Here is a 121,896-nt window from a genome sequence, read left to right on the forward strand (position 1 = left end):
CAGATGATTAGGTATGGTGGCTGGCAAAGTGGCAGATGTCACCTCTGATTTGCTATTGTCCTGATGACTCTTCTTTGAACTTCTGGCTAACAGCTGTAAGATGTCACTTATGGATATAAGTGTTCGCTGTTTAATGTAGGCCTTGAGTTAATCTGCACCGAATGTTATTTGGGTGATGGGTGTCCGAACTGTATTCCCTCCCCTGTAGCAGGGTCTGTATACCTGTGGCTTGCTGGTTACTATACTGACTATCAATATTGTAGCTTCTAGGAAACCTGTATTTTGGTGCTCTTGCAGTCCATCTTTGCAGTAGTGGTCTCACAGGAGAATTGGATCAAGACTGGTCCCTAAGACCCTAGGGCCTCATGCACAGGGTCTGCTTCCAGTTTCATGTGGGCCCTTGGGCGATAAATGTCAGTGGGCCCCCTTGTGGCATTTGTCAAATGTCACCACGGCATCTGAGAGTGTTAAAAAACGGAAGCGCGGGCTTCCTGCTCAGATGCACCTCCCAACGGAGATCGGGGAAAGCACCCTGTTCTAAAAATGAGCCAAAGCCTGTACTAGGCTACCAGGCTCATTATTAGTATATCCCAGTTCAGGCCACTAGGTGGCAGCACTAAACTGTGATATAGTGATTTCTATACAGAATAATGGAGCAATTTCCATTATTCTGTATAAGTTGCAAACTGATGAAAAGTAATAACAAAAAGTAAAGAAACTTTTGAAAATATAACAAAACTTAAAAAGTTAAATCACTCCACTTTCCCCAAAATAAAAATAAACAAAAAAAGAATAACATTATGGGCATCGTTGCATGCGAAAACACCCATACTATTAAAATATTAAAAAGTTAGCCCCCATGATGTAAAAAAATAAAATAAAGGCTGATTTGCCATTTTTTCATCACTTTATCTCCCAAGAAAATTGAATAAAAATAGATTAAGTAATACACACCCCAAAATGGTATTGTCGAAAAAAAAGATTTCCCTCAAATAAGCCCCCACACATCTGCGTAGACATAACTATAAAAAATGTTATGGGGTCACCGGGGAGCAAAGGTTATGTTAGGGTTGCCACCTTTCCCAACCAAAAATAATAGTTACACAAATTTAAAAGGTTGATGTGTCTAAGTTTTATTTAGCCTCTATTTTTTTAATGATTCTGCTGGGATTCGATCTCACAGGCTTCTACATTTAAGTCAAGAACCTTAACCACTGAGCTATAGAGTTCCATGTTAACATGGTCTAACTATATTATGGCTAAACACCTAGTAGTTTCCCCACATATTATGCATTCATATATATCAGAGGTATGATTTTATATATTTTTTTTTGTATTTACACATTTGTTTTGTGCCATACATTTTTGTTTACAATTACTAAAAAAATAAAAAAATAATTATACTTCTGCCGAATAGGAATACCTAATACATGAGAAACTACTATGAGGTTTTTCTGTCATAGCTTAGCGTTGAGCTCAATAGCTCAGTGGTTCAGGTTCTTGCCTTTAATGTGGAAGGTTGTGAGTTCAAATCCCAGCAGGAAATTTTTAGACAGAGAGGGTAATTAGACTTAAATACAGAGGGTGTCCCCAAGCATACTGTTCCTAAGCCAGCAAGAGTCAGACTCTTCAGGATTCCCCACTGTTCAGCCATCTGCGATTAGACCTGAGTGGGTGCTGATGCCAGCCCTGCTCATGCTCAGGAACATATTTTCTTTCTGTGTTCGTTGCGTTTTTTTTTTTTGCAGACCAAATACGGAACCATTCATTTCAATGGGTCAGCAAAAAAAAACAGAAGTTACTCCATGTGCATTCCATTTCCGTATGTCCGTATTTCCGTTCAGCAAAAAAATAGAAGAAGAAATGTCCTATTATTGTCTGCATTACGGACAAGGATAGGACTGTTATATTAGGGGCCAGCTGCTCCGTTCGGCAAAATACAGAATGCACACGAATGTCATCCGTATTTTTGGCGGACTGCAAAATACATACGGTCGTGTGCATGAGGCCTAGGAGTGTATGCAATTGGCCGTGCGTCCTTGCTCCTTACCGTCCTAGCTAGAATACCTCCTCTTTCCAGGGAGGAACAGGGTATTTCATCCTGTCCCTGCCAACCATACCAACCATACCCATCTGCCGGTGTACGTACATAACAACATTAGAAATACATAACCAACAACTGCAGATAGTGCCAGGTCAGGGGTACTGCAAAAGCTGGCTCTAAAGTAGCATTTATAATCTCTGTGAGTATAACCCATTTTCCCCAGATGAGTTCTGGTTCCGACACATGCAAGCTGTGGCAGTACTGCAGAGTCTGTAGTGCAAACCCATAGCAATTTAAAATACACTACATGTGGATGAGGTTTTCAAAACCTACCCATGAATAGCGCAAATCAGGGCATGCTGCAGATTTTTTAACGCAATGCCTACGGTGAACTCTGCAGCAAAATTCATGCCAAACTCTGCAGGAAACATGGATTTTGTCACTGATATCTGCTAAATCTGCCATAGGAGAAGTAACTGTAACGTGTGAAGTTTATGTCATTTAACATCATCTTGTCTGGCTTCAATGAGGCAGACCACACAACTGTTAAAGGGACCAGGAGGAAGCGGACTCTGCGCGCAATTCCTTCTCTTCCCAACGTGAAAACAATGCATTTTAATGCAGCAACCGCTAGGGGGAGCTCAGTGCAAGCAGTTTATTACAGCTTCTAATTCAGTCAATAGTATCTGCTTAAAGCAAATCTGTCACCAGCGACCACTTTCTCAAACTGTTTGCATAGACACATAGCTGTAGTCCAACTGATTAAAAAACACTTTTTCTTTTGTTTAAACACGGCTCTGTTCCTGAATTATGATACTTTTCCTTAATAGGCAAATTAGGTGCAATGAGGGCATCACCATTGGTCTTTTTGCACCCAATCTCCACTCAATTCTGTGGCCAGCCCCTCCCTGGCAGCTTTGATTTACAGGGCCAGGCAGTGGCAAAGCAGCCATGGAGGGGCTGACTACCAAAAGGGAGGTCACTGGGAACAGATTCTCTTTAATTTCCTATGCATTGAGCTCCCCCTAGTGGTTACTGCAGGCAGGCAGCTTGTAATAGAAGGGGAACATTGATCAATCAGTGAATTTACGCCAGTTTTCCGCTGAAGAAATATGGTATTCAGAATGAGCACCATATTTATGACGCACCAGTTCCATTTTTTCTGACCTGGGAGTCAGATAAAGTGGGTGGGTCCAGGTGTGACTTTTTATTAGAATTTTCTAAAATTAAAATTTCTTCTTAATAAAAAAAAATGTAAGTTCATCAGAAATCTGGGGTGTTTTGGTGCACTCAGTGTTCTGATCTGCCTAGAAGTGATTGATACACGTGTACTGGCAAACTGATTGGGGCAGGGGGCCAATACTAAGTTTTGCTATAGGGCCCTATGAGATCTGTGTACTCTTTTGGATTTTTCTGAACCATAGCTCCAAATCCCCTACATAGACATATTTTTAAAACATCAGGAAAGTTAATGCAGCTCCTACTGCAGTATGGGACCTCCTAGGCAGATATTGGTCGACTTTGAAGATAGTGAAAATCAACTGGAGATACAGTAAAATGGATGCTTCCTACGGCAGGTGTAGAGGTTTGGGGTCATTTTTTTTTATCCCAGTATAGGACTGAGGAAGATGTGGATGATGTTATGGTCAGTGTTGTAGACATTGCTTGGCCTGGTACTGTACAGACGTTGTCATCACTCCCTGTACCCGGTGGAGCTCACAGTCTGATTTCTCTATGGTGGACACAAATGGGCTAATTTTTAAGAAGTAAACATCCTATTAGAATATTTTTGGAGTGTCCGATGGGAACCCACACAAATACATGGAGAGATTGCAATTGCAAACTCCATGCAGATGTTGCCCTTGTTCAGTTTCAAATCCAGCGTCCTAGAGCAAAGCAACAGTGATGACCACTGATCCATCATCTTGCCCAAACAGAAGTACACGCTTTCCCTCCTCACAGTGTAAAATGTGTCATCCATAGAAATTAACTTTGATGTTTGCCTAATTGGAGTAATGGTCAATAGTAGACATCCTTTTAAATTAGGAAGCACTGGACCCTATAAGGAGAGTTCCTTAGACTTCTCCGTTGAGAAAAGGTCCTTGGATTGAGCAGTGAAACCAGTCCCCTCTCCACTCCGCTGAGGGGTAGGGCTGGTGAGCCACCTACCCTTCTCTATCCAATGCCCCCTTTTGATTTGATTGGCTGTGATGGGGTATTGCGACTTTTGTTGTGGCACTCTTTATCCCCACAAGATTTTATATTGGTAGCAATTAATCATTAGTGTTGAGCGCGAATATTCGAATTGCGATTTTTTTTCTCGAATATCGTAACTTCGAGATTTCGCGAATATTTAGAATATAGTTCTATATATTCACGAAATCGAATATTCCTTTTTTTAATTGTTATATTTTTTACTTTCCCACTTCCCTAAAGTCGTTCTTACCCGTCCTTTGGATTCCTGGCTGCTCCAGTCAGTGCCCGTTGCCGCTTCTGCCGACTTCCGTGCTCATGGAGCGTCCCCATCACCATGGGAACGTCTCCATATACTAGAATGTACTGTCGGATTTGAGAATTACGTTGAAATCGCAATTCAATTAATTCAAGTTATAATAATCGTATTGCGATTTAAACTTAGCACTGCTATATTCCATATTCGTTAATTCTAGCCTATATATGGAATATAGCAGTGCTAAGTTGAAATCGCAATTCTATTAATTCAAGTTATAATAATCGAATTGCGATTTCAACTTTTTACGTATATTCTTAATGCTCTAACTTCGGCTTTTAGAATATTCGTAATATTCTAAAAGACGAAGTTAGAGCAATATTACGAATAGTCTAAAAGATGAAGTTAGAGCAATATTAAGAATATTCGTAAAATACACATATAGATTGTAATTTAGCTAATATACTGCTATAGTAATTTTTTTAATAGTGTACATATTTTACAAAACTTAAGTTCATAAGAGGAAAAAAAAATTGAGAAAAAAAAGGATTATAGCACTATATTAGCTAAATTACAATCTATATGTGTATTTTACGAAAATTCGTAATATTGCTCTAACTTCGTCTTTTAGAATATTACGAATATTCTAAAAGACGAAGTTAGAGCAATATTACGAATATTCGTAAAATACACATATTAGCCTAGCCATAGTCAATTAGTCATAGGAACGTTGCCTTATACTATCAAAAGAAAAAAAAAGAAAAAAATCGCATATTATTCGCGATAATTGGAATAGTTACGAATATTCGATTTCGACGAATATAACACGGATATTCAATCGAATATATTCGCGAAATCGAATATGGCACCTCCTGCTCAGCACTATTAATCATGTTGTCTAACGTCATTGCTGTTTCTTTCAGATTTGAAATAATAAAATGTGATGATCCCCTGATCCACTACACAGCAAAATTAAAGAATACACTGGGAGGTGGCAACTATAAATATTCTTAGAACTGTTTCTTCTTCTGTTTTGACTAAATATCCTCCACTTTGATTCCCATAGATTGCTAAGGTTATTGCCATTGGATTGTCTTTGTCCCCACCTGCAGTGGGTAGAAGCTTGCACACCGCATGCGAAGTGGCTGCTGCTGCATAGGGTGCGGCCCAGTGCCTCTCCTGTGCATTAGGCTTGCATCTGTGGCTTTTCAGCATTCTGTTCATGATATGAAAGATGTGAGTTGATTTGACCATAGTTCCTTGTATGATGTTTTGGCAGGTCATCATGGGACATGTACTTAGCAGAGCTAATACCCAATTGGATTTCTACAATTATCAAGATGGACAGAAGCCTCATTGATCTCTTGTTAATGCTAGTTAGAAGTGGAAAGGGGGGGGGGAGAATAAAAGAACAGTTAGGGCTAGGTTAGGCCAGGTACACATCACCGTTTATTTTTCCGTTCTTCTGATCCGTCAGAAGAACAGAAAAATAAAGTTAAAAAAACGGATCCTGCATGCAGAACTTTTTTTTTTTCCATCTAAAATAATGGATTTCAGATGGAAATGGCTAAAACAGATGCTAAATGTGTATAAATGAGCATAACGGATGCCTGACACAGTATTGTTTTTTTTTCTTTATTTTTCTGTTCTTCTGACAGATCAGAAGAACAGAAAAATAAACAGTGATGTGAACCAGGCCTAAGTGGGTGTTTTCCATGGTTGTATGTGTCTACAGAAGTATAAGCAGACTTACTGGAAGTGTTCCATGGGAAAATAATATGCAAAGAGGTATCTCCAAAGGAAAGAGAACCATCTTACTAGCACCATCTTGTGGAAGTGGCTCCATTTGAGTCAAAATCAAACTTTTTAACAAGCCTTGGAATATGACAAGGGAAAATGCCAAGCCAGATATCCATCCGTAGACGGCTGTTGTTGGGTAAAGTTTCAAGGGAGTTCTCAGAGACCAGGAACCCCTATTGAGATGGCTAGACAGGGTGTAAAAGCTAAAACCTGTCCATAGTTGCTACAGGTCCAGTACCATCTCCACCACTTCTGGTCCCTGTTAGACCTCTGTGGGCTAATATAGGACGGCAGTGGTCATGTGCCATGCCTGAACAGATCACCGTTAAGGCCAGTGCTTGGCTGGCAGCGGTGACATGCACATATCGGGGGGACCTGAAGCTTCGGAGAAGGGAGTTCTGTGCTGGACCTGGAGTGCCTATGACACTGAGACTTTTTTTAAAACTTTTGCACCCTGCCATCTCAGCAAGGCATGCTTTTTTTTGGCTGGAACCCCGTGGTTATAGGTGTATAGGGTGGTTGGGTGCTATACTATATACAATGCATTTTGAAATTGAGTGATGCAGACTCAGGCATAAGAGAAACATTTTATTTTACACGTCATCTGTAACAATGATTAGAGACCAAACAGACAATTTGTGATTACTGCTAAATTGATGCGCAGTCGTGCTGCGTGAGATAAGAAGAGAAGGTACATGAGATGATACTGCTTTATTCCGTGGTCTGGAATGTACGTTGCATCACCTGCTTTTTATGAGAATTTTAAGTTGTATCCATTGTAGCATAACTGGCCGCGTCCCCTTGAAAGACAAAAGACATTTCACAAACAATAGGGGTTTCTAAGCAACAACGATACTGAGGTCTATGTTCTGTCATTACCCAAAGGCGCAAGTTCTCAACACCATAGCAACCAGAGTCTTGGCGCTACTTGCTGTATACATGTGTAGTGTATGTGCTCAGTAGGATAGACATCGGGGATGCAGGTTCAGCCCCATTCAAATGACCGTATTTGTGGTCCGCAAGCACGTTTTTTTGCAGATCGGCTGTGGACTCATTCATTTCAATGGGGCCTTAAAAAAAGCAGGCACTTACTTACCAACGTCTAGGTTGGTAAAATTGGGGCTTCTAAAACCCTGCCCCTGAGAACGCCCCAACTCCTCCCAGAAACGCCCATTTTTGAGCTGGGCTATCATTAGACCCGTCCATTTTCGGCTTGGTACAGCCCAAATTTGCCCAGACTGTGTGTAAGAAAACGGGGACAGTCCCTGCAAATTTGGGACAGTTGGCAACTATGCAGACAGCACATTGTGTGCTGTCCTCATCCGTATGTCCATTATGCGGTCCCACAAAAAAAATAGAACATGTCCTATTCTTATCTGTTTTGCAGACAAGAAGAGGCATTGTTACAATGGGGTCCGCAAAAAGTGCAGGATGCGCCTGGACCGCATCAGTATTTTGCAGTTCTGCGATACACACACCAAAAAACGGATGCGGTTGGTGGGAACAATCACACCTGGGCCCCAAAGTCTGAGGAGGTCCCTCTGTCACTTAAGGCACCAGTATTATAAACAGCTAACATTGTCAGCCATACTAGTTCTAGTGGGGATATCTCATTCTGTCACCAGGTCACTCACAGTCTCCTCTCCTACATCAGAGCCACAATAAGGAAACCTAAGGGGAGATTTATCAAAACTGGTGCAAAAGAAAACTGGCTTAGTGGCCTCTAGCAACGAATAAGATTGATCCTTTCATTTTCAAAAGGAGCTCTAATAAATAAAAGGTGGAATCTGATTGGTTAATAGGGGAAATAAGCCATTCTAGAATGAAGCTATGCCCACAAAGTAAAGCTGAGGCATGGAGCTTGATAGTAGCTAGTTCTTTTCAAACTTAATTTCATTTTCAATAGCATTCATTATAGCCGGCTAAAACTGTGACCGTCATTTCAACAAATGTTGCACGAATCAATAGTTTAAGTGAAGATAAGAAACTTTGTAACATTTCTTCTCAGAGAAAAATACTTCATCCTAAACTAATATTCTCTGAGAGAAAAGATGGCTGTCAGCTCACTGAAAGATCAGATGACATGCTTCCCATAGAAGACTATGGAGAAGGGAGGGGAGGGGGGAAGAGGTGCAGAGAGACAGAGACAGAGACACTAAAGAGATGATTTAAAGAGACAGAGCGTTAAGGAAGAATGCTGCAAGACGGGGATAAAGGCAATTTTCTCTGATAAGATATGTTACAAAGTTTGTTGATCTGTCACCTCTCCTGACATGTCTGTTTTAGTAACTCCTTGCATTCTTCATTCTGAAGCATCTGTTCTTATGACCCTACAATGTACTATTCCTTCTAGAAGTTATAAATTAATTACTAACAGTTTGTAATTAAGGTCCAGAAGGGAGTTACCAGGTGAAGGTGTGTCCCTACACAGCCTAACACTGGCAACACTAATTGGACAGTGTCAGATTGTGCAGGCACACACACCCAACTGGTAACACCCATATGGACCTCTACTGCAGACTGCTGGTAATTTATTCATAACTTATAGAAGGCCTTGTAGAAGAATGGCACAACAAAGAGTCATAACAACAAATACTCCAGAATTATTACATGGGGAATACAAGTAATTTCTAAAACAGATTGGACAGCAGAGGACAGATGTTCAGTAGCAGTTCTATTGTACATGGGGACATACACAATTCCCTTGAAATATTTAAGTTTCAGCTTCATAGGGTAAGTGCATCAGTAACTGCTATTGCTATTCTTTCTATGGGAGACACTGATCTTTACATATTTGCAGCAGCTATGGCTATTACGGCATACTTGTCATGTAAAACCTCTTTGCTAGGTCTTATATGCTTTATATGCATAGGATAGGAGAGGAAATGCTTAACCCAGGGTTACATTGTTTTCAGTTAATTTAGCATTTTATATTCAAATGCTGCAAGACTTCTAGAGGAAGACAGAGTCCTTGTATGTGTTTGTATATAGTTAGAGCTGTAATCATAGGGAGAACGGGGTAAGCTGGACTCATAGGGCCAGATTTATCATGACGCTGACAGCTCACTCCACTTTCACATATGGCTAAAGTCAGTTTTAGCCAAGTCAGATTTATGAACGGCCCTTTAAGACTGTGATAAATGTGGTTTGACGGTAGCAGTTTATCCGTCAGTAAGCAGCTTTACAAAAGTCGCACATCTTTACGAAAAAGTCGCATGTTCTATTAAAAAGTCTCATAAGATAAGCATGGTCCTCACTGGAGTAAAATTGCGCAATTTTTTGCGACTTTTTTGCGACTTTTTAAATAGTCTCAATAGTAAATCTGTTTAGAGATTCATTTACATAAGAAAACACGCCCCCTTTCAGAAAACTGGCAAGCATAGTGCAGAGCAGAAAAAAGTCGCAAATTTTTGCGCAGTTTTAGTGATTGCGCAAAAATTTGCTACTTTTTCACTCCATTATTCTGACTTGAGCTAATGATAAATCTGGCCCATAGGCTTTCTCAGTGGACCGAGGAAGTCTCACAGGCTTTCTTTGTGGGCAGAGGAAGTAGGACTCACAGGATTTCTCTGTGGGCGGAAGAAGTAGGACTTACTGACTTTCTCTGTGGGTGGAAGAAGTAGGACTTAGGATTTCTCTGTGGGTGGAGGAAGTAGGACTCACAGGCTTTCTCTGTGGGTGGAGGAAGTAGGACTCACAGGCTTTCTCTGTGGGTGGAGGAAGTAGGACTCACAGGCTTTCTCTGTGGGTGGAGGAAGTAGGACTCACAGGCTTTCTCTGTGGGTGGAGGAAGTAGGACTCACAGGCTTTCTCTGTGGGTGGAGGAAGTAGGACTCACAGGCTTTCTCTGTGGGTGGAGGAAGTAGGACTCACAGGCTTTCTCTGTGGGTGGAGGAAGTACGAGTCACAGGCTTTCTCTGTGGGTGGAAGAAGTAGGACTCAGGATTTCTCTGTGGGTGGAGGAAGTAGGACTCACAGGCTTTCTCTGTGGGTGGAGGAAGTAGGACTCACAGGCTTTCTTTGTGGGTTGACAGAGGAAGTAGGACTCACAGGCTTTTTGTGTGGGTGGAGAAAGTAGGACTCACAGGATTTCTCTGTGGTGGGGGAAGAAGGACTCACACGCTTTTTCTGTGGGTGGAGGAAGTAGGACTCACAGGCTTTCTCTATTAGTGGGGGGGAGTCCAGGACTCACAGGCTTGGCCTACAAATCCTAGAAAACTGCATATTCCAAAGGATGTTGATGCAAGCATACCCCAGAGCTGCAGAGCCAGTGGTGGTGTGATGGAGCCGGAACCCAGCAGAGGGGACCAGGTAAGTAAGATCACCACCGTAAGTCCAGGGACTCTGTGGGGTACAAAAAATGCTGCACAACCCCTTAAAGAAAAAAATTGTGAAATTGAACCAAAAAAGAAATAGATAGAAGCCAAATTTACTAAATATAAGTAAAATGATTCAATCCAACCTGTCCCATTTCAGACCACCTTTAGAAATGTCAAGATTTCAATGAATAACTTAGGTCCACTGCATACTACAAAATGTACAGAATGGGTGCAGCCATCTGCTTATCAATTGTGTGATTTAGCTAAGAGGACGGCGGCAGGCAATTATTTTTGGTTTACCTTTTAGGACGTCAGTGACATAAATGGTGCCATAACAGTATAAGACCACCTGGCATGCTGGAAACCATCAACCCACTTTATTACTTTGGATGGATTTTTCTTGCCACTCTGGTTACAGTGGAGCCTATATTTCACCGTTTCTGTCACTGCCTGAGAACTAATGCACATTCAAGGTAATTTCTTTAATGGAGAATTAGGAAAAGGCGCGTTCGTTTTGCTCAATGTTTTCCACTAAGATGTTTGTATCCTGTGATGAGGGGGCACGGTTACCATCAAAGTATAACGTGTTGTTGAAGCTCGGGTCTGGTTGTGTCTTGTTCTGTTTCCTCCTATAGAGATAGTAAACTGCTATGGTGCTGCCTGCGATGACGAGTATCACCACAATAACCACACCACCAGTTATGCCATGGGACGGCTTGTCTGCTTTGTTTTCCGCTATAAAAAAATTGATTAAAAAAAAATTAGCTTTGTCAACAAAAATGATATAGAGATTGTGAAGGCAAACTTTATACATGATCAGGAAGGCGAGTATTCTCCTGGTGGTCACATCTCACCATAGACTGGTATACTAATAAGATAATCATTGATTGGTAATCTAATTACCAGGCTAGCCATAGCTAGGTATATGAAAATATGGAGGCAGTATACTATAACAGTCTTTAACTTGACTACTACACAATTGCAGCAAACTTTAAGCCTGGGTTTCCACGTTTAGGTTTTTTGATGCAAAAATCAGAAGTGGATTAAAAAACCACGCCTGGTTTTGTCTTTAAAAACTCCATAACAAAACAGCATTTGAACTCAGCCTAAGGACCCTTTCAGACGAACCTATGGCCGCCATGCCTGTGCCTGTTTGCAGACAGCAAGCAACTCCATGCTGTGGTGTGGATCCATTGACTTGAACAGGTCCGCAATTCACAAAATATGGCAAAAGATAGAACATGTCCTATCTTTTGCGGTGTGGAGGCACAGACCTGGAAGCCCACGGAAGGTCCATGTGTTTCTGTGGGCCTCCAGATCCATGCCTCCACATCACAAAAGATAGGACATGTCCTATCTGTTGCAGTATGTTGCGGATTGCGGACTAGTTTGAATAAGTGGTTCTGCACAGCAGCACGGAGTTCACACGGCCGGTGCCCATGTATTGCGAAACTGGGCACGGCTGCCATACGGCCCCCTAAATGGGGCCTAAGGCTGCCCATACACATTCAAGTTTGGATCATTTTTTGGTGTAATTTTTAAAGCCAGTGAGGACCCCTGTATGGTGTCATTGATGTGCACAGCATAGATGAGTGAAATGATCTGTTAGAGTAAAAATTCAATGTCACATCTGACGCAAGAGGAGCAGATCACCGCTGCGGCCTGTGATTGGCTGTAGCGGTCACATGTCCCCCGTTGACGGATGTTGATATCAGCGCAGAGAGGATCGGAATGCCGGTCCGGGAGACACACAGACTGAATCTAGCGACGGGGACCAGGTAAGTATCACCACTGCAGGTCAGCCACATCTGGAGGTCTGATTTAGTCTTGGACCCTTTAAATACCCTTTGCAGTGATGCTCTGGGTCACTGCAGACAGACTTAGGTTTTTTCTAACCAGTTTTGTAACTATGTAAAGGGTTGTGGTGGCATGAGCCAGTATGAATGAGGTGAACAAAATATCTTTACTCTACGTTACTGTGTGGCAACAGGGTCAACTAGGGATGGTGTCTCCAAGTAGAATAAGAGCTCTTGAGTCACATGGAGCATATACAATAGTTGATTATCAGATACAGTTGTCAAATCACTGATCTTCTTCACTAAGTAACACATTACACCGTACAGAGATGCAGTCACAATTCCGCTTGTTGTAATTAGAAACATTCGACAACCTTATTGTAGGGCACGCCCCGTAACAGCCTAGGTCAACTGCTAGAATGCAAGGGGGTCACTTAGTGTTTAGTTTTTTTTTCAATGTCAGATTGCTGTACAATGCATGGTGTAATGACAACGAATCCCATTCTATTAATCACCAGACCAAGGTCTGTGTAGACCCCGAACAAGCAGCACCAAAACCTATAGAACTGTGATTGTAGCTCTGCTGTACAAATGCATGGTAACTAAAATGTTGTATAGATGAATATACTGTACCTGGTTTCTCTATTGGCTTCTCTGTAGGCAGTGGAACTATAAAGACAATATGTAACATAATATAAGTCTGATATAAATATAATATCATAAGAACAGATATTTTGTATTTTAGTTTGTATTGGGTTCTTTTTTGTGTAATTTAAAAGGGATATTCCCAACAAGAAGACAACATAACCAGCACACCAAGGCCATGGTTACTTACTTTTTAACCTCTTACATATGTAGCCTTTATAAGAGGAGCAGTAAATGTTATTCCATGATCCCTTTGTGGCATACATTTCCACGCAGTCCTCATCTGAGTGTTCAGAGGGTTCTCCTGCATTCCAGTTCACATAGTCCATGGGTGTATTGTCCAACCAAAGCCATTTTGCTAGAAATAAACACAAATATTTCATCATTAGCAAGAAGCAAAAGCAGTTTGGATCAGCTCAGGTTAGAACTGAGGCCCAGAGATGTTCTTCTGGCATCTCCCAAAGACCTGTCTAGACTTCGAAACAGAAAGCATTAGCAGAAATTCTGGGTAATAAACTATGAAAGGTAGGCCACTGGGTAGAACTCAAACTGAGCAAGAACATTGATACTATACCTTCCACGTTCCTGTACAGTCCCATCCAAAAACTCTTTACTCTGTCAACGAGCAGCTCGATATGATGGAAGAGGAATTCTGACTCAATCGAATCTTCAACTGACACTAAATTGGCACCTGTAAAATTCAAAGGGTTTTGATATTAAATATAAATGTATGATCTGACTTGTATGAGATTTCTCTGTTGGTCCAGATTTACATAAAACAGCAACGAGGCTCACAACTTATCCAAGATACAGTAGAATATGAATTTAATATGTAACACTTAAGGTATGAATATAATAGTGTAAGTTGAGGCCATACATCTATAGAAAATGGTAACTGATTTCAAAAGCTCCCCAAATGTCAACTCAAAATAAGTTAGGCATTATGTTGTGCTCCCCACCTTAAAGGGGTTATCCAATGCCTATAATGCCCACCATATGCCCGGGCCCCTCACAGAGGATGTACTTACTTTGCTCCCGAGCACCCGCATCGCTTCTCATACTGGCATGGCCGCCGCTGCATCTCCCCGATGCATGGATGAAAACATACGGCATCGGGGGGGGTGCAGCCAATAGCAGGCTGCGACGGGAACGAGCCTCCCTAGCGTCACCCGCGATGGTAGGGAGGCTCGTGCCCATCACAGCCTGCTATTGGTTGCAAAACCCCCACCAACACACACGCCGGATGTTTTCTTCCGGGTGATGAGGAAATGCAGCGGCAGCGTGTCGGCTTCAGAAGCGATGCAGGTGCCGGGCAGAAAGAAACCTCTGTGAGGGGCCCAGGAATATGGGGGGGCATTATAGGCCTTGGATAACCCCTGTAAGGCCTGCCTGCATGGCATCCTGTTCTTCTTTTCTGCTTTCTGGGACCCTGTGCCTGGTGTCTTGATTTCCCCTGCTGCTTTCCTTTTTGGGGCCTCAGTGTTTTACTGCTGATGCCTCACACATGCACATATGCAGACTTTTTAAGTACCAGCACACTCTTGCTCCCCAGCCAATGATCATTAGCCACAGTCTTCCCCACTTTATGATGCCTGAGAAATAAGGTCTATTTGTTCCTCGAAATCTTCTGAGGTGCTATTCTTTCCTTTGGTGTTGACTCAGATTGTCTTTTAATCTTGAATTCCAATCCGCCGTCCATCCTGACCTCCTGCCCATCTACAAGAGTACTTGAACTCTGCCTGCCCTGACCTCAGCCTCCTCTGTCTATCTACACATCAGCCATGGAATCCCTGTTGGGAGGTCTATACATCCTTAACGGGTTCTAAGGTGCAGAACACAATTCTTTAGATTCTACTCCCATGTTTTAAACAATGCCAAACCCTTAGCAACCCAGTTGGGCCACCTTGTCTCCAGTAAGCCTTGGGACAAAAAGAGAAAATAAAGTTGTTTAAGATAACTGCTTTTTGTAAAAGTACAAACAGTATGTTCGTCACAGGATATCTCACTGAAATAAGTGGGGAACCTAGCAGCAAGTATTCAAATCCCTTGCAGCACCACTACCAAGTGAAGAGCTACACAGTTCCTATGAAAATCACTGGGATGTTTATGATGATATGCCCATAAGCACCAGATCCTTAGATCGATATATGATAATTTAGCAGAACACTACAGTAACCCAAAAAAAAACTTTATATTTCCCTTCCGTCCTCCAGGCAATTTTCCTATGCCTTTAATTGTACATACAAAGGCACAATTTCCTCTAGGGTTATATATGAGTGCACCAAATAAATATTTCTAGAACTCACCGTTTCGAAGACATTCCATAGATGATTGAGCCCAATTTCTAGTGTTTGATGATTCAATAAGATAGCAATGGCCACGGAAGGGTATCCATGTCTTTCCACCTGATTCTGGACATGTTCCAGGTTGTTGAGGTGGTTCAGTGGGAGCAATAACTTAAAGAAATGAAATTAACACAATTTGACTCTGTGGATAGAAATTCCACATTTTATGTAAGTATTAGGCTACTTTCACAGTAGCATTTTAGTTTTCTGGTATTGAGATCCGCTTCAGTTTTGTTCCCACTCATTGTCAATGGGGGCAAAACTGAACTGAACAGAACAGAATGCTCCAAAATGCGTTACGTTCCATTTAGTTGCGTTCCCATAATGGAGAGCAAACCGCTTAGTATGTTGTAGTTTGCTTTCCATCCTGGGATGCGGAGCAAGACGGATCAGTCATGACCCCCAATGCAAGTTTTCTCTGACACAATAGAAAACGGATCCGCCCCCCATTGAATTTCAACGGAGTTAATGACGGATCTGTCTTGGCAATGTTAAAGATAATACAACCGGATCCGCTCATAAAGGATGTAGACGGTTGTATTATCAGTAACGGAAGCGTTTTTTGCTGAACCCTGCCGGATCCAGCAAAAACACTAGTGTGAAAGTAGCCTAACGTCTTGTCCTATGATAGCCTTGAAGGACATGGTATAAAGGTTATCTATAGACCAACATGGAAAAGTCTAAATCTACATGGAAGCCACCTCACCACACTAATGCTGACTCTCCCTGTAATAATCAGGCAGATTGCTCCTGAATCATTCTGTTTGATTAGAGAGAGAACTATGCAGCTGTACACTTCTAGCTGCATAGCCCTCTCTATTCCCGCCCTCACTATTATCAGTGCAGAAAAGAAACAGGAATTTACAACCAGGACAACACTGGAGCCAGGTTGTGCATAGAACAAATGGGCTCCAAGAAAAATCCAGGAGCTGCTTTGCCAATGCCCGGCCTTGTGAATCAAAGCAGCCAGGTAGAGGTTGGCCACAGAGAAGAGTGGAGTTTTGTTGCAAGCAGAGCAACAGTAATGCCCTTGTTGCACCAAATTACTATTTTGCATATTAGGGAGAGATATCATAACTCTAGAACGGAGCCACATCAACAAAAGAGAAACTTTTATTGAGGTGTAGAAAAGCAATGTGTCTATGAAAACAGCTTGATAGAGAGATTGCTGGTGACAGACTCCCTTTAAGGTCAAAACACAGATCCTGCAAAAAAACGGATGACATCCGTGTGACGTCGGTGTTACATCCGTTATTTTTGTGGAGCCATTGTAAAAATGCCTGCCCTTCTCTGCAAAACTGAAAAGAATAGGACATGTTTTATTTGTTTGCGGAACGGACTTGCACACAGAGTCATTTCGGTTTGTTTTGGGAAATTATTGGTTCCGCATACGGGCAGCAAACAAAATGGAATGGACATGGACAAAAATATGTTCGTGTGCATGAGCCCTAAGAGCTCTTGCACATGAACGTATGTATTTAATGGTCCTGAGTTCCTGCTCGTCCATTTACTTCAGAAGTTAAGTGTTACTTCCCTTTTATATTTGGTTGTTTCCCCTCTGTCTTTTGTTACTGGGCCTCAGGGAGACGCTGGTACTTTCATATTGGAAGGAACAGGGCATCTCAAGCCCAGACACTACTCCACGGCTATTCAGGGTTTCCAGGGTCTTAGGTTACAGTGTATGAACATTCCTACACTCAAGGTCCGTTTATATAGATAGGAGTCAGGGCTAGTATTAGGGTTTCCATAGGTGGTGACTGTTTCTCTTTCCCTAGCTTTAAGGCCTAGTTCCTTTTCCCTTCCCTCCTGTTGTCGGTGTGGTGTTTCCTCCCATATCACTACGTGACAGACCATGTGGACATTCGAAAAAAGGAATGCACACAGAATCATTTCCATTTTTTTGTGGCCCCATTGAAGTGAATGGTTCCACATACGGGCCACAAAAAAAAGTAACAGACACGGAAAAATAATACATTTGTGTGCATGAGCCCTAAAAGTTACATTCTGGGAAGACCAGAGTTTGCCATTGTTGTAATTTATAAGGAAGTCTTTCATCTTCCCAACGTCTGAAGCTTCTAGCTGATTCCTCACGTCAAGTCTGGCTTCATCTTACCACTTGACTGTTTGCAGATTGCCCAATAATCCTCATTACAAGACGATGTCTTCCATTGTCCGTCAATGTCTATATAAATGCAGGAATTTTTCCTCTTCGGTTCCCCGGCTGCCCATTTTGTGTAGCGAAGCTTCCAGTTATCAATCCAGCGGTACATGTCATTAGTCTAGGACAATAATCAGTAGATACATGTTATTACTAATGAATGGAAAGTAACAGTACTACGCAAATGTTAAAATGTACACAGGACTGTGATTTATAGTGGCTGTAGATATTAAAGATCTTGAAGATTTAAAGGGGTTTTCTGAGATTACTATGGTATTTAACAGATATGGTCATGTAGTTGCTTAGCTTATGTATGTCTTCTCCATGCTTTATTTTTTTTTTGTAGAATTGTCCCTCCTGACCTTTTTTCACCATGTAAACCAATCCCTCTGGTTTGTTTTCACACTGTGTGTAGCACTTCCTGTTGCTGTATCCAACCAAACCCATGATGCACTTCTCCTTTCTCTGCCACACCCCCAGCACCGCCTATAACAACGCCCAGCTAGTTTAAAGCTCCTCCCACCCAGCCAGTCTCATAGGCACTGCCCTATCACTATGGACATAACATCACAGGAAATAGGAAAGCTGCATGGAGCTGCCCAGAACAGGAGAATTACAGCGACCTTCATAAACAATTATTTTATTATGGAAACCAGAAAACCCCTTTAAAGTTTAGTCCTGTTTTATCAGGTGAGTACAACAGGTTGGAGCTGAATGTGACAGAATTTGGAAATGTTGCCAGTGTGGTCCTCTTTTCTGTATTTTACATTGGTTCTGACAGGACGGCTCAGCGGTTAGTATAGTTGCTTTAGGCTAAATTCACGCGATCAGGATTGCGTTCGGATTTTCTGTGCGGATTTGGGTGCAGAAAATCCGCACCGTAGGTCATGCACATTGTATTCTATGGGAATTTGAAATTCTCATGTACACGATATTTTTTCTGTGCGGAGTTTGACCTGCGGTGCAGATTAAAAAATTCGCAGCATGTCAATTAAATTTATTTTTCCTGACCAGATTTTCTCCACTCACTAAGTAAAATCTGCATGCAAATCCATATGTAAATTCACACCAATTGATGCAGATTGTCTATACGGATTTTTCTGGCTTCCCCTGAGATGGGGAATTAGATTTGTGAGCCCCAATGAGGGCAGGGAATGGTGTAATTGATGGCAATTTCTGTATGGCGCTGAGGGATATGTTAGTGATATGCAACTTCATTTTATACACACCTTGTTGGAACTGGTCAAGCCGATCCAGAAAGGTCCCTTATGTTTAGCTATATGAAGCTTCAGGAAAGATGCGGTGTATTCGTCTAAAATGCTGACTAGTTCGGCATCAGAATTCTTGCACACCCTCCGTGCTTCGTCCCACTTCATCTTGGTTTTAATAAACTTGTAACTGGCTTCTCTATATTTATACTGGTTAGAGGTTGAAGCTGTGGTTGGAGCTGCTGGTCTATCCTGGTCTAAATAAGATAAAAGATCAAGAAGGGTTAAACAAAGACCAAGAATAACTACACGCTAGAAAATAAAATATCATACAGCGGCATCAGTAATGCATAGAAACGTAGAATGTGTCGGCAGATAAGAACCATTTGGCCCATCTAGTCTGCCCAATATACTGAATACTATGGATAGCCCCTGGCCCTATCTTATATGAAGGATGGCCTTATGCCTATCCCATGCATGCTTAAACTCCTTCACTGTATTTGCAGCTACCACTTCTGCAGGAAGGCTATTCCATGCATCCACTACTCTCTCAGTAAAGTAATACTTCCTGATATTACTTTTAAAACTTTGCCCCTCTAATTTAAAACGATGTCCTCTTGTAGCAGTTTTTCTTCTTTTAAATATTCTCTCCTCTTTTACCTTGTTGATTCCCTTTATGTATTTAAAAGTTTCTATCATATCCCCTCTGTCTCGTCTTTCTTCTAATGCCTTGGTTGGATTGGCCCTCCATTGCTCCAGAGAATACTCCCACAAAGCCAGACCCTAACACAATAATAGGGCCCAACCACAACATGGCCCATAAGGGTCAGTAGAAGAAACCTTCCCTCATAGGCCCACCAAAGGTAATTATTCTTGGGGCCCAACCCCCCCCCCATATCAACATAAAAGTCGAAAAGATTTTGATTCAAAGAAACAGACCCTAGTGGCAAATTACTGGCTCCAAAGGCAGCTCTAAATGTTTTTGTTTTTCTCCTGGATCATTAGGGCCCACTATCGTATCACAACCGGGGCCCATTGGAGTATCCTCTGGTAATCTTGTGAGCCAGTCTGCTGTTGCCTGTAGAAGACTGCTGGTGGTTCTTTCAGTACATTGTTGGGAGAGTTCCCTGAATACTTTACAATTTAATTAAAAGTACCATATGCTTGTTCTGTATGACTGAATGAGGACCCTTAGAATAATTTTCTCTTCGGGTCAACTGTACCCCAGCCCACAACTATAACTTGCTAGTGGTGTAGAGCAAGCCACTCTTTTTATCCCTGTTAGTTGGGTTTGCTGTTTTTCTTCATGGAAGAAAAAGGCATCACTGATGCACATATTATTATTATTATTATTTATTATTAAAGCGCCATTCATTCCATAGCGCTGTACATATGATAAGCGGTGCACATACATAATACAGACAATTGCACTAATCATAAACAAGACGAGTTACAAACTGTTACGGAAGGAGAGAGGGCCCTGCCCGTGAGGGCTTACAATCTACATGGTATGGGAGAAGGACACAGTAGGTGCGGGTGAAGCTGGTCATGGTGGTATAGAGGCAGCAGGGTCACTGGTTGTAGGCTTGTCTGAAGAGGTGGGTTTTCAGGTTTCTTTTGAAGGATTCCACTGTAGATGAGAGTCTGATATGTTGGGGTAGCGAGTTCCAGAGTATGGGGGAGGCACGGGAGAAATCTTGGAGTCGATTGTGGGAAGAGGCGATAAGAGGAGAGGAGGGAAGGAGGTCTTGTGAGGATCGGAGAGTGTGTGTGGGGGTGTATCGGGAAAGTAGCTCAGAGATGTAGGGAGGGGACAGGTTATGGACGGCCTTGTATGTATTTGTTAATACTTTGAAGTGAATTCGCTGGGCAATGGGGAGCCAGTGAAGGGATTGGCAGAGGGGAGAGGCAGAGGAGTAATAGGGTGAGAGGTGGATTAGTCGGGCAGCAGAGTTGAGGATAGATTGGAGGGGTGCGAGAGTGCTAGATGGAAGGCCACAGAGGAGAGTGTTGCAGTAGTCTAGGCAGGAGATGATTAGGGCATGTACAAGCATTTTCGCAGATTCAAAGTTAAGGAAAGCACGGATGCGGGAGATACTTTTGAGTTGGAAGCGTCAGGTGGTGGAAAGGGCTTGGATGTGCGGTCTGAAGGAGAGGGCAGAATCCAAGGTCACTCCAAGGCAGCTGACTTGGTTGACCGGGGAGAGTGTGCAGCTATTGATCTTGATAGATAGGTCAGTTAGGGGGGGGGTTGAGCAAGATGGGGGAAAGAGGATGAATTATGTTTTATCCATGTTAAGTTTTAGAAAGCGAGAGAGAAGAAGGATGATATAGAAGATAGACATTGTGGGATTCTGGATAGTAAGGTGGTGATGTCTGGACCAGAGAGGTAGATTTGTGTGTCGTCAGCGTAGGAGTGATACTGAAAGCGATGGGACTCTATAAGCTGTCCCAGGCCAAAAGTTTAGATAGAGAAGAGCAGGGGTCCTAGGACAGAGTCTTGCGGGACACCAATAGAGAGGGAATGAGACGAGGAGGTGGTCCTGTCTGTGAGGTATGATGTGATCCAGGAGAGGGCCAGGTCAGTGATGCAAAGAGATGAGAGAGTTTGCAACAGAAGGGAGTGGTCAACAGTGTCGAAGGCAGAGGACAGGTCAAGGAGAAGGAGGACAGAGTATTGTTTCTTGGTTTTGTCAGTAGGTCATTGGTGACTTTGGTGAGGGCAGTCTCAGTCGAGTGGTGGGGTCAGAAGCCAGATTGTAGGCGGTCAAAGAGGGAGCAGGAGGAGAGGTGAGAGGACAGCTCAGAATGGATTAGCTGTGTCACTCCCTAGTCACAACCTGTCACCAAAGAAGTTCACTGTTAAACCAAGTACAATGCCTTCCAGTTGAATGTAATGATGCCTGACACTTAGCAATCTGTTGCTTCATTCCGGAGAAAAATGTATTTTTATTTGTAAGCAAATGAGCATCTTAGTGCACCAAGGGCAGGCCCAAGCCACTCTGTGCACCCTTATTCCTCCTCCTTCCTCTGTCAGTCCCTCCCTCTCCTTCTTGCTTGACAGGGCCATGTGCAGTATCCCAGTACAGTGGGTTTCTGCAAATGGTTTGTAATGTTATGTACTGTCATGTTATAGTGCTATGCATTATACCCAGCATAGCTATGCATGGTGTAGGCAGAGCTAGGGTTAACTAATCCTGGCTGAATCGTCTCAGGAGTTTAGGGTGTGGGCTGGCTCCACCACTATCTCTAGAGTTTTGTAGTCAGTCTGAGGGAGAGCTTGAAAAAGAAGGAAGCAGGCACCATGAGCTCCTCTCCTCAGGTCAAAAAATCTCAAATTTCAGAGACTCACAGCTCTCTGCATGTTCTTGGAGAAGGAAAGTAGAAAGATCTATAAAATAAATAATCTGCATGGGCGAGTGAGGAGTCAGTCAGCAGGGAAACCTGCATGTACAGCTATTTTGCTGCTGTGGAGGAACAACAAGTTAAGATACCCTACACATTTAGACATGGTTCGGCCTATCGTAGTCATTTGGACCTGCACACCACAGGCATTATTGCAAGAATACACTCGCCAGCTAGCTCCGAGGGAAGAAAGGGTGTGCCCTCCATTCACTGCACCGTTGCTAAGGAAGCCCCTGTAATGCATCCTATAGTCAGAGCCACTACTACTCCCATTCTCCACTCCAGCTCCTCAGGGGCTCACTGCACATGTTCCTGCATAGTCATCTCACACGGTCCTATCAATCAAGAAGGAGATAGAGGATCTGTCAGAGGAAGCAGGAAGAGTAGTGGCTTGGGACCACTCTCAGTGCTCTTAACTGCTCATTTGCATATGGATTAAAATAACGTTTTTCTCCAGAATGAAGCAACAGATCACTAAGTGAAAGTGAAGTCTGTGAAGTACGTGAAGTATAAAATACCTAGCATTATTGTCTCTTGACAACCCCTCCCTTACTGGACAGCTGTATGGTCCTCTGACCACACATCCTCTTTTGCAGCAGTATTGTCCTTTGACTAACCCCTCCTCCACTGAATGCAGTATTGTCCCCAGACAACGCCTCCGAAACTGGCAGCCGTATCGTCCCTTGACTACCCATCCCCTTGGCAGCTATATTTTCCTCTGACAATCTCTCCCTAATAACATCAGTATTTTCTCATGACAACCCTTCTCCCACTTGCAGCAGTATTGTCCCCATATGTCTCACCTCTCTTGGGGACTTGCAGGATAGGAGCAATGAGGCTGGAGTTGGAGAGAGAGAGATCTTCCCTTGCAGTTTCTCTATATACTATCAGGAGGTGAAGGACCTTTGATGATGATGCTGCAACTGCACCCTCCTAATCTCGGAACTACACCATTGTCAGTGCAGTTCCTTTACTCTTAGTGGGTTCAGGATTGGTGATGTCATCACAGGTCCTTTAGCATTCTAATCCTGCTGGGCTGATTCCCAGTCTGGGCCTGTGTATTGTCTTATCTGGGCCTGGTTATTACTGGGCCCCTACTGGCAGTTTGGCACCCTGGGACAACCCCCCTCTGGCTCCTCTACAGACTGGTCCAGGGCTAGGTGTGATGACTGTTTACACTGCCAGGCCCCATCAATCAAAGTGCAGAGGACAAAGCAGTTGCAGAGAGAGCAGAGCCTCTAGGTGTAAAGACAACGCCCCCATTGCTCCTAGTGGCTCATTTGCATATATTAAAGCATAATTCTTCTCAGCAATGCGGGCACATATGAACATGGGACCAACACAGATGCCTTCAGTTGCCAAGTGCACATGTAACAGGTCAGACAATTTTATAGGTACAAATCTGCTGACAGATGCCCTTTAACTAGGCCCAATTCATTTTTTAATCTGCTTCCCCTCTTTTTTTACCATACAGTACTTTAGCTTTAGTAGATCTCATATAACCTACCTTGGAATTTCTGGCAGATGTATCCTTTGTTCAATTCACATTCTTCTTCAGTCCATGTACCAGCATCCAGTATAGGTCCACGTTTCACAGCTACACAATCAGTCTGCCATAAAATATAGACATTCCATATTGATCAGAAGGAAAAGAAGCATCTTTTCATATACCGTACCTAAAGAATGTTGGACTATCTCACCTTACGCAGCTGTAGATATATCTGTAGTGTAGCCTGAAATGTTGCATTTAACCTGTATATTTTAGTTTTTATTCCTTCATTTTGGGATTATATTCTCTCCCTATGCTGACAAAGTGAGCTCTTACTGATGTGATATCAGAGCTGTGTTGTGTGCTCTGAGCTGTACCCTCTCAGGGTTTTAACGAAATCCCTAAGTGAGAAACTGCAGCTGCATCCCCCTTCTTCCCACCTTTCCGTCTTCAATTGATTGTTTACATTCAACATTTTAACCCCTTCTCCACATACAAAATGAGAGAACGTACGTACACTTTATGGAGCAAGCTGACAAAACAATTGTTTTTTTGGCACAGTTTATTTTTATTTATTTTTACAGTGTTCACCTGAGGGATTAGGTCATGTGATATTTTTATAGAGCAGATTGTTACGGACAAGGCAATACCTAATATGTATACTTTTTCTTATTTATTAAAATTTTACAAAATAATAGCATTTTTTAAACCCAAAAAATTATGTTTCAGTGTTTTCATAGTCTGAGAGCAATAGCTTTTTATTTTTTATCTGATTGTCTTAGGTAGGGTCTCATTTTTTGCAGGATGAGGTGATGATTAGTCAGAGCTGACCGCAGCATATAAAGGGTTAATGTCATGGAAGATGTACAGAAAACTAGAAGACACAAAATGAAGATCCGACTGACTGGATCCAAAACTAAGGAACAAAAGGGAGAGCCCTGCATCAGACCTGGCTCTCTCCCTAACTGCTCAGCCTATGCGAAAATCCCTATGGTAGATGATCGCATATCCTCGTACCTCGACTGTATAACACCTGAACACCCTATAATAGTGAGGGGACACGACCAACGGCTCCCTACACTTGATACGGAGGGAGTCAGGGTCACCTGGGATCCAGCAAACAGGAAAACACAAATGAACGAACAAAAGTTATCTGTAGAAGACTCAGTAGTAGCATCAGCATGCACACACTCCAGGAAGTAATATAAACCGCCAAGTGATGCAGTATGGGGAGGGATTTAAAGGCATGCAATCAGTGCAACTACATGACAGCTGAGAGAGGCTAACGAGATGAGAAAATGAAAGCAAAACAAAAGGAACCTCAAGGAGGAGGTTCTGAAGGACGTCTGTCAGAGCTTCTCAGATGTCTGGTGGTGACAGTTAATTTGCCGGCAGATACAGCAGGGGCCTGGCTATCAGTGACTGCCAGGCCCCTGCATTGATCGGGCGCGCACCGCTAAGGTGCCCACCCTATCACTATGATGTAATAGTACGTCCAAATGCAGGAAGTCACTTGCCGCCATGATGTACTATTACATCATGTGTCGGGAAGGGGTTAAAGAGTAAGGTTTGTATAATGTCCCTGCGCCAGTAGCACCCAGCCTGTCTTTGCATTACATTCATAAACCACATTTTCAGTTGATGCTACGTAATACTTCATTTCACCTTTGGGGAGCTGTAGAAGAATAGATTACTTGCTATCCTTTTCTCTAATACCGTAGATTGTAGTTGTTTGTTGGGGGTTCCAGCAGGACGCACCTTGTGCTCATTATATCAGCAAGTGACTTTTCTAACAAAATGTCCAAAGTAAAAATCCCCTTTAAAGTGGTTGTCCTATGAAAAATAGTCTACAGTTTTCAAACCAGCACCTGGATCTGAATACTTTTGTAATTGCATGTAATTAAACATTTAGTATAGCCAATGAGTTATTTAATACAATCTATCTGTATAGCGCCACCTGCTGTTTGTTGCTTTCTTATTTCTTTGTCCTGCTCACTGAGAAGGCCGCACATGCTCAGTTTCATCTTTCAGCTGCCTCCTGAGCTGTGATAGGCAGAGCGTGGACACGCCCCCTGAGCTGTGATAGGGAGAGCATGGACACGCCCCCTAAGCTGCAGCAGAAAAGACACTCCCCCTTGACCTGTCAGCTTGATATAAATCTAGCAGAACAATGAATGGGGAGATGTCTGGATCCGTGTGAGGTACAGAGCTGGTTCTAGCTTTGTTAGAAGGAGATTGTCATGTACTATATGATGTCTGATTTTCATCTTTTACATTAGTCATGGACAAGGCTTTTTTTCTGGCGGAATGCACCGGAACGGCGTTCCGCCACCTTTTGACATCGCAGCCTGCCATGCTCCAGCATCACAGGCTGCGATGTATCAGCGGGGAGGGACTGGGAGGAGGAGCTGGGGGCCGGTGCGTTCACTGTGCTCCGGCCAGCCGCCCAAGTACAGTTATAAAATGGGTAATTCAATTAATAATGATTCATGCTGCCCCCTCTGTAGTATAACATTCAATATATCCTACTCACAGGGCTACTGTTATATCGTAATGCAGGTGTCACGACCATGGTCATGGTCGTGACTCAGGTTCCGCATGCAGTTGCCTGCGGTTTGGTTTTATTGTCAACCACATGGTGAGGGCTGCTGTATGTTGCCTCACGTGTGGTTGCCGCTGGTAACATGGTTGTACTTGGCAGTATAGCATCCTGAGCTGTTGCTGGGCAGCTTGCTGTCAAGTGCATGCGGTAACTCCTGGTTGGGTGTGTGTATGTTATGCACTTTGTATGTCTGGTGTGCACGAGGTGTTGTTAGGTGTGCACTGTGACACTTCCCTTCACTGTGGCTGCCCGTGGCAACGTTTGGTATGGTGTACATGTGGTGGCAGTGTCTCGGCCTTCTGGCTGACTCCCAGGACATGGTTGCCACGCATGTCGTTGCCTGCGGTAACAGCTGCAGTGTGATGTTCATTTGGACACTTCCCCTTTAAGTGGTTTCACTTCCCTGGTTGGTGTTGGAAGGGTTAATTCCCTCTCCTGTGTGTGTCTGTGTGGGTGTGGCCACTTTGGGCTATAAAGCATCTTTGGAGATCTGAAGCTGAGGGGTTCTTCAGCCATGCTTTGCTGGAGACATCCTCCTGGTAATTCACAATCTGCCAGTGGGGGCCACCCTTGTGGTCATAAGTTTATGTGAGGTTCAGTTGATGTTTCCCTTTTGGTATTTGGTGCAGCTATGGATCTGGGTTCCTGTGTGTGGATGTGTGTGTGTGCTGTGTTTATTTTGTATTGTGTGGACATCAGCTTGCCAGCACAGGGATCCAGTCAGCAAGGCTGTGGCAGGTGGCTGGAACAAGTGCAGTTCACCTGCCATATCCATAGGTCTGTTTGTGTTCCCCTCTTCCTTGCAGCTTGGCCAATGAGACTCCTGTTCCTCCGTATCCAGAAGGAACAGGTCGTCTTACCCTGCTCCTAGTTCATGGATCGGCGGAGGGTGAGTAGGGATCCGAGGTTCCTGAGCATGGGCCCTCCTACCTTCAAGGTCGGCTCATGCAGCTAGGAGTTAGGGTCGGATTAGGGATGCGTTAGGAGGTGACCTGCTCCCTAATTCTGTCGTCCTGGCCGAGCATCCATTAACATCTTCTGCCATCGCACGGCTGAGGGTTTTCCCCATCCTCAGCCGTGACAGCAGGCCAGCTGGGCAGACGAGCGGCAGCGTCACTGACTGACGTCACGTGCCTGCGCCGCCTACTTTACGAATGAAGCAGGCGGCGCAGGCACGTGACGTCAGTCAGTCACGCTGCCGCTCGTCTGCCCGGCCGGCCTGCATTACGATATAACAGTAGCCCTGTGAGTAGGATATATTGAATGTTATACTACAGAGGGGGCAGCATGAATCATTATTAATTTAATTGCACATTTTATAACTGTACTGGAGCAGCAATGGGGGGTCTGCGGATGACACTGTTAAGGGGGGTCTGTGGATGGCACTGTTATGGGGTGGGGGGGTCTGTGGATGGCACTGTTATGGGGTGGGGGGGTCTGTGGATGGCACTGCTATGGGGTGGGGGGGTCTGTGGATAGCACTGCTATGGGATGGGGGGGTCTGTGGATGGCACTGTTATGGGGTGGGGGGGGTCTGTGGATGGCACTGTTATGGGGTGGGGGGGGTCTGTGGATGGCACTGTTATGGGGTGGGGGGTCTGTGGATGGCACTGTTATGGGGTGGGGGGGTCTGTGGATGGCACTGTTATGGGGTGGGGGGTCTGTGGATGGCACTGTTATGGGGTGGGGGGGTCTGTGGATGGCACTGTTATGGGGTGGGGGGTCTGTGGATGGCACTGTTATAGGATGGGGGGGTCTGTGGATGGCACTGTTTTAGGATGGGGGGGTCTGTGGATGGCACTGTTTTAGGATGGGGGGGTCTGTGGATGGCACTGTTATGGGGTGGGGGGTCTGTGGATGGCACTGTTATGGGGTGGGGGGGTCTGTGGATGGCACTGTTATGGGGTGGGGGGTCTGTGGATGGCACTGTTATAGGATGGGGGGGTCTGTGGATGGCACTGTTTTAGGATGGGGGGGTCTGTGGATGGCACTGTTTTAGGATGGGGGATCTGTGGATGCCATCCTCAGATCCCCTATAACAGTGCCATCCCCAGATCCTCCACCCCATAACAGTGCCATCCCCAGATCCCCCATTAACAGTGCCATCCCCAGATCCCCCATTAACAGTGCCATCCCCAGATCCCCCATTAACAGTGCCATCCCCATCTGGGGGGTTTCTTTGCTGGGCTTGACTTTTATAGCCCCCCCCCCAAATTTTACTTGCATCCCTGTTCTCTAAAGGGGCTGTTTTAGGGGGCGGTCCTAGGGGTGGGTAGGGGCGTGGCCAGGGGAGGGGGATGAGTTCCACTACCCTTTCTCTGAGAAAAAAAGCCCTGGTCATGGGAAAACCCCTTTAAATGTTATTTTGATATAATTCAGCATAAAAAACTATGAAATATACTTTCTGTTACAAGAATGCTCTAGTTGTGAGATATTTTCTGTAATGCATTACAGTGGTGCCCCCTGGTGTTTAATCTGTATAGTAATGTACACATCGACCTACTGAAGAGGCCAGCCATGCTCAGTTCCATCCTTCAAGTGTCATCATCCCTATCTACAGTTAGAAGCTGTGACAATTACAGGGAGAAAATTGCAGCAGAAAGGACATGTCCCCTGAGAAAGGACACACCCCCCCGAACTGTGATAAGGAGAGAGCTGCAGCAGAAAGGCCACATACCCTGAGCTGTGATAGTGAGAGCTGCAGCAGAAATGACATGTCCCCTCAGAAAGGACAGACACCCTGAGCTGCGATATGGAGACAGCTGCAGCAGAAATGGCACACACTCTGAGTTATGAAAGGGAGAGCAGAAACCCCCCCCCCCCCCCCCCCCAGCTGTCACAGGGAAAAAGCTACAGCAGAATAGACATGCCTCCTGAGCTGTGATAGAGAGCTGCAGTAGAAAGGACACACTCCTTGAGTTCCCAGCTCACAATAAATCTAGTAGAGCCACTGGAGCAATGAATGTGGAGATCTCTGGATCCATGTGAGGTACAGGGCTGGTTCTTGTCTTGTTAGAATGAGATTGCCAAGTACAATATGATGTCTGATTCTCAGTTTTTACTTTTACGTTGGCATAATCCCTTTATAACACAATACTTTAGTCAGTGTGATTGCCACAATACTTTCCTGTCACTTGCAGAATATTTCCTATAAGCCCAGCCTCAAACTGAATGTACAGTATATATTGTTTGCTAGCTGTAAAAAAAAATGCAGCAATATATATATATATATTACTTACGTCATCATCATAGGCATACACATGACTTCCTGAAGGATGACCTTTGGCCCAGTTTGTATAATACACCCCACTTTGATCTGTCCAAAGAAACTTGTGTTCTGAATTCACATCGTTCATTCCGATCCAGACATCAAGCTTTGCGTCTACTAAATTAGCTGTCAGGAAAGCTGGAATAAAAAATACCGAGATGATATAGAGATGAGCAAATTTCTTGAGATTTGTTTTAGGTCCAATTCTAATGGTTCAAAACATTCTATTTGGATCCTATTTGATTCTACCTGAATCTAAAGTGCTCCAACTCACCTAAAAATTGGTATATGACGCTGAGGTCTCTGAGTGTGAGAGACACACACAAAAGGACAAAAAAGTGTTTTAGGAGCACTGGTTAGCTGAAAGGCCTTTGTTGGAGTCTTGAGGGTGCTCTCTTTCATTAAGGAGACCACCTAGTATGCATGAGGAATATTTTAGTCCAGCCAACATCAGCATCAGATAGAAATAATGGGCGTCATTTATTAAGACTGCGCTGGTGGTGGATATGCTAAAGTTATGTAGAGGCGCCGGCTGCATCCAGCACTGCTTCTAAATGTAAGCCAGCTTCTTAGCTGGCTTAAATTTAGACCATCTTCTACGCCTAAACCAGGAGTAGAAAATGATGAATGAGACAGGCCTGCCGGTCCCTTCCACGCCATGCCCGCTTTTTTAGACCTGGCATGATCGGGGAAAAGTCGCAGATTGCGGCGCAACTGACCATTGCGCCACAATATGCACCTGAAATACGCCTAATACAAGCGTATTTCAGGTTAATAAATGACCCCCAATGTTTTTTTTTTTTTTAATGGAAGACAAGATATTTGAATATCTTTCCCAGAACCCAAAGGTAAGCAAATTAGCTTTCCTCTATGAAAAAGCGCTGATTGAACCATTTAATGCTACCTCCATGGGAAAAATGTCTGGTAACCTCAAACTGTTCAATCAGTGCTTTTTCATAATAAGATTTCCCCCTGGTGGTAACCTCAAACTGTTCAATCAGTGCTTTTTCATAAAGGAAAGCTAATTTGTATACCATTGGGTTTCTGGGAAAGATATTCAATTAGCTTTTCTTCCAAAAGTAAATAACATTACGCTGATGCCAGTAGAAGTAAAATAATGGGAAAATTTTGATTTTTTTATATATTTTATTTTAGCACGTCGCCGCAACATAACAAAATGTGAAAAAAACGAATGCATTAAAAGTGGCCATATACTGAGAGACTGCTGAGATCTACATTACTTACCTTGTGTCAACTCATCATTTATGGTGACTAGATTTCCTCCAAGGTTTTTACACGCAGATCTAGCGCCATTCCAGTCAGCCACTTCATCGGCTTCATTCCCATATATTTTGTAACACTAAAGCAGATGAAATAAATTCATTAGAATTGCTATGAAATAATTTAAATTGTTGGGTCTACAGAGGTAGGCTTCAATCGATGGTTTTCCACCTGTAGCAAGACCCAGTAGGGTACGACCACATGGCTCGGTTGTGCCATGGTTGCGAGCTGTAGCAGACTCCAAATAAAAAGGACTGAACTGTTTAGTCAGTCTACTTTAGGGGTGCACAATCTGCAGCCCGGAGGCCACATGCAGCCCTTGATACCATTCTGTGTGGCCCCCAACCATCTGGTAATAAACCTGTATTTTTCATGTTTTCTCGCACTAGATGGGAGTCCTGGAATTGTAACTAGACATTAATGGTATATAATGTGTGTTAAATTTGTCAGAATTACAGTATTTCAGTTGTTAATTAGCCTTTAAAATTTATTTTCAGCCCTTGACATTGGTTCAGTCTGACAATGTGGCCCCCACCCAGAAAACGTTGTGCACCCCCTGGTCTACATTGTTAATGACCTCTTAGTACTGTGAGTGCTGTGCGGCCATTAACAATGCAGATCGAGTAAACTACAACTCCCAGCAATCCTGAACAGCCTACAGATATCAGGGCATGTTGGGAGTTGTAGTTTTGCAACAGCTGGATGGCACAAGTTGAGCATTCCTGGACTAAACAGTGTGGTCCTAATAACTTTAATTAGAGCCCATTACAGCCATGTGGTCCATAACACAGCGCGGCTACGTCGAAACAGGACCACACTATTTGGTCGTACCCTTAGGCCTAGTTCACACTTCAGTGTTTGGTCAGTGATTTCCATCAGTGATTTGTGAGCCAAAACCAGAAGTGGAGCCTCCATAGACATTAGGTAGAAGGGAAAGATCTGCTCCTGTTCTATGTTTAGAGCTGCACCTGGTTTTGGCTCACAAATCACTGATGGAAATCACTGACCAAACACTGAAGTGTGAACGAGGCCTTAGAGTAGGTTCACAGCTTTTTAGCGCCCTTTTTCAGCACTCGTGCATTTTTTTAAGATTTTTTTTTTTTGCATATGCAGCTTTTGCTGCTGTTTTTGCTGAAAAATGCCAGCTGCAGATGTGAAAGTCTATGAGAAATATTTTTAATTAGAGCAGTTGCTGGTGACGTAGTTAGCTCTAGTCTGCCCTCCCTGAATTCAGAGGCCTGCTGGCACAGAGAGTGGTAACAGAGCAGAAACAGTATACCTATGGACTGCTTACTCTGAATTAAAAGAGGATGCCCCACAAAAAATATTCAAACCAGCACCTGGGTCAGAATACTTTTTAAATAAAAATGTATTATAGCCTCTGAGTTATTCACTGAAATCTATCTGTATAGCGCCACCTGCTGTTTGCTCTTTTTCTCTCTCCTGCTTTTTATTACCGCTTTTACCTTCCCTTTAGCTCGGTGCATAGCACTATGCAGAGAATAGAGGACGCGGTCATGCTGGTGATCGCTGTGTATCTCACGGGCAGAGCAGAGCTGCTGGGTCTTGGCAGAGGGGAGAGGACGGGAATGGGTGAGGGCAATGGTGACAGCAATAGTATTCACAGTGGCAGTAATCATTTTGCTGCGCCCTGGACCGTAAAGTGATGGGAGGGGCACACCTTTACTTTCCTCAGGGCACACCCTGGTTTTGGGGTCCTGTTTGGTGGCAGTTGTGGTGCCCTTGTTGGAAATGGGTTGTGAGCTAGAAGGCAGGGGTAATACATGGAGGGCGCAAAATACAGTATGACAACAATGCAGTTATTGGTGCATGCAATGACAAGGCGGGTTTTAGTGCAAACAGTCCACTGTACTTTACTGAGGCATTTTGTTAGATGGTTCCTACAGGTTCTTATAAACGTAAGCACAGTCTTTACAAGCAGCTTAGACAATTTTCCCACGGCTATGTGTAGAAAAGAATAGGCAGTAAACTAATCTCCTCTGAGTCTCAAATCAAACTGTGCAATCGCTCCAATCTGACCTAGGGAGCTTATCTTCTCTATCTTTAGATCTGAATATGGACAGTAACCTCTGCAGGGGAAAGTCTTCTAACAGATGCCCGGTCTGTCCTTTCTCTATGGTAAGGTCCCTAAGGTTTATCGCCCTAATCAAGATGCAGAGAAGTCTATAGCCTAGGTACAGGTGTTACCTTCTCTGATAAATGCTCAGTACTCTTCCTTGCTGCTAAAACTTCTCTTATACCTGGAGTTCTTTCATATACTATGGCTTTGCTGGCTGTTCTTGTCTCACAGGGCAAAATTGTAGAGAGTCCCTGTTTAGTGCTGCGCCTAGCTGCTCACACATATATAGCCTACACAGGACTAAGCAGCTTCTAACTAGAGTAACGAGTGAGGAGAACCCACACCGGGCAACTGTTCTCAAGGGGCTCGGTGGCCAGTTAACTCCCGATACACAGCCTTTGAGATACAAAGTGCACAATTGATATCACATTAACCCCTTATGCAGTGAGCCTCTGTCACACTGCAGGTAGAGCAGGAACAAATAAGAGGGTGTGTGCAGAAGCAGAAGCAGTCTGTGAAGGTAACGCTCGTGTTTTGGCTACCAGACTCCACAGTCCATAGCAGTCATACTAGAGGGATATATATCGGATATGTCTTAGGATCTACACCCCACAATGGGCACTGTAGAAACATTTTTCACACCCAGACTGGACTAGAGCGTAGCACAAGCCTGATATAAGAAAGCACATCTTAGAGACTTCTTGGCACCTGGATAACCCTCTTGATTCGGCCTGGTATTTATTAAGACTGATTAAGAACAGTGCCTACATAGAAATGTGAATATATGTGGGGACCACAGTTTTTTCAGTAAAAGCAACTGCTTTGCTATCAAATTACCTGTCTTCCATAGGAAAGCCACTCTTCTGGACAGCTCCCGAGCGGTGCAGGAGCAGTTGGGGCAGACGTTGCATTAATAGAGCTGTTTTTCCTTTCACAGATAAATGGGTTTGGATAACCACAATTTATGTCATTCCAATACCCTGTGATAGCAATAAAATAATAATGAAATGACACATTAGATAATATTAGATTACTTGTCCGATTGATAATGGCAAGCCGCGCACTAGAAGACCAGCTATTTATGTGCTGTCTTTGATGGTGCAGTGCGCTCCTGCACACGGTGTCATTGGCAGGATTGAATGGTCGCCCTGATAGCCCGATCCTTTACTGTCACGAACCAGCTTCACTAAAAGCCCTAAACACAGCGAAGGCAGAAACGCTGCTTCTGTATTCATCCTATTGGCAGGAAGTCTTCTTACGTGAGCGAGCTCAAAAACACATAAGGGGTCATTTATCATTTAAGGTTGTTTTTGTGTCAGCTTTAAGTCTGGCTTTGCTTTGTGTGTCTGCTCCAAGTTTATCAACCGTTGCACCTTAATAATATATCTGGCGTAAGAGCAATGTGGTTTATTCGTTTAGGAGTAGACCAGGGGGTTGACTGGCGTGGGGTGCAAATTTCTGGTGACTTTTGCAAAAGTCTCACACAGTAAATGAGCTATAATCCGGGTCTAATCTCACTTTTAGCTCTTAAATATAGACCACTGTGAAAAAGTGGTGAGGATCCCGAAATGTTGCAAAAATGTTGCAGTTCCCTTTACTTGGTAGTTTCCATAATGCAGGTCACACCAAGCCATGATGGGACAACCTTTTCAATGTGATCTAATATAATGTAATATTTAAAATCTAGAGACAACCCCTTTAAAAGATTTCCAGGCGATTCGTTGAACACCGGTATTGTTGTAAAGCTCTGGTAAAGGTTGGAATTTTACCATGTCAAATATCAGTTTTGCAAGATGTTGCTTTATCTGGTTGCCTTGGGGAATGTTTTTATACATTTTTGTTACCAAAAGGTCATAGACATAAAACATACCTAGGTTTTTATACATCACAACACAGTTCTCATCATTGTTGGCAAAGTTGGGTTCATAACTGGCCCAGGCGACAAAGTCCATAGGAGAGCCATCCATCCAGCTAATAAAATAGAAATGTACAGGTTAACATACATGTAAGGGGCATAAAACCTATATCTCCCACCTAAAGGGCTCAGAGGACCGTAGTGCTTTGCGGATCCGCAAACACGGCTATCGGCCGTGTGCATTCCGCAATTTGCAGACCACACGTGGCCGGCAACCATAATAGAAAATGCCTATACCTGTCCTCTTCTAAAGATGATGCACAAGAAAGCCTGCAACCAGTTTGCGTAAGACAAGCAGACTAAGGACATGAATTACCGGAACCATGTCCTGTGCTCTGATGAGACCAAGATATACTTATTTGGTTCAGATGGTGTCAGGAGTGTGTGGCGGCAACCAGGTGAGGAGCACAAAGACAAGTGTGTCTTGCCTACAGTCAGGCATGGTGGTGGGAGTGTAATGGTTTGGGGCTGCATGAGTGCTGCCGGCTGTGGGGAGCAACAGTTTATTGATAGAACCATGAATACCATCATGTACTGTGACATACTGATACAAAGCATAATCCTCTCCGGAAACTGGGCAGCAGGGCAGTATTCCAACATGATAACGATCCCAAACAAACCTCCAGAACGACCACTGCCTTGCTAAAGAAACTGAGGGTAAAGGTGCTGGACTGGCCAAGCATGTCTCTATACCTAAACCCTACAAGGATCTGTGGGGCATCCTCAAATGGAAGGTGAAGGAGCGCGAGGCCCACCAGCTCCGTGATGTCGTCATGGAGGAGTAGAAGAGGATTCCAGTGGCGACCTGTGAATCTCTAGTGAACTCCATGGCCAAGAGAGTTAAGGCACACAAAATATTGACACTTTGGGCATAACTTGGCCATTTTCACTTAGGGGTGTACTCACTTTTGTTGCCAGCGGTTTAGACATTAATGGCTGGCACCAATTGGGCACATGGTGAGATAGGAGGTACATGGTGGACTGTGGTGTTTACTTCTTGGGCAGGAATCTACTGTAGAAGGAGCTTTCTTGGAGTCCATCCTGTTGAAAGTGTTGGCATGTGGCGCTGGAGTATTAGGCAAGTGGAAGATGTTTTGGTGCCAGAAAGAGGGATGTGAAAGATGACTATAGAACCTGCTGTTGGTCTATGTAACTCAATATCAGATTGATGGGGGTCCAACTCCTGCCATACCAGTATGTAGGCCTCTTCATGTGATGTCATGCTTTTCGGTTACATGGCCTGGGTTATACCTGAGCTGCAATACCAAGCACAGCCACTATCCAATGAACGGCGCTGTGCTTGATAGGTTGTGAGGAGGCCGCAGTGCTCACTAGAGTTCTGGTCATCATTGGAGATCATTGGTGATGTAGGGTTTTCAACCCCCCGCCAATCTTATCTTGATAGGCCACCAGGTTAAAAATTCTAAAAAACCCTTTATCAAGTGATTGAATCCTTGAGACGGTGGTAGGGCGGCCTTGCTAAGTGGGGACCTTGAGCGGATGTCATGGAATTGACCATAAGCTGTATTTTTAGGGAGGCTGTGACAGGAGTAATCAGTGCGGTATAAAAGCCAATGTCGGCATGGACATTTGCACTCACTTCATACTTAGTGTGACCTCCTTCCTTTTTTTCTACCTTCGCCTATTTCTTGGCAGATCGGTAGAATGATTTTGAACAAACGTTTCTTTAAACATTTGTTAAGCCGATCTTTGGCCCAGGTAACAAGCAGTCAATAATTAGAATATTATATATACACATATATATCATATACGGTATATATAATATGTATAATATAGATATAATATCACATACAATAACATATATAGCACACAATACATCACATACAGTATATAACATTTCACATACAATAATAATTACGCACACCCGTCCTGGCCCGAAAGCGCTTGGACATGAATTTATCCATCATTTATTTACAGCACAATATGGTAAGCACCTACTTAAACTCCTTGTCCACGGACAGACGCAAGCCAATAAAATAAGCATCGCTCTTCCCCATCTTTAAGACCTAAAAAGAAAAAGAAAAAAACATGAAAATAAAAAAGGAAAAAAACATGAAGGTGAGTGTCTTCGCTCAGGACGTATTTAATCCTGATTCCGACTGGATCTAAGCCTGAGCTGGAAACTAAATTTTGTTCATGTAGCCATAATATTATACAACTCCCAAAAAATCTGAGCTGAATGGTGGTTGATTCGAGAGGATCGATCCCCTCTCCTGACATGTCTGATTTAGTAAATAATTCTGTAACCCACGAAATAAAAATTCTGCAGCATCTTTTTGTAGTTCTCTATGTTGTGCAGTTACTCTGTTATTCCTCCTAGTAATGTATGAATAAATTAATTCATTTCATTGGCGTTACCAATTGGAAGTGCATCTCTGTCCAGTCTGACGCTGTCCAGTGCTGACCGTACAGGAACAGTGCTGGACCGTACTTTGAGGACAACGGTAACACCCAGTTGTCGATTTCTTCATAAAATTTTGCAGAAGGAATAACAGAGGGATCATACAATGTGTGGGGTTTGACGAAAATACGCTCCTGATTTGTGATTCTATGGGGAATGCTGTTATTTACAGCAACAGGCCTGTCAGGAGAGCAGAGAGGCCCTCTTTAAATAAGTACTCTGCAATTACCCAGACCCCTGCCGATCCAGACATTGATGGACTATCCTGAGGATCATGTGACCTAGACTCAGCGGGAATGTGGCTGAGCTGCGATATCAAGCACAGCCACTATCAAATCGACGGCGCTGTGGTTGACAAACTGTAAGGAGGCCACAGCCATCACCGAGGCTCTGGTGAGCATCATGGCCTCCTCAAACAGCTGATCGGTGGGGGTGGCGGGAGTCAGACCCCCGCTGATCTCACATTGATGACCTATGCTGAGAAAAAGCCATCAATACAAAAATACAGATAACCCCTTTAGGGCTCATGCACACGAACATATTTTTTTCCATTTCCATTTCCGTTTTTTTTTTTTTTTACAGTCCCTATGCAGAACCATTTACTTGCCATTTCTGTATGTCCGCATGTCCGTTCTGCAAAAAAATAGAACATGTCCTATTCTTGTCCGTTTTGCAGACAAGGACAGGTATTGTTACAATAAAATAAACGGATGTCATCAGTTTTTTTTGCAGATCCATGTTTTGCGGACAATAAAATACATACGGTCGTGTGCATGAGCCCTTAGTCTTTTCATTTCCCATGAATTCTGGACCATCTACTCTTATGACTCTATTTTGTGCCATTCCTCTATTATTCCTACTAGACGTTTATGAATGAATTGTCAGCAGTCTGCGATAAAGGTCTAGATGAGAGTTACCGGTTGGGGGTGTGTCCCTGCCAGTGCTGCCAGTGTCAAACTGTGCAGGGACACCCCCCCCCCCCCCCCCAACTGGTAACACCCAGTTAGACTTGTATTTCAGACTGCTGGTAATTCATTCGTAGAGATAATAGAGAAATGGCACTAAATAGAGTTATATGGAAAATGCTCCTAAAATGTTATTACATGAGGAATGCAAGTAGTTACTGAAACAGACTTTTTGGGAGAGGTGCGAGGTCCTCTTTAAATCTATAAGTAGGGGATTCGGAGGCCGGAACTTTTATTTGTTGCTGTCACACATCTATGGAAGCCTTCCTATTACCTATTCCACTCTTCTAGATACTTATATTTCAACATTCAGATCTTACATATTTCCAGAGAAATCTTCTTTCTGAGTCGCTGTTAACGGCGACGAGATCGCCGAAATTACGTCTACAGAATTCCCGTGCTTTATCCATGGATACTTCTTCCTTGCTGATGTAGTACTGTCTGTCGTCTCGAATTACCCAGCCATCACTTGTACGTTCAAAATCTAACAAATGAAAGATAGATCATAATTAGAGATAAGCAAATTTTTAAAAAATTCGGTTAGATCTAAATTTATTTGCAGCGAATTACGTTAAAAACCGGCTATTTCCTGGCTGCAGAGCATTTATAGTGGGGTAGAAAACTGTGCCTTGCAGTAACACACATAGGGAAGTCTGCTGTGGTAGTGAAATAATACTGTGAGTCAGTATGACACGCAGATGACAGGCGTCGCTCTTAGAATCACTGCATACTTCACTTATTTGGGCAATCACGGGGCCAAAACTGACCAAATAACTCAAGTATGAACTCCGCCTTACAGGTTGATGTTAGCGCCAAGAAGAAGCGCACTCCTTTTACACCATCGTCAGCTGATTCCACATAGATGTCTACAGAACCTGTTCTATTAAACGCTTATACAAGTAGAGCCCCCCCCAACAGAGAGGAGAGGGTGTCAGCAGTAAGTTTGTTTTGACATCATTGATTATTTTTCCCTTCCTCTGATCCGTCAGAACAATAACCCACAAAAAAAACCGGATCCTGTCTATGGAGTATACGCCTTCTCTCGGTCAGCATTTGGTCACTAATCCATCAGTATCGATAATGCAAAAAAACAGGAGTGAATGTAAAACAGATGACACGTGAAGGGAATATTTGCATGTCTTCTGTGTTTTGTACCCACTCCTGCTTTTGGCTACCAAATCATAAGCCAAATCTGATGGGACCATACAGGCCTTACAGCTGCTACACAGACAGGATCTGTTGTGCGTCTCATTTTTCCTTCCTTTTGACAGATCAGAAGAAGGGTCAAATAAATGATGATGTCAGCCAGGTCGAAAGGAAAAATAGTGGACCAGTCATGAAGTGGGGAGGGTGGGAACAGCATGAGAAGTCCACAGAGTGGCCCTATGACATAGTAGTGAGGTGGAAGCAGCATCAGGAGGCCACAGAGTGGCACAATAACAGGGTCTGGAGGTGGTGGCAGTATGAGGAGGCCACCGAGTGGCACAAGGCACAGAGTCTGTAGGTCGTGGCAGCAGCAGCATTAGGATAAGGCCACCGAGTGGCACAATGACAGAGTCTGGAGGTGGCGGCAGCAGCAGCATAAGGAGAAGGCCACCAAGTGGCAAAATGACAGAGTATGGAGGTGGCAGCAGCATGAGGAAGCCACAGAGTGGCACAGTGACCGAGTCTGGAGGTGGCAGCAGCATGAGTAGGCCACAGAGTGGCACAATGACAGAGTCTGGAGGTGTCGGCAGCAGCAGCATCAGGAGGATGCCACAGAATGTCACAATGACAGAGTCTGGAGGTGGGAGCAGCATGAGGAAGCCACACAGTGGTACAGTGACAGAGTCTGGAGGTGGCAGCAGCATGAGTAGGCCACAGAGTGGCACAATGACAGAGTCTGGAGGTGTCGGCAGCAGCATCAGGACGACACCACGGAGTGGCACAATGACAGAGTCTGGAGGTGTCGGCAGCAGCAGTATCAGGAGGAGGCCACAGAGTGGCACAATTAAAGAGTCTGGAGTTAGCAGCTGAGATAGAATTGTCTGTTGAATCGTATCATCTAAGTCCTAGAGCCTGGGCACAAGACATCAAGTGTAAATTCTAGGGGAAGGTGTAGTATAAGTAGTAAAATATGCACATAAGATATAGGCAAATTACTGACCGGAGACTAAGTCTGGGAGGATGCTCAGTGATATTAATCTACCAGCGAAAAAGTTCATGTTCTGATGCATGCGCCGAAAGAGATCCTCAGCAGAATGGAAGACAAGTCCCATGACCTGCGCAATGCAAGAGCCTAACCTCCACAAATTCTAAGTTCGGGAGGATGCGCAGTGACAATGATTCACCAGTGAGGAAGTAAAAGTTGTAATGCATGTGCCGAAAGAGATCTTTAGCAAAATGGAAGACATGTCCCAAGACATTCGCAATGTAAGAGCCTAACCTCCTCAAATTCTAAGTTCGAGCGCAAGCGCAACAGACAATTCTATCTCAGCGCTGATACAATGTCCTGTAACATGCGCAGTAGAGACGAAAAAACTATCTAGAGTCTAAGTTGTAGCGAATGAGTATCGGATAGGAAGCGATCATTTAAGCATGAGAAAAGAGGAGTGACCAATAGATGTAGTATTTATTCGGACTAGCCTCTGATAGGCTAGTAGAATAACATTGCAACAAAGCAGTTGTTAACTACCGGGGCAGTGACATCACAGAAGGGAAGTTTTAAAGCCTGGTTCCTGCCCCCTTTGTTCACTAGCAGACTGCTCGCAACCCCTGAAAAAGCCAAAGAGTTGGCGAAACATGTCGGGGGCAGCTTGTGAATAGCTTTTTAGACAGCGTGTGCACTATAGTTTTGACTGCATTGAATGGAGTATACAATTTAGAAGAGTCCCAGCGTTGGGCGATATGCACAGTCACTGCTTTACCGTTTACTTGCACATCACTGTGAATCAACAGTAGCTAGTATATCCTATTGGACAATTAGCAGTCATTTGGTAGGCACCGCTGATAGTTTTATAATACATCTTAGATAAGAATAGGATTTTATAAATACTAAATAAATGTTACGTTTTAAGACACCAATATAGGTAGCAGATGTAAATAAGAGACAACATTGGACCTTTGGACCATTTGTAAATATTTAATATTTAGTGTCTCAACATGTGTGAAAGGCTCAGATTTGGCAATTGATTTCACTAAACACTTTCAACACAAATCACTGCAGAAGTGAACTTAGAATATATTTATCTTTTTGTACTGAAATAGGCCAGTAAATGCTTTTAGCAAAAATAGGTTACAGATGAATATGTTTCTGAGGATCACCAATATAAATAAAAAAAATATGGAAAGCAGTGATCTGTATTTATTAATTTGAGAAAATGTAACTTTTAATATTCCTATTAGATAAAATATTACCCCTCAAAAATAATAAATGAAAGATACAACTCGTATCACAATCCGCAATATATAGAGCTTATGTGAACGTTAGTCACCAGCTTATGATAAAGGGAGACATATCTGTATAAAGGTGCTACGGCGGCACTTAAAATTGTTGGTAAACCGTTTGTCCTACCGCTCTGTCGAATGGTTCTTGTTGAGCAGCAGTTGCCTCTCGGACCCTCGATATCCCGAGTCTTGGATAGTATAGAGTGGTGTACTGCACACGGGTAGGGATCCGGACTAGATTTCCCTATGGATGCCCTAAAGGGGGTCCTACGCTAGCCCTGAAGGCCTAACCACGGTACACCCACTAAAACAAGGGTGCCCCGTCCGGAACCTAACCCTGGATTTGAAGACCCTAGTTTGCCCCCTCCTAAAAGATGCCTACATGCATGTTTCACTTACAGATGAGAGTACAGCTCATCAGGGGAAACAACAAACGGCAAAGAGATATCCTAAAGTGCACGCACAATGATCTTAGCTGTGCACCTTGGATAACCAGGTTATGAGTGTTAAGAGCAAATGTAGCTCAAACAGCAAAACAACTGGTTAAAAGGTAAGGAGGCGAGGATAATAGATGAATAACCCTCTTCCTTCCTTTAGGAGAGTTATGGTCATTCTTGTCTGGGCCCGATATAGCCTGTTAAGACCTTCTCAGTCTCCCTGCACTCAAAACGCTGAAAAATGGCAGAATGGCTGCCGTATTTATAGGGCTGTGACATCACAGGGCTGGCTAGCTACTGATTGGCTGCATGCATACATGTCAATCTGGGTGATCCCGCCTTCCTAGAGTTCCTTGCCCCATGTCCTCAGTCCTCACACGTATAGCCACCATTTTAGGAAAAATTTGATTCGTTACCACGAAGCGCAAGGAAATTCGCATTGGTTGCGAATCGACTATTTCCTGAAATTCGGATCGAATTCCACTTCCTCAGCTTCGATTCGCTCATCTCTAATCATAATGCGATAAATATGTTTAAAAAAATTTACAAGAAAAAACACACAGCCAAACATTTAACCCCTTAATCGCCACCCACTGTGTGCTGCACAATGTAGCCCCATAAACACGGATGCCCAAATGTCAGACACCTGAGACAAGAAGGCAGAAGCAGCTTTGACCGGCTGCAATTCACATCACAACCCCTGGATGGCCACTGACAAATATGTAAGGCTGGGTTCACATCACATTTTCCCCATCCATTTAACGTATACAAAAAAAAGTATACGTTAAACGGAGGCCTCAGAATGATGCCATACAGTGGCATTCATTCACCATAGAATTCCTTTGTAAAAAAAAAAAAAATTGTACTTTTTTTAAGCATTGTAAAAAAGTGTATACATTTTTAAAATGTGATGTGAACCCATCCTTAAAGGGGTTGTCTGGGCTGTCCATAGACGGCAGCAGTGAGTAGAAAGAGAGAAGGGATGCGGCACGTGCGCAGCTGATCGGGAGGGTGCCGGTTGTCGGACCCCCGCCGATCTGATATTGAATTTATTGATGACCTATCCTGGACTTTTATATACAGTTAAATAAGATGTATACTAATATATACCGGCTCAACAGTTGCCAAGAAGAAACTTGTTTGGCATAGGCATCCAGGAGTTTCTACATAATGCTGCAAACTCCGTGTGAAAAAATAATCTTGTATTATGTAAACCTGTAAATAATCCACCAGACATTGTTCATTATTCATACCTGGCAATAAATCACATTAAAACTCAATCAAATCAAATAAAAGAGCAGCAGTTGCCCCAAACTTGTCTGTAGGTGGCCACTCCATCCCCTTGCAAAGTAATTTACTGGATATTTACTTAAAGGGGTTGTCCCATGAAAAATATTCCAAACCAGCACCTGGATCTGAATACTTTTGTAATTGCATGTAATTAAAAATATATTACAGCTACTGAGTTATTCTCTGAAATCTATCTGTATAGCGCCACCTGCTGTTTTTTTTTTATAATTTCTCTCGCCTGCTCACTGAGATGGACGCACATGCTCAGTTCCATCCTTTAACTGTCACCACCATCTGCAACAGTAAGGACACTCTCCCAGAGAGGACACGTCCGCTATGCTAACAGATTGAAATAATTCTAGCAGAACAATTGGAACAAGGGATGGGGAAATCTCTGGATCCATGTAAGGTACAGGGCTGGTTCTAGCTTTATTAGAAAGAAGTTGTCTTGTACTAGATTATGATTTTTATTTTGTACATTAATGATGGGCTAACCCCTTTAAAATGCTACGCCAGAACACATATTCTTATAGTAAGGACAAAAATGAGCCTCCTTTTAAATGTAGCTTGAACACCACAGTCCTAACCACCCTGGAGCGGAGGTCCTGGTGCCCCCTTCCTATTTTCATGGCTGCATTTGTGTTGTTTTCTAACATTGCAGGACATGTGCAGGTTCTCACAACCAGGGGAGCAGACGTCATAGGTCCCATAACAAAATTTAGTATGAGGACCTCCCCCTCCCCCATCCATGTAAGATTTCTGATAATGGTATAATTTTTTAGTAGAGAGAATTTTAATTTTTAGTGGAGTGATTTTAATTAAAAAAAAAAAAAAACACACTCTCCACCTCTCCCACTTTACTCAACTTCCATGTCACAACAAGTGGAACCGATGCTTCATAAATATGGCGCTCATTCTAAACATTCTATTTCTCAATGTATTTACACCAGAAAACAGGCATAAATACATTGATAAATCAACCCCATACTGTTTTAAATCTCCTGCTTCCCCTCACATAGCATATTATAAAAGTTCAAAAGTTTTACAGTTATCATTGAACTTAATGGGAGCTGTAAAAACCTATTTGCAATGAGCTCCCCCTAGTGATGTCTGCAAGAAAATGCAGTGGATTTGTATCAGGAATAGAAGGAGCTCAGTGCTTCACTTTGAACTGTATTTATCTTTATGCAGTGGGTTCCCCCTAGTGGTGACGTGAAGCAGCAGATTCAAAGTTCTGACCTCTCCATAAAGATATACAGTGATGTACTTAAAGGGGTTGTCTGGGTTGAGAATGAGTGGAGCATCAAAGTTTTTTATGCTCCGATGCTCCCCCTTGCCTTGCACTGAATCGCGCAGGACAAGGGCTGTTTGTTTACTTTTGGACACTGCTAGGTGGAGGGTTCATCCTAGCAGTGAGCCTGATGACATCACCGGATCTGATGGGTGGTCTTTAGGGCAGGCTAGGGCGGCGCTAAAGACCACCCATTAGTGCCAGTGACATCACCAGGCTCACTGCTAGGCAGAAGCCTCCGCTTAGCGTACCCATGGAGAGCCCAGTACAAGAAAATTCCCTTGAACTGTGCAGGGCAAGGGACAGCATTGGAGTGCAAAAAGCTCTGATGCTCCACTCATTCATGGTGAATGAGTGCAGAGCGGGTGCTGTCCGTGTTCAGATCTGAACCCGGAGAATCCCTTTGAGGAGAGGGCTGTGGGCACATGTAACACTGAGGACCCTTGGGTAATGCCCCATGAATTAGTCCAACCCTGTAGTTTACAATCTCAGGGTTCACTTCACTTTGGACTGCATTTATCTCTATGCAGTGAGTTCCCCCTAGTGGTGGCTGAGGGCAACTCGAATTTTACTATTTATGACACAAAGCAGGAGATTCAAAGTTCTGACCCCTCCATAAATGTCCACTGAATTAGTCCAACCCTGCAGTTTACAACCTCACCTCACATACAGTTTAATTTATTTCCATATTTTTATATTTCATATTGCATATCTACATTAGTTCTTTCATTTGGTTTGTGCATTATTCTCATTTTTTTAAATATGACATCCATAGAATTTATTTCTGACAAATTCCCAAAGGCTGAACCAGATTACATATATACATTTATATATATATATATAAATAAAAAATACAACAAAATGACTTACCAGGAAGTGGGGAGTTTGTGGGTTCTGGCAATAATGCTGCACCTAGGAATAAAATGATAGTGTCACTGTAACTGCACTATAACCTGGGATTTCTGGACATGAATACAGTCCCTGTGCACACCTCATACCTGTTTTAAATAAACTATTTCATATTTACAAGTTGAGGGCACATTACTTAAAGGGAACCTGTCACCTCCTAAATGCATGTAAACCCGCCAGCAGTACCTCAGAGTAACAGTGTGATACTAATTATACTTTTCATCCTGCAGTCCGATCCTGCATAAGGTCAGAAAACAATCTTTTATCCTCCGTCCGTGCTAATTTGCATGTCACGGACCCTCTTGCCTTTGAGTGACAGCCCTCAATTCGTCTTCGCTTTCTGAAGTCTCGCGCACGCGCGGTGCCCTCTATTTTACTGCGCGATCCCAAGCGACCCCCGCCCATCAGCTGTTTGAAGAGAGCTGCGACCTTTTCCTAGGCCAGTGACAACATGTCCATTGGTCACATTGCCTAGACACAGCTCAGTCCGATCCAAGTGACTGGTACTGAGCTGCAATACCAAGCCCAGCCACTATATATTGTATAGCGCTGTACTTTACAGTATATACAGCTGATCGGCGGGGGTGCTGGGAGTCGGACCCCCACCGATGTGATATACAGTAGATGACCTGTCCTGAAGGTAGTTCATCCATATTGTACCCTATGAAAAAGCCTCAGACCTCTCGATTCACAGATCAGTGGGGGTCCTAACAATCAGATGCCCACTGATCATGGAGCTATGGTATATCATAGCGATCAACCGTCTCCTCACATGGTTGGGATTTCTTTCCCGTAAGAAGGTTCTATCACTATAAGAAAGGAATACTATGGTTAGCCATTTTCATGCTAGTCACAGGTAGCGCTCCTTCAATCCATCTTTCAGTCGTGTTGTTATTAGCTCTCTGCCCTTTTCAACTTTTGTTACCACCGTTGTAATTTTGGAGATACGCATCTGTTCTGTCTAATGAAAAAAGCCTGCAAATGTTTACTTGGCAGCGACTGGCGGAGGATATTGTACAGCCAGAAATGTCTCGAGCTGTCAATTTTTTCAAAGGGTTAAATATTATGTAAAATGCTGTAGATGAATTATGCAAAACTTTTTTTTTAAATCATTTTTTGATTTTATGTCATTTTTTTAAACACCTCCTAGATTTCTATGGGCCCCTTTTCTACGCCTTCAATTACATACATGGCATGCTCCACTGACTGCCATATTATAGAGCTTAAGAGAAGAGATAGAGGCATCGTACGAGTAACACAAAGAGTGCCCACAGTACTCTACTATGCAAGGACTCCATGTGCCTCCATATGACGTCCTCAGTCATTGGGCAAGGGCAGCCACCAGAGCATTGGCACCTAAGGGGAGCCATCTGTGCCAATCTACCACAAGCTTCAAGTTATGCCTCAGACAGCAACTATGTGTAGTTGGTTTGGGGAAAAGATCCGTGGATAGTAATCCTAATAGTGCAACATAAATTGTAGCCGTATGCTTAAAGGGACACTGACAGGCCGAATAAGCATAATTAGCTGTAGATATGCATGCACAGGTCTTCTATTGTGTAATAAAAACATATAAGTCTAACCCCTGTCCACCTTATGAAGACTGTAAAATGATGTTTTATAACCTGATAGAATCGCTCGTCTTTCTGCCCAAGGGGCGGCGTTTCAGCTTTACTTCTGCCCAGGCAGCCTCCCCCCAACCGCCGTTCTGAAGCGCCGCCCAGCTCATCAATATTCACTTCGCTGGGCTGCTTCTGCTGTCCCCGACGTCCAAGATCCGGCGCATGCGCCTGGCACCCTCAGTGGCCGGGATCACATCGCGCCTGCGTCCCCTCTGCTTTGAGGCCGCTTCAGCCTCTGCGTTCTGCGCCGGGCACTTTTCTCAGCAGCGCAGAAGCCGCCCAGCGAAGTGAATATTGACGATCTGAGCGGTGCTTCAGAACAGCGGTTGGGGGGAGGCTGCCTGGGAGAAGTAAAGCTGAAACGCCGCCCCTTGGGCAGAAAGACGAGCAATTCTAGCAGGTTATAAAACATCATTTTACAGTCTTCATAAGGTGGACAGCGGTTAGACTTATATGTTTTTATTACACAATAGAAGACCTGTGCATGCATATATACAGCTAATTATGCTTATTCGGCCTGTCAGTGTCCCTTTAAAGGCTATGTACACCTTTGGAGGCAATTTTTCTTAAACATTATTGCATGTTACTCATTTCTGGCTAAAAATCATTTTTTTCAATTGGCCTTTATTAAAAATATTGAGCCATTCTGTCTTAAATGGCTAACTGTTTTTCTAACTGTGTGACTAGTACTTTCACTTTGTGCCGGTCATCTAATCACCCTTATCTCTAAACTATTCAGAGTTCCTAGACACTTATTTAAACCACATTCTTATCGGGAAGATAAGAACTGAGCTGTAAAGAGTGTTTATAAGGTCAGAGATCAGAGATAAGGAGCCGTCAGCTCCTGGTCTGATGAAAAAGACAGAAAATCCAAAGGGTGCTACTAGAGCATGTTAGCTCTGTACAGGAAAAAGGGAGCAATATTATTTTTTATATAAATACCAATTTATTTATTAGACCAACTAAATTATTTTTAGCTCAAAATGAGTACAATGCAATAATAAAAGAAAATTGCCCCCAAAGGTGCACATAGCCTTTAAATTGAATTTCACCTTAAAGCGGACCCATCCCCTCTCCTGACATGTCTGTTTTAGCAACTACTTGAATCTCTCATGTAATAACAAGTATTAAGCATCTATTTTTATGACACTATGTTGTGCCATTCCTTTATTATTCCTGCTGGACGTAATGAATTAATTGCTAGCAGCTTGAAATTAAGTTTCAGTTGAGCGTTCCCAGTTCCTGCACAGACTGACACTGATTCTAATTCCTTCTAAACTCATAGAGGTTGTAGAGTGTTAGGGGAAAAAAGGAGCTCCTTTTCCAGTAACAGCGCCTTTTTTGATCAATGGTTGTGCCCAGTATTGCAGCTTATGCCCATTCAAGTGATTGTAGTACCAGACACACCCTGTGGGCCAGAGGGGCGCTGTTTATCAGACCCTTTTTCTAGTCTCAAACAACCCTGTTAACCAACAAGATGCCAAATTTAAAATGACACCACTCTTTCATGCTCAGAGCCGTGGTTTTTATCTGGGGATGTTGGGGTATCATTGAATAACTTTACATCTGGTGATATAGATTGTGCATGTGCTGGGTAAAGCCTGTACCTTTTCTAAGTTCGCAAATCCAGTTCTGTGGCGTATCACAATGCCTATCATTCCAGGACAGCCGATGATCGGTGTTCACCTCCCCGCAGAGCTCCATCCCTTGGTGGTTGTTGGGCTCTCCATATGCCCAGTTTTCATAATTCAGCTACAGAAAATTAAGAAAAAAATAAAGAATATAAAATATTTATTATTTTTTATTAATAATAATAATTATATATATTTTTAAAAATATATGTTATGTGAGCAATGTGAATATCTGGTCATGTGATGATCACATGGATGTACTGTAACTGACCATACACATGTAGGTCTCAGGACAGATTTTTATCCACTGGAAGTAAACGATGATTCCCATTCAATATCAGCAAGCAGAGATCTTGAAAGGGATGATGCAGAACCTTATACTGGAATAATGTATTGCTTTTTATTATCATACTGAAAGCACTATATCCCTTCTGGTTATTTGGAAGGGTATATTTTCAGGTGCTGGAAGGCGACCTTAGTGTGGGGCGTGACAAATAGTGTTGATCACGAATATTCGAATTTCGAATTTTTATCGCGAATATAGGTACTTCGAAAATTCGCGAAAATTTCGAATATAGTTATATATATTCGCAATTTCGAATATTCGATTTTTTTTTCCGATTTTTTTTTTTTTTTTTTAAATCAGTACACATGATCCCTTCCTGCTTCTAGCTTGTGGGCCAATAAGAAGGCTGCAATATACTTGACTTTAGGAGTAGTGATGAGCGGCAGGGGTCAAATTCGAAAATGCGCAATTGTTTTTTCTTGAAAAAATCGGCAAGGTAATGATTGTATAATATGCGAATTTTCGTAATTAGAATTTTCGGATTCGAATTTTTATTGCGAATTTTTCAACTTTTAGACAAAGAAGGTTATAGCACTATATTAGCTAAATTGCTCTATATTCGTTTTTTCGAATATTCGCTATATTGCTATATATTCTTGTTTTAGAATATTACAAATATTCGAAAAAACAAAGTTATAGCAATATAGCGAATATTCGCAAAAAAAACGAATATAGAGCAATTTAGCTAATATAGTGCTATAATCTTCTTTGTCTAATAGTTGTAATTTTTTTCCAAAGAAGATTATAGCACTATATTAGCTAAATTGCTCTATATTCGGTTTTTTTTCGAATATTCGCTATATTGCTATATATTACGAATATTCGAAAAAACTGTCATAGCAATATAGCGAATATTAAAAAAATCGAATATAGAGCAATTTAGCTAATATAGTGCTATAATCTTCTTTGTCTAATAGTTGTAAGTTGAAAAATTCGCAATAAAAATTCGAATCCGAAAATTCGAATTCCGAAAATTCGCATATTACACAATCATTACCTTGCTAATTTTTTTTCAAGAAAAAAATCGCGAATTTTCGAATATTCGACGGATATTCTAAAAAAATATTCGCGAAATATCGCGAATTCGAATATGACCCCTGCCGCTCATCACTAGTGACAAAACCAAATGCACTCTGGAAGTGCGGCAAGTTTTTAGTTTTTTTGTTTTATTGTACAGACATCTCTGCATCACAAGCAAGCAGAGGATAATTCACGGTGCGTCATGGACAGTTTTTTTCCATGTTCTGCGGTGCACGACAGATGAGAGAATACAGTCATACAGTCCTATACTATTAAAAATGAGAGACTTACAGGTGAGCCATCCGACCACGTGAAGCCTTCATCCAGGTTAGTGTTCTGTAGACCCACCCAGAAGACTTGACGGTAGATGCCATCATTTCTGGTACAGAGGATAAGAGGTAGAAAGTATCAGCATTAAGGCTCATGCACACGAACATGTGCTGGCCAGTCCGCAAATTGCAGTCAGCAATGCACGGGCACCGACCGTGGGGGCCGCCGCATGCAGATCGCGGAACAATTCACTTGAATGGGTCTGCGATCTGCATCCGACTGTCCGCACCGCAAAAAAATTGTGCATGCACTACTTTTCTTGCAGTGAGGAGGCATGGACAGAAAACCCACGGAAGAACACCGTAGTGCTTCCGTGGGCTTCTGATCCGTGCCTCCGTTCCGCACCGCCTCTCCCAGATTCTGGGCCCATTCAAGTGAATGTATCTGCATCAGTGATGCTGGGTGCACACAGCTGGTGCCCGTGTATTGCAGACCCGCCATACGGCCACGGCCGAGCAATGGCCGCGTGCATGAGCCCTTAGTAAGACTGTGGATGTATATACAGATGTAGCAATAGTTTACTTGACACTTGCAACAAATTGCTGCACGACTAAGTTCAGGATGTGTGCTGTCCGCATCTTTTGCGGCCCTTCTAAAATGAACGAGTCCACAATTTTTTGGAACGGGTGCGGACCTATTCATACGGCTGTTGGACTGGGCCCTTACTCTGAGTATATCTGCAAGAAACTGTTATTGTCAGCACCTGCACCCTACACTACGACTGGGATACGTCTGCACAGACAGGGCTTTCCATGGCCAAATCAGCAATTTGCGGGGATACCGGTGTACCACAGAAAATATTCTGCAGTTTTCAAACCAGCAGTTGGATCTGAATACTTTTGTAATTGCATATAATAAAAAAATCTGTATAGCCACTGAGTAATTCACTAAAATGTATCTGTATAGCGCCACCTGCTGTTAGTTTGTTTTTTTCCTTATTTCTTTGTCCAGCTCACTGAGATGGCCGCACATGCTCAGTTTGATCCTTCAACTGCCTTCTGAGCTGTGATAGGGAGAGAGAGAGCTGCAGCAGAATGGACACGCCCCCTGAGCTGTGATAGGGAGAGAGAGAGCTGCAGCAGAATGGACACGCCTCCTGAGCTGTGATAGGGAGAGAGAGAGCTGCAGCAGAATGGACACGCCTCCTGAGATGCAGCAGAGGACACTCCCCTTGAGCTGTCAGCTTGATATAAATCTAGCAGAGCAATGAATGGTGAGATCTCTGGATCCATGTGAGGTACAGGGCTGGTTCTGGCTTTCTTAGAAAGAGATTGTCATTTACTATATGATATCTGATTTAAATTTTTTATAATGGTCATCATGGGGTAATCCTTTTAACTAAAAGTCAATAAAAAGGGACTTATGGGAGGGGGGAAATACTTTTTCACAGCACCTTACGTAGCTACGTAGCATATACAACTTATTTCTCTTCCTCATGGATCCAGTACTACTTACATCATCAAAGTCCACACTGCCTGCTCTTCCTCCTTGTCTGTGATACTCAGCAGGTCACCTCCGATCGCTTTGCAGAAGTTCCTAGCCTCAAACCATGACTTCTTCTCGCTAGCTTCTTTCTGGTAATGCTATAGGAAAATACAGATAGGAGCAATTTGTAAAATTCCTTGTACACGGAGCAGGAAATAAATAGGAAATCCTCGTACAGCCTTGGCTGGTTTAGCTTTGGCTTACATCTGTTTTTTGCAGATATTGATGAAATGTTCTCATAGCAGCAGTACAGTTTTATCTATGAATGGTGGAAAGATCACATCCTTCAAGGGAATTTCCAGATGTTCCCATTTAAAGGAAATGTGTAATCAGAAAATGTCCTATTGTTGAAATCACGTTTTTAGGTTTAACATATTTTTCAAGAATTTTTAATGATGTTGTTTTTAATTTTCCATTTTCAATATCTATATTTAACCACTTCAGCCCCGCTAGGTGAAACCCCCTTCATGACCAGAGCACTTTTTACACTTCGGCACTACACTCCTTTCACCGTTTATCGCTCGGTCATGCAACTTACCACCCAAATGAATTTTACCTCCTTTTCTTCTCACTAATGGAGCTTTCATTTGGTGGTATTTTATTGCTGCTGTCATTTTTACTTTTTTTGTTATTAATCAAAATGTAACGATTTTTTTGCAAAAAAATGACATTTTTCACTTTCAGTTGTAAAATTTTGCAAAAAAAACGACATCCATATATAAATTTTTCGCCAAATTTATTGTTCTACATGTCTTTGATAAAAAAAAAATGTTTGGGCAAAAAAAAAATGGTTTGGGTAAAAGTTATAGCATTTACAAACTATGGTACAAAAATGTGAATTTCCGCTTTTTGAAACAGCTCTGACTTTCTGAGCACCTGTCATGATTCCTGAGGTTCTACAATGCCCAAACAGTAGAAAACCCCCACAAATGACCCCATTTCGGAAAGTAGACACCCTAAGGTATTCGCTGATGGGCATAGTGAGTTCATAGAACTTTTTATTTTTTGTCACAAGTTAGCGGAAAATGATGATGATTTTTATTTTTTTTATTTTTCTTACAAAGTCTCATATTCCACTAACTTGCGACAAAAAATAAAAAATTCTAGGAACTCGCCATGCCCCTCACGGAATACCTTGGGGTGTCTTCTTTCCAAAATGGGGTCACTTGTGGCGTAGTTATACTGCCCTGGCAATTTAGGGGCCCAAATGTGTGAGAAGAACTTTGCAATCAAAATGTGTAAAAAATGACCGGTGAAATCCAAAAGGTGCACTTTGGAATATGTGCCCCTTTGCCCACCTTGGCAGCAAAAAAGTGTGACACATCTGGTATCGCCGTACTCAGGAGAAGTTGGGGAATGTGTTTTGGGGTGTCATTTTACATATACCCATGCTGGGTGAGAAAAATATCTTGGTCAAATGCCAACTTTGTATAAAAAAATGGGAAAAGTTGTCTTTTGCCAAGATATTTCTCTCATCCAGCATGGGTATATGTAAAATGACACCCCAAAACACATTCCCCAACTTCTCCTGAGTACGGCGATACCAGATGTGTCACACTTTTTTGCTGCCAAGGTGGGCAAAGGGGCCCATATTCCAAAGTGCACCTTTCAGATTTTGCAGGCCATTTTTTACACATTTTGATTGCAAGGTACTTCTCACACATTTGGGCCCCTAAATTGCCAGGGCAGTATAACTACGCCACAAGTGACCCCATTTTGGAAAGAAGACACCCCAAGGTATTCCGTGAGGGGCATGGCGAGTTCCTAGAATTTTTTATTTTTTGTCACAAGTTAGCGGAAAATGATGATTTTTATTTTTTTCTCTTTTTTCCTTACAAAGTCTCATATTTCACTAACTTGCGACAAAAAATAAAAAATTCTAGGAACTCGCCATGCCCCTCACGGAATACCTTGGGGTGTCTTCTTTCCAAAATGGGGTCACTTGTGGCGTAGTTATACTGCCCTGGCAATTTAGGGGCCCAAATGTGTGAGAAGAACTTTGCAATCAAAATCTGTAAAAAATGGCCGTGCAAATCTGAAAGGTGCACTTTGGAATATGTGCCCCTTTGCCCACCTTGGCAGCAAAAAAGTGTGCACACATCTGGTATCGCCGTACTCAGGAGAAGTTGGGGAATGTGTTTTGGGGTGTCATTTTACATATACCCATGCTGGATGAGAGAAATATCTTGGCAAAAGACAACTTTTCCCATTTTTTTATACAAAGTTGGCATTTGACCAAGATATTTTTCTCACCCAGCATGGGTATATGTAAAATGACACCCCAAAACACATTCCCCAACTTCTCCTGAGTACGGCGATACCAGATGTGTGACACTTTTTTGCTGCCAAGGTGGGCAAAGGGGTACATATTCCAAAGTGCACCTTTCGGATTTCACCGGTCATTTTTTACACATTTTGATTGCAAAGTTCTTCTCACACATTTGGGCCCCTAAATTGCCAGGGCAGTATAACTACGCCACAAGTGACCCCATTTTGGAAAGAAGACACCCCAAGGTATTCTGTGAGGGGCATGGCGAGTTCCTAGAATTTTTTTTTTTTTGTCGCAAGTTAGTGGAATATGAGACTTTGTAAGGAAAAAAGAAAAAAAAAGAAAAATCATCATTTTCCGCTAACTTGTGACAAAAAATAAAAAATTCTAGGAACTCGCCATGCCCCTCACGGAATACCTTGGGGTGTCTTCTTTCCAAAATGGGGTCACTTGTGGCGTAGTTATAGTGCCCTGGCAATTTAGGGGCCCAAATGTGTGAGAAGTACCTTGCAATCAAAATCTGTAAAAAATGGCCTGTGAAATCTGAAAGGTGCACTTTGGAATGTGTGCCCCTTTGCCCACCTTGGCTGCAAAAAAGTGTCACACATCTGGTATCGCCGTACTCAGGAGAAGTTGGGGAATGTGTTTTGGGGTGTCATTTTACATATACCCATGCTGGGTGATAGAAATATCTTGGCAAAAGACAACTTTTCCTATTTTTTTATACAAAGTTGGCATTTGACCAAGATATTTCTCTCACCCAGCATGGGTATATGTAAAATGACACCCCAAAACACATTCCCCAACTTCTCCTGAGTACGGCGATACCAGATGTGTCACACTTTTTTGCAGCCTAGATGCGCAAAGGGGCCCAAATTCCTTTTAGGAGGGCATTTTTAGACATTTGGATCCCAGACTTCTTCTCACACTTTCGGGCCCCTAAAAAGCCTGGGCAGTATAAATACCCCACATGTGACCCCACTTTGGAAAGAAGACACCCCAAGGTATTCAATGAGGGGCCTGGCGAGTTCCTAGAAATTTTTTATTTTTTGCATATGTTAGCGGAAATTGATTTTTTTGGTTTTTTTCTCACAAAGTCTCACTTTCCGCTAACTTAGGACAAAAATTTCAATCTTTCATGGACTCAATATGCCCCTCAGCGAATACCTTGGGGTGTCTTCTTTCCGAAATGGGGTCACATGTGGGGTATTTATACTGCCCTGGCTTTTTAGGGGCCCTAAAGCGTGAGAAGAAGTCTGGAATATAAATGTCTAAAAATGTTTACGCATTTGGATTCCGTGAGGGGTATGGTGAGTTCATGGGAGATTTTATTTTTTGACACAAGTTAGTGGAATATGAGACTTAGTAAGAAAAAACAAAAACAAAAAAAAAATTTCCGCTAACTTGTGCCAAAAAAAATGTCTGAATGGAGCCTTACAGGGGGGGGTGATCAATGACAGGGGGGGTGATCAATGACAGGGGGGGTGATCAATGACAGGGGGGTGATCAATGACAGGGGGGTAATCACCCATATAGACTCCCGGATCACCCCCCTGTCATTGATCACCCCCCTGGTAAGGCTCCATTCAGACGTCCGTATAATTTTTACGGATCCATGGATCGGATCCGCAAAACACATGCGGACGTCTGAATGGAGCCTTACAGGGGGGTTATCAATGACAGGGGGTGATCAGGGTGATCAGGGTGATCACCCCCCTGTCACTGATCACCCCCCCTGTAAGGCTCCATTCAGACATCCGCATGATTTTTTACGGATCCATGGATACATGGATCGGATCCACAAAAAACATGCGGACGTCTGAATGGAGCCTTACAGGGGGGTTATCAATGACAGGGGGTGATCAGGGTGATCAGGGTGATCACCCCCCTGTCACGGATCACCCCCCCTGTAAGGCTCCATTCAGACATCCGCATGATTTTTTACGGATCCATGGATACATGGATCGGATCCACAAAAAACATGCGGACGTCTGAATGGAGCCTTACAGGGGGGTTATCAATGACAGGGGGTGATCAGGGTGATCACCCCCCTGTCACGGATCACCCCCCCTGTAAGGCTCCATTCAGACATCCGCATGATTTTTTACGGATCCATGGATACATGGATCGGATCCACAAAAAACATGCGGACGTCTGAATGGAGCCTTACAGGGGGGTTATCAATGACAGGGGGTGATCAGGGTGATCACCCCCCTGTCACGGATCACCCCCCCTGTAAGGCTCCATTCAGACATCCGCATGATTTTTTACGGATCCATGGATACATGGATCGGATCCACAAAAAACATGCGGACGTCTGAATGGAGCCTTACAGGGGGGTTATCAATGACAGGGGGTGATCAGGGTGATCACCCCCCTGTCAGGCTCCATTCAGACATCCGCATGATTTTTACGGATCCATGGATACATGGATCGGATCCACAAAAACATGCGGACGTCTGAATGGAGCCTTACAGGGGGGTGATCAATGACAGGGGGTGATCAGGGAGTGTATATGGGTGATCACCCCCCTGTAAGGCTCCATTCAGACGTCCGCATGTGTTTTGCGGATCCGATCCATGTATCCATGGATCCGTAAAAATCATGCGGACGTCTGAATGGAGCCTTACAGGGGGGTGATCAGTGACAGGGGGGTGATCAATGACAGGGGGTGATCAGGGAGTGTATATGGGTGATCACCCGCCTGTCATTGATCACCCCCCTGTAAGGCTCCATTTAGACGTCCGTATGCGTTTTGCGGATCCGATCCATGTATCCGTGGATCCGTAAAAATCATACGGACGTCTGAACGGAGCCTGACAGGGGGGTGATCAATGACAGGGCGGTGATCAATGACAGGGGGGTGATCAGGGAGTTTATATGGGGTGATCATGGGTGATCAGGGGTTTATAAGGGGTTAATAAGTGACGGGGGGGGGGGGTGTAGTGTGGTGTTTGGTGCGACTGTACTGACCTACCTGAGTCCTCTGGTGGTCGATCCTAACAAAAGGGACCTCCAGAGGACCAGGTAGGAGGTATATTAGACGCTGTTATGAAAACAGCGTCTAATATACCTGTTAGGGGTTAAAAAAATTCGGATCTCCAGCCTGCCAGCGAACGATCGCCGCTGGCATGCTGGAGATCCACTCGCTTACCTTCCGTTCCTGTGAGCGCGCGCGCCTGTGTGCGCGCGTTCACAGGAAATCTCGCGTATCGCGAGATGACGCGTATATGCGTGACTGTGCGCCAGCCTGCCACCTCCGGAACGCACATGTGCGTTAGGCGGTCCGGAGGTGGTTAAGCAACAACAAAAAAACATACAATCCTGCAGTTTTCGCGCTGGCCACTAAGCTTAATGATAGGCGCCACTTCTTGGTCTGCACAGATCATTATACTGCAGTTTCCTGCTTATCTGTCATCTAAACCTGCCTCTCATGATATCACCTCTATGTGTAGATAAGCAGGATCCTCCATTCACAGCAGGTGATTGTCACATCTTATCTACTCTTCCCTTGGACAATGACCTCTGCACAGGTCACAGAGCATGCCTAGAAGACTCTACTATAGAAGTCAATAGGGTCTCCTCCAGACCATTGTGTCTATGGCCCAAGGGGCTGCCGTAAAGCAATTTTCTTAATGCTTTCTAAATGCTGTTAAGAAAAGCTCAGGCAAGATGGCCGCCCCCATCATCATGTTCAGGAAATAAAATAACAAAATCAATCTGAAAATAAAATAGGAGATGTGTCACTATGTGGTTTTAACTGACAGATTCAATTGTTGGTGACACATTTCCTTTAAAGGGTCAATCAGAAAATGTTTCCAAAATCCCCAATGATCTCTAAGTGCAGTGGCGTTCCTATCATTAGTTCTGGCTGGTGACTGTTTCTAGTTCTGCTATGACATTCATCTTGGGAAGAGGCCTCTAAAGAGTCATTCACACATCCGTGTCCGAGCTCGAATCCGTGAGAAGGTGATCAGTGATGCATCCGTGAAGGATCCGTGTTGGGTCAGTTTTTTGCTGTCCGTGTGCCATCCGTGTTTCACTGCACAGCTTAAAAATAATTTTCAAAGCATCTCTTCCTAATGATCCATTTAACACGGATGGCCTCTGTGTTGCATCCGTGGTTTTCACGGACCCATAGACGATAAGGCCTAGTCCACACGAACGTATGGCTTTTATAGTTTTTTGCGGTCTGTTTTTCACGGATCCGTTGTTCCGTTTTCGAGTTCCGTTGTGTTTCTGTTCCGTTTTTCCGTATGGCAAATACAGTATACAGTAATTACATAGAAAAAATTGGGCTGGGCATAACATTTTCAATAGATGGTTCAGCAAAAACGGAACGGATACGGAAGACATACGGATGCATTTCCGTATGTGTTCCGTTTTTTTGGCGGACCCATTGACTTGAATGGAGCCACGGAACGTGATTTGCGGGCGATAATAGGACATGTTCTATTTTTCAACGGAAAAACGGAAATACGAAAACGGAATGCTTACGGAACGCATTCCGTTTTTAATGCAGAACCATTGAAATGAATAGTTCCGTATACGGACCACAAAAAAACGGCCCGTACTCTCGCAAAAAAAACGATCGTGTGAGCTAGGCCTAATGGGCATGATGGATCCGTGAACGCGGACAAAATACAGCATGCATCCTCCGTGCTAAAATCATGGACCCACGGACCGTGCTAAAACACTGATGTCTGAATACACACATTAAAATGAATGGGGACGTGTGCTGTCCATGGAGAACACGTTCAGCACACGTCCGTGGAACACTGACGAGGCTTAACTTTAGCTCAGCTTTCCTTACTGGTAGCTGTATACAGACAGAATTACATATTATATATCAATCAGCACTTGAAGGGGTATTCCCGTTTTCATTTTTTGAATGCATTTGTTTATATAGTAGGAAATAATAACACTTTCTAATATACATGTACTTAAAATTCTGCTTACATTCCTTTCTTATATCAGGCAATTGACCCCTATATAGAGTAGAATGGTATAGCCCATGGATCGGCCCAGTATAATGCATCCATGGCCTAACTGGAACATGGCAGCAGACATGTGACACCCTTCACATCATGTGACCCCTGGCTTTCAATAGGCAGGATGTACATATCGTACATTAGCACACAGAACACATCTAAATAGGACAAGTGCTGAAGTATTATTGTGATTCTTGCAATAACTACATCACTGTGTCTGTTTACATGGCCGCCTGTCTGTAGGTGAGTTGTAAAATAGATGCCTGTCTTTAGGTGATGTTGTCATGTTGTTAATAAAGTTAACTGTAAAAATATATTTAAACACAACACACATAAGTACCATATATATTCTGCTCCTCAATACACTACTATTCACCTGTTAGATACCTTCTGTTAGGTACTCAAGCATTTAAAGGTCACATGACACATGTGAGAGTCACATGACTGATGTCATGTTTGGTCTTGTTCAATTTTCCTATGGATGAATTACACAGGACCAAAAAGCGGCCAGATGTACTAAAGGTCTGTGAGCAATATTTTAAATACACCAAATATACATGGTTTATTAGAAAATTGTATGACTCCCTATCCTATAAAAATATGGAACATTTGTATTTGTAAAATATGTAAAAAAAATATGTAAGCATTAAAATCTTAGGAAAAGGCGGTTTATGTATGGGGTCTGACCATCGATACCTCTACCAATATCCACAATAGGGGACCTGTAAGTTTCTTGTTCCAGAGGCACTTAATTGGAGCGGTGGTCGTGCATGTGTTCTGCAGCTCCATTCATGATGTAGACCAGTCCAATAGACATCCAGCAGGATGCATGAGAGACCATTCTGTTCAAAGGTCTCCAGGAAGGGGCTCGGGACCCCTTTTCTAGTGATCAGCTGGGGTCCAATAAGTTGGATCTCGAGTAATTATATAATTATAACCCATCTTGTATATAGTTGATGCATGTTTCTTGTGGGATAGCCCCTTAAAGGGGTTGTCCCATGAAAAATATTCTACATTTCTCAAACCAAAACCTGGATCTGAATACTTTTGTAATTGCATGTAATTACAAATTTAGCACAGTCACTGAGTTTTTCAATAAAATGTATCGGTATAGTGCCACCTGCTGTTTGTTTTTTTATTATTTCTTTGACCTGCTCACTGAGATGGCCGCACATGCTCAGTTTCATCCTTCAACTGGCTCCTGAGCTGTGATAGGGAGAGCATGGACACGCCTCCTGAGCTGTGATAGGGAGAGCATGGACATGCCCCCTGAGCTGTGATAAGGAGAGCATGGACACGCCCACTGAGCTGTGATAGGGAGAGCATGGACACGCCCCCTGAGCTGTGATCAGGAGAGCATGGACACGCCTCCTGAGCTGTGATAGGAAGAGCATGGACACGCCCCCTGAGCTGCAGCAGAAAAGACACTCCCCTTGAGCTTCCAGCTTGATATAAATCTAGCAGAGCAATGAATGGGGAGATCTCTGGATCCATGGGAGGTACAGGGCTGGTTCTAGCTTTGTTAGAAAGCGATTGTCATGTGCTATATCTGATTTTCATTTCTCACATTATTCATGGGATAAAGGAGTAGTATAATTGGCAGAGCTTTCATTGTGAAAGGGGACCATTCTGAGTTTTGCTCATGACCCTATGAGTTTTTTATGTGGGTCCCCTTCCAAATGTGTCTGTATTTTAGAAATGGTCTCTCACTCTCTCATCATCAGTGCTCCTTACCTTGTAACATGCACGACTGGATGACTTCCAGTCGGTTGGACACTTTGGTTCTGGTGTGGTAGTCAGCGGAGGCGGTGGCGTTACTCCTTGAGCCCACTTCTTGCACACATACTTGGCATTTTCGTCACAGTTAATCACATCCCATAATCCAGCTTTCCTCCCAGTTCTCATGACCACGCAGCCATGCTTTCTGCCTTTAAAATGCAACAAAAATGGTTAATGAGTTTGTATACTGTATGTTCATAGAGAAAAGTAATGAAAATCTTGTTGATAGTACATACAGCAGTATAAAAATACATCACTTCATTAGAGAGGGACAACCATGTCCATATGCTCCATTAGGGAATAGGGAATATGAATGTCATAGATGGAGGTCACTCTTTCGGAGGTCTGAGTGAAGAGCTTCTCTGGTATGCCAGGTCCCTTCAGGACCTTTTATTTGAGTGAATGGCTGTCCACTAGCTTTCCCTGGGGATAATAGGTGGCTGTAGAGGGTTAGAGAAGCCAGCTTATAGGTTCAAAAAGTTTTCTTTCTGATAGAAGTTGGAAAATGCTAAGATCCCTGCACAGTCCATGCTAGGCTGTATAATGAAATCCAGTATTTTCAACACAAGAGCAATAGCTTTATCCTCAGCTTCAAACTACAGTATCTGTGCATTTTTATCAGCCCCCCCCCCCCCCCCCCCAAAAAAAAAATAATATTTTTTTTTTAGAATATTACAGTAAACTGAATGGAGGGGATGCAGCTGCATATACTGTCTTAAAATGCTGTGAGAGGGGAGGAAGAGCAGGCTTGGATGACAACTGGTTTGTTTGGAGGACACAGTCCCTTGGATCACAAAGGACCTCTACACTCAACGAGCATGGAGAGACTTACCTGGCATGTCTGTGTTCCAGTGTGTGTACAATACGTTTTCCCTGTTGATCCATTTAAAAGTGGTCTTATCCTCCATATCAGAGAGCCCTGTCCAGAAATATTTTTCTGGTCTAAACCCAATCAGACTTGTTAAATAGGCCTGTTCAAACCTGCAATTAAAATCCAACATTATATCACGTTTTCATTCAGATTTACATTAGTGAATTTCTTCAAAGTCCTCTAGGTCTTCTAGGATGATATGCAACTCGTCCCAGGCTTTTTTAATTGAAAAATGACTGACTCCATTTAGAAAAATGTACCCTAAATGAATGTCCAAAAATTTGGATTCAGGTTTGATCCGAATTTTTGGAAAATTTGGGTTGAATTTGCATATAGGGAGGAATGTATTATAGAGGTTTACTGGTGACAACCCCTTTGGTCCTAACCTGTGCCAAACTGTCTGCGGTCCTGCTGCTGCTGCTCCGTTCCTGGATGTCTTGGGTCCCTGCAGATGTATCATTCGGGCCAATGTGACTGCTGAGCCTGTGATTGGCCACATTATTCATGGGACCAAACCGCTTCAGAATAATGACAGGTGGGTGGGGCTTTTTATGTTCCGGAACACAGGTCAGGACCCCAGGGGTGTCACCTCCAAGGCCAGACAACCCTTTTAAAACTGGTGTTTCCTATACCAGTCCTAATAACAAACCCCGCTGGTGCATGATGTGTCAGAATAATTCTCATGTTTTTTTTTTGGGGGGGGGGGGGGGGGGGGAGTTATGAGTCAGAAAATTAAACCTACAACAGCAAGGGAGTTTTCTGGGACACATATTGGTAAATGTGTCAGCCCCCTCAAGTCTACACCGTCCCCCCCCTCCTCTTACGTTTGGTAAAAATGGCAAAGGTGGTGGAAAAAAGATGCAAAAACTGACGTAGAAGATATTAATGCCGATGTGGTGGAGAAGGTCAGATGAAGAAGTTGGAGCAGGACCGGCCTTGAAATGGATAAAGCACTATGGAGGTCATGTATTACGTGTCATATAGTTCTTAGTAAATGACCTCTATGTACCCAAATAGTCCATGGCCATAAAGTGTGCAAATACCCATGCTGTACAGTGCCTAATTTTAGTTCCATACAGTATGATGACATAATCTTGCTATGTTGGCTTTTCACACGGCTGCCATATTATCAATGCTATACAGCGCAAAAAACTAAATACTGCACAGAGCCAAGAATAGTGCTATACAATAAATTCATACATTATATCACCATATAGTAGTAACTAAGAGTAACTAAACCTTTATAACAATTTTGATATGATGTCCCTAATAAAACTATTTCTAATATACTTTAATCAATTTAGTATTTTCTTACTGTTTTTCCTACCTAAAGCGCACCATTCACTGTGCACTTAACACTCAGTTCTCCGTACACCGCTGACAGCTAAATTATGAATGGGCAGCAGCAGCGCTGCGAGTACAGGCAGGAGCAGATAGTGGAGGATTACTAACTCCTGGCTGACATGCAGTTCTCTTAGCTCAGAGGAGCAGGCAGAAGCAGGAGACGCTCCGCTCAGCTAATCCTGGCATAGCACATGGTTACAGGGTACACATGTGCTATAAGGAAGAAAGATCCAGCACCTTGTTTTTCTTGCTTGACGTTTATTCCACAAACCAAATGTACAGCGTTGATAGAAACCTCCAAAAATAAGCCCCAGTACGGTCTACATGTTTCAAACCAGATGGTTCTTAATCATGACCTCCACAGTAAATTTCCAACACAGTGTATATATAGAGAGGTGAACACAGAAATCCCTCCCCCATTAAACTAGCAAGGCGGTGCTGGTCATCTCAGGTGTTGTAATTAAAAGTGCTAACAGAAATTTAAGTGCACAAAAACACATTCAGAATTAAAAATTAAAATCCAAAATGAGCCATTATGAACAAACATTCTATAATATTATTGCATCCAGCAGGTAGGGAGGAGAGAAATAAAAGTGCAGTCACGAGATATAAAAAATGAACAAATATATGAAAAAATCTGAAAACGCCCTGTCTGAACACTCCTCTGCATCTAAAGACGCTCTGTCTGAACACTCCTCTGCATCTAAAGACGCTCTGTCTGAACACTCCTCTGCATCTGAAAACGCCCTGTCTGAACACTCCCCTGCATCTAAAGACGCTCTGTCTGAACACTCCCCTGCATCTGAAAACGCTCTGTCTGAACACTCCCCTGCATCTGAAAACGCCCTGTCTGAACACTCCTCTGCATCTGAAAACCCCTGTCTGAACACTCCCCTGCATCTGAAAACGCCCTGTCTGAACACTCCCCTGCATCTGAAAACGCCCTGTCTGAACACTCCTCTGCATCTGGAAACGCCCTGTCTGAACACTCCCCTGCATCTGAAAACGCTCTGTCTGAACACTCCCCTGCATCTGGAAACGCCCTGTCTGAACACTCCTCTGTATCTGCTGTGTGCAATCCATTTCAGTTCAATTAGGCTATACAATAATATCCTTCAAAGTTGCAACATGGTGTAGTTGTTGATGCTATTAGTAAATATACATAAGTTCCTTTCTCTGGTTTAGTCCTGCAGGGCTTCTGGAATTTAATTTTAAAATCCAGAAAGCTTCTCTTTGATATACAAGCTTTTTGAAATCACTTGTACTACCCTTCAGCAACCAATTCTCTATAATAGAAAAAGCGGTCTCCAAGTGCATTCCCATTTTGTATGAGGATCCACAAATTATATAAAATACTAAGGGGAGGACACAGAGTAGCATCCAAGAGACCCGCGTCTTTGGCTGCCTCTCACTGTCTCCTTCTTGTTTCAGTTTAAAATCAGTGGGAAAATCACGGACATGCTGGTTGCGATATACAGGCTTTTCACGATGTGGCAGCTCCCCATGCAGAGCTTGCAATTATGTTACCCCAAAAAAACAATTCCAAGATTCTGAAGGTACCAATAAATATCATATTAAAACTTACATTAACTGTAATACATCAGGGATTATATACATTATTGAATGTGAGGAATGCCGGCTAATATATGTGGGTTGTTCAACCAGAAAATTTAAAGTGAGGCTGTTGGAGCACATTAATTATATATTAAATCCTGCATATGTTAATATCTCAAGTGCGGCAAAACACTTTATCACGGCTCATAATAGAAGTCTATCTTCATTTACAGCCTATGCTATAGAAAGAGTGTTTTTGCCCACAAGAGGCGGAGATTTCAAAAAGCTTGTATATCAAAGAGAAGCTTTCTGGATTTTAAAATTAAATTCCAGAAGCCCTGCAGGACTAAACCAGAGAAAGGAACTTATGTATATTTACTAATAGCATTAACAACTACACCATGTTGCAACTTTGAAGGATATTATTGTATAGCCCAATTGAACTGAAATGGATTGCACCCAGCAGATACAGAGGAGTGTTCAGACAGAGCGTTTTCAGATGCAGGGGAGTGTTCAGACAGAGCGTTTTCAGATGCAGAGGAGTGTTCAGACAGAGCGTCTTTAGATGCAGAGGAGTGTTCAGACAGAGCGTTTTCAGATGCAGAGGAGTGTTCAGACAGAGCGTCTTTAGATGCAGAGGAGTGTTCAGACAGGGCTTTTTCAGATTTTTTCATACATTTTTTATATCTCGTGACTGCACTTTTATTTCTCTCCTCCCTACCTGCTGGATGCAATAATATTATAGAATGTTTGTTCATAATGGCTCATTTTGGATTTTAATTTTTAATTCTGAATGTGTTTTTGTGCACTTAAATTTCTGTTAGCACTTTTAATTACAACACCTGAGATGACCAGCACCGCCTTGCTAGTTTAATGGGGGAGGGATTTCTGTGTTCACCTCTCTATATATACACTGTGTTGGAAATTTACTGTGGAGGTCATGATTAAGAACCATCTGGTTCGAAACATGTAGACCGTACTGGGGCTTATTTTTTGGAGGTTTCTATCAACGCTGTACATTTGGTTTGTGGAATAAACGTCAAGCAAGAAAAACAAGGTGCTGGATCTTTCTTCCTTTCCGTTCAAGTTTATATGCTTGGGTCTCATCCCATCCGTGCACTCTTAAAACTGTTGATGCAGGTGAGCTGGACTTTTACTATTATTTACACATGTGCTATGCCAGGAGTTAGTAAACCTCCGGGCGGCACGGGCAGGAGCAGCAATATGCGCTCCTGCCCGTACTCACAGCGCTGCTGCTGCCCATTCATAAATTTCATACTCGTGCATCGCTGACCTGACGAAAATACAAAACTGATTGATAAAGTATATTAGAAATAGTTTTATTAGGGCATTAGAGACATCATATTAAAAATTGTAATAAAGGTTTAGTTACTCTTTAAATAATGCCAAAATACAGTGACCAAATACTAGCTCTGAACATAAAGTTGTATAAAAACAGTGCTACAGTATACTATGTCTAATAATAAATAAATAAATAAATAATAAGTACTTTTAGTTTTTTATGGTAATTCATAGTTACAATCCATCAGTCGTACCCCCTATAGTAGTATGTTAGTTTTGGTGCTGTTTTGTCATAATTTTTCTGCCCTTATTACTAATAATAAATCTAGTGTTACATTTTTTTAAATAATCTCCAATTTGTTAAATTATTTCATTTTACTATTCTTCTGAGTGTTCTGCACACGATTCAGGATACCCCCCTCCCCCCATGCCAGACATTCTTATCTTTGCAGCTCCCTCCTATTGCGTTCCCATTGAGATTTTTATGCCCTTGCATTTCCTTTAAACCCAATAACCTCTTTTCTCTTCCTTATCAGACCGTCTTTCTTCAGGATGACTGTCTTCAGGAAGTTTGGAGAACACAGATGCAGCCTCAGCACTACTGAAATGACTGATAACCGATTGTTGTAACAATATGTTTGCTGATGACTGCAAAATACCATAGGGGGTACAGGATCCGATATTTCCAGCTATATGTATTATTTCATGCCATTTACAGATACATAAGGTTTCCAAAAATCAATCGTACATATGAATATGAGAAACTGTGTAATATATCTTATGAGACAAAATTACTTTTTCTTCTAGGAGTTCACTCTTTATCACCACCCCATCTCTCCATGGACTTTTATGTGCAGCAGGTCTGTGTGTGTCTCTTCTCCTCTCAATAAACTTCTATGGGCAGCATCTAATGAGATCCGTCAGTGAGCTGTCTCGTGTCTCAAGATGGACTTAGTAGAAAATATTCGTTTAGAAGGAAGGGGGGGGGATTTTCTCTGATAAGTTATATTACAGAGTTTCTTTCATTCATGTGTACTATTTATTTAAGCAAAGTTTGTTGAAGTGACAATGGCCATTTAAGGATTAAGGTCATTAATATTAAAAGCCCAGCGAACCCTCTTAAACCCGAGCCATTGCCATGACGTACTATTACAGCACAGAGCGTTAATAGCATGTCACCGGGCATTAACGGGTTCAAAATGGGTCCTGGCCACGTGGCAGTCACATAAGGTTCACAGCTTTCATGCAGGAGAGCTCTGATAACTTCACTGTAATGAACCTGTGATGTAGTTAAAGGGGTTGTCTGGGATCTCATCACTGCACCACTATAAACAAAGATGGCGTTGGGCACCAAAGTGGCAGCACTGGAGCAGTCCAGGACTGAACAGGTAAGTGATGGTTCTTTTATTATTTCATGTAATTTCCAAACCTTACTCAGTTTTTTGTTGATCCCTGACAACCCGTTTAAAAATTACATTTCTAATTTCAAAGGGTTGTCCAGTTCCATAAACACCACCATCCATGGACAATATCAAGTATTGCCGTTCAACCCCATGCACTTGAATGCAGTGATGGCCAGCGAACACATGCGGGCTGCCATCTTGACTCACAAGTCTGGCAATGCACAGGTAAGCCCTTACTTGTGCCTGTGCCGGGAGCCGGTCTGAAACAAATGCGGTCACCGGGAGCAGGCAGTTCCGAGAACAGACGCCGGGGCCTTCATTGGGCTGTTCTCGAAACTGCCTGCTCCCGGTGACCGCATTTGATTTCAGACCGGCTCGCTGCACAGGCAAGGGCTTACCTGTGCATCGCCGGACTTGTGAGTCATGATGGCAGCCCGCATGTGTTCGTTGGCGAACACTGCAAACTGGCCATCACTGCTTGAATGCAGATGAGCTGCAATATCGGAAATAAACTTTGGACATGAGTGGCACTTTCCCCCAATAGACCCAGACAGGTAAGCAAGATTTGTCAAAACTTATGAAAAACTGATGCAAAAAGTATATTAGAAAGAAAAATGCATAACTAACAATGAATATATTTTACTTGCTTACATCAAAATTATTACCATCCATACCTGTCTTCCACAGTCATCAAGTACGCTCTTTTACTATTGCATGTGTTGTTTGCTTCTGAAAATGAACTAGAAGATGTACCAATGAAATAGCAGTAGTATCCGTGTCTTTTCCAACCCTGGTAAAAAAAACACAAAAGAAAAACAGATCAGTTTTCAAACCAGCACCTGGATCTGAATACTTTTTTAATTGCATGTTATGTATAGCGCCACCTGCTGCTTGCTCTTTTTATAATTTCTCTGTCCACCTCATCGAGGTGGACGCACATGCTCAGTTCCGTCCTGTAAATGTCACCAGCTGCTGCAAAAGGACACCCCTGCAGAGAATGGACATGCCCACTGAGATGTCCGCTTGAAATAAATCCTACAGAACAATTGGAGCAATGAATGGGGAGATCTCTGTATCCATGTGAGGTACAGGGCTGATTTGAGTTTTGTTAGAAAGAGGTTACCATGTACTATACAATCTGATTTTCATTTTTTACATCGATCATGGGATCACGCCTTTAAAGGGGTTTCTGGTACTGTTATATTGATGGCCTGTCCTCAGAACAGACCATCAATATCTGACCCTGCATACCCACCGAACAACTGTTCTGCAGTAGCTTTGGTTCGTAAAATTGATGCTGGAACTACATAGGTCCATTCATTTCTGCAGAGGACGGCACTGCTCCAGATTGGAAATCAATATCAGATCAGCAGGGTCTGACCACCAGCGCCTGTTTTTAGGAGATGCTGCACTAGAACCAGGAACTGAACCTACACACCTCCGTGTATTGTGTAGAGGTAGGGCCTGGTTACTGCAGTGCTGCTCCCATTTAAATCAATTTGGGGGATGATTGATGTTTTTGTGTACAACTATAATGTACTGTGTACCTAGCTGGCTGTATTAACCAGCAGTATAAGTGTTGTATACACAGTCCATTAATAGGCCCTATATATCATTAGGGTAGCTGTATGTGGTGTTGTTGTTTTTTATGTCCTTTCTTTTTGTATCTGCCCACACTTCAGCACTATTTCCTACCTCTCTACCCTCTCAGGATCACTGTATCAGGGTTACGTGAGGTTTAGATCAGCCTAGGTTCGAGGACAGGGAGTCCCCATCATCAGGGGTTGTCCCTGGGCTGAGCAAGACTAGGGTCAGACGATAGGGACAGCTTTCCCTTATCCCCTATATACCCTGCAGGCACTTTGTGTGGCGATATATCCGAGTGTACCCTCAGTAAGTACCGTCCGGTATAAATTTGATAATTTTTTTAAGGAATATTATACAAATATATTAATTTTAATGGGTTAAATAATTTGCTAGAAGTTGTTTGCTTATGCTAGACCCCTGGAGATCTTGTTATATTGAACTGCTGGTTTGAAATACATTTAAATCAATGGATGCAGCACTGCAGTAACCAGGCTGTGCCAGCTGTGATGCTTCGGTTCCTGGTTCTAGGCCAGCAGCACCTGAAAACAGCTAGTGGAGGTCAGACCCCAAGAATCTGATATTGATGACAGGCCTCTTTCACGGAACCGTACGTATGTGCCATCCACATTTTTTGCGGGCCCACATTGACTTGCCATCTGTGGGCTTGTATGTCCATTCCCCAAATTATAGAACATGGATTGTCCTATGCTTGGCTGCATGGCTGCAAAATGCGGACCACACATCCACTGTAGCCTTATCCTAAGGCTATGTCATCTGTGGTATAGTCCAAGAAAACCACTTGAAGTTATACCGACTGTCTCTCCCCAATCTCTTTAAAAAACAAACACATGCCTGCTCAGCCAAACCCATCATACATGGGTATGGGGATTGGGAGGATTAGCTGATTAAGTCCACAGCTACTAAAGTTGTTTGAGCACCTTAAGAACTAATACATATGGTCTATACAAGTGCACAGGGTCTTACTTTAAGTCTTTATGGTTCTGAGTTCATACCGTACGTAGCGTATGAATCCATAAGAATTACAGATGTAGCAGAGTTAACACACACTTGGTGAGTTAACACATTTAGTTAATGTGTTATGACTGTGACTGTTAACTCTGCTACATCGGTAAGCTTTTCCTCCTTTTGGAGAGTATCTCTGTACCTGTGGCACGTCCTGTTATTTACTGTACCTTATCACACCCTTCCTCCACACTAGCAGTTTGCTCATGATCCACAGGCAGTGGTTTTCTCTTGCACAAATATGGAAACTTCTTCTCGCACATCTTGTCTGCCCATTTTCCCTCCTGTAGAAAAAAAGGACAATTCATCTTAAGAACACCCAATTGAACTTCATGGATTTCTGGCCTCTTCCATGTATTACATAATGTTCAGCAGTGCACCAAGTACTATCCAAAAGCAAGGTGACACCTTTGCCTCAGGTGACACCCTGTCTTCACTGTAGGGGGATGCAGATGAAGGTCTATATTTTCCAATACATATTTTGGGGTGAAGAGTGCTTCAGAATACACACATAATCAGCAATGCTTTTTTCAAACAGGGGGAATTTCAAGGGAATGTCTGATCAGAAAAGGACTTATTGTTTAAATCAGAAGATATTTTGTCGATGTTTTTTTTATTTTCCATGTCAATATCTATATTTAAACAAAAACTATAAAATCCTGCAGTTTTCACATTGGCCACTAAGCCTAATAATAAAGAAAATCCTAGCGAGCTCTTGTTATCCTCAATTCATCTACTTTTTATTTCATAAATACATCAATAATGGACGTGTTTCGTCCTGTCCAGCCTTCATCCGCTTGCAGACATGAGGGTCGGTTCACGCACTCAAAATAATCAGCAAAGTTCAAAAAGAGAGTCGGAACCCTGGACCTGATGCGCGCTGGCACGGGAAAGAGAAAATCCACTGTGTAATAAAGAAAATCCCAGCGAGCGCTTGTTATCTTCAGTTTATCTCCTTTTTATTTCATAAGTACAGCTGATGAAGGCTGGACGGGCCGAAACTCATCCATTATTGATGTATTTATGAAATAAAAAGCAGATGAATTGAAGATAACAAGCGGTCGCTGGAATTTTCTTAATTACACAGTGGATTTTCTCTTTCCCGTGCTGGCACGCATCGGGTCCAGGTGCCGACTCTCTCTTTGAACTAAGCCTAATAATAGGCGCCACTTCTTGGTCTTTAAAAAATACTTTTCTGCAGTTATCTGCTTATTGTTACAAGCAGGATTAGAATGACAGATATCACCTCTATGTATAGATAACACATGGTCTACAATACTCAATAAGTGATTGTCAAAGCTTACTTACTCCCTCCTGACCGTTGCACAGGTCACAAAGCATGCCTAGAAAGCTCTCCCATAAAAGTCAATGAGGTCCCCTCCTGTACATTGTGTCTATGTGCAACGAGCCGCCTCCCCCCAGGGCCCCTATATCGCATCCCAGGTGTAGTAGTAATGCCGAGAGGTGTAGGCTACATGTCTCTTTATGTGTGTCACAGTGCTACTATCTGGATACTGCGGGGCCGCAGGCTTTGGCTCCGAAGCAATAAAAAGGAGGGTTAATTGAGAGATTGGAAAGAATAACTTGAGCCCAGACCTTGAGATGAAGTTCAATGGCAGCTGTAGGCTACTTCCACACTTGCGGCAGGACGGATCCGACAGGCTGTTCACCATGTCGGATCCGTCCAGCGGCTATTTCGTCGTGCCCACGGACCGCCGCTCCGTCCCCATTGACTATAATGGGAATGGGGACGGGGGCGGAGCTCCGGCGCAGCGCGGCGGTGCACGGAGAAAGCCGCCGGACTAAAAAGCCTGACATGCAGTAATTTTAGTCCGGCGGGCTTTCTCTGTGCACCGCCGTGCTGCGCTGGAGCTCCACCCCGTCCCCATTATAGTCAATGGGGACGGAGCGGCGGTCCGGCGGCACGGCGAAATAGCCGCAAAACGGATCCGACATGGTGTGAAAGTACCCTTACTTGAATAAATGTTTCCTCAAACAGTTTTCAGGCTTCATCTTGGTTCCAGCAGGCTTTAGCATGAACTGGCAGGCAAAATCAACTCTGCTTTATCTCATTCTCTCTGCTGTACTGACAGGCTAGCTTAGTAACTTTGATTCCTTCTTTATGCTGCAATAAACTCGTTAGTCTGACTTAGTTTCAGCCAAGGAATAAGTTAGTGTCCTGTCAGCCCTATAATGGAGTCTAAAACCAGAATCATTTAGAACTGCCACACCTCCTTCTGGCAGCAAGCAGGAAACGTTTGCCCAAAAGGGGGAAATAGAATGGAACTCACCATTCCATCTAACTATAGCTCTGCCATATTTGCTGCCACCTTCTGGTGAACCAGGCACATTACATGTAATAAACTGTTACATAAAGTTATTATAGATGCACATTGTGGTGAACCTGGAACAGAATAAATATATGACATTTATGTTAGACCATTAAAGACAGTAGCAGCGTGCAGGAGTGGTAACACCACTCTGGGGTGTTACAGACAGAATAGTTTTAATGTTTTTTTATGGCAAAGGAAGCAGGAGATCTAAGATGGCTTTGTCTCTGAAATAAGTATGCTGGGCTTGATGAAAATTAAATCATTGGATTCCAAACCTTTAAAGGGACACTGTCAGGCCTTCTGAGCATATTTAGATCTTTATATGCCCTCCTAGATCTTGTAATACGTTTCCAATTCATATAAGTATTATCCCTGTGCGCATTGTAAAACGTGAAAAATAATCTTTATAATCACCTGTCAATCAACTGTCCTTTGTGCCCAAGGGGCGATCTTTGCGCCGCATTTGTGCCCAGCCGCACCCCAACTGCCGGATCCTTAGAGACGCCCATCTCATTAGAATTCACTTCGCTAGGCGATATTTTGTACCCACAGACAATGAGGGCGGAGTGAAGAGTAGGAGGTCGGGCGCAAGTGCATTAGCATAGGATGATGTGGCTTTACAGCAGCGCTCTGAAGCGCTGGAGAGTAGTGCCCAGCGCAGGCGCAGAATAGGGAGGCTGAAGCGGCCTCATAGAAACATAGGGGATGCCGGGCGCATGCGCAGATGATGCTATTGAGGCCGATGACCGTAACTTCATATTGGGCATGCGCGGGATCTCCGAATGTCGGGGACAGGAAAATACCACCCAGCGAAGTGAATTCTAATGAGATGGGCGTCTCTAAGGATCCGGCAGTTGGGGCGCGGCTGGGCACATATGCGGCGCAAAGAACGCCCCTTGGGCACAAAGGAGAGTTGATTGGCAGGTGATTATTTTTCACGTTTTACAATGCGCACAGAGATAATACTTATATGAATTGGAAACTTATTACAAGACCTAGGAGGGCATATAAAGATCTAAATATGCTCAGAAGGCCTGACAGTGTCCCTTTAACCTTTCTTAAAAAATAGGGCCATTCATTTTTACAAGGTAGAATCTTTTGGAGGACATTTCAACTGCTCAAACTTTGAAACGGTGCTACCCCACTGTGTCCTCCGGCGATCACTTTTTCTCTATGGTTCCCCACTCCTTATTGATTGGGGATGTAAATTCTGGCGGACGATATGTAAATGTGGTCGTGCTTATCCACTCAAAGTGGAATGAATCTCACTGTTGTGCCTGTACTGATTGGACAGCCTCAAACCAATGATGTTCACTCCTCCTTGAGAACTAGGTGCTGGTGGCCTCCTCCTTGTATATGCATAAGCACATGTAGATATTGTGCTTTAGGAGGCCACAGAGAAAACAAAAAGTCTACAGTAGGACTTAGTGGAGTAGCGCCAATTGAGGGAGGTACACAGATACAAACATTTGAACAGGCGACAGGTCCCCTTTAAATAATGATTCATGTTTTGTAAATCCTATTTATACATTAAATGCACATTTTAATGACCCTCAGGTACACAATGTCATACCTTAACAGATAACGCCACACAGTCCTCTTGTTTGTTGGTCAGGTGAGATGGTTCTCCTCTCTGCCATGTTGTATATGTCACTGGTGATCCATCGCTCCATTCAAAAAATAACTGTGTCTTCAGGTCATTCATCCCAAGCCAAACATACTCTACATCGCCTAGAGCAAAAAACAAAAAATATTAAAATTTTACCTCCATAATTAGCAGCATGTGGAGACCACTTTCTCAGACTTTCCAAAAAAAAATAAAAAATCCAAAAACACATTTGCACAGTTCTTAGTAGACCATGTGGTTGGGGTTTATGTGTTACCATAGATGTAATTTAATCACTTTTAGGGTAGGTTCACACAGAATTTTTTCGTCAAGGTTTTGAGGTAGATTTTCCTGCAGGATTTTTTGCCAAAGCCAGATGTGAATGTGAAATGAATTGAAAATATAAAGGAAGGATTTAGGTCTCTTTAGCACGGGCGAGATTTCCGCGCGGGTGCAATGCTTGAGGTGAACGCATTGCACCGGCACTGAATCCGGACCCATTCATTTCTATCTGGCTGTGCACATGAGCGGTGATTTTCATGCAGCACTTGTGCGTTGCGTGAAAATCGCAGCATGCTCTATATTGTGCGTTTTTCACGCAACGCAGGTGACATCACTGCGCTCATCACATGGTCCATCACATGATCCATTGTCATGGCGATGAATCATGTGATGGACCATGTGATGAGCGCAGTGACGTCACCACAGGTCCTTTTCCTCCTGGGCATCGAAAAAGACAGAAGAGAAGCCGGGCTGCGCAAACAAGTGGATGATGTGAGTTAAATTATTATTATTATTTTTTAACCCCTCCATCCCTATTTTACTAAGCATTCTGGATTAAGAATGCTATTATTTTCCCTTATAACCATGTAATAAGGGAAAATAATAAAATCTACACAACACCAACCCAAACCCGAACTTCTGTGAAGAAGTTCGGGTTTGGGTACCAAACATGGCGATTTTTCTCATGCGCGTGCAAAACTGCCTTCTCAGCTGTTTGAGAAGGCAGCGGCGCTCCAGCAGAGCCGCGTCCTTCTCACTGTTTACCGCAGGCACAGTGACGTCATGACTAGTATCAACTGGCCTGGGCGTGACTAAACTCTGTTCATCTGAATGGAGCTTAGCCCCACCCAGGCCAGTTGATACTAGTCGTGATGTCACTGGGCCAGCGGTAAACAGTGAGAAGGTCGCGGCGCTGCTGGAGCGCCGCTGCCTTCTCAAACAGCTGATCGGCGGGGGTCCTGGGTGTTGGACCCCTGCTGGTCAGATGCTGATGATCTATCCAGAGGATAAATCATCAATTAAAACAAACTGTAGAACCCCTTTAAGTATTAAGGGGGTCATTCACTATCAGATATATGCTATTTTTTGGCATATATTTGTCACAGATTGCAGTACAAAGATTATTCTGCGACTTTTCCACGCTTACGCTTAGGTCTAAAAAATGAGGCGTAGCGTCAGCGGAGAAGGGGGCGGGCCACCAGGTCCCATCTCATTTATCATTTTCTACGCCTGTTTTAGGTATAGAAAATGGTCTAAATATATGTCAGCAAGAGAGCTGGCGTAGATTTAGACAGGTGGTACGCCAAAGTCATGTAGAGGCCAGCGCCTACATAATTGCGACGCCAGCTAAAGGGGTATTAAGACCGGTGTCTAAAACCCCCTAAGTTGTTAAATTTGGGGCATCTAAAACCCACCCCCAGGAACACCTCAACTCCACCTAGGAACACCCACTTATGTTAATGTTAGCTGCACCCATTTTTGGCCTGGGACAGCCCGAATTTGCTGGGAGAGTCTGTGAAAATCAGAGACAGTTCTGTTAAATTTGGGACAGTTGGCAAGTATGTGAGCTACATGTGGATTTGTTATGGATTTTGGTAAAGATTTAATGCAGATTTTACTCTATGCATTACAAATCTGTAATCTGTGAAATCTGTGGTGGGAATTCACAGCATAAATTTACATGCTTTTACTGTAAAGCCATTTATAATAATGGACATCCCCTTAAAAGGGTCATCCAGGAAATGATAATGATGATCTATCCTCAGATAGCGGCTGTGCTTGGTATCGCAGCTCACCCTTATTCACTTCTATGGGGCTCAGCTGCAACAAGACCAAGTGACCGAAGTACGGTGACGTCACACTGGAGGTCACTGGACACCGGCCTCTTCTAACAGCTAATTGGCGTGGGTCCTGAGTGTTGGATAGGGTTGCCACCCGTACGGGAATTACCCGAACAGTCCGGGTTTGTAATCCTGTGCCCGGGTACAAGCCTTTCTTAGACCCGGGCACAGGATTCATTTCAAACTGCAGACTTGCTAGCCTCACCTGACATCGCGGTGAAGCACCGGCTGAACACTTGTCATCAGGTCCTGTGTGCTCTCCCCAAATCCCGCTCCTGCCCTTCCTCTCCTTCTCACACATGGCTCCGCCCTGCTGAACTGCACAGTGGGGAGAGCAGTCGTGGAGATGGCAGCAGGAGATGTCCCTCTGACTGGCAGCGCCAAGGGAGCATACAGCCGACCCCCTTTCCAATCAGGAAGCCGGGAAGTGGGCTATCATCCGCCTCCTGGCTTCCTGTGGCTAGGAAGCCTGCTTCACTTGTTGCTAGGCAGCCTGGCTTCCTAACCAATCAGCAAGCTGGGCAGTATGTCATGACTCGCGTCCCAGCCTCCTGATTGGTCAGAAAGGTACGCTGCCTACAAAAAAGTGAATCCGGCTTCCTAGCCAATCACAAAGCGGATTAAATGACTCGCCGCCCCTCTTCTTGATTGGTCAGGAAGCTCGGTTGCCTCTGAAGCCGGTGTCCTTTCACTTGAACGCCGTCTTCACGGGAAAGCAGGAAGCCAGGCGATGGGTCATGATCCGCCGCCCGCCTTCCTGATAGTTGTGGTACATACTTTACCAAAAAATTGCCACAAGGTGCTAAAGTGTTCGGGTTTGTAATCCTGTGCCCGGGTACAAGCCTTTCTTAGACCCGGGCACAGGATTCATTTCAAACTGCAGACTTGCTAGCCTCACCTGACATCGCGCTGAACACTTGTCATCAGGTCCTGTGTGCTCTCCCCAAATCCCGCTGCTGCCCTTCCTCTCCTTCTCACACATGGCTCCGCCCTGCTGAACTGCACAGTGGGGAGAGCAGTCGTGGAGATGGCAGCAGGAGATGTCCCTCTGACTGGCAGCGCCAAGGGAGCATACAACCGACTCCCTTTCCAATCAGGAAGCCGGGAGGTGGGCTATCATCCGCCTCCTGGCTTCCTGTGGCTAGGAAGCCTGCTTCACTTGTTGCTAGGCAGCCTGGCTTCCTAACCAATCAGCAAGCTGGGCAGTATGTCATGACTCGCGTCCCAGCCTCCTGATTGGTCAGAAAGGTACGCTGCCTACAAAAAAGTGAATCCGGCTTCCTAGCCAATCACGAAGCGGATTAAATGACTCGCCGCCCCTCTTCTTGATTGGTCAGGAAGCTCGGTTGCCTCTAAAGCCGGTGTCCTTTCACTTGAACGCCGTCTTCACGGGAAAGCAGGAAGCCAGGCGATGGGTCATGATCCGCCGCCCGCCTTCCTGATAGTTGTGGTACATACTTTACCAAAAAATTGCCACGAAGTGCTAAAGTGTTCGGGTTTGGCTTGAAGAAAAGGTGGCAACCCTAGTGTCGGACCACTACTGATCTGATATTGATGACCTATGTTGAGGACAGGTCATCAATATTATCAATATCAATATTATTTCCAGGATAACCCTTTTAAAGAGGTTGTCCCTTATAATAATAAACTGTCCTCAGGATAAGCCATCAATATCTGACTGGCAGCAGTCCCGGATCCTCATCGATCAGCTGTTTGAGAGAAGCTCTGGAAATAGGTGCTGAGCTACACAGCTCCATCCATTGTGTAGCCATTGTGTGCCACAATCTGTTTCTCACAGATTCATGCAGACTCCATAATCAAAACCTTTGTGTTCCTCTATTTTGGCACATGGTGGTACAGTATGAACACAGACTAGGCTATGGTCACCATATTCAGGATTTATATTGTTAATAAGACATATTAAAGGGGTTGTCAGGCCTAGGAGCCGACAACCCCAATGGTTGTAACCTGTGCCCAAATAAAAATAAAAAAACTTACCTCCTGTAGTCTAACCATTTCCACGACTATCAAATTGCCAATAGTAACCAATCACAGCGCAGCTTTTATTTTTCAAGAGCACTATGAGAAATGAAAGCTGCTGTGTGACTGGTTGCTATGGGCAACAGGGACAGTTTTGCTTTCAGTTTCATAAATCTGCCCCTATACATTTGTTGCATGCCTTATACTGTGTGCTTACCTCAAAAAATAACCAGAAATGACCCAAAAAACAAAAGCTAGTAGAAATGCAATATACAGTAGATGTAAGTATTATTGACATCCAGTTCTAGATCCATAGGCAATAAAGGGGTGGAAGCCAAGAACCCCTATGGCCCTAACCTGTGTGCCATAAAATAAAAACCACACACCCACTCACCTGTCCATGGTCCCACTATGCCCATGCCACTGCCCCATTCCCAGCTGCTTCTGTTCCGCGCAGGACTAGGAAATGGCTTGCAGCTGCTGCCAATCACAGACATAACATGTGCTTGAATGGCGCATCACTGCTGTGTTGTATTTTGCAAGCAGAGCCGCATCTGCCATGAGGCGAGATGAGCATCTCACCTCAGGCAGCAGCTGACCTGCCTCTGAAGTGGGCTGCAGTTTACAGCAGGGCTACAGCTTCTGGCTCTTGTCCCCGCTGTTCAGCCTTATAGGCCTCTGGTCTCCAGACCCGAAGCATTTGAGGTGGTAAAACGGTGCAGGAGGTTTCAAGGATATCACCATTACTTATTTAACGCCCCACAGGGTGCATTACCACCTTTTGTGCCCCTCCACTGTCTTTAATGGTTGATCCTGTGTCATCTTGTGAATTTATTGCCATGTCCCTGCATAATGTATATTTATATTTCCTTGCAAATGACTGTTAAAGTATAATGTGCCTCGTCTACCAGCAGATGGCGGAAATTATGGCAGAGTTAGTTTTCCTGAAGTGGAACCTTCTATCCATTCCAGCCCTCTCTAGAGAGGGAGGAGTTTAGTGTTAGCGAAAGTCAGAGTAGCTGATCCCCTCCTTGAGGAAGGAGCAGGCCCTCATCCCTGGTGGGTGAGCCTGCAGAAGACAGGTTAGCTTACCCGCTGTAAGGGGAAAGCTGTGTTCCAGAGGCCTAAGCTGAGTGCCTTCAAAGTCAGGAAAAAAGATTCTCTGAATAAAAACAGAGATAAAGAGAAAGATACAGATAAAGATAAAGATAAAGACCAAGTCAGACTACAGAGAGCTAAGTTGCAGCAGAAAGCAAAAGGAAAAAGTTCCTATTTAATTCAGCCAGCATAGCAGAGCTGAGAGAGTACAGATGTACAGAGCTGAATGTGTTTGCCTGCCAGAAATAATGCCAAAATCTGCTGATAACCAAGACAAAGTTTGAAGGTTGTTCCCTGATGCAAGTTTATTCAAGTAAAGCTGTTTTAACTTCAATACAAGTCTGGACTCCATTTATTCTACAAATCCCTCAACTATTCACCCTATCATCACTTCTGCGGATGACCATCCTTGGGGTTCCCGGGTATTCAGGTAGGAGCACCGTGACAAGTGCAAAGCCGCACCTAAAGGGACACTATAGACAACCCTTATATCACTCTGGCATTCCTACACCTGGGGTCCACCATCACCTTCTACATCAGGAGACTTAGTCCCTCATTGCTGAAATGCAACTGGAGTCATTAAAAAAACTCTACAAACTCTCATAACACCGTAAGAGAGATCCCTAGCGCGGGACTTCATTAGTTGCACTTCCTTCGCTGGGTGTCGTGTGATCATGTAATTGTGCAAGACCCGGCATAGGAACAGTGATGTCATCTGAACCTTCTGCACCAAGACATGGCAACTTGGCCTGTATTGCAGACAGAGATGGGGAATGGGAACGAGATAGGGTGGCCACCCTCAAAAGACGGACTTAAAAAACCCCGCCCTCGCTAAGCAATGCCCCCGACTCGGTTAGGCCACACCCCTCCCACTCCACAACCGACTGGGATTGAAAAAAATGAAGGTAGAAATCAACTTCTGTCAGCTGCAGTGGTGGGAGGGAGGGTGACTTTTTCCCTGCAGCTCACGCTCAGACAGCAGAGTGCTGCTGTCTTAGAGTGAGCTGTTCAAAAGAACATCCCTGTGTCTGTCCAGGCCCTGCGCCGGACAAAGGACAGGGATTCTGAAAGCCGGACTGTCTGGCCTAAAACCATTTATTTTCTAATATGGAACATCAGCACTACTCGGGGCACTACAGAGTGGAGGGAAGCATTATATAAAGCTGACACTACAGAGGCCCATTATATACTGGAACTATATACTGCCACTACAATGGGAGTATTGTATACTGACATGTATACTGACACTACAGGGGGCATTATTTACATGTCCTACAGGGGGAGCATTATATACTGGTCCTACGGGGGAAGGGGGGCATTTTATATGTATGTGCACTACAGGTAGTTGAGTACATAGAGAAGCAAGGGCCCCATTAGCAAGGATTGAACCAGACCCTCTACACAAGATAGAAGGGTTTCCGCCTAAACCCCTTTCAATGACCCTTGGGCTATTTTTCCACTGCCTTATTTGCTAAAAGTTGTTTCTTTAGAGGGTAGAGTCCTGACCAAGTTTTCACCCCCAGTAGAAGAGGAGATTATCCCAAATGGGCCCCCTCTTGCCCTGGACCCCATAACAGTCGCATGATCTGCCGCTATGGTAGTTATGCTCCTGACTACAGGGGGGACATAATATATAACGGCACTATGGGCAGGGCGGTCGGTGGAGCATAATATGCTGGCACTATGGAGTAGCATTATATACTGGAACTATAGGGGGAATATTATACATATTGACACAATGAGGGGCACTATAGGGGGAGCATTATATACTGGCACTATGGGGTGATGGAATATATACTGGCACTACGGATGGGCATGGGAGATTTACATATCCCATCACTACAGGGGGAACGGGGAACATCATATACTGGCACTACAAGGGAGCATTTTATACTGGCCTTACAGGGAGAGCATTATATACTAGCACTAGTGGAATTCAATCCTAATTTGATTCGCCACAATTTTTAATTTCTTGGCGCTTCATGGTAACAAATCCATTTTTCCTGAATGGCAGTAAGAAAACAACATACCTCATCCATTTGATTGCGGAGAGGCCGTCATGGCCATCTTCATTGAAGAAAACACGCCAATTCTCGCATGCGCTGACGTGTGATGTCACTACTATCATGCTGTGTGGGCGGGATGAGGACATCACAGTCAGTGCACTAGAGTTTTGGTGTGTTTTCTTCAATCAAGATGGCTGCAACGGCCTCTCTGCGATCAAATGGATGAGGTATTTTTAATTTTTTTGGTTTTAACCCCTGATTAATCCCCTGATAGGAATGTGACTGTCAGATCCCGCAATCAGTGTTGAACGTCCATCATTGCGCTCGCTCCATACAATGGAATGCTGTTCTTTACAAAGTAATTCGCAACTAATCGAAATTCTTGTCGAAGTTCGGCGAAGTGGCCGAATCGAATCTTTGAAAACTTTGGTCATTACTAACTGACGCATCTTTCACATTCTGTTATGGTACACTGCATGGCTGATGTTGGATTTTATACACCTGTAGCAATAGGACTGAATGGAACACCTTAAAGAGTAAGTAAACTTTTGAGTAAAATTTAAATAATATATCCCTAATGACAGCTCAGCGGTGTACGGAGTTCGGGCTGTAGACACTTTATGAATAGGGCTGCAGCAGAGAGCGGTGAGTACGGGCAGGGTCGCATATTTCTGCTCCTGCCCCCCCAGAGGTTTACTAACTCCTGGCATAACACATGGGTACCTTGTGACCATGTACTATGCCAGGATTAGCTGAGCGGATCGGGCTCCTGCTTCTGCCTGCTACGCTAAGCTAAGCGCTGACATGTAGGACTTTTAGCTTAGCATCATATTACAGTGATGCAATGTTATCAAATCTGATCCATACGTTGCATAAAATTAGCAGAATTTGAGTTTTTCACTCTGTATTTCACTCAGTACAAGAACTCTCTCGGCAAACGTACTTTTACGTCCTATGTAGACGTACCTGTGTTTTTTCAAGGATTTTACACCCCTGGAGACCATACCATTCAGAACAATTAGGCCTCCTGCACACGACCGTATTGCTTTTTCAGTATTTTGCGGTCAGTTTTTCACGGATCCGTTGTTCCAATTTTTGTTTCCGTTGTGTTTACGTTTCTGTTCCGTTTTTCCGTATGGCATATACAGTATACAGTAATTACATAGAAGAAATTGGGCTGGGCATAACATTTTCAATAGATGGTTCTGCAAAAAACGGAACGGAAACGGAAGACATACGGATGCATTTCCGTATGTGTTCCGTTTTTTTGAGGACCCATTGACTTGAATGTAGCCATGGAACGTGATTTGCGGGCAATAATAGGACATGTTCTATCTTTCAGCGGAACGGAAAAACAGAAATAAGGAAACTGAATGCATATGGAGTACATTCCGTTTTTTTTTTGCGGAACCATTGAAATGAATGGTTCCGTATAACGGCCAGTAAACGGGAAAAAAAAGCCCGGCACCCCCATAGAAATGCCTATTCTTGTCCGCAACACTGTGTGCTGTCCGCATCCATTCCGTCCCCATAGAGAATAAATGGGTCCGCACCCGTTCCGCAAAATTGTGGAACGGATGCGGAACCATTTTGCGGGCGTGTAAATGGAGCCTTAGGCAGTATTGCAGCGGCACTCACTGACGTGCTACAGTCCCTGTCCTGCCTATACTGCTATGTCAGGAATGGTTGCAGTGATCCAGCTCTTCTGATGCCTCATTTTGCTGATAGATTGAGGTCCTGGAGTTGGGACCTCCACCAGTCAGACAATGAGGGACTCTCGTAGATAGGTTTTCAATATAAAATGCTGAGCCTTGTGATAACTACTTACCAAATGCAAACTCTGAGATGATAAAACTGGATTCTTCAATATTGTGCAAACTTGCAAGATCCCCCTCCTCTTTCCTACAAGACAACATGGCGTCCTTCCACATCTTAGCTTCTTTAAGCAGAGTATAACAGTATCCATTATAGGGTAACCAGGAGGCCGGGCAAGAAATGGTTTCACCGATCCCTGTAAAAGATTAATGACCACGAAAAAGTTAGAGTAGCATTTACAGCTGACATTATCATTAGAATAATCCAGGCTCACCCTGTAACCACATTTTATTGGGACTAAAAATTTCTTTGGAGCGCATCCTCATGAGAGCTGTATAACCTAGCGCATTTCCTAGAAACAGCGCCTCTATTGTTCATGGGCTACGACTGGCATTGCAGTTCAGTCCCATTCAAATAAATGCAGTTGACCATTGACAAATATGGCAAAATAATATCAGACAACCTCTCCTGACGTGTCTGTTTTAATAACTACTTGCATTCCCCATGTAATAATTTTGGAGCATCTTTTCTTATGACTCTTTGATGTGCCATTCCTTTATTATTCCTGCTAGAAGTTTATTAATGAAATGCTGGCAGTTTACAGTGAAGGTCCAGCTGGGTGCTACCAGTTGGGGAGGGGGGTGTTCCTGCACAGTCTGACAGTAGCAGCACTCATAGGAAGGCGTCATACTGTGCAGGGACGCACCCCCAACTGGTAACAGCCAGCTGGACCTTCATTGTAAACTGCTAGCAACATATTCATTACTTCTAGAAGGGATAATAAAGGAATGGCACAGCATAAAGTTAGAATACAAGTAGTTACTAAAACAGACATGTCAGGAGAGGTGACATGAACACAACCCAACCATATGTATTTTGATTACATCCATGTGACATCCATGTTGCATCCACATTTTTTGCAGACCCATTGACTTCAATGGGTCCGTGATCCACATTTTGAGGCCACAAATAGGACAACTTTTCCGGAATGGACATACGGATGCAAAAAGCACACAGATCACATCCGTGCGCTTTCCACATCCGTATGTTTATTCCGCAAAAAGGTAGAATATGTCTGCAAAATGCGGACCACGGACACATTCAGGTTAATGGGTTTGCAAAAAAATGCGGACGGCCCGAGGACCGCAAAATGAGCCTAATCAGGAACTTCTGTAAATGCTTCAGGGGGATTTGCTTGAATTTTTTTTTTCTTACCCGAAGGAGGAACATAAGAAGCGGAGCTGTTGCCTTTCTTACAGATATACCCCACTTTTTGCGCACATTCTCTGCTTTCCCATTTGCCACTTTTCCCAGGATTTAGTGCTGCACAGTTTATCCCAGGTTCCGTTGATGGGTTTCCTATAGCAAATGACAAAGTGTTTGCATCACAAGGACATATCATCACCATGTGATCACTTGAGTTTCTGAAAATGTCCATCTCCATGAATCTGATGCACCAAGCAAAGTTTAATTCACCAATTTACTAAATGAAGACTAGATAAATAAGTGGTTCTTTACCAATTATCATCCAAAATTAACCTCACCTGGAACCCAGTTCAGATACCGGAAAGGACCTCCACTGTCCCATCTCCAGCCAGCATTGAAGTCCAGACTATTGAGCCCCATCCATAGGACTGCAGTGAGGGTATTTGTTAATCCTGGAATAGTAATTAACAAATTTCAACCTGCAGACAGTTACGGCACATGGTACGCTACTTTGACGTTAGCAGGTAAGCGAGTCATTTGGTTGGTAGATATCCTACAACATTCATCGCACATGAAATATCTCTATTCGTTTAGGTCCCTTCCCATTCTGATCTCGGTTCTCACCTGAGATGAAGGATTGTTCGTGTAGCTCGGTTATACTCAGCAGTTCTGCTTCTTGCTGCTGGCAGCTTCTCCTGGCTTGGTACCAAGTGAGGGCTGAATCGGAGTTAATCTGATAGTTGACGCCAGTAACTGAATCAGTTATCCAGAAGTTGTTAGACGTGGCTGAGAAGAAAACATTGAGCATTGTATTAATGCCTTTCAGTCCTTTTATCACCTTTCTATCAGGTGCCCGTTTGTTTGGCCACTTTTTTCTGGGTAATGGTGGATTGGAGGATTTTGGAGAGATCTAGATGCATTAACAAACAGGCCTGTTCCTAGTTGGCAGGAATGGATTGCCATACATACGCTAGAGACTGACCATGAGCGTATAATGGACCTTTTAGAGAGAGGAGGTCCAGACCAGGTTGGCTACATCTCTTCATTTTAGTGGATTGTGAGACTGTGTGCAGAGATGCCCTCTCCATAGGTCCTACACTGTACGCAAACTGGGGTGTGATGAATCTACTCAAAGAGTATAGAAAAAACTGGAGGGCAAATAAGCACCAAGCCCTCCTGTCCCAGATTGGGGGGTTAACTGAGACTAGAAGGAACATTATTTTGCTATGGACCTCCTCAGCTTTACATAGACCCTGATGGAGCATTATTTAGGTATGGACCTCCTCAGCTGTACGTAGACTCCGAAGGAGCAGTATTTTGAAATGCATTGACCTCCTCAGCTTTACCCTGAAGTAGTAGTACTTTGCTATTGACATCCTCAGCTTAACATACATCCTGAAAGAGCAGTATTTTGCTATGTACCTCCGCAGGTTTATGTAGACCCCCCCGAAGGAGCAGTATTTTGCAATGGACCTCCTCAGCTTTGCGTAGACCCCAAAGAAGCAGTATTTTGCAATCGACCTCCTCAGCTTTGCGTAGACCCCAAAAGAGCAGTATTTTGCTATGGACCTCCTCAGCTTTACATACACCCTGAAAGAGCAGTATTTACATAGACCCCTCACATGAGCGAGTTGTACACTCCGGACTTGGAGCGTGAGTATAAGACAGCTCCCCTCCTGAACTCCTAGCACTGCCAGGGTCACATAGCATTATATTGATTTATGATGCTATGTAACCCTTAGAGGTCTGGAATGTATTGGATAACACTGACATAATGCTGTCACTGAAAGCGGCCTAAGGCATAGCTTGATTGTCCTAAGTGGCCACTGCAATATGTGGCTATGGCCTCATGCACGCAAACGTATTTTCCATGTCCGCTCCTTTTTTTTTTGCGGACCGCATACAGAACCATTTCAATGGGTCCACAAAAAAAAGGAAGTTACTCCGTGTGCATTACGTTTCCGTATGTCCGTATTTACGTTCCGCAAAAAATAGAACATGTCCTATTATCGTCCGCATTATGGACAAGGATAGGACTGTTCTATTAGGGTCCAGCTGTTCCGTTCTGCAAAATGCATACGGTCGTGTGCATGAGGCCAAAATAGTTTTGCATTATATCAGATCTAACAATATTTATTTGTATAATGATATGTTATTAATGTTTTAGGAATTGTCATGACAAACTTAATGCATCACACCCACAGTCGTTTCCACCATTGCTCTCATTCTCTCATAAATGGGGGTAATATATCAATATGCAACTTTTTGCTTTGTTTGAAACAGATTTTGGCAACAAATTTACAAAATATTGCACATCATAAAAAAAATTCGCACAAAATACCCATGGATTTTTCAGTCTATATTTATTACAAAGGCTCCATCAGATTTTACGCCACCAGGCTGGAGTGCACTTCGGACTTTTTGCAAAAAGTTGCAATGCTAAATCTAGCTAAAAATGTAACTACGCTTGCAAAACATCTAGTCACTATTTAGTAAATGCAAAATGATAGGCATGGCACAAACCGCTCCACCAACAAACTAGGCAAAATCACTGTACTTTACTGGTGCATCACACTGGATACATTACCCCCTACGTTTATGCCACATTTAGGATTAGTAAATCTGGGCCATTGAATGAATTACCTTATGCAGGGTCACTATACATCCACAAGCCTCAAACCATTCAAACTTCTACTAAATACCCTAAAAACACATTAGGAAAAAAGAATGAACTCTTCAGAAAAAAAATTAAAAATTAGCTGCAGTTTTAGTGCTGCTGCCAAAGGTTATTCTAAAAAGGCAGCCCTGGAGAGCTAGACCGCAACCAATTATCTGGTAGTTCCCTTTAGAATCAGAGGAAGCCGCACTGACAGTGTGACACGTGAAAGGATTTCGTTTTGTCGACTATTGTTTACTCTGACCCTTTTCCTTGTTATAATCTGGACAGCTAAGCATGAATGCAGGAGAACAGGAAAAGGGAAGCCACTCACTTTCTGACCAGCCCCGAAGGTCACTTCCTCCTTCAGTATAAAAAACAGCCTTTAATAAGGTGTCATTGTACCAGACGCAGATTGTAATGATATAAGAAACCAAAAGAATAAATGAACAAATAAAACATGTATCCGATTGGAAAGAAAAAAATATATTTTTTAAAAACAACGTAATTCTGTAACTTTTTTTAGGGATGCGTCACAGTTTATTTTTCAAACGCAGTTTTTTTTTCTTTAGCTAAAGATAGCAGTGGTTTCAAGTAGAATTGGCAACATAAAGGAATGAATTATAATTCTTCTTCAGGATCCACTTCTGGCATTACCTTAAAAAAAAAATTGCATAACAAATTGCACGACTAAGAGTCCATTCACATGTCCGCAAAATGGGTCCGCATCCGTTCCGCAATTTTGCGGAACAGGTGCGGACCTATTCATTTTCAATGGGGCCGGAATCTGCTGTCCGCATCTGTATTTGCGGATCCGCACTTCCGGATCCACACTTCCGTTCCGCAAAAAAATAGAACATGTCCTATTCTTGTCCGCAATTGCAGACAAGAAAAGGCATTTTCTATGAGAGTGTCGGCGATGTGTGGTCCGCAAAATGCGATGTGTGTCCGGATCCGCAAAACACATACGGACGAGTGAATGGACCCTAAAGGCTCAGGACAGTTCCTATTCCTGTCCATATCTGCTGATGCAAATACCCCTCTCTATTGATGGGATTGAGAAAAATATGGAATGCACATGCTTTTGTGGACCCTTATAGGGACACGCCGTGTGCCCGCAGCCATATTATGGACCCAATTTGTATAGGTCTGCAAAAAAGGAACCAATAGAAATCTAGAGGTCCAAACTGTACATCTGCATTGTTCAAGTTTCATGTGAATTTTTTTTTTTTTCCTAGAAGCGACAAATCTTTATGCTGCTGTACAGGTTTTGATTTTTTTTTAGCAATACATTTAATCCAATCTCGCTAACAACAATATAGAGCTGTTATGAGCCTGCTAAGACCCACCAACTATTGCTGCCATTACGTGATCCACCAGGACTATTACAGCAAGTGGCATTGCTGAGCGCAGTGTGTGCAGTGGCCATAGGTAGGAATGGTAATAAACTGTCTTAGCCTACATGTGAATCCAGCCTAAAAGTGGCCATACATAGCTATCCATCTAACACAGCTATTCCTACTCCTCACGCACTCTTATTTTGTCTGAGCGTGCATGTGTTTTGAACGGGGATGATGGGAATAAGCCTCTGCCAGACACTTTTTGTGGTGACTTATCAAACATTTGAGAACAATGTATCGGGCATGATGAAATTCAAAATGGCTGATCCTTCTTTCTTCTGATGTAACCTGTCAGGGGAGTGTCAACACACCCCATATGCATAAGATGGTCAGCCAGTCCCACCAAAATCAGCAACTTTACTCTTACACGTATGGTTGCCTAAAGGGGTTTGTTTCATTAAGACAACTGATTTAATGTCCACATGGTCTGTTCGTGGGGGTCCGACCACTGGGGCCCCTGCCGATTATTAGAATGGGGACCTGTACTCTCCATTTAAATGAAGCAGCAGGAGCGTTTCCGCCACTCTATTTAACTCTATGGGAATGCTGAGTACAAGTTTTTGGGCTGTCTCGGTGCTCATTATCGGTTCCCGAGAGGTCGGACCCCCACACATCAGACATTTATCCCATATCTGGTAAATAGTGTATACAGTAAGTTGTTGTAATAGGACAACCTCTTTAGGAAAAACATTATTCCTAGAACTCCTACTATAGAAAGTAAATTAGTGGTCATGCATACTGGGTCACTGTCACCGTTGGGATTGTGTTTAACCCATTATTGTCAAAACACTAGAAAAAAACAGGGACAGGCTCTGCTTCAGTTTTGAGAAAAAGTACCTTATCCCATTCCCGATTTATTATTATGAAACATCTGTGACAGAAAATTAAAGAAGAAAAAAAAAACTATAGAAAATGAAATAGTACATGTGAGTACCGTAATTCAGCATTAGGATAATGGGATGCCACATAAACACCATTAGAGGCGGAGAACATGCTGACATGTAGGAAACATGGAAACATGGTGATCTGGATCTGGTGTTGACAGATACATTAATAGAGGTGAATGACCAAAGCAGATGTTTGATGTTATGCTGCTAATGAGCATTGTCCGGGCCTAAAATAACAAACGTATCTCCGGCAAGCATTAACTCGCTCCGCTGACAAGCATATACATTGTAACAGTTTTTGAGTAAAATGCCTATGACATGTGACATCACAAAACGTTTACTACTAAAGTAGAGTTGTCAGGAGAGGTGGCAAGCTCCTACTTATAGGTATATTATGGATCCTTAGATTGTGAGCCCCATTGGGGCAGCACAATGCTAATGTCTATAAAGCACTGCAGAATATAGTAGCGCTATATAAGTGCATAACATAAATAAATAAATACAAGTTATCCTGTATCCAATGGAAAGGGGATAGCTTTTAGATCTGTGAGGGTCTGACTAGTTGGACCCCCACCTATCAAGAGAATGGGGGTCCTGTGCTCCCATATGAATGAAGTGGTGGTCGAGCATGTGTACTGCAATGACTGAGTGCTGTACTCGGCTATAGCCAGCAGTGCCATATACAGTGGATATAAAAAGTCTACACACCCCTGTTAAAATGTCAGGTTTCTGTACTGTAAAAAAATGAGACAAAGATAAATCATTTCAGAACTTTTTCCACCTTTAATGTGACCTATAAACTGTACAACTCAATTGAAAAACAAACTGAAATATTTTAGGTGGAGGGAAGAAAACAAAAAAAAAAACTAAAATAATGTGGTTGCATAAGTGTGCACACCCTCTTATAACTGGGGATGTAGCTGTGTTCAGAATTAAGCAATCACATTTAGAATCCTGTTAAATATGAGTCAGCATACACCGGCCATCATTTAAAGTGCCTCTGATCAACCCCAAATAAAGTTCAGCTGCTCTAGTTGGTCTTTCCTGAAATTTTCTTAGATATACCATGGAACACAGTAAAGACAGTCATCATCAAGTGGAGAAAATATGGCACAGCAGTGACATTACTAAGAACTGGACGTCCCTCCAAAATTAATGAAAAGACGAGAAGAAAACTGGTCTGGGAGGCTACCAAGAGGCCTACAGCAACATTAAAGGAGCTGCAGGGATATCTGGCAAGTACTGGCTGTGTGGTACATGTGACAACAATCTCCCGTATTCTTCATATGTCTCGCCTATGGGGTAGAGTGGCAAGACGAAAGCCTTTTCTTACGAAGAAAACATCCAAGCCAGGCTACATTTTGCAAAAACACATCTGAAGTCTCCCAAAAGAATGTGGGAAAAGGTGTTATGGTCTGATGAAACCAAGGTTGAACTTTTTGGCCATAATTCTAAAAGATACATTTGGCACAAAAATAACACTGCACATCACCAAAAGAACACCATCCCCACAGTGAAGCATGGAGGTGGCAGCATCATGCCAAGGGGCTGTTTTTCTTCAGCTGGAACTGGGGCCTTAGTTAAGCTAGAGGGAATTATAACCAATTCCAAATACCAGTCAATATTGGCACAAAACCTTCAGGCTTCTGCTAGAAAGCTGAACATGAAGAGGAACTTCATCTTTCAGCATGACAACGACCCAAAGCATACATCCAAATCAACCAAGGAATGGCTTCACCAGAAGAAGGTTAAAGTTTTGGAATGGCCCAGCCAGAGCCCAGACCTGAATCCGATTGAAAATCTGTGGGGTGATCTGAAGAGGGCTGTGCCCAGGAGATGCCCTCGCAATCTGACAGATTTGGAGTGTTTTTGCAAAGAAGAGTGGGCAAATCTTGCCAAGTCAAAATGTGCCATGCTGATAGACTCATACCCAAAAAGACTGAGTGCATTAAAAAAAATCTAAAGGTGCTTCAACAAAGTATTAGTTTAAGGGTGTGCACACTTATGCAACCATATTATTTTATTTTGATATTTTTTCTTCCCTTCACCTAAAAGATTTCAGATGTTTTTTAATAGAGTTGTACAGTTTATAGGTCACATTAAAGGAGGAAAAAGTTCTGAAATGATTTATCTCCATCTTATTTTTATCCACTGTAGATGAATGTAGCAGCAGTGCCCATACTCAACCAACACTCCTATCATACTGGGGACCCCCATACCCATAATAGGGGAAAATTTGTTGTAGCCGAACTATCCCTTTAAATGTGAAACAAAAATGTATAAATATCCAGGAAAAGTTACAAAATGTCGAGACAAATGGTCTCACAGTAACAGTGATGAGCGGCAGGGGCAATATTCGAATTCGCAATATTTAGCGAATATTTTGGCAAATATTCTTGATTGCAAAAATCGGCAATCAGAAAATTTGTGATAAAAATTTGCGATACGAAAATTCAAAGACAAAGATATTGCAGCCTTCTCATTGGCCCACAAGCAAGAAGCCGTGAGGGATCATGGGTACTGATGAAAAAAAAATCTAGAATATTCGCGAATATGAAGATATAGCACTATATTATAGATATTCGCAAATTCTCGAAGTGCAAATATTCGCAATAAAAATTCACGATTAGAATATTCGAGTTCAACACTACACAGTAAATCAGTTTATCACTCACATTTAGATGGGCAGAATCCGTACAGTTTCTCCTTTCCATATTCTACCGTTGTAGAGCACCAGAGTCTTCCATCCGATCGTCCAGCAGTTGTACAGTCCGCATACCATTTGTTGTCATACTTGAAGGGGAACACACAGGGCTGACCATTAGCATTGCCTTTTAAAGTGTAAATCTCTGCGGAAAAGCCAATATTATCATTGGTCATAATGGATCATAGTAAAAGTTGTGTAATGTATACATATTATTAAATACAGAATATTACAGGGAAAGTATCTGGCATAAGAAACAATATCTATCTATATCTATCTTTCTATTTCATATCTATATATTTCATATCTATCTATCGAGCTATTCCATATCTATCTCATATACTGTATATCTATCTCCTATCTATTTATCTCTCTATCTATCTATCTATCTATCTATCTATCCATGATGTAGAACAGATAGGAAGTAGAAGATGATTTGAGGATACGGAGGCAAGGACATAAAGGTAAATTATAAGCTGCAGAAAAGAAGTCCATCTACACTTGAGGGTCTAGTGAACCAGGTCACTGAACTCCAGATGGAGGTAGCATTAGACTGTATGGGGTTCCATAGATATGGACTGTGGAGCTCCACCTTATTGAGTGACCTCAACTGAAGTGAAGCCAACCCACATGACTACTTTCAAAATGTATAATAATGCCATATTTCAGATGCTCTGCACCACAGCACCACTTAATGCTACATCACTTGAGTAAACATCCCAAACTCAACAGTTGTAGCTAAACGTATTCATCCAGAAAGTTACTAGAAGCTGCCATAAAGAAATGGTGGATTAGGGATTTTTTGAAGAAGGCAGCCATAGGAATAGAAGAATTTCTGGTGTACTACATAATCGATAGCAGAGAATTCACAGCTAACCCACTGATCAATTCACAAAGCTGATGAGCATTTCATCCAGTGGTCCACCATCCTTGATGTTGCATAGTTTTATTTAAAAAAAATTGCTGACCTTGATTTTTTCCAAAACTTTTTGATTCGTTATATTTGGCATGTTTCTTTTGCTTTAAAGGGAACCTGTCATCTCCAAAAACCATCCCAAGCCGCCAGCAGTACCTGACAGTAGCCAGCAACGTGTTTCCGACAATAATTTTCTTCCTGAAGGCCGATGCGGCTAAAGCTCAGAAAACGTTCTTTTATCCCCTTCCGGCGCTTCTCTAGTCATGCTTGAAGTCAAGGGGGCAGCGGCCTCCTTGCTTCAAGTCACGGTAACCACGCCCCCTTCCCTGCCCCTTTGCTGTGACTGACAGCGCTTAAGCAGAGAGTTTGCAAAGCCAGCTGTCAGTCACAGCAAAGGGGCAGGGAAGGGGCGTGGTTATCTTGACTTGAAGCAAGGAGGCCGCTGCCCCCTTGACTTCAAGCATGACTAGAGAAGCGCGCCGGAAGGGGATAAAAGAACGTTTTCTGAGCTTTAGCCGCATCGGCCTTCAGGAACAAAATTATCGTCGGAAACGCGCTGCTGGCTACTGTCAGGAATTGCTGGCGGCTTAGGAGGATTTTGGGAGGTGACAGGTTCCCTTTAATGCTATAAATTTACTTTACTGCTTCTTCAACCTGCTATAATCACTTGATCCACGCTGTGTAGCATTGGTTCACAGTTGGTAGAGTACTGATGTGGATCCATTATCAGGGTGTATGTTAGTCATAGTAGACCCTCACTGATCCTATCCTCAGTTTGACAACTATAGAATATGTTCTTCTACATAGTTAAGGGCACAGCAAGCCCAGTGGGCCCTGACATGTTGGCCATTGACAATAGCTATTCACATAGCATACCCTACTGTCCATGTCCTCATACTCAATGCTATACTAGACAATGGTCACAGCTCTCCATCCAGCATCCATTACTATATAGTAAGTTTGTGTAGATACTCAAGCAAATCAACCTGACCACTTCAAGTTGGAATGATATAATGCCTGATCAGATTTTCTACAGTCAATCCTGATATACAGTGATGGAAACTGATATAACAGCTATAGGGGATTTCCATCTAAGATAACCATTTGAAATATTGTATATATGGTAACATCCACCTTATCTTGTGCCTATCCTTAGTTACAGCCTACAGTTACAGTATAATCCAGAGCTGCATTCTCATATTTGAAGCCTTCAGAGCTGATTTCTTCCAAATGTCTCTGCTTGTTCAGTGTCTGCACAAAGATTGCAGAGATGACTGAACATTATCTTCCTAGCAATGTTCAGTAAAATGATACTGAAAAGCTAACTCTTCCAGTGTTCTTTAGGAGCTCAGTTAAGATAACTTGATGTCAATTTTTTAGATGTAAAGGGAAGTGCTAAAGAACATGAACAATACCGCTACCCAGTAATTGCATCTGGCTTTTAGACTGGCTGTAAAGGCTGTGTTCACACATCCCAGTTTTACCGCAAGAAAACTGGGACAAAATCCCATGTAAATAGAACGATAAATACAGATCCTTACCTCCAGTCAGACCACTATCGATCATAATTATGATAAAACTCATCATGTAAAATATAGGTAAGAGGCGGCTCACTATAACTCCAAGGGGTGGAATATGGTGCTCAATCCAAACAAAGCGTACCCAACGCTTGTAATGGAGAAGGAGTATGTGGAAGTAAAGGGATGGCACTCAAAACATAGGTGATGTATGGAGAATAGGTAGATACAAAGATTGTTTATTAAATAATGGCTGGATGTGCCTAAAAAACAATGGCTGGGTATGCCTGAATGAAAATGGTATCATAAAATGTGTCGTCAAATAGATGTAGACAATTTCATAAGGCAGATCGCTAGTAAATACATATACATATATATATATCTGTAGGTATCAGCACTTGTATACAGTATAAAATAAAAAATAAAAAATTTAAGAGTAACCAACTGGTAAAAATGGTAATTTGATTGTCAGTTCATATAAAAACCTGTTGGAGAAAAAATCTATGGGAATTGAATCCCAATGTTCAAGGAGAGGTATTTGACACCTGTTGAAGAAAAGCCTGTGGGGGAAAGTTCAATCCTATGATGCAATACCCATTAGGGGGGATGAATGTATAAATCCTGTAGATACTGGACAATGTCCTGAAATGTCAATTGCATTCAAATCCTGTTGGAGGAAAAAGACATCTGGTGGACTAATAAGGTAAGTGTCTCCTTGTAAGCAGAGTTTCTTTACAGGTCCGATGTCATGAGCTGTATATGAAAAAAAACTACTGCTGTGTAAGCAGGTACATTACCCTCCTGTTGGTCGCTGATGCGATAGTAAGCGGCTCCTTCCTGCAGAGCCACTGTTTTTTAGGCACATCCAGCCATTATTTAATAAACAATCTTTGTATCTACCTATTCTCCATACATCACCTATGTTTTGAGTGCCATCCCTTTACTTCCACAAAACTCATCATCTGACAGAACATGCTTTTCTCACCATGGAAAATTGTCCAATCAATGGTCATAAATTTGTTGGGTCCAGAGTAAAAGTCAATCTGGCTAATAGAAAATGTGAAGCAAAACAAGAGGCTGATCCATCGAATAAAATCCAAAAATGCTTTCCAAATTCCCATGTGGATCTCTCTGATGCGTTTTAACCTGCGAGGTCTTAGTCATAGAATCCTTCTCACATAATTAATAGAAAATGTGTCTATGGTTCCAAAAACAATTAAATGTAGGACTGTTTTTTAAAGATTATGTGATGGTTGTATCATCAGGATCTTCTACTGTTCTACTGACCTGAACATAGATAACCATACTGTTCTACAAATGCTCAAAAAACGGCAGCACAGGACAAAAAAGAAACAGAAAAAGATATGGAGGTGCACGCCAAAAAGAAGGAAATCAGGCAGCACTTTCACCTTAAAAATTTATATAATTTATTCACCCATGCTGGAAGCGCAACGTTTTGACTCTACACTGGCTTGAGAAAGGCTCCAGTATAGAGCCGAAACTTTGCGCTTACAGCATGGGTGAATAAATTATATAAATTTTTAAAGTGACAGTGCTGCCTGATTTCCTTCTTTTCATACTGTTCTACAGTGATGCAGAACTGATGACATTGCTCCTTGTTTGCCATGTTGGCCTGACCAGCTGGGGCATAGTACAGAACACTAAAAATAGTCTAGAATTACACAATTCAGATAAGAGAACTTTTTGTCTTTACCTGGAGTCTAATTTTCTTCTTTTAAATTATCACTGCGATGAACTTACTGTAAGAACCTTTATTCAATGAAATACATTGAGTGCCTCTGAATGAAGTCCCAAAGGCTCTCTTATATTTCTTCAACAATTAACACCAAGAAGAAAGGTTTACTGACACTGTATATCAGCATCAAATTTTAAACCCAAAATATGGTTGCACCCACCCTCTGTTTGATCTAGTGTTCAAAGCTTTGATGTTACTGTCTGAGGCTTTAAGCCTCTCTGAAGCCCCAGAGAGTAGAGTTATGACCATATCCACTGGCTACCATATGACATCCACTGACAATATTGAAGATGTGTCTTGACCCCCATACAGAGCCAATTTGGATGGTGCAGTAGCTATTTTCTTTAGAAACAAAAATGCCTTACCGCTTCTTCTAATTTTATCACTTAAGTATATCTGCATCTGAAGAGCTAACTTGCTGAACATCTGAATCTCCGTGAGCTTGCAGAAACCCTGAGTGTCAGATTTAAGCACAAATGTTTGTAATTTCATGTTTCCCCAAACATAAAGGGGCTATTTGATAGCAAACATTAATCATCTGAAGTGTCCAAAAGGTTGTATCCCACCGATCTCTAGAATGGAGGTCCTAAGCCCCTTGTTCGGGAGACATTTCAATGGAGTGATCGTCACACATGTGACCTGCTGCTCCATTCAATGTCTATGGGACTGATGGAGATAGCAGAGTACAGCACTTGGCTCTCATATAGACCCTGAGAGGTAGGGCAGATGCGTCATTGGTTTAGCGTCCCACACTGATCATACATTTATCATCTATTATGTGGATACATATTGAATATGGATCACAAGCTCTAGTACGAAAGATTGGGGATTTCTGGTCTAGGTATTCAGTCAATTGGTGTTAACTACCTCTGAACTTTAATTTATGGAGGAGGTAAAATTATCGGGTTAAAAGTTTGAATAAGAACAGTGGTCTTCAATTGGTGGTGAAACTACAACACTCAACATGCCCAGACAGACTAGGGTTAGGAGTTATAGTTTTACAAAGTCCAGAAGCCAACATTGGAGACCACAGTACCAGGTATCCCTTTTGCTATGGATGCAGACATGCTTGAGTATTTACAATAACACTAACCCAATAGAGGTACAGTAAATATTAAAATCAGAAGAGATGTTCTACTCACCTTCAAACGCCTTTACACATAAATCATCTGGAGTCAAATAGATTTTCCACCTGCTCCAAAATCCTACGCCTTTATAGAGTACGACCTCTTCTTTTTTGTTACCATAGTTCAAGTGAAGATTGGATCCCACAATTCCAAACAAAGTCTCATTTTTACATTCCCACTTCTGTAGGTCACTGTTGCCATCACATGTGTATAGTGTCACTGCTGACCATTCTGCTGCGGAGGATACGGCCAGGCATTTAGATGTCCCTACATTTATGAGCTGGTTTTGAGAAATCCACCGAAACGTCTGTTCATTAGACTTCTCATTACATTGAGCGGACACTATAATGGAATTCTTCGCTTCTAGACATTTCTTGTGGTTTTCATTGTAGATTAAAAATGTGTCCGATTCTGAAACATAAGATTTTTTTAATCATTTTTTTAAATAAAAAAATAGCTTTTTCTTTTGTTATATGGGGAGAAGAACATGATGAATGATCATTTATATATGGGGTCTATGATATCCAGTCATTCCATAAACCAACAGAGACATCTAATATGTTATTGTCTATACATACATTTTAGTAAGCAAACAATTTTATTACATGTGCTGATGACCAGTCAAATTAGCTGCATTTGTTTAGATATTATTATAGTCTTGATGGAAGGGGCATAGCTAAAGCGGGCGCAGAGTTAGAAGTTGCACACAGGCCTTCTACCACTGCCCATAAGAAGATACCAGTATTATAAATGGCACATGGTAAGAGGAGGAGCTGTTACCGATTTTGCATTAGGACCCAGAAGTGTTTAGCTACTTAATGGAATGGTAGGAAATATACTGCACTATATACACAGGCAGATCTATGAATGTATCCCATAAATAGGGTAATAAAATCCCCCCAAAAATTGTGGAGTTCATATTATATGAGGTTACAGCTCATGGCATGTGGTGGCATTTAAAATATATTTACTAAACTCAATAGAATTCCTTTAAATTAAAATCAGTTCAGTAAATATTCCTGACCCTTTTCTCCTAGACCTGTACCATGTTTACTACAAGGTCCTTCTTTTCAATTCACCTGGGGAATGAGCCAGTGGTGGTGGTCTATCATTTCATTCCACCTGGGGAATGAGCCAGTGGTTGTGGTCCTTCTTTTCAATTCACCTGGGGAATGAGCCAGTGGTTGTGGTCCTTCTTTTCAATTCACCTGGGGAATGAGCCAGTGTTCTCAGTCCATCATTTCATTCTACCTGGAGAATGAGCCAGTGGTTGTGGTCCATCATTTCATTCCACCTGGGGAATGAGCCAGTGTTCTCGGTCCATCATTTCATTCTACCTGGAGAATGAGCCAGTGTTCTCGATCCATCATTTCATTCTACCTGGAGAATGAGCCCGTGTTCTCGGTCCATCATTTCATTCTACCTGGAGAATGAGCCAGTGGTTGTGATCTATCATTTCATTCTACCTGGGGAATGAGCCAGTGGTTGTGATCCATCATTTCATTCCACCTGGGGAATGAGCCAGTGTTCTCGATCCATCATTTCATTCTACCTGGGGAATGAGCCCGTGTTCTCGGTCCATCATTTCATTCTACCTGGAGAATGAGCCAGTGGTTGTGATCTATCATTTCATTCTACCTGGGGAATGAGCCAGTGGTTGTGATCCATCATTTCATTCCACCTGGGGAATGGGCTAGAGGTCCAGATCTTCAGATCTCAGCCTCTCAGTGACAAGAACTTAATTACAGTACACAGTTTAAAGGGGTTCCCTGATTTGGACAAGGGTCCTTTAACAATAAGTGGATCACAAAGTGTCATTTCTGCTAGGACCTGATGAAATTCACGCTCAAAGTAGTCCCTGGGCAGAGATCCTGGGTGCTGCTCTGTAAAGACACGTGTACGGTATGCTTAACACATGCATATCCAAGCGGGGATTCTATAGATGTAATATGCCAATGCCTATGCGTGCTGCTTGTTCCTACTTTTTTTTTCTACTATTTTTCACAAGCAGCAATAAATAGGATACCTGACATGAGGAAGACGTTCGCAACTGCTTGTAGGATCTATTGTACTTTTAAATAGAAAAGGTTGGTCTGAGCCAAATTGAATACGAAAAGTGAAGTATATGGCTTTTACATGCAAGATTAAGTGTTTTTCATATTATTTTGACCCTAGTGTCAGATATTATAAGTGTAAATTGAAGCTACTGGGTCCCAATGCTACATCTGCGCCATGGCCCTCAACTATTATAGGACTAGCCTCCCTCATACACAGCAGAAGGATCTTCTGAGCTCCCTTGGGCTCCAGGCCCAAAGTAATACTGCATCCGCTGGACCCCATATTGTTATGTTCCTGCAAGTCCTACCATTGCATAGTGAACAGTTTCTGTTGTGAGGAGGAACACTGAAATGAAGTATACAAGAGCTATAGATATATATGCTTGTATTCTATCTAGCCTAGATTTCTACAGTCAGCATAAAACCTATTATATAATATCTACTGTTCTCTGTTTTTTCTAGAATATCTGTAACAACATAGGGAAAAATATATCATTCAACTCACCCAGCTGATAGGATGGACAGATAAGGTATAGAAATATAAGTAGGATGGAGGCAGTCATTGTAACCATCTCATTCTTCTTCTTCCTTGGTTTGGAATTAAATTGTCAGAGTTGCAGAAGTCCAAGCTAAGCCTGCTTGTGCAGCAAACCTTCCCTTGGAAGAAGACTGCAACATCCAGGGAAGGTTGTGGCTCTAAATGATAAAGAAATATCCTGTCACATGGAACTTTAAAGCAAACAGGAACTCCCAGTCCTAACTTTGCTTTCATAAGCTAAATTACCAATTAGCATGGCTTCACGTAATAGGCTTCGGACCACGTTGTGTGTTTTCTAAGAAGATATTTCCTCATCAAAATGATCCTGTTGAATGAAATATGGAAAGTGTCAGTTTTAGAGAAATTTCTTTAGAATACAGGACATCCTGATGAGATGAGTGAATTTCAGGAAATTAGTTTCATGTCTGATTCATAATTTTCTTTTTAAATTAGATTTGTCAAAATTGATTTTACACAAATCGAAGTTGCTCCATTTGCCCCGAAAATGTGCATACTGTATAACAACCTCTAGTCTTCAAGGACAAGGATTTTTTATGAAAAGATTTTTTTCCATTTTTAAAATTTTAAAAAAATGTACACTCTCTCTCCCCCCCCCCCCCCTTTTAACTCCAGCCTGCCTTGGGTCTTAATGACCACGTGATTTTTCTTAATTTTTTTCATAATTTTTTATTTTTCCATCTATATAGTTGTAAGAGAGCTTTTTTTTTGCGGGACAAGTTGTAGTTTTTAATGGTGACATTTTGGGGACCAGCAATACTGCCACTGAGTTTTTAGGTTCTACATTTTTCTGCATGAATTTTTCAGCACAAATAACATGATAACTTTATTTTCTGGGTCAGGACAATTAAAGCAATGCCAAATACATACCATATTAATCACCCTATAAGACGCACCGGCCCAAAAGACGCACCTAGGTTTTTGAGGAGGAAAATAAGAAAAAAATAAATTTGAACCAAAAGGTGTGCTTTTGGTGGGTTTTGAACTAATGGTGGTCTGTGGATGACACTATTATGGGGGATCTGTGGATGATGCACTGTTATGGGGGTCTGTGGATGACACAGTTATGGGGGCATCTGTGGATGACACAGTTATGGGGGCATCTGGGGATGGCACTGTTATGGGGGCATCTGGGGATGGCACTGTTATGGGGGCATCTGGGGATGGCACTGTTATGGGGGCATCTGGGGATGGCACTGTTATGGGGGTATCTGGGAATGGCACTATTATGGTGGCATCTTGGGATGGCACTATTATGGGGCATCTGGGGATGGCATGACACTGCTATGGGGGGGGTCTGTGGATGACACATAGCATCTTATGCTATGTGTCATTCACAGACCCCCCATAACAGTGTCCCTGTGCAGTGAATGACCCCCAATACAGGGGGTGGGGGTCGGCATCTTGTTTTTTAATGGCAGCAGGGCCCGATCCAGTCACTGTATTCTACTACACCGGGCCCCACTCACTGTAGTAATCATATAGGCAATGTTAAACTGTAAATTCATTCATCCAGGCTGTAGTATGGTACTTACTACTAACTTCCATAGCAGGCAGGAGGCCGGGTGAGCGGGCTGGAGCCGGCAGTGTAACTCACTACATCACACGGCCTGCGCCTCCTACTTCATTGGGCGGAGCAGGTGCGTGATGTAGTGAGTTACACTGCCGGCTCCCGCCCGCTCGCCCAGCCTCCTGCCTGCTATGGAAGTTAGTAGTAAGTACCATACTACAGCCTGGATGAATGAATTTACAGTTTAACATTGCCTATATGATTACTACATGAGCAGGGCCCAGTGTAGTAGAATACAGATACTGCACCGGGCCCCGTTGCCATTACAAAACAAGATGCCGGCCCCCAGTCCCTCCTCCCGCTGATACACACGCCGGCCACACTGTGCAGCAGCGCGCTAGCGATGTATCAGTGTAAAATTGTAGCATTTGCCCCATAAGACGCAGTGCTATTTTTCCCCCACTTTTGCGTCTTATACGTTTTAGTACTTTTGCACATTAAAATTCCTTATTTTAAAAAGATGAAAATGCTTTTACATCGCCATATCCCAAGGTCCATGTAACTGTTTAAAAGTTTTGCAGGACATCTTTTGCATTAGTATCATATTGGGGTATATACAGTAACACTTTTTGATCACTTTTTATAGTTTTTTTTATGGCAAATAAACAAGCAGCAATTTTGGCATTTTTCTTTTTTTACTGTGTTCATCATACTTGATAAATTACATGATAATTGTGTAGTGCGGGTCATTGCAGACATGAGAATATCAAATAGGTAGAGGTGATTTTATTTTTTCCATTTTTTTTTCAGTGGAAAAAAGTGTATTTTTTATTTTTACTTGGATTTTTTTTATTTAATAAAACTTTTGTTTAAATTTTTTTTTTAAATATCTAATAGTCCCACAAAGGGACTATAACCAGCCATTTTTTGATCACTTCTAAAATACATTGCACTATTCTTGTAGCGCAATTTATTTTGTCAGTGCTATAATGACATTCTCCAGAGAGGCACAGCCGGCTGGAAAATGCTAGTGGCAGGTCTGGGGCCTTCACTAGACCTTGGTCTGTGTGCACTGACACTGGCACCCCCGCGACTAGTGTTGATCGAGCACCATAGTGCTCGGGTAGAACACTTTGCTATGCTCGGGTGCTCTACAGCACAATGGAAGTCAATGGGAGAAACCGAGCATTAAACCAAGCATCCCCTTCTCTGAAGAGGGGAGGGTGCCGGGTCCCACTGAGGTCTATGCAAAAAATCGCTGTACAGTGAGGGAATTCCCCAATGAGAATCAGCTGCTTAGGAGTCCCTGTTCTGACTCCATATATAGCTATGTCCATATATCAAGTCAGTGCTTGGGGACACCTAGTGGCGTTGCTAGAGGGGGGCGAGTGCCCCCCGCAGATTGTCCCAGGTGAATACTAATGAGCGCTTCCATTATGAAAGCGCTCATTAGTACTGAAGGACTAGGAAGTGGTGAACGCTCTGTACTTACCACTTCCTGTTCCTCTGCTATCGGCTGTGCAGGGCTGCGCACAGCGTGAGGGCGCTCTGTGACTTCACGCTGTGCGTGCCAGTTCAGAGCACAGTCGACTGAGGAGAAAGAAAATTGCAGGCGGCGTCCATCCAGGAGCAGGAGAGGTAAGTGTTTTTTTATTTTATAAAAAATGTGGCTGCTGGGGGCATAATGGGGGCTAATTGGAGGCATATGGGGGCTAATTGGAGGCATATGGGGCTATGGGGGTTAATTGGAGGCATATGGGGGCTAATTGGAGGCATATGAGGGCTGTGGGGGCTAATTGGAGGCATATGGGGGGTATGGGGGCTAATTGGAGGCATATGGGGGCTAATTGGAGGCATATGGGGGCTATGGGAGCTAATTGGAGGCATATGGGGCAAATTGGAGGCATATGGGACTATGGGGGCTAATTGGAGGCATATGGGGGCTAATTGGAGGCATCTGGGGGCTATGGGGCTAATTGGAGTCATATGGGGCTAATTGGAGGCATATGGGGGCTAATTGGAGACATTTGGGGGCTATGGGGGCTAATTGGAGGCATATGGGGGCATAATGGGGGCTAATTGGAGGCATATGGGGGCTAATTGGAGTCATATGGGGGCTAATTGGAGGCATATGGGGGCTATTGGGGATAATTGGAGGCATATGGGGGCTAATTGGAGGCATATGGGGGCTATTTTGAGGCATATAGGGGTTAATTGGAGGCATATGGGACTAATTGGAGGCATATGGAGGCATATGGGGCTATGGGGGCTAATTGGAGGCAAATGGGGGCTAATTGGAGGCATATGGGGCTATTGGGGATAATTTGAGGCATATGGGGGCTAATTGGAGGCATATGGGGGCTAATGATGCATAATGGGGGCTAATGAGAGACATTATGGAGCTAATTAGAGACACAATGGGGGCTAATTAGACTATTAGAGGCATATGGGGCTAATGAGGCATATGGGGGCTATTGAGGCATATAGGCGCTAATAAGAGGCATAATGGGGGCTAATTAGAGACATAATGGGGCTAATTAGGCATATGTTGGCTAATAAAAGGCATAATGTGGGCTAATGAGGCATAATGGCTGATATGGGGGCTAATAAGATGCATGGGGGCTGATATGGCGGTGATAAGAGGCATAATGGGGGCTAATAAGAGGAATAATGGGGGCTAATGAGGCATAAGGGCTTATAATGGGGACTTTTGAGGCATAAGGGATAATGAGAGGCATGGGGGCAGATATGGGAGTGATGAGAGGCATATAGAGGACTAATGTGTCTTCCACAGATCCACCATAACAGTGCGCCTGTGCACTGACGAGAGACAGAAAGAAGGGTGAAGAATCCGCGGAAGCAAGCAGAGGATGGCACAGCAGACGACTGAATAGCTTCTTTTGTAAGTAAATTGTTTTATTATAAATGTATCTCTGCATACCGCAATACTCTTGTATTTTGTAATCTTATTTATATATACTTATTTTGTTTTTTCCCCCCCATTTTTAACTGTGGTATCTTTGTGCCCCCCCTATATATTGTTCCTAGAGTCGCCACTGGGGACACCCAATGTATTTAAATCTAATTTAGGCTCTATTTCTGAAAAGTCTCTGCCATGATTTGAACTCACAACCTTCTACATTAGAGGCACGGACTTTAACCAATCAGCTATAAAGCTGAATGGTAAACTATGTCAGAAAAATATCATAGTAGTTTGTCATGTAGTAAGTATTCCTATACAGCAGAAGTATAATTTCATATTTCAGTGCAGGCTAACATGTAGCTGTATAGTGTAGTGGCTAAAGTTCTTGGCTCTAATGTAGAAGGTCGTGAGTACAAATCGTGGCAGAAATGTTTCAAAAATAGAGGCTAAATAAAACTTACATATTTAATATTGTTTTTAGCAATTGTAAAAAATGTGTGGCACAAAATAAATGTGTAATTACTAAAAAATAAATATATGTGTGTATATATATTGTGGGGATTCGCTCTGGTAGGCAGGGTAAGCGAACGCAGTACAGAGGCAAGAACACGGTAGTAACGGAAAAGTCAGTGTTTATTCACACAACAAGAAAAAATAACATAAACACTTGGCAGAGTCCTGGTGTTAATGCACACCACAGAAAATCCCCATGTTATTTCACATGGCCAAAGTCCACAGAACTCAAGACGAACACGTCACCTGAATATCCACAGCCGGCTTTTAGGGTGCCTGGCTTCCGGCTGGTGGCTCTCATGCAGCTCCCCAAAAACACAGAGCCTTCACAGCACCACTTTTACTTGGAGGAACATACCACACCCAGCTGAGCTGCTGGCTGGGTTTTTAAACCCCAGCCCAAAACCTGGCCTGGACGCGGGGAACAGCCACCCACCCTGCTCTTTGGCTGCTCCCAATAAGAACCGGCCCGGATCGGCTTTTCAGCCACACTAAGAATAAACAGTGTCAGCGAGCACTAGCTGCTGCTGACACATAAAATAACCGGTTCTTATCTCACCGAGGCCAGGAACCTCGGTGACACGTACCTTCCGTCAATGACGGACCCTTGCACCTTCCTACATACCTCCCCCCTTTGTTCAACCCTGAGGGGGTGAACACACGCCAGACAGTGTACTCGGGACAGGGCATCCGCGTTTCCCTGTAACCGGCCTGCCCTGTGTTCTACTGTGAATTTGAAGTTTTGCAGCGATAAGAACCACCTGGTGACCCGAGCATTCCTCTCTTTGGCCTGGCTCATCCACTTGAGAGGGGAGTGGTCGGTCACCAGACGGAATTTCCTCCCCAACAGATAATAGCGGAGAGACTCGAGTGCCCACTTGATGGCCAGGCACTCTCTCTCCACTATACTGTACCGGGTCTCCGCTGGAGTGAGCTTACGGCTGAGGAAGACAACGGGATGCTCCTCCCCGTTGACTTCCTGAGACAGTACAGCACCGAGGCCTACTTCGGAGGCATCAGTCTGGACCACAAATTCCCTCTTGAAGTCGGGCGTCACCAAAACCGGGGACCCACACAGGGCCGACTTCAAAGCGGAGAAAGCCTCTTCCGCCTGGTCATTCCAGCGGACTATCACGGACTTCCGTCCCTTTAAAAGCCCTGTCAACGGAGCCGCTAAAGTGGCAAAATGGGGAACGAACCTCATGTAATAGCCCACCATTCCCAGGAATGACCTGACTTGTCTAGAGGTAGCAGGTCGGGGCCAATTCCGTATCGCCTCCATTTTGCTCACTTGAGGTTTAATGACTCCACGTCCAATGACATACCCAAGGTATTTAGTCTCCTCTAACCCTATTGCACATTTCTTTGGGTTAGCTGTTAGTCCCGCCTTTCTAAGGGAGTCCACTACAGCCTGTACTTTAGGTAGGTGACTTTCCCAGTCGGTGCTGTGGACAACGATATCGTCCAGGTACGCCGAAGCGTATCGACGATGTGGACGGAGTATAATATCCATTAGCCTTTGAAACGTGGCGGGAGCGCCATGTAGACCAAAGGGTAGTACCTTGTACTGATAAAGCCCCTCTGGCGTGACAAAAGCCGTTTTTTCTTTGGCAGCCTCTGTCAAGGGTACCTGCCAGTACCCTTTGGTGAGGTCTAACACAGAAAAATACCGGGCTTGGCCCAACCTTTCAATAAGCTCATCCACTCGGGGCATGGGATACGCGTCAAATTTGGACACCTCATTAAGTTTGCGGAAGTCATTACAGAACCTCAGTGTCCCATCTGGCTTGGGTATTAACACTATCGGACTGGCCCACTCACTTTTAGACTCCTCAATGACATCCAGCCGCAACATAAGTTGCACTTCCTCCGAGATGGCTTTTCGCCGAGCCTCGGGTACTCGATATGCTTTTAACCGGACTTTTGCCTGAGGCTCGGTGACAATGTCATGTTGGATTACGGAAGTACGTCCAGGGAGGTCTGAGAACACATCCGTGTTCCGACTAACAAACTCCCTGGTTTCCTGAGCCTGTTTAGAGGAGAGGCTGTCAGCAATTTTTACTGTGGCAACCGCTTCCCTTGCATCAGACTTAGGAGCCGGACCCTCTTGTCCAAGAAAACCCGGTCGCGGGCTGTCTTCCGTACAGGTTTCCCTATCCTTCCAAGGTTTTAGCAAATTAACATGGTAAACCTGCTCCGGCTTTCGCCTCCCCGGCTGGTGTACCTTGTAATTTACCTCTCCTATCTTTTCACGCACCTCGTAGGGCCCCTGCCACCTGGCTAGGAACTTACTGTCCACTGTCGGCACGAGAACCAAAACCCGATCACCCGGGTTAAAGTTCCGGACCCGAGCCTGCCGATTATAGATCCGACTCTGGGCTCGCTGAGCGGCCTCCATATGTTCCCTGACAAGAGGCAAAACGGTCTCTATCCGCTGTTGCATCTTGGTAACATATTCCAGGACGCTTTTATGCGGAGTGGGTTGTTCTTCCCACGCCTCTTTGGCTACGTCCAACAAGCCACGAGGATGTCTGCCATATAGCAATTCGAAGGGCGAGAACCCAGTAGAGGCCTGGGGCACCTCTCGCACTGCGAACATGAGATAAGGCAGAAGAAGGTCCCAATCCTTTCCATCTTTGGTCACCACCCTTTTTAACATGGTTTTTAGAGTTTTATTAAACCTTTCCACTAGTCCATCCGTTTGTGGATGGTACACAGACGTCCGTAACTGTTTTATACGCAGCAACTTGCAGAGTTCCCTCATGACCTTGGACATAAAAGGGGTCCCCTGGTCAGTCAGGACCTCTTTAGGTAGCCCCACTCGGGAGAACATCTCCATTAGCTCTTTGGCTATAAGTTTTGCAGAAGTATGTCGCAGTGGCACGGCCTCCGGGTACCGAGTAGCGTAATCAAGGACAACCAAGATGTGTTGGTGTCCCCTGGCGGACTTTGGTACAGGACCTACTAGGTCCATAGCGATTCGCTCAAACGGTACCTCAATGATCGGGAGGGGTACCAAGGGACTGCGAAACAGGTGCTGGGGGCTCGTTGCCTGGCAGGTCGGGCAAGATTTACAGAAGTCGTCCACCTCTTTAAACACACTGGGCCAGTAAAACCGTTGTAGTATCCGGTCCTGGGTTTTCTGCATTCCCAGATGACCCCCGAGAACATGCTGGTGTGCTAACTCTAACACGAGTTTGCGATAAGCCTGAGGCACCACTAACTGTTCAATGGATTCACCTCGCAGCTGGTTTACCCGATACAACATATCCTGATGGACCACAAAACGGGGGAACACCGACTCTGCCCCTGGTTGTTGTGGTTCACCATCTATTATTAGCACATTTTCCCAGGCCCGGGATAAGGTTGGATCCCGGTGTTGCGCGGTACCAAAATTACCCCCAGAGACATTGAGGTCTGCCAGCTCAGGCCCCGGCGGCAAGTCCTCCATGTCTCCCACCATTACACTCAGTGGGGATGTCTCCTCCTCTTCCACCGAAGTGGCGGTCACCCCTACCGCGGGACCTTTAGACTCAGGTTCCCAGGGTTCTGGTCTCCCCCCTGAGCCAGGCCATTCTGCTAGGGTTACCCCTGTATCATGCATATCAGTCACTCTCGGAACCGGCCACAGTGCCGTGAAACCCGGGAAGTCTCTCCCTACTATAAGTTCATAGTGGAGGTGGGTTGCAACAGCCACCTCGTGGATCCACCGGCCGGAAACCGTAGACAGAGACACCATAGCAGTAGGATAGTCTTTTAAGTCCCCATGGATGCACATGACTCCAACCTTACGGCCGGTGTACTCAGCGGAGCGTACCAGGGAAGCCCTTACCAGGGTCACCAGACTTCCTGAGTCCAACAGAGCCTCCGCTGGAGTGTCTCCCACCTCAACCTGGCACAGGTGGTTCAGAGGCTCTGAAGCACCCACTGCACACAGTTTCCTGGCATATAACGATTGACGGAAGCCACAGTTTGTGTCCATGGGTTCCCCCTGACGTGGACAGTCCGCGCGAACATGACCTGGCTCCCGACACCGCCAGCAGATTATTGGAGCGGGGTCCACAGGGGTTATATCTCGGGCAGGTTTGATGGGCACCGGTTGTTGGGCCCGGGGTGGAGAGTTACGGGATCTGACTGCCCCCCTCCCAACAGAACCCCCCTGTAAGTTTCGGGTAGCCTCATAGCGCTCCACCAGGTCGACCATCTCCAGCGCATTCCCTGGGGAGACCTGGCCAATCCATTGCTGGAGAGGGGGTGGCAGAGCCCTCCAGAACCTGTCTGCTAATAACCGGTCCAACATAGCAGTGGGGCTCAACACGTCAGGTTGTAGCCACTTTTGTAACAGGTTAAGCAAGTCATAATACTGGGGTCTCACGGGCTCCGCCGGGTTGAACCCCCACTGATGCACCCGCTGGGCCCGGACCAGTACATTCACCCCCAGTCTTGCCAAGATCTCCCCCTTTACCTTTGGGTAGTCGGCTGCTTGATCGTCAGGCAAGTCAAAAAACACCCGCTGGGACTCTGACGTCAGAAACGGAGCGACGACCTCAGCCCACTGGTCTTGGGGCAGCTTTTCCCTGGTGGCCACTTTTTCATACATCGCCAGGTAGGTCTCGACGTCGTCTGCAGGGGTCATTTTAGGGATCGCTGCACGTACTGCTTTCCGGACATCATGTACGCTTGGGGTTGCTCCTGCTGACTGTAATGCCATTACATGTTGTAGCAGCAACTGGTTGGTCTCCTGCTGCTGCTTATTAGCCTCGCGTTGCTGCAGGTTAGCTTCCACGAGGGCCTTCATAACAGCCTCCATTTTGTCTCTTGACACCGGTTTAAATCTAGCCGGCTTGATAAATGACATACAACCGTGAGAGAGAAAAAAAAATTCGGCTTCCACGCCAGCCTCACTGCGCTTGCCCGCTCCAAGCCACCAATTGTGGGGATTCGCTCTGGTAGGCAGGGTAAGCGAACGCAGTACAGAGGCAAGAACACGGTAGTAACGGAAAAGTCAGTGTTTATTCACACAACAAGAAAAAATAACATAAACACTTGGCAGAGTCCTGGTGTTAATGCACACCACAGAAAATCCCCATGTTATTTCACATGGCCAAAGTCCACAGAACTCAAGACGAACACGTCACCTGAATATCCACAGCCGGCTTTTAGGGTGCCTGGCTTCCGGCTGGTGGCTCTCATGCAGCTCCCCAAAAACACAGAGCCTTCACAGCACCACTTTTACTTGGAGGAACATACCACACCCAGCTGAGCTGCTGGCTGGGTTTTTAAACCCCAGCCCAAAACCTGGCCTGGACGCGGGGAACAGCCACCCACCCTGCTCTTTGGCTGCTCCCAATAAGAACCGGCCCGGATCGGCTTTTCAGCCACACTAAGAATAAACAGTGTCAGCGAGCACTAGCTGCTGCTGACACATAAAATAACCGGTTCTTATCTCACCGAGGCCAGGAACCTCGGTGACACGTACCTTCCGTCAATGACGGACCCTTGCACCTTCCTACAATATATATATATATATATATATATACATACAGTACAGACCAAAAGTTCTGACACACCTTCTCATTCAAAGAGTTTTCTTTATTTTCATGACTATGAAAATTGTAGATTCACACTGAAGGCATCAAAACTATGAATTAACACATGTGGAATTATATACATAACAAAAAAGTGTGAAGCAACTGAAAATATGTCATATTCTAGGTTCTTCAAAGTAGCCACCTTTTGCTTTGATTACTGCTTTGCACACTCTTGGCATTCTCTTGATGAGCTTCAAGAGGTAGTCACCTGAAATGGTTTTCACTTCACAGGTGTGCCATGTCAGGTTTAATAAGTGGGATTTCTTGCCTTATAAATGGGGTTGGGACCATCAGTTGCGTTGTGGAGAAGTCAGGTGGATACACAGCTGATAGTCCTACTGAATAGACTGTGAATTTGTATTATGACAAGAAAAAAGCAGCTAAGTAAAGAAAAACGAGTGGCCATCATTACTTTAGGAAATGAAGGTCAGTCAGTCCGAAAAATTGGGAAAACTTTGAAAGTGTCCCCAAGTGCAGTCACAAAAACCATCAGGCGCTACAAAGAAACTGTCTCACATGCGGACCGCCCCAGGAAAGGAAGACCAAGAGTCACCTCTGCTGCGGAGGATAAGTTCATCCGAGTCACCAGCCTCAGAAATAGCAGGTTAACAGCAGCTCAGATTAGAGACCGGGTCAATGCCACACAGAGTTCTAGCAGCAGACACATCTCTAGAACAACTGTTAAGAGGAGACTGTGTGAATCAGGCCTTCATGGTAGAATATCTGCTAGGAAGCCACTGCTAAGGAAAGGCAACAAGCAGAAGAGACTTGTTTGGGCTAAAGAACACCAGGAATGGACATTAGACTAGTGGAAATCTGTGCTTTGGTCTGATGAGTCTAAATTTGAGATCTTTGGTTCCAACCACCGTGTCTTGGTGCAACGCAGAAAAGGTGAACGGATGGACTCTACATGTCTGGTTCCAACCGTGAAGCATGGAGGAGGAGGTGTGATGGTGTGGGGGTGCTTTGCTGGTGACACTGTTGGGGATTTATTCAAAATTGAAGGCATACTGAACCAGCATGGCTACCACAGCATCATTGCAGCGGCATGCTATTCCATCCGTTTTGCGTTTAGTTGGACCATCATTTATTTTTCAACAGGACAATGACCCCAAACACACCTCCAGGATGTGTAAGGGCTATTTGACCATGAAGGAGAGTGATGGGGTGCTGCGCCAGATGACCTGGCCTCCACAGTCACCGGACCTGAACCCAATTAAGATGGTTTGGGGTGAGCTGGACCGCAGAGTGAAGGCAAAAGGGCCAACAAGTGCTAAGCATCTCTGGGAACTCCTTCAAGACTGTTGGAAGACCATTTCAGGTGACTACCTCTTGAAGCTCATCAAGAGAATGCCAAGAGTGTGCAAAGCAGTAATCAAAGCAAAAGGTGGCTACTTTGAAGAACCTAGAATATGACATATTTTCAGTTGTTTCACACTTTTTTGTTACGTATATAATTCCACATGTGTTAATTCATAGTTTTGATGCCTTTTAGTGTGAATCTACAGTTTTCATAGTCATGAAAATAAAGAAAACTCTTTGAATGAGAAGGTGTGTCCAAACTTTTGGTCTGTACTGTACGTGGTAAAGAGGGTGGGTCGGCTTGCCCGTCTCATTTGTGGGGTACAAAATTACTTACATCTGCTCCAGCAAGGGAGCTGGTGTAGATTTTAGATTGTTGCACGTCCCGCTAGAGGAAGCCTCAAAGTTATGTAGACACCTTCACCTCCATATAACTTTGCACAATTAAGACTGGTGTCCAAATGGCCTGTCTTAATAAATGTGCCTCAAATTATATTATTTTTTTTGTTTCAAAGCTAGTCATCTTGTGGCACTTATTTCAGGATATGTTGATTCAGTGACCCGGTGGTTCACTGCTAAAGGGGTTAATTTCCTTTACTGTCCTATTTCTATTCCCAAGAGTTATATATGGGAGAGAAGGTTAATTTACCAGCTCAACATGCAGTTGCTAGATATGGGCTAGTCCCATCACTCTGATCTGGGTGCTATTGCTGTCTTTGAGAAGTAGCTGATAAATAAGGAAAAAAAGGCAACAGGAGCCGCACAGCGAGAAAAGATGTAAGCGGAGTGCCAGCGGCTGTGAAGGCGGTCCCCCTCCAAGGCATACAATAAGAAAAAATTCCGCGGCACTTCCAAAGCGTAAAATGAAAAAGTTTTTATTTACCAGACAGCAACGTTTCGATCCTTCTCTCTGGGATCTTTCTCAAGCAGTGATGACTCAATCACTGCTTGAGAAAGATCCCAGAGAGAAGGATCGAAACGTTGCTGTCTGGTAAATAAAAACTTTTTCATTTTACGCTTTGGAAGTGCCGCAGAATTTTTTCTTATGATAAATAAGGAGATGCATTCAGTGATTGCAGTTGCAAGGGAAAGCAGCAGACAGAGACACACCAACCGTGCGAGCCAAGAGCAACCAGAAAGTTGAACAAGCCAGCCTCTGAGGGAGAGTAGCATTGAACTTTATGGAAGTTTGAGGGCCATTACAAGGGACAGTGTATGAAGAAGAAAAACTGTGAAGGTAATGCATGTACAGTATGTTGTTTGTGGAATGCATGCATTTGGTTGGGGCGATAAGTAATTATATGGTACCTTACCATACCATAAAGAGAAATACTGGCCATCTTTTAAAAGAAGGCACCCCACAGTTGGGCATTGTACTGCCATATTAAGAGGGAAAATATAATGTTGTGAGAGAGAAATTAACCATTAACCCTTTGGCCAAATTGGGAAGACTGCTCAGATTAACCAGGAAGAGACTCAGAGAGTCCATTATACCACACATTCCTCTCTATATACAATACAGCCTTGGGTAAACTGTATATGCAACCTGTAAAAACTGAGCCCACTTTTACAAGTGTCTCATAATTGCCTTGCATTACCAACTACATCATTGCTCCATCCCAGTATCTCAATGGAGCCCTTCCTGGCACCTCAAAACCAGCCAATGGGAGCTGCAGAGTCAGCGGTGGAGTGATGGAGCAGTAACCAAGAGGCGGGGATCAGTATTAACACCATCGCAGGTCCAGCCCCTCTGTTAGGTCTGAAAAATGTTGGATAACCTCTTAAAGGGTTATTCCCATCTGGACATATGTGACATGTCAACCTCTGGGATGGATAGGGTGCACAAGATCCACATGTCATCAGTGCTCTGAATGGAGATGTGGCCACAAATGTGTGGCTCTCTCTATTCACTTCTATGGGAGTTAAAAACAATAGTTAAGTAAGCACAGTCATCTATTTTTGGAACTCTCATAGATATTAAAGGAGAGAGACATTCACAGCAGCCTCACAATTGGTATTGGTATTGGGGAACCCTTGTTCTCAAGTTAGGAGTGAGTTCCAAAAGTAGGACCTTCATCTGTCAGACATTTATAGCATATCCTGTGAATAACTTCTCAGGTGGGAATTACACATATGGCAAACCCCAGGGTATGGAGTCTGCATGGCAGCATATAGAGCATGTGGCTCAGTAGTATGGAGTGACACATCTTCCATGTGATGCCATAAGACCCTTTTGACCCTATTGAAGCAAGTTATATGGAGCATGTCACAAGGAGCCATATGGAGAAACAGCAGAGGGCTTGTGCGCCTCTATGAGAGCCCTATGAAAGGTAAATGCAAAAATGAGCAGCCATATGCAAAAGCTGTAAGGTTGAAGGAGAAAAAGGAGAATTGGAAGTGCCTAAATCCCACTTTTCTTACAAAACTACATGGAAAATGCCTTTAGTAAAACTTTGTGATCCACAGAGGAGACATTTTGCTGATTCCTTTACTTTGAGAACAGGTCTGACACAGCACAATGAAAGGTAAGAGTCATTGCAATTTGTTAATAGATTGACTGCCAACAGGAAAATGGAAGAACCATCATTGCACAGATTCAGGCTTGTTTTGTTCTACATTACAGAAATTATCGAAATGTCTTTCCAAGAATAAGGGAGAAAACAAAGGAGGGAGTGATTGACCGAAAATGATGAAAAAAGTATCAGCATAATAGTATCATTGACCACACTAACCCCGATATTGTATGCATCACTTCATTTTACTTTTTCATTCACTAGAACATCAACAAATACACATTTACACTCAATGGCTACTTCATTAGAGAGACGTGGCCTTTCGCGATTGAATCTTTACTGTATGGAAATTAGACGAAGTGACTCTGGCGTGTATCAATGTCAAATTATGTCAGCAAGTTTTCTGTGCATCAATTTCAGAGTGAACTCACATTAAAATGTGAAAATCGAGCAATCGGCGCAACCTCCAAGGCATGCCCATTGGTGTTAGACTAGCCAGGGCCAGTATTTCCAAAACTGTCAACCTTTCGAGGTTTACCAAGAATGGTGTGATCAAGAAAGAACATCCAGAGAGAAGGGATCCTGTGGACATAAACAATTTGTCTTTGAAAGTGGTCAGAATAGAACATCAAGAATCGATCTGATGATTGCAGCCAAGCATCTCTGGCATTCGAATTAACATGTTTGAGCCATGTCCATAGCAGAGATGAGATGTAACACCAGATGATTAGTTTGAGGGCCATTACTGTCTAAGGGAAACAAAAAGGCACAAAAAAGAGCTCATCTATTTTCAGGTGCCATGTAAATGTAAACCGAATAAATAGTGCAGTCCTAATAAGTTTAATTAGAGCCTACTGCAGCTTGTGCAGTCCCTTACATGACCGTACATTGTGATCATAACTTATTAAAGTATTTTGTGAATAGAGATGAATGACTTTTTCAAAAATTTGTTTCAGCCGGTTTCGCCAATTTTTTTTTTAAGATTTGGTTCGATCTGAATTTATTTGCGGCAAATCGTGTTAAAAAACTGCTATTTCCTGGCTGCAGAGAGCCTTTATAGTGCTATCGAACACTGTGCCTTGCAGTAACACACATAGGGAGTCTGCTGTGGTAGTGAATTAATACTGTGAGTCAGTATGAAATGCAGATGACAGGCGTCGCTCTTAGAATCACTGCACACTTCACTTATTTGGGCAGTCACGGGGCCAAAACTGACCAATTAACTCAAGTATGAACTCAGCCTTACAGGTCTATGTTGGTGCCAAGAAATAGCTCACTCCTTTTCACTGTCGTCAGCTGATTCCACATAGTTGTCTATAGTACCTGTTCTATTAAACGCTTATACAAGTAGAGCCCCCCAACAGCGTGGAGAGGGTGTCAGCAGTAAGTTTGTGTTGACGTCACTGATTATTTTGCCCTTCCTCTGCTCCGTCAGAACAATAACCCCCGAAAAATGGATCCTGTCTGTGGAGTATACGCCTTCACTCGGTCAGCATTTGGTCAGTAATCCATCAGTATTGCTAATGCCAAAAAAAAAACAGGAATGGATCCAAAACAGAGATGACACATGAATGGAATATTTGGATGTCTTCTGTGTTTTGTACCCACTCCTGCTTTTGGCTACCAAATCAGGCCTAGACAGGATCCATTGTGCATCTCATTTTTCCTACCTTCTGACAGATCAGAAGAAGAGTCAAAAAATGATTATGTCAGCCAGGCCAAAAGGCAAAATAGTGGCCCATTCATGAAGTGGGGAGGGTGGGAACAGCATGAGAAGTCTACAGAGTGGCTCTATGACATAGTTGTGAGGTCGAAGCAGCATGAGGAGACCACAGAGTGTCCCAATGTCAGAGTCTGGAGGTGGCGGCAGCATCAGAAGGAGGCCATAGAGCAGCAAGGTGACATAGTGTGGAGGTGGCAGCAGGATGAGGAGACCACAGAGTGGCAAGGTGACATAGTGTTGAGGTGGCAGCAGCATCATGAAGACCACAGAGTGGCAAGGTGACATAGGGTGGAGGTGGCAGCAGCATCAGGAGGACACAGGGGTGGCACAATGACAGTGTGGAGTTGGCAACAGCAGCATCAGGAGGCCACAGAGTGGCACAATGACAGTGTGGAGTTGGCAGCAGCAGCATCAGGAGGCCACAGAGTGGCTTTTTTTTCACAAAAGATGGCGGAGACAGCTACACCAAATGAAGTTGCTATTGAAGTTTTATTTGTGCAGTAGTACACACATTACATTTACAGCTAGTGCAACGTTTCGGGTCCTAAGGCGGTACCCTTTGTCAAGCTATAAATATAAATATTGCAATATATATTTATCTCATATTACGAAAAATTATCATGATGATAGTACACAAAGTACTAGGGAAAATAATCAAGAAAGTATATGCACAGGACAAAAAATAGATAGACAAAAAGGGAGGATTAAATCAGGTCAAATAAAACAAGTCGGGGTACATCGAATGAAAGAGGCACAAGAAACGCAATAGACAGATGTAGGTGTCCTATAGGGTCCGCCAGTTACATCTTGAAATTGAGAGGTGACCAGAAACTAATAAGACTGCAGATATGGAAGGACAGCAACACATTAGGCATAGTCAATACCTACTGTGAACTGGTTATGAAAGTAAAACAACAAATAACATGTGCACTTATAACCATAGGCGAGATACAGTGTAAAATGCCAAATGTAAAGCAAATACCTTAAGCCTGGATTGTGATAGGTATGGCGTGGTGGGGTTTGGACGCTGTGTGGTCTCAATTTATAATGCGCGCTACCTGAGCTACATGGGCGTGACACAGTCCAGGAGTGGTGCGCTATTGGCTAGATTGGTTGCGTCATAGAGGGGCGTGTGCAGTGCAGGACGCGTCTAATGAATGTGTGAGAAGGGCGTGGGCCTACCGTGTAGGTAGACGCGTGCATGCACCTATATCATCAAAAGAGCGCATGGTGATGATGCTGACGTGCCTAAATCCTGTGATGGCTATGTCGCTGCTGGGTGTGATAGAGAAGGAGCATGCGTACTAGGAGGAAAGCGTATCAAAGCGCCATATTGAGAAAAGGCACGGCAAGAGGGCAGCTGGTTATTCAAATGTGTTTGAAACCACGTTGGTGCAACTACCCCTGTGTCCACCTCTGAAATGTCGTGCTTGAGTCATGAAATAACTACATCTCAACTGGATATAATAACGGGCACATTACATTTGCGGCTAGTGCGCGCATGTGCATAAGGCAGAAAGTGTACTGCAGCACCATATTGGAAACCAGCTAAGCAGAAATACTAGGCAAAACAAATGGGCTACTAGTTATACCCATATGTTAAGAATTAGGTGGGTACAGCGACCACTATACCCACCTCTGAATCGTGAGGCGTATTAGAATAGATAATATGTGACAGATGAGACACTGATCTCGCAACTAATATGGCAATAGGGGCAGTCTATTGTGGATCACATATAACAACAACAGTCTACTGCGGACAACATATAAACGGACAACACTCCAGGATGACCAAGACACCAACGAAGACAAATATAAACCCGGTGTAGAAGAACCAAAGATGAAGTGAGGATGAAGGGAAGCAATGGATGGCAGAAATGAGGTCTATGAGAACCTAAAAGATAAATGAAATAGATAGAGTTAGAATCATTGTGTCTGGTTTAGCAGAACATTATGTACATATTTAAGCAAATATATAGTCCTTATTGAGGCCACCAGGGCCATGTGTATCAAGACGGCGGATCCATTGCATTTCCCTACGGTGCAATAATTCTTCACGGTTGCCTCCTCGTAGCAATGGGGGCACCCAATCAATTATTTGAAATCTAAGTTGACTAGGAGTGTGTTGGAATTCCATGTAATGTTGGACCAACGGAGCCTCCTGTTTATTAGTTTGAATATTAGATTTATGTTGGCTAATGCGATCTTTAATCGTAGTTTCGCCAACATAACTCAGGCCACATGGACATTTGATCAAATAGATCACTAAGTTGGTAAGGCAAGAGAAATGTCCCCTTATGAAAAAAAAATTGCCAGTCGAAGGGTGGGTAAAGGAGTTGCCTTCGGTGACGTTGCCACATTGTGCGCAACTTAAGCAAGGGTATGTGCCTGGGTTAGGTGAGCCCGTGATGGTATGTTGTGGGATCTTGTTTAGAAGTACCTAGATCAGTATGGACCTAAACGGTCTCGAATGTTAGGAGGACGTTTATATGACATGAGGGCTTTGGTGTGAAATACACTAGTGGCACATTTCTATATGATATGCCAGTGTCTATAGATGATTTTCTGAATGGAAGGACTAAGTGTGGAAAATGTAGTGACACAAGGTATTCTTTGAAGTGTGTCTCTAGTAGTGGTTCTAGGTTTCAAAAGATCTTCTCTAGTCAAAGTCTTGACATGGTGGACATGGTCATTGAGTAGTTTAGTAGGGTAGCCCCGAGCCAGGAATTTGTTGGTCATTTCTGACAATCTAGTATCATCAGTTTAGGGGTCTGAAACAATCCGTCTTACCCGCAATAATTGCGATAATGGGAGGGAACGGATCAGACCAGGAGGGTGATAACTACTAAATAGTAGTAAGCTGTTCCGATCCGTTGGCTTAGAGTAAAGATCGTAGTGTAGAGACTCATTATGTACCTGTAATTGTACATAAAGATAGGGGAGCTGTGAGCGGCTGGTCTCTAAGGAAAATGCAATGGATCGCACCGAAGAATTCAAATGGTCATGGAAGTTCTGCAATTCATCCATCGATCCCTGCCATAAACAAAAAACATCGTCAATATAACAAAGCCATATTCTGACACATTTAGTATAAAGAGAATATGAATAAATATATTGTTCCTCGAAAGCATTCATGTAAATGACCGCGAAGGTTGGTGCCACGTTACATCCCATGGCGGTCCCTGATTGTTGAAGATAAAACGTATCCTCAAAGAGGAAATACTCTTTAATACAAAGCGCAATAAATCTAGGATAAAAAGACTTTCCTTCTCAGAATACTCCTGGTTCTGGGTTAAGGCCTCTGAAAGACAGTCAATCCTATCCTCAATATGAATGTTAGTGTATAAACTAGAGACGTCCATAGTAACCAGCAGATAGTTGGTGCCATGTATCCCCAGACCTTTAGTTTTGTTGATGAAATCGGTGGTATTAAGAACAAAGGATCTACCAGCTTGAGCATAGGGGTGTAGCAGTTTGTCTAACAATATTGCAGCTGGTTGGAATAGTGATCCACAACCGGACACAATAGGTCGACCAGGGGGGTTTATTAAACTTTTGGGAATTTTTGGCAATACATAAAGTACTGGAATACGGGGATGTTTCACTACCAGGAAGTCTGCGAGTTTTTTTAATCAATAATCTGGTCCTCTAGGGCCTGGGATACTAGACTCTGTAAGACTGATCCAAATAGGCAATAGATGAATACGTATGAGTATCCGCCAATTGTCTCAGGATTTCATTCCTGTAGTCATCCCTATTTAGTATCACTATACCCGACCCCTTATCTGCTGGTTTGATTATTATGTTCTTGTTCTGGCACAATGACAGAGTGGCACAATGACAGAGTGTGGAGGTGAAAGCAGCATCAGCATCAGGAGGAGGCCACAGACTAGCACAATGACAGTGGGGAGGTGAAGACATCATCAGGAGGCCTCAAAGAGGCACAATTACATAGTGTGGAGGTAGCAGCAGCATCAGAATACCACAGAATGGCAAGGTGATACAGTGTTGAGGTGGCAGCATCATGAGGAGACCACAGAGTGGCAAGGTGACATAGTGTGGAGGTGGGTGGCAATACCAGTACCAGCTGAAGCTGGTGGGTGAAGAAGGAACACTTGGCATCAGATGTGTGGCATCAGGTGGGTGACAGCAACAGAATAGTAGCTGAGGCAGTGTAACAATACAGCCTGGACCGCAGCGGCTCCCTGTGACGATACGCTGGCTTGCGCTCCAGCGTGGGGCGCACCGGACCGTCTGCGATGATACGCTGGCTTGCGTTCCAGCGTGGAACGCAGCGACCGCCTGTGTTGTTACGCTGGCTTGCGCTCCAGCGTGGAACGCAGTGGCCGCCGGGCCTTCTGTGACTCCGCCCACCTACCATTCAGCCCTTAAATTGAAGACAGGTGCTAAGCAGGGTGTTCCACTAATGGAGTGCGCACCCTGCTAGCTCCATGGTATCTGAAGACTCTGTCCACATATCCAAACCTGGATGCCTAACTACATCGTGAAGGACTGTCTACCTTCTTGCCGCTGGCTTTCTAGCCAGGACCAACTAACCGCAAGTATATGCCTGTTACCTGCTCTGATTAATGTCCTGGAACTCAGAGTGAACCTACTGCATAGTATATACCAAACTGTGGACATGCTATACTAACTCTGAACCTACTGCATAGTGTATACCAAACTGTGGACATGCTATACTAACTCTGAACCTACTGCATAGTATATACCAAACTGTGGACATGCTATACAAACTCTGAACCTACTGCATAGTATATATCAAACTGTGGACATGCTATACAAACTCTGAACCTACTGCATAGTATATACCAAACTGTGGACATGCTATACTAACTCTGAACCTACTGCATAGTATATATCAAACTGTGGACATGCTATACAAACTCTGAACCTACTGCATAGTATATATCAAACTGTGGACATGCTATACTAACTCTGAACCTACTGCATAGTATATACCAAACTGTGGACATGCTATACAAACTCTGAACCTACTGCATAGTATATATCAAACTGTGGACATGCTATACTAACTCTGAACCTACTGCATAGTGTATACTAAACTGAGGACATGCTATACTAACTCTGAACCTATGGCATACTATATACTAAACTGAGGACATGCTATATACTAACCTTGTGCTTGTGCTCCAATGTCCTTCTCCAGTTCAGCCCCCACAGGGCTCATGTGGTCGTGAGATCTAGGCTCTACGTCTACATCCCGTAGTCCTGGTGACTGACAAATAACGTGGCCTCCTCAAAGGGCAGGTGTCAAGCATGAGTTGCCACTGTCTGACATCGAAGTTTCACAGGGGAGTACTCCTGTCCGCTTGGATCATCAAGAAATTGTTTATGGCCTTTCTCTGTTCATACAGTTGGTCCAACATATGGAGAGTGGAATTCCAATGGGTGGAAACATCGCATATCAGCCTATGTTGGGGGATGCCGTTCTGCCACTGCAGCTCAAGGAGGGTGTGCTTTGCGGTGTACGAGTGGCTGAAGTGCATGCAAAGTTTCCTGGCCATTTTTAGGATGTCTTGCAGATGGGTGGAAGACTTCAGGAACCACTTGACAACCAGATTAAACACGTGTGCCATGCAGGGCGCATGGCTCAGCCCTCCTTGATGCAGCGCCAACACAATGTTCTTCCCGTTATTGATCAGCATGGATCCAATTTTCAGCTGTCGAGGAGAAAGACAGGATTCGATTTCTTGATAAAGGACACGGAGCAGTTCCTCCCTTGTGTGACTCCGTTCGCCCAGGCAAACGAGGTGCAGAACAGCGAGACACTGCCATGCCCTGCACATTTGGTATGCTGGAGAAGCACTGTGAATTGTCCCTGCAGTGGAGGCTGAGGATGCGGTGGAGGATGAGGAGGCAGATACATTGTCACAGGACCAACGGCGTAAGAACGTGGAGGCGGAAGTGGCGTCACCTGGCCAAGTTGCTGGTGAGG

At 43.5% G+C, this 121,896-nt stretch overlaps 1 protein-coding gene across 1 annotated transcript; it reads right to left on the reverse strand.

Annotated features, from left to right (window-relative positions):
- Positions 1-10,706: 10,706 nt before the first annotated feature.
- Positions 10,707-99,984, reverse strand: MRC1 (mannose receptor C-type 1). Its single transcript, XM_044293555.1, has 30 exons — positions 99,794-99,984; positions 97,247-97,642; positions 91,887-92,060; positions 84,893-85,054; positions 84,607-84,720; positions 84,278-84,421; positions 83,076-83,258; positions 74,008-74,165; positions 70,272-70,385; positions 68,166-68,281; positions 61,850-61,998; positions 60,973-61,166; positions 51,949-52,076; positions 50,455-50,542; positions 48,774-48,918; positions 45,506-45,547; positions 38,512-38,675; positions 36,764-36,831; positions 34,760-34,860; positions 33,727-33,869; positions 30,774-30,888; positions 29,500-29,666; positions 23,677-23,779; positions 18,786-19,021; positions 17,512-17,677; positions 15,360-15,509; positions 13,628-13,744; positions 13,244-13,411; positions 13,042-13,077; positions 10,707-11,347 (listed from the first exon to the last, which is right to left on the reverse strand). Exons 1-30 carry the CDS (start codon positions 99,858-99,860, stop codon positions 11,106-11,108), a joined length of 4,350 nt encoding a protein of 1,449 aa, XP_044149490.1. The 5' UTR covers positions 99,861-99,984; the 3' UTR covers positions 10,707-11,105.
- Positions 99,985-121,896: the final 21,912 nt, after the last annotated feature.

Source organism: Bufo gargarizans, chromosome 5 (genome assembly GCF_014858855.1).
Source record: "Bufo gargarizans isolate SCDJY-AF-19 chromosome 5, ASM1485885v1, whole genome shotgun sequence".
Taxonomy (NCBI): Eukaryota; Metazoa; Chordata; class Amphibia; order Anura; family Bufonidae; genus Bufo; species Bufo gargarizans.

What these genes read in the sequence shown, in the direction of transcription:
- MRC1 (XM_044293555.1), bottom strand. Translation starts at nt 99,860, where the DNA reads ATGGTTACAATGACTGCCTCCATCCTACTTATATTTCTATACCTTATC. An exon ending in TTGATGACTGTGGAAGACAG is followed by an intron (nt 61,999 to 68,165) that starts GTATGGATGGTA and finishes TTTTAATTGCAG; the next exon opens with GTTTGAACAGGCCTATTTAA. An exon ending in AATCTGCAAACAGTCAAGTG is followed by an intron (nt 15,510 to 17,511) that starts GTAAGATGAAGC and finishes CATTTCTTTAAG; the next exon opens with TTATTGCTCCCACTGAACCA.